General features: G+C 39.5%; 3 protein-coding genes across 6 annotated transcripts; 2 read left to right on the plus strand and 1 right to left on the minus strand.

Moving 5' to 3' along the window:
• Positions 1-5,015: 5,015 nt before the first annotated feature.
• On the minus strand, positions 5,016-13,886 carry lman2lb (lectin, mannose-binding 2-like b). Its single transcript, XM_026322013.2, has 8 exons — positions 13,639-13,886; positions 12,289-12,407; positions 11,867-11,984; positions 10,984-11,066; positions 9,914-10,075; positions 9,566-9,680; positions 8,936-9,052; positions 5,016-8,021 (listed from the first exon to the last, which is right to left on the minus strand). The coding sequence occupies exons 1-8, from the start codon at positions 13,841-13,843 to the stop codon at positions 7,879-7,881; spliced, it is 1,062 nt and encodes a 353-aa protein (XP_026177798.1). The 5' UTR covers positions 13,844-13,886; the 3' UTR covers positions 5,016-7,878.
• A 12,243-nt stretch (positions 13,887-26,129) lies between these two features.
• On the plus strand, positions 26,130-31,296 carry tbx3b (T-box transcription factor 3b). Of its 4 annotated transcripts, none has more exons than XM_026322110.1 (8): positions 26,130-26,253; positions 26,916-27,138; positions 27,230-27,497; positions 27,628-27,774; positions 28,004-28,080; positions 29,458-29,567; positions 29,660-30,111; positions 30,577-31,296. In XM_026322110.1, the coding sequence occupies exons 2-8, from the start codon at positions 27,116-27,118 to the stop codon at positions 30,880-30,882; spliced, it is 1,383 nt and encodes a 460-aa protein (XP_026177895.1). In that variant the 5' UTR covers positions 26,130-26,253; positions 26,916-27,115; the 3' UTR covers positions 30,883-31,296. The 4 variants fall into 4 exon arrangements, with proteins under 4 accessions (XP_026177895.1, XP_026177894.1, XP_026177892.1 ...); XM_026322109.1 differs by lacking the exon at positions 26,130-26,253 and having other exon boundaries at positions 26,456-27,138; positions 29,660-29,890; positions 29,983-30,111; positions 30,577-30,831; XM_026322107.1 differs by lacking the exon at positions 26,130-26,253 and having other exon boundaries at positions 26,456-27,138.
• A 1,803-nt stretch (positions 31,297-33,099) lies between these two features.
• Positions 33,100-41,800, plus strand: tm2d2 (TM2 domain containing 2). The gene is made up of 4 exons (XM_026322112.1): positions 33,100-33,460; positions 33,923-34,010; positions 34,090-34,205; positions 39,255-41,800. Exons 1-4 carry the CDS (start codon positions 33,216-33,218, stop codon positions 39,466-39,468), a joined length of 663 nt encoding a protein of 220 aa, XP_026177897.1. The 5' UTR covers positions 33,100-33,215; the 3' UTR covers positions 39,469-41,800.
• Positions 41,801-144,179: the final 102,379 nt, after the last annotated feature.

The raw sequence follows: 144,179 nt of genomic DNA on the forward strand, positions 1-144,179 counted from the left end.
TAAGGAATCTAGGGATAGTGGTGGCATGTTTTTAGTAACAAACTGATTTGAGGCTTTAAGTATTTTGTGTTCTGCCCTCTCTTTTGTTTATTTTACTTTGTCTTCTTTTCAGATTTGCCTCTGTCGTCAGTTAGGAAGCACTCTTTATCTGCCCATTCTTTTTCTTTCTGGAGATACACTTATCTCATTTTCTCTTTGCATTTTATTGTTCTTACTGAAGATGAATTTGGTTTCACCTAAAGGGTTGCAAATGTTACATGTTAGTTTAGTTTACAATATTTTCAATATATTCTCAGAGGCCATGTCATACTTGTAAAATGTGATACAAAAAAACTGCTCAAATACTGTTGTTTACCCCCAGAGAGGCATTAATATAACCACATCTTTATTATTGACATTGCAGTTTGCAGTGGTGATCAACTCAATTGCTTTGTATTAAGAGAGTTCCTAATGTTTTGTCTATACCATCAACATAAGGAAAGTGTTACATGTTTGACTTTAAACCTACATATTAAATCTTAAATTGAAGAACAGTCAGCCAGGGACCAGTCAAAAGTACAGTCTCTTTCTCTCATATTTACCCACTCAAATGTGACCATACCCAGTAAAATATTACCACCAACTACATATAATTTATTTTATAATTAATGCCTTTCTGAAACTTTCTCACAGCAAAAAGTGAAAGTCTACCAACTTTGCGAAAGTATTATTCATTGCAGAGCCAATGCACTTGATCACATCTCACTTTGAATTTGTCCGTACCATGACAAGGTCTTTACTGCAACACTTAAAGATGCTGCAGTAAAGATATTGCTTACCTTCTGTTTCCAGAGACACTAGATTTGTTGAGCTTTGAAAAAAACTAGGACTTGTACTTTATGGAGGACCAAAAGTGCCACAGTGAAAAATAATAAATACATACATGTATGAAAATCTTCCGATCCTGTCTAAGTTATGACTTTTTGCCACTACATTAGTAGAAAAAAAATATGAAAAATGGATGGATGCTTTGGCTTTGAGTGAAAGTATAAGGATAATGGATATAATAGGAAATGGGTAGGATAGGATTCTTCACCCACAAAACATGCCAAGACACACAAACAGCACTGATAGACAAGACTGTGATAGAAAATAGTGATGGCATCCTCCAAATAATGCAAAAACAAAATATGATTACAAAGATGTTGGTTAATCAACAGAAACAGGCGCAGTTGCCAATTAAAAATGTTGGAGTGTTCAGAGGTGAGCCACTTACCTACAGAACATTCATCCAAGCCTTTGAATAAGCTATTAAACAAAGAGCTGACAATGATCAGGACAAGTTGTATTACTTATAGCAATACACTGCAGGAGAACCATATGAACATGTTTGAAGCTGCAAACCCATGTCAACACACAGAGGATTACAAGAAGCAAAGTGGCTGCTCAGGAAGCATTATGGAGATGAGCTTTTGATAGCAAGTGCTTCCATTGATAAAGCATTGAAGTGGCCACAAATTAAGTCTGAAGATGGAAAATTGCTCAGTGCATATGCTGTATTGACTTATGACTGGTTGTCATAATACAATGGGAGACACTGAGTTTATGGAGGAAATGGAAAACCCTACAAACATGAGGATAGTGGTGTCCAAACTACCATACAAGATCAGAGAAAAGTGGTGCAATGCGGCACATGAAATCATGGAAAGAAGAGGACGCAGAGCTAGATTCACTGATCTTGTCAAATTCATTGATCGTCAAGCAAAGATAACCATGGATCCAGTCTTTGGAGACCTCCAAAAGAGCTGCACAACTACAGCAGGAAAAAGCAAGGAAAAGGAAAAATCCATTACCAAAAGTGGTGCGAAGGGATACTGGGGCTGCAAAGCTGAGTGTTTACTGTCCATTTTTCCAGTGAAACTGCAGCCTTGTAGGAGTGGAAGGTCTGTGGAGACATACTCCTTTAGTAGTAAGGCTACAGGTGGCATATCTGGCCAACTCGTAGTATGGCCACCTTCTGTACAAAGGAACTTCAAAATAAACTGAACATAAAAGAAAAATCAACTTAAATCTTGTTGAGCACAATGAGCAAAGAGAAACCTGGTGAATAGAGCTGCATGCTCTCAGACCTGGAAGTGTGTGGCCTGGAAAACACAGAATACGTTCATTTACCAAAGGTTTTTACACACAGAAACATTCTGGTTAAAAGAGAAAAAATCCCCAGGCAACAACACCCATAAAAATGGCCATACCTGAGTGAAATGAACTTACCACATATTGATGCCAATGTTGGCCTTCTCATAGGAGCTAACAACTGCAAAATGAAACCATGGCACATAATTAACAGTCAAGATGATGGGCCACACGCCATTAAAACTGTCCTGGGCTGGGCGGTATGTGAGAGCGAATCCATGGACAAGGCAACTCATTACAGTGTGAAAAGAGTCTCAGTGGCAGAAATAGAACAGCTCCTGGTCCACCTTATGATGACAAGAAAGAGAACATTTCATGCTCGTAGTGCAAAGAACAACAAAATATGACGATGGAGTGTAGGACTTCCTTTAAAATGTCAGGCAGTTGAGATGCCAAACAATAGCTGTATGGCACAACAGCAAGCAGCTGGTTAAAAAAAGAAACTACAAAAGGACAAAGCATTTCTTGAAGACTACAAGGAGTTTGACTGCACAGATACACATCAAGACATCTCTCTAAATGGTTCGCTACTGCAGGGACCTGACTTCACCAACTCCATATTTCCATCTTAGGTTCTGCAAAGACCCAGTAGCAATGACATAGACATAGACTCAGTGTGCTATCAGGTGAGAGGTCCAGAAGCAGATGTTGACTGCTCCAGAGGTCGTTGAAACAGTTCTACATAATTTTTATGTGGACAACTGCTTAAAGTCTATGTGTTCAGAGGAAAAGGCTATTGCTCTGGTAAAGAACCCTCAAACCCTGTGTGCAGAGGGAGGTTTTAATCTCACAAAATGGGTGTGTAACAGCAGAAAAGTCTTTGTTGTCCATTTTTGCAGAACACAGAGCCAGTGAGCTTACTCATGAAGCTCTGCCCATTGAATGAGCTCTCGGTGTTGGAACACAGAGAAAGATTCATTCCTGTACAGCATCCAGGTGCAGGACAAGCCAATGACCAGAAGAGGAATTCCGTCTCATAAATTCTATCTACGATTCTCTCTTGTATCTAAGTTGTGGCTTTTCACCACTACATGTACTTACACTTACTCACACTCAAAACGTTTCTCACGGCCTGCCCAAAGGACGCAGGCAGCAACAAAAGGTGCTTCCAGCAGAAGACAGAGGAGGGCGAGGAGCTGCTTTAAGGTTGCCATGATCTACTGAACCTGCTGAGTGTTACTGGTGAGAAATAGGAAGCTGCTGCCATTTTTTCTTTTCGCATGTACATGTAACATACAGATCACATTACGGCAGATAAAAAAAAAAACAATTTAAAACTAGTATTGTCAGTAAAAATGACTGTCAGTGCAGTTTACATTATACAATGCTTTTCATTATAAATAATCAAAGGTACAATACAGCATTATCTAACTGGCATAACTACGTCCTCTCCTTGTGCTTACTGTTTGGATGCACCTGTGAAGGACTTGTACACTGAAACTGCATCTGGAATCCTTTGCGTTGATAAAGAAAATCCTCAGCTCAGCCCATCCAGAGTGGGCGTCATCTTGGAAGGGAGTGGTGATGGATGAACTGGACAACCAGCCTCAGCCTCTCTGTGTCCTTTTTGGACCAATGTATGCCCTGCACCTGGACTACCTCAAGTGCATTAAAATACTTTCAGCTTTATTGAAGCTTGGTAGAAGTGAGTTGGTGCCTATTACTGAAACTTTGAAAAATCAGCTTTCAGTGTAAAACAGGGTTCTGAATTAGTTAAAATACTTCTCCAGATGTCAGTCTAATGTTCGTAATGTAAAACATTCAGAATAGCATTTTAAAAATGGTGAACTGTTGTTTTATGGCTTGTTGGCAATAGCATCACAACAGGAGATCCATTCATCGGTTATTTGTTCAAAACATGTATTTTTGTCTATTTCCTACACATTGATGATGGTTCAGCAGACCAGAGAATTCTGAATACACCCTGTTAAACCAGAGTTTTGATTTGATTTGTAGTCATTGCCTGTGCTCACATGCTGAGCCACCAATAAGTGGTTTCTGAAAACAGCAGCATAACGTTGCCAAACTTTTGTATTCTAAGTTGAAATAAAACAGAGGATACAGTTGTGTTTTGTTTTAATTTAAATTCTCTAGTTAAATGATTAAAATGAAAATGCAAAAAATTGCACTCTCACTTAACAAAAGTGGATAATAAGTGGAGTGAATGGATAAAACACTTGATATTACAAAATTAAAAACTTGGAGTTCAGTACATTAATTTTTTCAGTGGAATAATTGGGCAGGATAGATATTAAATACCTTAAGTTGAATAAACTTAGCATTTAGTGTTTTGGACTCTAAATAAGAATGCTAGCCCGTGAAGTTTTTAAGTTAAATTCAAATTCTAAAGTTTTTATTATTTTTTAAGGCAACTGGTTTCCTCAATTTGTTTAAGTAAATTCACAGTGTAATTAAATAATAATTAAAAAGAAAAGTGTATTTCAGATCTTCAGTGAATTTTCAGGACTTAAGTACAAACCAATGAGTGTCTTAAGATAAAATCCTGGATGAGGAAGTGCATTAGAATCTAGGATTACATTTCTTATGAACCATTCACAAAAGTAGAGAATGAAAGAAACCACATGACAAAAATCACCATGGAAACTTTACTGAAAAACAAAAACAGGAACATAAAGAATATAAACTCTTCACTCCGGACACGGATTCAGATTAGATGAATATTCAGACTTATTTAATTAAAAGCAGAATCTGCTTTAAATTAACTCTAGGGCCGTGCTCCTCAGTGATGGCTCTTGGTCAATTTAGTTATTATGACAAATAGCTTGACACACATAATGAATTAAAAACACAGAGACAGGGAAAATGAGAAATAACAGTAAACGTTTTAGAAAGAATTAATTATGATCACATATTTAATATGGCTTAAAGAAGCTATGAAAACCTAAACATGTTTTGCAAAAATACACAACTACATGAAAATCTCCCTGAAAAGTTAATGCTCCTAAAAATAAGGAGGAAGATGTCATCTGATTTATTGTCATTTACTAAAAGCAATGCCACACTGTTTCACTAGTATGAAGCTGCTACTTTACAGGCTGAAAATGACCAGAGAGATCATTTTGTTTTTAAGTGCTGTTTGACTAATGGTCTCTTACTGACATTAGTTGATAAAGTAATGAATGAAAGAAGTGCTGCTGCTTTATTGTAACCTGCTTTTTGTCTTGTGTGCATAGCTAAGTAGGGAGATTTTCATGGAATACTTGCTGTATTTCTGCAAGCATTACACACACAGATAAACACATAAATCAAACTTGATAGTGGTTTTTCATCAATTGGTGGTGCAGTTACGGCTTCAGGATTTTTCCCCCCTCCTGATGTGAGCATGAGGCTTGTTTAAAAAAAAAAAAAAAAAAAAGCCACTCAGGAGAGACCAGTAGTCAGAGAAGTGCTGATGTAACTTCTAGTTTATATTTGCAGCAAGGAAACCTGTAATCTAACTTTTGGTGAAATTTCCATCTCTGCAAGACTCAACTAAGACAACACAACTATTCATACATAAGTGCAAAGGCCAATACCAACAAAGGTAGTATTGAGAAAAACATATATGGTTCAACCTAGTCTCAGATATTGTTCATGTTGGCTAAATGTGACAATCAGTTTACCTGCTCCACTGAATAGAACACAGTCTTCTTTAATGTTACTGGCGATGCCAAGTCAAAATGTCTGCCGTGAAAAAGGCTTATTTTAATAAGCCCTCGCATCCAATGGATGCAACTCTGTCACCTCTCTATCTCAGAATACTAGCATTCCTTCACGGTCTTATTGTATGTACATAACAAAGTTACAAATGAAATGTATCACAAAAGTGTAAGTTCACACTGTTTCAACATACGCTCAAATTAAAAAACAGAAAGCATTTGGAAACTGACACACAGCCCTGCCACACCCCCTCACAGTTCTGTCAGATTGTTTCTTCAGTACTCCTCTATCTCTCCCCGTCTAAACCAACACTCTTCAGCCCTTTCACACATTTTAATGCTATATCATAACTGACACGCAAACCACAGAACGGTGTTTACATATGTGTGTGTGTGTGTGTGTGTGTGTGTTGGGGGTACCAGGACCAACAGAATGGGACCATGCTCTATAGACAGTAAAATAAAATGACAGTAAATGAAATTGATAATTTACCAAGTCAAATTGTAAATTCATGTTAGGTTCCTCTTTGAATATGAAATCACACCAACAGACATTAAATAGAGCCATACATATAAATTCAAGAGCGAACCATGAATCAGATACGATGGAGCACTCCTTTCACCTCAGTAATCAGATTTCTGGCAGTCTGGCTTCCAATCTGAACTGTAGTTAAGTTTTTCTGGCGTATCTCTGCTGTGAAGCAGATTGACAGAGCAGTGAAAGAAGGACAAAAAACTGACAGAATAGCTCATCCACATGAACATCAAAGTGTCTGTAATTTTGAATTAAATGTGGAGTAGTGTATTTCACATGTGTTGCTTTCTGGAGGATACTATGTTATCATTTTCTGGCTAGAATGTAACCAGACCATCTAGAGCGGCTGTGAACAAATGTGACACCGCCACATCCACTGAGGTAAGGCACTAACTTGTAGGTTGGAAGATTTTTAAAAGCTGAAGTCTATTATAGGTTTCACAACTAAACAGTAGGCAGCATTCATACTTTACAGTCAGACTCACATTTGAGTATATCATCCAGCACATGGCCATTAAATTCACAATACACGCTACAGCAAACGTCTACGACCACATAAGCACAAATGAATTAGTTCATTAAATGTTTCGACTGACAGTGGTCCAGTGAAATTCAGCACAATAGACAGAGTTTGGTAATGTGTAAGGTGATGCCAGAAATGATATTTAGAGGACCACAGAAACAGATTTTAGATAAACGTACTTATCATGACTGCCCATAACATCAGTGAAGTAAGTCAAATCATAATTACTGTCAAACAAAAAATAGAAAGGGAAGCTCAACCTTCAGAAAGGGCTTGAACTTAAAGAGCTTGACCCTGTTGGTCCTAGCTGGGCACTTAAAACAGCACTGGTAATACGAATCAACATAATGTATTGTGTCAGACCACACATACAGTTAACAAGTCGGCCTACATGTAAGCTTTGTCTGGCTTATAAGACCCCTCAAATGTAAGGGAGCTCAGTACAGTTTGACTTCCTTAGTGCAGTGAGAAGTCTGCGAAGATCCACAAGCTGGTCTTCTCTGAGTCTGATTAAAGCTGCACACTGACAGCATCAAGTGGCAGTAAGAGGTAATTAAACTTCAGTACCATAAAATCCTGTGACATTGAGTAAACTGCATACAGCATCTGATTTTGCAACTGATTCCAAAGGTTTTGTCTGAAATCTACAGTGTGTCAGTTATTAGGATGGTATGCTGCAAACTCACTACACTTTACGTTGAGGTGAGCATATTTTAACACAAAAAGTCAAAATCCTGCTTTATTTCATCAATGTTCCATGACGATAAAAAAAGAACATTTCACAGCTTCCTCACTTGTTCATGATCTCGTCTCTATACTTGCTCATATTGGCTGCTTATGTTGTCTTATCTTTTGGCTTCAGACCATTGAGGCTATTCATTCACGTCATTCAATTGTGTGGTTTCAGTAAAGCTATGGCAGTCATTGCACTGTTGTGATGTATGTTGATTAAGAAACATACATTCTGAAAACCTATGTCAATCAACTGGTCAATAGAAGCGTTTACGTCTGTTTTCCTTCCAGCGGCCGTAAACCATCAGCCCTACCACTGCCAGCACACCCACGCCCAGGATAGAGAAGAGGAGGGTGAAGAAGAACTGGACTCCACTCATCTCTTCATCCTGGACATTCACTGCAAAGCAAAAGGATTATAGTAGTATAATAGTTTAAGAGGTTGTATTATTTAGCTTCAAAACAAAATTCTGTGGTATTGAGAACCTTCTCCAAAGTGTATTAATGCAAAGTCCACATTTATTTCATTTTGACATCACTTTTCTTCAGTTACTTAATAAAGCTCCTAAAATATGTTGGCCTGTAAAAAGTGTCGGAGGTACTGATGGTATCATTTTGAGCCAGGAAAAACTGAAGAATTACAATCACCGAATACAAGGGAAATTAAAATACTTGCTGCCATCATGATATGTGGTTTATTTTTTTCTTAGTTTTAATTAAGTCTTTGTTATACCCAACTACAGCAGTGTTTTTAGCCACTATGACAAATAAACATTACAGTTTTAATTAACATTAATTATTCAGCTTCTCATTGGCAATGATGACATACATTAACTGTACTTTCTGTATTTGCATTTTTATCTAAGCTCTTCTCAATGGATGTAATGTGTGCCAAAATCAGATGGGAAAAAAACCACTGTCATTAATTTTTGTACAATTAAGATTTTGCAACATTTGAAACAAATGTGAACTTCACAGCTGGCTCAGGCAGAAACAGAAATCAAAACAGCTGGGATTCTCTAACAAGCAGGCAGAGTCCATCTGCTGAGGAAGACTGTGAGCTGAAGTTAAACCTCCAGAACAGCTACTTGGCAACAAAATTATTTTGCCAAATCTTACAGTAATGTTATAAAAATAAGATTAAATAAGAAAAACATGCTCTACAGATTGTGAATTACTACAATGATGTAAGATTGTGTTATTCCCTGAGAGGAAATTCAGGAATCACTGACTAAATTTAAAATATCCCCCACCTACTGAGTATCCCATAAAAGGACTTAATGCATTGTGTGGAGATAGCCTTAATACATCTACCTTCAAACTGTTCCATGTGGTCAACTCTGGGTATGGTGACCTCCTCGTCTTCCTCCTCCTCTGGAGTCCTCTCTAGTGTCAGTTGGTACAGCTTCATGGAGATGATGTCGTGGTTATCTAGAGAAACAAGCTCAAGCCCGTAATTAAGACTTCAAAAAAAGAGCTCATACAAACCACTTGTGCCCCTTCAGTGTTTCCTTTGTAATTTTAGTGTCTGTGGACTCAATCAGTCATTTCCTAATGTAAATGTTTTGTTTGTGTGACCCAGTGTTCTTTAAGATGTAAAGTTTAATTTGGTAGTCGTGGCCTAATGGCTAGGGAGTCAGACTTATAACCTGAAAATTGCAGGTGGCTCAGAGTGAATAGCCAGTGCCCTGTCCACCTTCAATACCACGACTGAGGTGAGACCCTTGAGCAAGGGACCAGACCCCCAACTGCTCCCCGGGCGCCGCAGCATTGGCTGCACACTGCTCTGTGTGTGTGTTCACTACTGTGTGTGTGCACTTTGTGATGGGTTAAATGCAGAGCACAAATTCCGAGTATGGGTCACTATACTTGGCCATATAAGTCACTTTCACTTCACTTTTTCACATTAAACAGAGGGTCCCAGTGCCTGCTAAGATTTCATACCTGACAGGTCTCCAGTGGCAGAGGAGGCACCAAAGAAGTAGCCTGTAGGTAGTCGTAGTCCTGAGATGTCAGCACACTCTTTCCATTCCTGCTTTCCTTCTACGTCCACCATGAGCTGGAGGGCAGACAAATGAATAACATAAACCTTCTTCAATTTTTTGTCTATTAATTATTTCAGAACTGTCAATAGGAATCCTACGAGATTTTCTAACATTTACTACCATCTTAATAATCCTAGTTTTTAACTCCTGTCTCAACATTTTCGGTGATACTCTGTAGCATTTTAAGACAAATAAAAAGCAAATGTAAATTTAGTGTCATTCACATCTTCATTTAAGACTTTCATACCGTGAGTCTGTTTCTGGAGTATCTAACAAGCAGAAACGTGTCGAAGATTGCATTACGCGCCATAGCTGTACAACCCCCAAGTCCAGCGGAGCGTCCATCATGATCATGATCATATGACAGAGTCCCATTCCCCAGCATTACAGATATGTACGGAAAAGCCCTCTGTGAAAACATTAGGGACAATAGCCAAACATAAAACACCTTTATCTTCAGAACCAAAGACGCACACAATCAACAACTGTTCGTTCACTTTTTAGATTCACAATAACACCAAATGACAATAATTAACAATACACTGTGGTTTTGAATGTTGAAAGGTTATATCTAATGCACTTTCAAAAGGGATGTAAAAAAGAAATATGACACATTTTTGACATCAATATAAACAATGTAAACAAAGTTCACTTAAGATTGGCTGGCTGCACATAGTCAGATTTGGCTGAATGGCTTTTCATCACCAGCAGGAAGGACACATTAGTACATATCAACCAAATAAATGCACTATGGTCAGAAACTGTAATAGATTCTGGGGGCAAAAACACCTTTGACATTTTCTTTATCATCTGTAGTGTGGAAGTGAGGCCATCTGTGCGATGGGAATGGGGGTTAGATGGCCTGAGGATGGTTGCTTGGGGTGTGTGTGTCTCGGTGCGAGAGTGGCCGTGCGAGTTGCACAACTGGAAATTAGTGTTTTGTATTTAGAAGGCGAGGAGCAGAAGAGAGCTCTCTTCCCCTGGTATGAGACACAGGGGACAGCTACCAGTCAGGGCAGTGAACCGCTGAAGGGGGAGAGCAAAAATGGCAGCCAGAGCAGGAAGGCTGAACTGTCCAATACTGAACAGAAAAGGAGACTGATTTTGATTTTAGGTAAATAACTAACGAAACTTTGATTCACTCTCATCATTGTTATGTGTGTGTGTGTGTATGTCAGGCTGAGAAGATGATCCCATGGTAACAGAACGAAGTTTACATGTAGACACGCAGCACAGAATAGACTGTATAGGAAATGGTGAAAACATGGAAATACCACAACACAATATCACAGTCCTGAAATGGAACCAGTCACTCACATCGTGACTCTTGTCATCATTGGGGTATGTGTCCACAAATATTCCAAGTCCAGTAAACTCATTCATGTTGCCAAACACAGGACCTGTATAGAATCAATGAGTTACATCAGGTCATTTCTCACAAACAGTGACAACATAATGGCTAGGCAACTTAAAATTACAAACCTATGGATAATGAAAATATCTAACCTCTTCCTTTGTAATAAAAATTGCTGCTCCAATGGGATATTTGAACACACATTAGACGCTTATTACACATACAACCTGGTGCATTATACAACTGTGACACACCAAAGGAAGAATCACCTGTGACATGACACAGATGAGCTTACAACATTTATCTGTTAGTTTACCTTCACTGTATTGAGTAACATTCACAAGAAATCTTTTAGATTAGAAAGGGCCTGTTCTACATCTTCTGTTTCTACACTGCACAGTGCTGGTGATACTGAAATCATCCTAATTCCCTTTGCAAAATAATTCAGTCCAAATAGGGCACTGGAAACAAACATGTAGCTTTAAACTGACGTTCATGAGGTTGCTCTAAATATATCTTAATTTGAAACATTGTGGTTTTAAGAAGGGTCAGCATCAAAGCTGAAAGTGCTCACCCTGGCCTCCTGAATCACCTTGCATAACATGTACAGAGATTAAACACATATATCATCTGACTCTGAGACAGCAAAATAGCTTAAACAATTTCCCAAAAGGTGCATTAAATAAGATTTTACAAATTAATTAACCAATTATGTGAAAATGGGACAGGACGTGTTAGACTCTGCTACCTATAGTTCTAATTTATTCTGTTCTTAAAGTGCTACTAGAGTTGTTACCTTTTGAGATTAATTTCATTAGGTGTGGCTGTGCCAGAGTCTTTACCTACCATTCTTCATGCGATCTTTGGTTAACCAAATGGCAAGTCCATCCCCGTTGAAATTTTTCTTTCCCTGGCCATATATTTTAAAGTGCACCTTGAGCTCCCAGTCCCGCAAGAAGAAAGGCTACAAACCAACAGAAATGAAGACAAGCTGGTAATTCTTTTGCTATGCTATCTGTCAGTGCAATGTGGTCACACTATCCTTCTGAAAAAGAGTGAATTAGTCTAATTTTAGTGTCAGTAAACATGTACAAGTCTGTAATTTTCACTGATAAGGGATATTTTCTAGGGTTTTCACAGTAACAATGTGAGAGCAAGGTAGTATACAAGAGGTTAAAGTATATAAGAAAAAACTTCTTATGGTCCCTGACAATTAACACAGGCCAGGGAGTATGTGTAGATTCTGAAGTTCGTTGTAGAAAACTTACAATTCGACTCCACACTGCTCCCTGTCTGCTCTGCAGGTCTGGGGTCAGCCTCACATAGTCAGTTGTAACCACGGCAGTTCCCATCAGATCCCACTGTGAAGAACCAGAGAATCCCAACCCTGCAAATCAGAAACATTATTCATTATGCACAGTAACCTTTAGGGTGTCACAACAGAACAGGATACTTATTGTCCAAATTGCTCTCAAAATTCTTTTTTAATTTTATTTTTCTTACAATTGAAATACACATCAACTGTGCTTAAACATTAGCTTAGTACAGTTAATTTGGCATACAGGCAATCTGCCACAAAAACAGTACCCCATTATTTTGCTGTCTTTAACTCCTCGATGGTGGTACAGGATCATGGCAGTCACAACTGTGCTGTTATTATTATTGACTGGTGATGTACTGTAACTTACCTTTATTATTAAATATGTTATTACAACAAGATTAACGTATATGTTTAATGTAATAGATCCTCATAAGCCTCTTCGGGACATATCTCATGCTTACAGTGAGACAGCCTTGCATGTGCCTGGCTGCCCATCAGAGCTAACTTTGCCCTCACTGAAAAAGAAATTATTACTATGACAGGCTTGAAGTCTTATTTTGGTGCTTTCTTTCTATTTTGCCAAAACGATTCAAAGCTCTGTGACATCTGGTCACTTGTGAAACTTTGACGCCAAAGACTGGGCCTGAAGCATTACAACATCTTTAGTGTATGCAATAAAAGCCCCAGATGCCTGCACAACATTAACCCTTAGATAATTTTGTTAAGAAGTGCTTCATTAAAAGCCTATGTTAATGTAAAATAGGGAACATAAAATATTCTCACGCTTACGACCTTGCGTCTCTTCCTAATCCCAGGAATGGGTCTGTCATACTTCAGTTGCAAAGACCCCGGTTACGTTTCTGACGCTTTCAGTCACATGGTTTTCTCCGAAATAAAACGTGGAAATATTAAACTACACTGCAATGAAGCAAGTTTCAGGTTGTGGTATTTTCCGCCCATTTACAGTCTGTGGTATAAGCAAGCCTTAGTTAACATTACCAGCTGACTAATGTGTCTGTGGGCCAATAGCAGCGATAGTTCTCCGCACTGTGACATTAGCTAACCTGTGTAATCACAGTTGACACAGGGCACAAAGTTCCTCTCTTGTTTGACTATTACCCTGAGCAGCTAAGATTAACACAGCATTGGCTATCCAGCAAGCAAGCCAAGCAAATATTGGTTTCAAATTAAGGAATTGTTGGTTCAAGTTAACTTAATATAGGTCAGTTAGCTACACTTGTTAGCTCAAATTAGCGTAACCGCGAGTTGACTAACTTAACTAGGCTGGTTAACTTACCCCGATATGGTTTTGCCAGGGAATATTCCCGCTTCAGAAACTCCTCTACAACCTCCTGTTTGTCTGCCAATGCCTGGCTCATCAAAATAAAAACTGTAACAAACAAACATGCTAATTGGGGGACGTTTTTAAAAGGAGACATTGAACACAAAACGGAGAAACTTCTCAATCTACTCTGATTTGATTTAGTTACTGCAACACCCATATTTACACTGTCGGTTAAAACTAGTCACGTGATTTCCGTATTTCCGGTGAGTACTTTCCAAATTAAAACGTTATTTAATGCGACCAGTGACAGAAAAGACATGCCTACCTTTGAGTTAAGTAAACACCATGTACTAACTTGATTTAATGAAGCAATCGTTACATATCATCATGCGCATTAACCCACTTCAGGATGTTTTATTTTTATTGTTGTTGATTATACTCTTTGTTTATTAATTCGATACTCTTATTGATGCTACAAAAAGCCTCGACCAGCTTCGTTAATGGTGTAGTCGGTCGAGGTGACAATGCACGTGACCACTTTTAAATTTATGGTAAAGCAGAGGCCCTTACTGTAGCCAATCTGATAATGTGTCTTATATGCTGTACTGGAGGAAAAGTTTTAAAAAGCAGTACGTGTAGAAATATGTTGTTCCTATAGTCGTTTCTTATATAGACCTACTTACATCAACTAACAGCAATAAATCTGAACAAAACAAAAAAGTTAGCTCCAGAGGTAGAGAGAACTGGCCTGTGTGTTTCCAAAATCAACAGCCCTGGTTCAATGTAAAGCACAGAAGCCTCCGCACACAGTTAATGTTAATGCATAAAAACGTATAGTGTTCACATTAGATACTTGTTTGAAGCCATTGTTGTCAGTATATCAGCCAAAAAAAATGTAACTGATAAAGCTCAGTCATTATGGAAATACTAAAACACATATTCCCGCTCACCGTACACTCTCTGTACTTTTAAGGCTAGACTTAAAACCTTCCTCTTTGACAAAGCATATAGTTAGGGCTGGCTTCAGGCAACCCTGAACCATCCCTTAGTTAGTTATGCTGCTATAGGCCTAGACTGCCCGAGGACCATCGGTGCACTGAGCTCCCCTACCTTAACCCCCCCCCCCCCCCCCCCCCCCTTCTCTCCCACCTCATGTATATTCCACCATTGAATGTTACTAACCTTGTGCTCTCTCTCTCCCCTAGTTTGTGCTCTCTCCCTCCCTCTCTGTTCTCTCTCTCTCTGTACCTTCTGCAGGTGTCCCTGGTCCTGGAGCTGTATATCGCTGATGTGCAGTTACTGGCCCCACCAACTTGCAGTGTCTATTTGTTGTTTATTGTTGCTGTTCTTTTCTCTCTGCTCTATCCACTCACCCCAACCGGTCGAGGCAGATGGCCGCCCAAACTGAGCCCGGTTCTGCTGGAGGTTTTTTTCTTCCGTTAAAGGGAGTTTTTTCCTCTCCACTGTCGCCAAGTGCTGCTCATAAGGGAATTGTTGGGTTTTTAGTTTTAGTTTTTGTAAAGTGCCTTGAGATGATTTGTATTGTGATTTGGCGCTATACAAATAAAATTGAATTGAATTGAATATTACCACTTTAAATTCCCAGTTCCCACAATGACCCACATTATTGGTTGTTGGTATGTTGGTGACTCACATAGTGGCAGCAGTTTTCTGTCTCTCAGGGGGTCTCGAGTTATCTGGAAGAAAACGGCTCCATCTTCTGGCAGCAGGGCCTCATGTCTAAATGATTTTGTTATATTGAAATCATATTGCACTTAAAGGGATCAAATCTAAGATTTTAAACTGGGTTCATTAACACTTGGGCCACATCCAAGTTAGTGTGATCCAGTGATGTCAGCCTCTATGGAAATGCTCATCTCAGACTTTGCAACAATGTGGAAAGACCCTCAAAACTCAGTAAAAGTAGAACCCTGTGAATTTGTGGCACAGAATGACTCCTTTCACATTACACATCACATATACAGTGCTATGAAGAAGCATTTCCCCGCTTCCTGATTTTTTTTCTTTGCATATTTGCCACACTAAAATGGTTCAGATCATCAAACAAATTTTAATATTACATAAAGATAACCAGAGTAAATACAAAATGCAGTTTTTAGATGACTTCATCATTTAAGGGAAAGAAGCTGTTCAGACCTGCCTGGCGCTATGTGAAAAAGTAATTGTTCTGTAAACCTAATAACTGGTTGTGCCACCCTTAGCAGCAACAATTGCAATGAAGCGTTTGCAATAACTGACGGTGAGTCACATCGCTGTTTTGGCCCATTCTTCTTTGCAGAATTGTTTTAATTCAGCTACACTGGAGGGTTTTCGAGCATGACACAGCATTTCAATCAGATTTAAATCTGGACTTTGACTATACATATTAGAAAACATCTACTGATGGTGGCATGTGGATCCACAGTGATTTACATTAAACTCCGCTTTTTGCCAAAACTTGTTGTGTCATGTAAAAATGGTGCTTGGTTCGATTGATGGACAGAAACAAGTATTGTCATGTGATGGTGGACACCAGTCTTGTGCTGGAATCTTGGAAGGAATTACAGTAATGCAGTCAAGTTTGATTCTATTGCTCCTCAGAGACAAACAAAGAGACAGAGTGGGAATAAAAGAGCAAACATAAAGGCGTTTATGACCCAGCAGTGACTTGGTGTCCTAAGTGTTTCCTGTATATGAGGATTTAATACACTTGCATGATTCCAGCTGAACTGTGACACCTGATACATCAGCGTCTAGCACCTCTCCTGACACCCACACATCACCATTTGTGTATCCCGTAATCCGATGTGGAGACTGGCACATCAGCGTGGGGCTGTCTGTGGAGCCATAAATTCTGCCTCAGCTTCCTGAGAGGAGTAGATCACAGGGCATGCTGTGCGCAGTTGCTTCCCGCTGTGGCAGACTTGCACTGTAATCCCTGTTCACAAGGTCAAGAGGTATTTTAATATCTGTTGGTCACAGTCAGATTCAGTGCTCATCTTTATTAAAGCCATCCACACCTGTTCTAGCCTAGACAATTGGGACTGAAAGTTTCCCAGGGAAAGAGGACACATCAGTTTTAAACAGCCAGATGCTATTTGATTTCTGCAGAACAGTCCATGTGAGTTGTACAGGTTTGGAAATCAACGATGGCTCAGCAAAACAATATGGTATAGCCAATTTGTTATTGTTTACCATATGAAAAAAATACAGTAGTATCTATGTTGTGTCAAAATTCTTCTATCTGTCATGACACTGGAAAGAATGACATACATAATAGATAAAGTAGGTGACTGATCCAAGATCCTCATTTATTACCTGGTTTTTATTGAATACAGTTCCTGCGTGAAAATCTCTGAACCCCTAAAAAGGTCACAGTGCTTTCACAGTGAGATGTCTGAGATGTAGTAATACTTATTTGTGATGGCTGCAGGAGGGTGGGTAGTAGCCTACCTCACTTGCTAACACTAGCCACTGATAAGGCTACATTCAGGGGGAATTCATCTATCCATTGATTATCTACACTGCTTAGCCTCTTGAGAGTTGTGAGGAGCAGGAGTCGTTCCCAGCTGTACACCCTAGACAGATTGCCAGTCCATCACAAAGCTGACAAATAGAGACAAGCATTCATACCTACAAGACAATTTAAAGTCTGGATCAGAAGAAATAGAAAGAATATTTCAAGGTAAAGAAAAGGTTACTGCGAGCTAACACATGGAGTTTAAAACAAAACAAAACAAAAATCCCACTGTGACTCTCTGAGGATTCTTTAAAACTCTAGTTGTAAGAGCTTTGAGGTTTGTACTTCTGTGTTGCATGCCAGGTAGTACTTCAGCATAGAAAAACTATACATATTGCATCAGGACATGAGCAACTGGAGCAACCTTTAATAAGGGCCCATCATTAGGAGCTATTGGTAGGTTAATCTGGTCATGCATAAAAATCACGATGAGCCCAGACTGTATGACAAAGGCTGACTGTTAGAATGAAGGAACCAGTGGAAGTTTCAGGTCATGTTTACACTTAATCTATTATGAGTACTTATGTCCTGAGTCATATGCATCATTCCAGCTTTATTTTTTGATGAAAGGAAGAAAGCATTATTATTTGCTTGTGACCATATAAAAATATACACACACTTGTGACATAAATTATAGATTATAGTCGTGATTAGTTACACATAATACGGTGAGGGCAGTCAGGCTGTGAGATGTTTTTGAAAGAGTAAAAAGCTAGTAAGCAAAGCTATAAGCATAAGCATAAGCTATTACGATAGAGGTGTGGATGCACTGGATGGTAAACACGAAGCATCAGATCTTTATGGCCATTTTTTGCTATAGTGGCACACAGTAACTTTCAAATTGATTTCTCTTTCAAAAGCAAGAAAGCCTGTTGACATTGATTGTGATCAGTGTTTCTTACCATGACATCACCTGGCTGTGATGTGTTTGCTTTAAATCTTTGATAAATGGACACTGTGTGTGTACTGAACTTACATGACACATGCAGTTTACCACCAACCCAGTGTAGTCCAGCCTCCTGCAACAAGCCCACAGTGTGAAACAGTGCATGATTAAATAATGAGGAGCCCTTAATGCTTCCTCTAGCAGAACATGCCCTGTTAATATATGGTCACTTAGAGCAGACAGTAACTGTCCGCTTTGTCTACTTGAAAAGTGCAGACGTTAGAACAGGCAAACACCTCTGGACATAAATATTCACACAATTCAAATCAACAGGCTGAGAGAATATTGTCAGCATGTCGGTGGGGTGAAATATAGTGGCTGCTCAATTTCAGGCGCACTTTAATGGGCTTTTCATCCCCCCAGCTCTTCGTGCTGACAAAAAGGAAAACACATCTTCTTAATTGAAACTCTCATTTCCTAACTACAGTATTTCAAGTACAGTATGTGTTATCTGGGCCCATTCGCCTTGATGATCACATGCAGGTTGCTTTATATTTGACACTTTGATTTATCATACATACACATTTATTTTTAAATAATGTAGGTCTGTTTTAAAAAACTTCTAGTCATTCTATACTGTTTGTTTGAAAGGCTAATGGTACACCATTATCAAGATTCGGACCCAGCTGCGTGTTTGAGATGATGACCAGGAAGTTATCTAGGTTTTGAGCAAATTAGTAAAATCAACATTTCCTAAAACTATTGACTTCTTCACACAGTGAATGGCTACTCCAGAAAATTAGCAACAGCCTGCCAGCTTCTGTAAATAATCCTGAAAAGTGCACTGGTGTTTGGTTTAGAGCAGTGACATAGGAGGTGAACTGCAGAGAGCTGTCCATTACTTAAAGACTTTCCCCCTGTTTTCTGTTATTTTTCTCCGGTATTAAAAAAAAGGCAAAAGGAGAATACTCAGCTCAATTGTTGATTCAGCTGTATGATTATTCTGTAAACTGTAGTTTATGTTGCCATTGAACTATACAGCATTATACAGAGATGATTCTGTTATTTAGCCTTGCCTGTCTGATATAAATAGGGTGGACAAAATAATATTAGTCTCCTCAAACAGAGGAGTCTGTTCAAAGGCTGATTGTTTAAACGTTTGGGTGTAAAATTGCTGTTTTATATTAAAACTTAAAATTGAGTATTGATAATATATGGAGCACTGAGATTTAAGAATGTGCTGTCTGTGTAATATAATATAATATAATATAATATAATATAATATAATATAATATAATATAATATAATATAATATAATATAATATAATATAATATAATATAATATAATATAATATAATATAATATAATATAATAATATATGCATTAAATAAATAGTGGACCACTGTTATAATTGTGCTGTCAACCTGGTTTCAGGGTAGTTTGGCTGATGTCACAAGACATGAAGAGTCTGACCATTTGTTGAATTTTATCCTCAGCTCATTCTCTTTACTTATTTTATCAAATAAAAGTAAAATGCTGTGATTACAAGTACTTAACCATCCATCCATCCATCCATCCATCCATTCATCCATCCATCCATCCATCCATCCATCCATCCATCCATCCATCCATCCATCCATCCATCCATCCATCATCTATACCCACTTTTCCTTAACCAGGGTCCCAGGGATCTGCTGGAGCCTATCCCAGCTCTCTTTGGGTGAAAGGCAGGGGTACACCCTGGACAGGTCACCAGTCCATCACAGGGATTAACCAAGAATTCAAACAATTTTTTGTAGTAAATGTGGTCACTAATCAGGTAGTAAATTCTGTTGTTTACAAAAAATATAAATCAGTTTTGTGGATGGCAACATGACATCTTGAAATTATATAACAACACAATGATATTACAATCTGTGCATAGAGCTTGACATGGCCATTTAACATGTATTACTAATAAGTAGAGCTGAATTGTTTTTGTATTGAAAAATAATTGGTATAAAACTGTACAGATTGCCAAAATGTTCATATTTTTTGATAAATATATTTCTATAGGATAAGATAAGAAGAGATAAGGGACTTTATTGTCATTTCAGTTTTACAATACAGTTTGGCATTATACATTGCTTACTTATGTAATGCAAATACAACATTAGGGAATGTTATTCATTTGAAGACTTCTTTATGCTCACAGTCAAGTATAATGATGGAGACATTCAGTGTAAATCTTTAAAGATCATCACTTCACAGGGCGCTCATCAGTGGAGAAGCTATTTTACTGTTACATCTCTCTTCGCCATCTAGGATTCAGTCCATCTTTCACCTCTCAATAAACTAATACTTGTAATGTGTGAAAATTGATTTCTATGAGTCTTCTACCTCCTCCTCCCCACATTGCTCCTTCTCATCCCCTTTATTCACTCACCTTCCTGTACAGCTGATTTATGGTCTTGTTGGTGCTGGAAAACTACATCGATTTTTTTCTTTGCATAAACATTTATTCTCTTCAGTCCATGCAGAACATAGTTGAAAATTAAAACTCATGAGCATTGGATGCCATGCGATGTCAGGATGATGTGAATTTAGTGTTTTGTAACTACAAATGACTTTTTCTAGACCTTTAAAGAAAGCACTATAGCACAAGCTTGGTTGCTTGGTTGATGTGGCTCAAGGACCAACATAACGAAAGTGCCTAAACCACAGGCCGGACTCTGGATGCCAACCCCATATTCGTGCAGTTGTTGTACGCCCACCATCCACCCCTGTCACTACTGGATAGCCAAAAATGTAGTCCTCAAGCATTGTTTTAAACATACTCCATCCAGCAATTATGTTTCCTACAAAGCCTTCTGTTATGGTTTTAGTTGTCTATTAACTTAATTTCTAGGAGACAAGGTTGCATCTCATGTCCTGTTTAGACAGTTTTGTCGGTTAAATGATATACTATAAAATGTCATGTCTCATGTTTTAAGCCACTGTACATGTTTTCCACAATTTGTTCCTAACAATAACATGCGCTGTGAGTGTCAGAAGGCATAACTATTCAAATTGTCATGTTGCCTTGATTTGGATGAATGAGGAATTTTATTTTTATTTTTCTAAAAAAGCATGTTAATAAAATGAACTGCAATTACTGAACACATATGGGTTCTTGTTTCAACACTGTCATCTTTAATGGTTTACAAGCACATTTTGTTACCTCAGGCTTGTCACTAACAGGGAGAGTGCTATGGTGCTGATGGGTAATGTTGTTGATATTCCAGCCTACTGAGCAAATACATCTTAACTGTGCCTTCCTGAGGGGATCTGAGGAATTGGGAAATGTGAGGAATGCTTTGCATCACCTTGCGAATCCGCTCCTTCCGACCCCCTCCTCATCCCTCACATGCTTATTTGGGGTGCAGGGATGAGTGGGGCTCCACTCATCTACCTACACTGATGAATTCTGAAATAGCCTTTTAACTGAATCATGTCCTACAGACAAATGTCTAATGACTTATAGGTTGGTATAGGTTGCAACTCTGTTCTCTTCTGGCAATGATGGAATATATTTTATTCTGGTGAAAAATATTTATTGAAAAGCATTTATTGTACTGAAAGTGTATCAGTTCAATAAGTATATAAACACATTTAATCAGAAAACATACAAATGCTGTACGTAGTATTTAAATATGAATCAAACTATTACCAGAGGCAGTTCAAAATATCTGGAAATAATATAATGATAATAATATTAACGCAAGGCCAAACATGCTGCTTCTTTTAGGTGCTTTCAACCACATTTCATGTCTCTGAGCAGACATTCCTATGCCTTGAAATATGAACTTAAAAAACATTTTTTACACTCATGTGTCCTATGTCAAAAATAAATGTACCTCAATAAGAAAGATGCCAAACAGCAAGATAAATCAACATGATTTGACATGAAAGTCAAGCAACTACATTTTGTTCAAGCTAAAGGTGTAGAATAGTCTTTTTTCACTCAGTCCTGAATAAAATGAATTGCAATAATTTAAATGTGATGATGACTGTCTAAAAGCATGAACGATTTTCAGAATATCACTGTAAGAAAGTTGCCCAAAGATGGACCCATGTTCTTTCCAATGAAGGGAGTGCTATACTGCTGTAAATTATGTAACAGGCAGGGAAAAGATCTGGTTGGATGGACTTAAATTTAAGCAGGTTTCTGAAACAAAAATATGCTTGTTTGTTAAGGCTAGGGACAGATAATGGTTAAATGTGTTGTGCCTTGTTCTGCGAGCAGTTACTGTTGATTTTTTACATATTAACCTAGAAACTTGTACATCAAGGATGTACTATGGGACAAAACTTAGGTGGATTGAACATGGCATGAATGGAGCAATGATATAGCACATTTACTTCACTTGACTTTCTTATGCCTTCTCCTCCAGTCTGTCCGACCTTGAGACATGTGGTTACTGTGTAAATGTGTTAGATATCAATTGGGCCCCATCTCTTTTAGAACCTCGCTTTGGCGTTAAACTACATTCCTCCCACCTTTGGTGCCCAAATATGTTCACTCACACTAACCTGTAACCATCTGGCCATTCATCAACGTGCCACTGTCCAAACACAAGCGATGTCAGGGAGACTGCGTGGCCAGAGAGCTTTGGAAGCTTTCCACTGACCCTGGCTGAGGATGCAGTTTCTAGTCAGAAGACAGTGAGTCTGCAGGAATGACAAGGAGACCTAATCAGAGATGTTTTGAGTTACAGTACAATTACCTTCGACACTGTCAATAAAAAATTCTGATGATTTAGCTGATTAAAGCTTACTCTGGCTGCACTAAGTGAAAAAGCAGAAAATAGAACAGTGACAGGGACATGCATCCCTGAAATAACAAAAATGTTTTTCTTTTTTTCAAATTAAGTAGTTTTGGAATTGAGCCTGCTTATGATCCATGTGACAGAAAGTATTAAAACACATGTTCGTTCATAAGCTGGAACACAAACATGCACGTTTGCTTTAGTCCTAAACAAATGCACAATTTTCTCCTTTTACTGCAACATTTGCAGTAAAAGAAAAATAAGGAGAAAAATAAGGAGAAAAATAAGGCCTACAGCACCCAGCAGTATTAGGACATTACTAAATCCTGAAATGTAAAGATTTGTATGTTCAGTAACAATAAATGGACTCTATGAACTATGAACACTATGGCGCTCATGTGTCCTTAACATCACCTTGTGAACTGGATGTCCAATCTAAAAGCCCTAGGAAAATTATTTTTCAACCAGACTGGTTGAAAACATATATATTTTATTTAACTTTAGACAGTGGTGGCAAATGTGCTCACCTGTCAGCTGCAGTGATTGAAGTCAAAATGGTGTCTGGGTTTACGGATGATTGGTCTTTGTCACTTGTGTGTGTGTAAGGATGGGTGTGCCTGGTATTACTCACATTGTATGGACCAAAACCTGCTTACAAACTCACATTATGAACACTTGGAATTCATTATGAGGACAAGATCCTGGTCTCACTTCATGTAAATCACAGAAGTTTAGAGAGATGAATTGATTTAAAGTTAGGGTAAGTCTCCAAATCAATGGAAGTAAAGTCCCCACAACAAATAAAATAATTATGCATGAGTCCATGATGAGTCTGTGTGTGTGTGTGTGTGTGTGTGTGTGTGTGTACAGCCAGGTCTACTAATGTTTAGTGAAACCCACTAAATCTTGTCTCTTTTTTTCCATTTTACATGTTTTCTTTGGTATTGATTTGACTCAGTTGGTGGTAGTCTGGTAACCTGTTAAACTTAGCTGATTCATATATCTCCAGGAACCCCCAGTAATAAAAATCATTTGGCACCTATGCTTGATACAGTATGTGCCCTTTCACATGCCTGTTAGGGGAAAATTTTCCTAAGCATCCACATATTTCTCAACTTGTACTTTTTTGAAAGAATACAGTGAAGCAAAATGCACATCCTGTATGCAGTAAATCCCTGAGTTACAATGATCAGCTATTGTGATCCTTATAATAATCCTTCTTACTTCTTGCTTTTCTGTTCTATTATAATAGAAATATATGTCTAAAAGTTTTATTTTTCATTAATTTAACCTGTGTAATTCATTGTATCAGTTGTGCTGGTGGGTATTCACTTCTACTAGTTCACCATGCATGTTTATGATGAGATCCAAATAAACTGGAAATGCAAAACACATCACTTCCTGTTTCCCAGTACATAGCTACCAGTCACCAGGCTCATAAAATTAAACTGATTTTGGTGTAAGCTTAAAAAAGATAAAGATTCCTGCCACAGCTTTCTAAGGACTCTTGCTTTATGGGCCATATCCACACACCCAAGGTTTTACTAGGTAGAGTGTGTTACTGGGCAGTAACTCAGTGCAGATCTGTGGGTTTATCCTCAGTGACAGGTTTCACATGCAGCTTGTGAGCCAAACCCACAAATAACAACCAGGCGTGTTGTTTGCCATCATTCTGGGACCTGTTTCAGATTACTGACTGGGTCTTTGAAGTTGGCTGATGGGCAGTCAGGGTTTTCCGCTGCTTCTATGCCAAAAAAAAGGGTCATCAACAGCCTTGCCACCCACCGAACATCTTAAATGACCTCTGAATAAGACATGTGCTTACTTAGGCATCTGATCAGAGAGGCATCAGGAGGCTGTCGTGAGAGGTATTTCCTGATTTCACAGCAAAGATCTCATTGAAACACAAGCCCATATAAGTGTTGTTTTTAAGGAAATTGCATTTACTCTGTACTATTGTTAAATCAAAGACCAGGGCTTAAAGGTTGTAACGGATGTACGTGGTTGCAACTCTCATAATTCATTAGTGCATGTTATTAATAATACTGTTTAATATGTCTTTGATATGATAGATTTTCTGTTGTGAAAAGACAGAAGGTTTAGTTGTTGCAACCTGTGAACCATAAACAGGTTTCTAATGTCTCCATGTCAAAATGGCCTATTGAAATAATGCCAATTTATTGATTATAATTATTAATTTGTGTTATAATTATTTAATAATCATTATTAATGTTTTTCAGTTAGGTACAATCAGGTGAACATACAGTATGAGTGAAAAAAGGCAGTTTACAGATACTGGCTGCATTATGAGTTGTATTAGAGGACCATCAGCATAATTTTTAAGCATTTGTTCTGTAGGTACTGGTTTCCCTGCTAACATGTTGATGCCATTTGTGACTTTTACACAGAATGAACTGAGATTATATGCTGTGCTGAGCCTGGACCCGTAACATGCTTTTTAAACATACTCATGAATATACTGTAATTTTGCAGGAATTTGCAACATTTTGTTCTAAAGCTTCATTGATTCACTCACCGTTCCTCTGTCTTGTTTTCCCTTCACCTATGCTGTCCATTTTTTATCCAACCTGATCCTCCACTAATCAAAGGTGTAATGTATAAAATCAAAGTAATATAATGTGATGGAATATTTTTTACTGTCAGATCTTTTGATCTTTTTTTCAGTTGCATCTGATCAACAGAGGCAGATGGGTGAAACTAACAGAGGCTGTTATGGATGGCTGAAAGCTCCAGAAGAAACCTAGAAAGCAGAATTTAAGTAAGAATTTTGAGATAAGATGATATGAGATGAGACTAGATGAGATGAGGTGATATGACTTTACCACAGAAAGGAAATTCAGGATTTTGTTGTCAGCTTTATACTTCTAAGGTCAACAATGAACCTTCTAGATCACAGTTATATACAGGACAGTAAGGGCTTTATATATAAATACAACCATGGCACACTAATGATGTGAAACTGTGACAGTTTCTGTGGTTATATATGCGAATGTATGTTTATATTTTACAGATTTTATAGGAACTTTAATTTTAGTAACAATTTTCTATTAAAACAGCCTCCTTAATGGTTTTATTTGACTACATGTGGACAGCCCGGTCCTTATGTTGACATACTGGAGCGCCCCTGGAGTGTTGCACATCACTGTTGACGCACATGTATCCTGAACCTGCCGCCCTCACTCACAGAAAGATTTCCCTGGGACGTTCCTGCGCTGTCAAAGACCACTGAGCCAGAAAAAGCCTGTAACCAAACCCAAAGCCTAATCCAGCCGGGACTATCTCTGGCAGCGGCGGCACTTCACCAGGGCTGAATCCCTCCAGACTGTCCCCATGCACTGCTTCAAGGCAGGGGAGACCACATCAGCGGAGCTAATTAAACCACAGGGCACTGGAATGATGTGGGAAGACAGAAGGTCAGTATGAGAAATGGGATTTTGTGTTGTCAGATTTCATTTACGGTGTTCATTACAATGGGCTCGAGTGGGGCAACACACATAAGAGTCTAATATATCTTGATATAAAGCTGGTGGGGGGGGGCTCATTTTTGTGTCTAATAAAATGTGTGGGGCTGGTTCAGGGTTGGTGTGTTGCTTTGTGATTAACAAAGTCAATAAATTAAATTACCAGCTTGATCAGGTTTTGAAGAAACTTGAGACAGCATTTTCCTGCACATAAAGTTCATTAGAGAGAAACTCCACCCACTGCTGTCATAGAGTCCAAACGTGTCAACGAGCAAATCATCTTGGACACAGGATAAGAGGCAGCAGAGCCATTGGGCCGTGAACAGCACTTTCCTAAAACTAAACAGAAATATCGCAAAACAAAGATCCCCCCCAGAAATTATATTAACGCTTTTACATTTAGGGCGTTTTTTTAAATGCGCAAATCAACGCGGCGTGAAAGTATAACCCGACCAGCGTCGTGCGTAAAAGTTTATTTTTCAAATTGGCGGCCATGCGAAGTTTCTCGGAGCCGTGCGTCCCAGGAGAGGTACCACAAAGCTTTCCAACATCAGTTGGAGATGCGGCCCTTCGCGGGACTATACTGACCGGACCCCCGTTGTTCCCTGCTATAGCTTTGTCTTCCCGGGGGTCAGCAGAACCCACTTTGGATGTCAGCGCGGATCCGATCATTCACACGTCAACACCGGAGCAGTCTGCGACTTTCGGTCGGCCTCCCGAAATTCTGGAGGGAGGGGAAGTGACAGAAGATGAGCCGAAGGTCTATTTGGAATCCAGGGACCTTTGGAGACAGTTCCACAAATGCGGCACAGAAATGGTCATTACAAAATCTGGGAGGTAGGCGCCAGTAAATGTTTAACAGTCACGCATGGACGGACAGTGTTACCGTGTTTTAATGAACGAATGCTTCTTCACCTTCTCCCTGCAGGCGCATGTTTCCACCGCTCAAGGCCCGGTGCACCGGGATGGACAGAAAAGCCAAATATATTCTTCTGATGGACATCGTGTCAGCTGATGACTGCAGATATAAGTTTCATAACTCGCGCTGGATGGTGGCGGGGAAGGCAGACCCGGAGATGCCCAAACGCATGTACATCCACCCTGACAGTCCGGCCACGGGAGACCAGTGGATGTCCAAAGTGGTCAGTTTTCACAAACTGAAACTGACCAACAACATATCAGACAAACACGGATTTGTAAGTTTGGATAAAAATGTCCATATTAACCAAGATGCTGCCAGAGAATCTGATCTATAAAATGCAAAGTTATTAAACTATTTTCTACATCCTCACCATGACAGTGTGACTTTTATGTTTTTATTTGCAGACAATTCTCAACTCCATGCACAAATACCAACCGAGATTTCATGTAGTTAAGGCAAATGACATCCTCAGACTGCCTTACAGCACCTTTAGGACATACATCTTCTTTGAGACTGAATTCATTGCAGTCACAGCTTATCAAAATGATAAGGTAAGAACTTTACTTCTCCCTAAAACACTTTCAGAAAGATGTAGACTGTAGTATTTCTTGATTCTGTTAATGCAAAAAGGCCTCAGGGTTTATTGTTGTAATAACAGCTTTGTTGCTTTACTGTAACAAGAGGCTTCTATAAACCACTGTATGGTTTAGGTTTAGATAAGTAATCAACATGTGACAAACAATTCAACTTAACCTCGCTCCCCTCTATCCTAACTTTCAGATCACACAGCTGAAAATAGACAACAATCCTTTTGCGAAAGGATTCCGAGACACGGGAAATGGAAGAAGAGAAAAGAGGTAAGTTCACTGTTCGACTCATTCATGCAATTACAAAATAAGCTATAAAAAAAACAGATTTGCTTTAGTTGTGGTGGTGCCCATGTGCAAAGTATTTAGAAAACATTGTCCAGTTCCACATGCAGTATTGTGATGCATATTTGTATCATTATTAATTGTGTAATTATTATAATCAACCTATGCAGTAATGGAAACGACAATGTTTGCAGTGGACATTGTTTTAATACTGTTTATAGTTTCATCTAAAAAAGTGTAAGAACCTTCCTGTGTAAAGCTTTAGGCATCAGATAAAACATATGTTGTATCTGCGACATGCAGTAAAGTAAATTAATGAGAGATTAATGAGCCAAGTAAAGTACAAGTGCCTCAAATTATATTTCACTAGAGCCCAAAAACACCTAGATAAACTATGTATTTTACTTTTTATATTGGATTTGACGTGCTGATGCTATAGGTACGGCTGTGACTGTGACATACTGTGTCTTGCAGGGCCATAGCAATGATCTTCAAAATACTGGGTCTTTCCTAGCTTATTAATTATTGGACTAAAAATAGTCACGTGGATGTGCTGCATGTACTGAAATGAGCCTATAAAATAACATCTGATAATAATCACCTGTAGTATACCCGCCTACCAGGTTGGTAAAATATCCAGAAGACACAGAGAGATAGTGGTGACCATACTGGCAGTTTGTTTATTTTACTAGGGTGAAGATTTTGTCATTCCTTAAGCAGAAAGTGGAATTTCAATGACTATCTTCATAAGCAATGATAACTAATTAAACATTGAATTATGTAGTCTATAATATAGAAAGAAAAGTGTCAAAATCAAAGCCTAAGGTGAAGATGTCTTTAAATGCCTGAGAGCTATCCAAAGAACAATCAGTTTAAAACACATAAAGCTCTACTTAGCTCTTCTTATGCCTTTATTTTGATTAATCCACTCAATGATGCTAAATTACTGAACAATTCACTATTCTCTCTGACCGTTACACTGACACAGTTTGCAATAAAAGGAATTATATTTTTCATCGCTTTACAGATCTTCCTGCAGTAACCTATTTTTGCCTCATTATCCACTTTTTATATTTCCCTCTTGTTTATCCTGTATTTATTATTGTTCTTTGTTTTAACTGATTGTGTGGCAAGCTTGAGTGCTGAGAAAGGCGCCTACAAATAAAGTCTATTGTTATTATTAACATATAATTGCAGTCAGGTAAAACTGGTACCGGAGTCTGGACCCTGAGTTGATAGAAGGCCCTAAGCAAAAAATAAACAATATAAAAAGACTGCTGTTTCCAGTATGATAAGGCAGGTTGTTTTATCTTCTAAGAAAATGTTACCAGTCAGTGCTCTTGCTTTATGTTGCAATACAAGGAAACTACAACTTTCATCACAAAAGTCAAAAGAGATGCGGTTGACTGACATGAAATCTGAAGGTGTAAAAGATTCTTCCCCACAATATTCAGACAACTCAAAGTCTTCAGGTACAGAAACTTTGTTTTTCACAGACTTTGATACTCATTTTATCAATATGTAACACTGTGTGAGACTATTTCCATTACTCATTTTTTTCAAGATGGCCATGAAGGTGACAGTGACACTGTTGAGGATAATGCTGGAGAAAAGGAGTGTAAAATCCAAAATGAAACTAAGGCTGACCTGAGAGTTGTCAGTACAGAAAGGACAGTACGGTCTCCAGTTGAGACTCTGACAGAAGTGGACCCCAGGCAATGCCATGTCATCAGCATAAGAGCTGAAGGAGTGGGTTGCTGTCAACCACAACAGCAACGATCGTGTGATATACGAAGTGATTTTGCTTACAATTGTGTTTATCCACCGGAATCAAACAGAAATCGCTGGGATCCGAGTATCCCCAACAGTCTTTTCCACTCTTCTCAGGTGAACGCCTGGTACAGCTGCGCTACCATGGACAGAACAGTGCTGTGTGGGCCAAGTCTGGCAGCACCTGTCAGGACTGCAGGAGTGCCAGGGTTTCCTATCCGCCTTCAACACCACACGCTGGTACAGGTACATAGGAGAAAAACAAACTTATGTATTATTACAAAAAAATCAATATTAGTACTGAAATTCTTGTAGATCAGGGGTCTCCAACCCTGGTTCTCAAGTAGTACTGTCCTGCAGGTTTTCCAACTATCCCTGCCCTTCCAGATTCTGACTGGGTGAACACACCTGATCCAGCTATTCAGCAGTGGGCATGACAGGGATATCTGGAAAACAAGCAGGACAGTAGCGCTCAAGGACCAGGGTTGGAGACCCCTGCTGTACAGTATGCCCCATCAGTGTTTCATTGTTATACATGAAAGATTACAGTATCACATTATCAACATGACCTAAGCACTAATGTATGTGTGAGCAGCATTTTAATATTACAGTATTATAAGCTATTTCAGCCCGGCAGGACTTAAGTCTGAACCTGAACATTTTTTATGTATTTGTCATTTTTCCATATTTTGTCTTCTTGTCCTTAAACAGGACCTTGGGAACCTCTCACATTTTGGAGGCGTTCTATTTTATCCCCACTCCGGTCTCTCTGCAGCATCAGCTCAGCGCCTCAATGCACAAACACCATCCAGAGTGGATTTCGGTGGCTATTCAAACATCCACACCTTGAATAGCCACAGCTACTACACTTCTCCAATAATACCCTCATCTGTTCTTCCTGTGGGTAGGGGTGTACTGAAATATGTCACATCTGATTTGCTACCCAAAACAGAGCAGAAGAACTCAGTCAACAAAGCTGAAAGTGATTCCAGTCAAGACAAGTCACAACCAGGGTGAAAATCCTGACTTGAGAGGAGTTATGGCTGCATGTGGTCCTCTCACTCCCATGTACACACTGGAAAGGTTGTGGCAATGCCTCTGAAGTCATTTCTGAATAGTCATCAGGTTGATCCCTTTGTAAAGTCACATAATTCTGCATCTAAATGGCTACATAAGGCTGAATCTCTGCAAAGCAATCAACATTTTATTTCATTACAAATATAACTTAATTTACAAATCACATGAAGTTAATGGAATTAAGGTGCTGTTGAGTGCTAAATGGATTTCTCCTTGGATTCATAAAATGTCTTACCTTTGAAACCAGAAACATTACCCAGGCAGATTTATAAGTTTGGTATATTAAATATGAACTGGCTTGATTGAAATAAACAAAAAGTCCAGCACTTAAAACAAAAAACAAAGAAAAAAAAACATGAAGATCTTTTGGCACTTTTCTCCACACAAATTTATAAGGACCTACCCAAAACATGAATGGATTACTTTTAATGTAATTCATGCATTTATGAATGAATGTATAGTCTGTGCTTGCCCATAAGATTGTGCAGTTTTTTTCCCTCAAAGACTGAAAGGTTAATCTAATAAATGATGATTTTTATCCTATAAGAGTCCCATTGTTTAACTGGTTTTAAAATCCTATCAAATATTCGTCACTAAATCTGCAAAGAAGAAAAAGGTATATTTAAAACCTTGTTTAAGACTGTGTGAATATGCTTTGACTACAATTAACTCACAGGGACAAAACAACCCACCTAGTGTCTCAGATTCTGATCTTGCTGAATTGATTAATACCAAGAACATGTGATGTGTCACATTTCCAGCTGAGGCCCACTCAAACCAGTGAGAGGAGCTCAGAGACAAATCTGGGCTGGAACTCCATTACTGCAACAACACCTCCCCTGAGTAACATTGTGCATCTATTACCATTAAAGTGAATGGGAATTATTTTACCTCACGGTGGTCATAGTGTATGTTTTGCCAAAAGTAGGCTAAACTTGTCCTGGAGACAGTTAGAGTAGTATGTCAACTTCAACTGAGAATTTAAAATCTACTAGCCTTTACACCCGGGGCAGCACGTTGGATTAGTGGATAGCACTGTTGCCTCACAGCAAGAAGGTTCCTGGTTTGAAACCCATCAGGGGTCTTTCTGTGTGGAGTTTGCATGTTCTCCCTGTGCTTGTGTGGGTTTTCTCCAGGTACTCTGGTTTCCTCCCACAGTCCAAAAACATGTATGTCAGGTTGATTGGTGACTCTAAATTGCCCATAGGAGTGAGTGTGAGTGTGTGAGGTTGTTTGTCTCTATGTGGCCCTGTGATGGACTGGTGACCTGTCCAGTGTGGACCCCTGCCTTTCACCCAAAGAGAAACCATACTCTGCACAGGCTTCCAGGGAGCGATGAGAGCAAGATGTCTGCATTCAGAGAACTACAAATATGTTCAGATTTGTCAGTTTCCTTTTATCATAATTATGGTGTATAACTAGGTTTCTTAGCACAGCATAAAACAAAGTTAGTATAGCATAATGTTAGTCTCAGCAGAATAAAAAAAGCAGTTTAGCCAGTATCGTTAGACCTGATAGACTGTAGGTTATGGTAACCTGTATTAGTGTTAAAACATGCTTGATCGCTGCCTCTAGTCTAAAAAGACTGTGTAAGAACCTCTTTGTGTGTGAAGAGAAAAGATTTATTTGGGCAGCCCTGTGGTCAGACAGGCAGGTACACTGTGGACCAGATCTGCAGTTGTTAATGAACAATGTTAACGCCAATGCCATAGATATCTTACCAAATTACCAGAAGAGAAATATGCACCAGAGTGCTTTTCACTCCACCTCTAATTACAATTTCACCATAAAAAGAATAGACTGGAGACCAATGCAGCAGGATATCTGAACTTAAAGGCCATCTGTCTAACAATATTCCAGCTACACGGAAGTGACTCATTAGGTTAGTAAATGTGGATATTTAGACAGTCATTCTTTGCTAAGGTAAAACTTGCTGAGAACATTGTATTGTTAATCCAAGTTCATATACTTAGTGTAAACTGAGCAAAGTATGTTGCTAAATGTTCTAAACACAGCAGCCTGTAGTCCATAGTCATGAACCTGTTGTACATGGCAGCGTCACCTGCTTCCGCCCATTGTTGTTTTGGTCGGTTTTGCCAGTCCGCCATCTTTTCTGCGGGCAGGTTCTTCCCCCACAAGGCGCCGACTGACAACGTCATAATTACGAGACGGCGACCAGAATCCAAATAAACCTTTGTAGGTAGCCAGCTAAATGTCACCGTAAAGCAATGAGTGGGTCTTCAGTGGGTTGATGTAGCACTTGGAGGGGAACAATGATTTCGGTGAGCTATATTCTGCTGTGCGGGCAGCTCCTGCTGCTATTGACCGTGATGCTGTTACAATGTCTGGAAGGAATTCACTCCCAAAACTCGTCGACGCCGGAAAGTCCTGCAGCTCTTGACCTGGCTTTCAGCGAGCAGCCCAATCAGACTGTAAAATATGAAATAGCGGTGGAAGGTCCAAATAATACAGACTATGAGTACAGACCCCCGTCACCGGTCGTCCTCTGCAGCTATCTGTAAGTAACATGTAGCCTTGCTGTAGTTTTGCCTTAGCATTTTAGCGTTGGCTCAAGGGCAGTAACGACCCATTGTTCCAAATAAACTAGTATTTCCTGAAATAACACACTTATTATCCACAGACTATAAAAACAAGCCAGTTAAGATTACTCTATGGTTGACTTTGTTGTTGAACAGCTACAAGCTTTCACTTTAAATAAAGTGGCCTAGCGTTAAAGTCATTGATAATATTCATAGGTCTTGGTAACGCCATCGGTCATATTCTGCTTAGTACTAGCTGATGTTGGGGACTACTTACTGTCAGAGGGTATGATATGTTACTGCTTATCTTATGTATGAAGAAAGTTGAGCCTCGGTTCAGCACATACCAGAAATCCACAGCTGCATGCTGTGTGTCTGCAGCGATGACATGCTACATTCATCAGTCTGTACCATTCTCTGTTGTTCTGTGTACAATGAAGCCCAGAGGAGTTCATCTACTGTCATGAGCCCATGGATCACGCAGGGAACTACAGTGCCTTCCAGGAGATGGGCTATGGATGTGTAGGGGTAAGTGTTTTTAACGTTTTTGACGCAGATTTTGAATTGTTATTTACAGAGCACTTACTTTTTTTGTGTTATTCTTTAGTGGGGTGGGCAGACTCAGAAAGAAGTGAACCACACCCGGGTTTTGTGCACTGCACTGGAAGATATAGAGTGTGCAGGACCCAGAGAATTCCTCAGAGGAAATGTACCCTGCATCAGGTAAGGACTGTCTCACCGGACACTTTTAATATAAAGACTTCTTTTAATATAAATGTGCATGTCAAAATAATTATATTAATTTACCTGTGAGACATTAAAATATATTCCTGTGCCATCAATGTACATATAATTTCACATAATGGAACATGTTATTATTGACCTGGTCCAAAAGCTTCATGTAATTTGTCTCAATACATAGATTTATTTTACAGGAATAGGTTCCCTATAAGTCATTGCTAAATGGGTGATTACCAATCAGAAAGTGTACACAGGAGATTAGATATAGAATGTTTTACACTAGTAATTTTTGAAGGAATGTGTCATTTTGTCATTTTGTATTATCTGTTTATTTGAACAGCTGAGATGATTTCAGTGAATTTGTCTGAATGTGAAATAGAAACCTTTTTACTTGTGATATTTATTATAACATCAGTCTATACTGCCCTCACTGCTTCATTGTAAAACACAGAAATATATATTTATACCTATATGCGTTAATTCAGTGCTGTGGTCTGTATTTTCTGGTGTTGCACGATATAATTTGTGTTTATAATAATCATATTGGCCAGTATCATTTCTATTTTAACAACCCATAGAGAAACATTTTTAAAAATGAACCCACAAGGAAATTAACTGTGCAGGACACATACATGCATTTTTTTTTGTTTTAGCATTTATGTACTTCCATTTTTAGATGTTTTGGAGAAAAAGCCAGGGAAGCCAGATTGAGATGGTTTGGACATGTTCAGAGGAGGGACAGTGAATACATTGGTAAAAGGATGCTGAGGTTAGAGCTGCCAGGAAGGAGGCCTAGAGGAAGACCAAAGAGGAGGTTCTTGGATGTAGTGAAGGAGGACATGAGGATAGTTGGTGTGGGTGAGGAGGATACAGAGGATAGGGTTAAATGGAGGCAGATGATTCGCTGTGGTGACCCCTGAAGGGAGCAGCCCAAAGGAAAAGAAGAAGATGACTTGAGGACTTCCATTTCTGGGGAAAAAAAAAAAAAAAATATATATATATATATATATATATATATTAACTTATTATGTTTTCTTAAACTGTAGCTGGTTACCATTTACACAGCAGTATGCAGCTATTATTAGGTCTGTGAGTTGGTAAAACCAATAGGATCAATCAAGTGATTGTTAGTATTTATTAAAAAGGAAAAACTGAAATATCACATGGTCATAAGTATTCAGACCCTTTGCAGTGACACTCATATTTAACTCACATGCTGTCCATTTCTTCTGATCCTCCTTGAGATGGTTCTGCTCCTTCATTGGAGTCCAGCTGTGTTTAATTAAACTGATTGGACTTGATTAGGAAAGGCACACACCTGTCTATATAAGACCTTACAGCTCACAGTGCATGTCAGAGCAAATGAGAATCATGAGGTCGAAGGAACTGCCCAAGGAGCTCAGAGACAGAATTGTGGCAAGGCACAGATCTGGCCAAGGTTACAAAAGAATTTCTGCAGCACTCAAGGTTCCTAAGAGCACAGTGGCCTCCATAATCCTCAAATGGAAAAAGTTTGGAACGACCAGAACTCTTCCTAGACCTGGCCGTCCAGCCAAACTGAGCAATCGTGGGAGAAGAGCCTTGGTGAGAGAGGTAAAGAAGAACCCAAAGATCACTGTGGCTGAGCTCCCGAGATGCAGTAGGGAGATGGGAGAAAGTTCCACAAAGTCAACTATCACTGCAGCCCTGCACCAGTCGGGGCTTTATGGCAGAGGGGCCCAACGGAAGCCTCTCCTCAGTGCAAGACATATGAAAGCCCGCATAGAGTTTGCCAAAAAACACATGAAGGACTCCCAGACTATGAGAAATAAGATTCTCTGGTCTGATGAGACCAAGATTGAACTTTTTGGCGTTAATTCTAAGCGGTATGTGTGGAGAAAACCAGGCACTGCTCATCACCTGCCCAATACAATCCCTACAGTGAAACATGGTGGTGGGAGCATCATGTTGTGGGGGTGTTTTTCAGCTGCAGGGACAGGACGACTGGTTGCAATTGAAGGAAAGATGAATGCGGCCAAGTACAGAGATATCCTGGAAGAAAACCTCTTCCAGAGTGCTCAGGACCTCAGACTGGGCCGAAGGTTCACCTTTCAACAGGACAATGACCCTAAGCACACAGCTAAAATAACAAAGGAGTGGCTTCGGAACAACTCTGTGACCGTTCTTGACTGGCCCAGCCAGAGCCCTGACCTAAACCCAACTGAGCATCTCTGGAGAGACCTGAAAATGGCTGTCCACCAACGTTCACCATCCAACCTGACAGAACTGGAGAGGATCTGCAAGGAAGAATGGCAGAGGATCCCCAAATCCAGGTGTGAAAAACTTGTTGCATCATTCCCAAGAAGACTCATGGCTGTACTAGCTCAAAAGGGTGCTTCTACTCAATACTGAGCACAGGGTCTGAATACTTATGACCATGTGATATTTCAGTTTTTCTTTTTTAATAAATTTGCAAAAATTTCTACATTTCTGTTTTTTTCTGTCAAGATGGGGTGCTGAGTGTACATTAATGAGAAATAAAATGAACTTTTTTGATTTTGGCAAATGGCTGCAATGACACAAAGAGTGAAAAATTTAAAGGGGTCTGAATACTTTCCGTACCCACTGTAAGTAGTTCAGTGTAAATAACAGTGGTAGAGACTCAGAATGAACATGTTCAGGATAGAGAAGTTGCAAAGACGTTCTTCTTCACAACCTCTTGTTGTAACATCAGCATTGGCTCCAATTAAGCAGCTACCACATCAAGTAGAGCTGGTGTCAGTGGTGGTTTTTAGATACACGTGTGATTAAAGGTTCTGGTACCCCTGCTTACAATGAAACAATGCTCTGTTTTCTCTGAAAGGTGTTAGCAATTTTGTCACATGTAGCTGCATGTCTTTGTTTTGTCATGGAGCGACACAAAGGCTGAGTTGTAATTATTCTACAAATGTCTGAACAAGATGATTGGTACCTTTTAGCTTTAGTGATAAATGGGCTGTGGTGACATTTAAAGCAGACTGTTGTCTTCATGCACTTAGTTTCACAGGTATCTTCAGTCAGTCACTGAGCTTATTTAAAAGAAGCAAAGTAGTCATTTTGCTCTTTGGTGTCACTGTGTGCATTCAAACATTTTCTCAAGGACAAGAGACACAGAGGAGACATCTGAGGAGTGAAGGAAAAAAATAAGCACGTCAAGGTAAAGGATGCAAGACCAGTCTGATGCTCATGTGAACACAGTTCATTATATTATTAAGAAGGTAACAGTCCTTGGGATTCTGCACTCTTAACAAGCCAGAATGCTGGGAAAATGTGCTTTGGACAGATGAAACACAGTTTATTGTTCACATCAGCTGTCATATCTGTGGGAAGAGCTGAAAGTCACAGGTGTTATTAAGAGCAGCAATAAATAACTCCAGAGAGAGTGCTAAAAATATTAGGTTAATGATCCCAGTATTTTTGACCATGTCATTCTCATTTGTTCTATTACTTAGAATAATGTGTAGCACTGAAAATCAAAAGTAACATGTCTGTTCTGTCAAATGTAAAATTTGCTAAAATGTCTGCTGTTACTTTTGTTTCAGTTCATTCTAGAGGAAAATGGTCTTTTTAAGTTCTGTCTGTGTGGCTGGCTTTATAAGCTATTTGTCATAAACAAAAACATCCTGGAGTTTATTCCTGCAGTTCCAGTGTAAAACCATCTACAACCTTAATAACATCCAGAGCTTTGACCAGATCTAACTAATTCCTCACCCTCAGCCAACAGCAGGTTTACTTCTTCAGATAATGAACATTTTTCACTCATTACTTTTGTGTTTTGTGCAGTTTAAGCACAACTTTTCATGTTGATCCCCTCATAAGCATCTCGGTCATTTTGAGTCATTTTTCTATCCTGTAGATTTAAACTTCACCTTTTTTTCTTTTTCTGGGGAAAAATGTTCTCCTCTCCTTCTTCTAGTTGCTTTGTTGTTTTCTGTATGTAGTGTTTACCAGTAGGTCCCAAATATTTAAGATAAAACTTCAGCTGATATTATGGGACTTCTGGTACTCTGCTTTGACTGTTATATAACGTTAAGTGATAAATTATATGTACACTTCATAGCTTACGAAGTGGTTTACCAACTATTGAATAGATTGCAATTATGTCTCTATAAGCACTGGCAAAATAGTTATAGAGCTTCCTTTGATCACTTTTTTTTTTTTACCATGTTTTTTGTTTTTTTTTGTTTTTTTTAAATATTATTTTAAAAATATTTTTGTATGCGCCACCCAGTAGGTGTAGAAATGTAATGGCACAAACACTGTTGAAAAGAAAAGGAGACGTGTCAAGGGGCTCATTTGTAAACATTAAATTTGCTCTCTTCTTTTAGTTGAATTAGTTGATGTAATGCAATATGCACTGTAGCTGAGAATATTTCCTTAGCTACAAATCAAGTTAAGACGTGGAGGATATACAGTAACCTGTTCAGATAATTAAAAATCTGTAGTATTATGAGGTCACCACCAGAGGGCAATGTTTACCAACATGTAGAACCACCACATTTGCACACCAGCATTTTTCTGCATTCGTCAGCACATGAGGTTAATCTCTATAGTAACTGCATAGAGATCAAAAGCATGCAGTGGCTGGACACAATAAAAGCAGCACCTGTACATAGACACTAGCACGTTTGGATAAATGCTACCTTTGTGAAGCCTCTAATGTTCAGCTTCTGTTGAGACTGTGTTATATTGTACAGCACCGATTTGGATAGTTGGTGTGGGTGAGGAGGATACAGAGGATAGGGTTAAATGGAGGCTGATAAATTGCCGTGGCGACCCCTGAAGGGAGCAGCCGAAAGGAAAAGTAGAAGAAGAAGAAGAACCACCGATTTTGCTTTTATTGTGTCCACTTCTCAATGCTGAAGGTGTATAATCATTTAAAATCTGTAGATCCATAAATTATACAAAGGATTGCGGTTCAAGGTATTGATTGGTGTCAAAGTGAAATGTAACAAATTGTAATTTATTTTAATTAACATAAAAATGTCCAAATTTGCTCTTTGTTGTGCACAGGTACACCGGACACTATTTCATCACCACACTGCTGTACTCCTTTTTCCTGGGATGTTTCGGGGTTGATCGTTTCTGCCTGGGCCACACAGGCACTGCTGTAGGGAAGCTGCTCACACTGGGAGGCCTGGGAATCTGGTGGTTCGTGGATTTGATCCTGCTCATCACCGGTGGCCTAATGCCCAGCGATTACAGCAACTGGTGCACCTACTACTGAGTCCAATGGAAAAGTGTAACCAACGAGACTGGCCGCTTCTAAGGCGAATATTATGAGTTAGAATTTGAGAACTCCTGGGACATCGCCTCAACCTGATGCGATTGTGAGTCTGTGAGCTGTTTTGAGGCGGTTTGCAGCTCTGCGATGCAAAGTGGCATCCAGGGAGTGCCTGAGGTCTCCTGCAGGGTTTCCAGTGGCTTCTGACAAAAATGAGGAAAAATTGAATTCAAATTTAATTCACCTGAAATGTACCACACTGTTTGGTGTGTTCACATTGCTTTACTACAAACACTCTGAGAGGTTTAAACACATATGGACTGACAGGTAAAATCATTGAGTGGACTGTATCAGTGAATGCCATTCTGTATCAGCAGCTCTATGCGGAGCCATGCAGGAAAATCAAAATTTGAAAAATGACGTTTTTTTCCTGTATGGCCGTCATGTTTCACTCCCTTTCTTGATGAGGAGCTGCCAGAATTCACAACCTAAGGCGGAACGTTTAACAAGGTTTAATTTGGGTGCATTTCATCTTTTAGTTTGGTTTCTTAGGCTGGTGGTGATTGTAATGCAGACAAAGCTGGTAGACTGTGACCACCAACTACAGAGGCCTTGCAAATCGACTCTGGTGCAATGTGAAAGAAAGGTGATCAGACACAGGATAATATGATAGTAGAAAGGGTAGGTCATGTTAGCGGAAATACAAAAACCTAACTGCAATCTATAGGCAGATTCTTATCTGTCAGAAAGGCAGTAGGTATAAAAAGCTGATGATGCAGGGTGTCCAGTCAGCAAGTTGCCTGTCAGTCCATCATGATCACTCTGCTTAGGTTATTTATAAAACGTGTAAACGTGAATTGGCCCAGAACTAAAACAAAGCATCTAACCAAACAAAGCAAAACACATACAGTTCACTCACTGAGACAACCCAGTGGACAGTCACTCTTCACATACATAATTTTTGGATATGGACGACAAAGAGTCCTCTGTTCTAGGTCATGTGTGAGGAGTGATGTTAGAAATATTCTGTCTGTTTCTTTAGGCCTGCATCCTGCACCCAGTAAACACTTTAATGTTTTCATATTACCTAACTGCCCAGCTTTGACCCTTTGAAGGATTGAAGCTGTCCCCTCTTCTACTGGGGACGTTCTGAGTTCTGAATTTTCTCTGCTGCTTCAATGTATTACAACTGTACTTAGATTGATTAACCTCAGCCTCAGGCAACTAGATAGGGACAGTGATCACATAACTCAGGTTGACAAGGTGATCATTTCCTGGATTTCAGTATTGACTTGAGTGTTTTGAGATTGGGGTGAGCAGTAAATTCCTTGGCCTCTGGGGGGAAAAAAAAAATACATCTGTGCTTTTCCCCCTTTTGCATTCGGGTGTAGCGTCTGACCCTGTCCATATGTATGAAACTAAAACTAATTTTGCTCTTAATTGACTTCCTCCAGCTAGGCTCAGGTCTTAACATTAATATTCAAATCTTCACCTTCCACTTTGTTAAAGTTCTGGTCTTTACCTCAACCGAAGGTTTATGTGCCCTGTCATAGATAGAGCAGCTTTCATTACCTAAGGATCCATAAAACCTTTTTAGGTCTTATCATAAAAAGTTGAAGAAGACATGATCATCAACGTGTCCACTGTTCTCACGCTGCAGCAGCAGCAATATATATATATTTTTAAGCAGGTAATATATTTTCAGCTGGCTAAACATGTTTTGTAGATGGAAGCATTGAAGCACTGCTTTACATGTTGCAATTCTCCACTTAGTTCATGATATAACATTGGGCTCACACCCGTGTAAAATAATACAAAGATTTTCAATGTACAAAACATTTTTTAAAATCTGAATGTAATTCTTTGCTCTTTTCTTAAAGACATTTCTGTGGAGTTGTCTTACATGAGTATAAGTCATTCTGTAGCATACTGTGAAAATGCATATTTCACATATTTAATGTTCCGGGGTCTCTTTGCCTTGTAAGATATTGTATATAAACTGATTTTCTCTACTTAATTGACTTTACTATTTATTTTCCTTAAGTTCTGGGTGAGAAAAGTTCCTGAGCGCATTAGGGGGATATATGTCCTTAAGTCTAATGTTAATCTCCTTTTCCAATATGTTCACTTGCTGCAATTTTTAGGAAAAGGGAATTATAAGCAGACTGTCCTGCTGTATAGCTATCCTGTGGTCTTCAACTTTTTAATTAAAGCTGCAAATATGCTCCTGGAAACCAATCTCCCCTGTTATAATAATGAAAAGGAATCTGAAATATTTCATGTTACATTTATCACTGTTCACAGTCCTTATGAGTCAATAAAAAGTGTCTGTCATTGTGGTCTCTTAATTCTTTGATTAGATGTGGGTCTGGTTTGCATAGGGCAGAATGTCAATGAAAGCGATTGTTGTCTGTACTCGGTACTAGTGACTCAAGTTGAAAGATTGCATTGATTGCGCAACTTGAGTTGCCCCACTGATGGAGAAGATGAATAACATTTTTAATAGGAGTGGAAGACGTACAGACAAAGTTGAATAAATGGAGGTCATTTCCTGCAGGTTCCTGCATGAAAGTGCACTTATAGAACCTGAGAGACGTTAAACAATATTTCTCTTACAAATGAAAAGTAGATATAAGGAACACAATTAATCATTGCTATAGTTAATACAGAAGGTTTTGCGATTCAGCCTTTCTTGGCTTGATCTAATAGCATGAATGGTTTAGGGGTAGATACCACTGTGTAACTGACAGTACTGTGTTTTTAAATATTTCAGTGTTTTCACCTAATCGTTTCAAAATTGTTCATGAAAACTTCCACAATCTCACTGTAAAGGCTCAAGCTGCCTTACATCTCAAAATTAGTTTACAAGTGTTGTGAGTGAAACTATATGTCACATAGACTTAACCTGAAAATGCACCAAGAAGAAGAAGGTTTGGCACCAACATTTGCAAACTGCATCTTATCTAAAAGGAAGCCATGCAAATAATTAACTTTAGGTTGCCATCATTGGCTGACATGATTATGCTATGCCAAGTGCTAAATGATTTTGGGGTCTGTCTTTATTTTGTATGGACTAGAGTATACAGTCTGTTTCAAACAATGTTCTAATGATACTCAGTGCAGTCAGAGGGTGTGTGGGCACATATTCTGTGTGTATACCGCCCCGGATTTGTTCTGTGTATGAAAAAGAAGTGCAGCACAGTGAAGTCCCTTTAATGTGATGTAACTTGAGTTTCCTTTAGTCTCTGTCAGCTGGATCTGAAGATAGCAAGTGTGCAAAGGAAAAGATCTGTGGGGATGGACTGTGAAACTAGACAGAAGCATTTTCTGTAACATCTCTTTATCTTCACCGTAGAAAATGTTATGACATCATAGCAAGAAAAACACAGGTTAAAGTGCTGGTACCTCTACTTACCACCAACAATTAAGTTAGAATATTAACTACAATTAATTCTGGTCAGCCCGTTTCACGTTTTTCGTCACTGGTATGGCTACTAAGACAATGGAATTAACCCAACATTAATGTTATTACTTACACTTGTACTTAGCGAGAGGTCTATGGGCAGTGTCTGCCAGATGTCTTATCAAAAGCCCGTGAAACAAGTGGAACACCTTGTTTTACATGCAAAACAAAGTCATGATGTTGCCTCAAGGCTACAGCGACTGCTCCATTTAGAGGCTGGTGACTGGGTGTATTCGTCAGGGGCATCATGAGGACACATGATTTGATACTAAGGTGATGCCAGTGTGCAAAGCAAAGTAATTAATTTGTCAAATGTACTGAATCACTTAACCAGACACTTTATGTTGATTTAATGGCCAAATGAATAGTAAACTTTACTATTTGTTCAAAATACTTCATATAATACCATTTTGATAAGAATATTGTGTATATACAGAAAGATAAAAGTTATTTGCTTCTCCTCTGAACATAGTGTAAAAAACTAAATTTACTGTACTTGATTTCACCACAAAACTCCACTACATTTCTAAGTTACTACTTTTCATGAAGATCTGGATATATACCACATATAGCATTACCTGCACTGGGATGTAATGTTCTTTCCTCTATATCACCATGTTGCTGTCATTTCCCCTTGCCTGCCTCTCATATTACTCATGGACCACTTTCCTTCAGAAAGTCATTTTTAGCATCTAGCTCCTTGTAAGACCATTGCATCTTTTTTCTTGTCACAGTAAAACTCTGCTCTGATGACACATTGTCAGTTGCACTGGTAACAGTTGTTTTGGGGCCACAAGTATAACTACTGAAGCTGCTAAACCTGTGATCTTTTTCAGGATAAAAGAGGCTCAGGATAAGATTATCAGAATAGTGTTGCACGAAGCCCAGTGTCTCTTTTATGCTGCAAAATCCAAAGAGCATTAGCTTTTATAATGGGTGAGGCCTTTGGATTATCCAGAGTAATGGATACACTGTTTGTGGAAATACATGTTGCTGCAGAAATTCCATTTTTAAATGATATGAGAGCTACAGATGGAATCCCATCCACCTGTGCTGTATTAGGGTGCAGACAGAAAAATAAAACCATGATTATCTGCATCACTTCGCATGAATCAAACCATTAACCACCATTGTGATGTTCAGTGCATTCCCGAAGATAGTATGTGCAGTTTGCATACGCTGTACCTGAACATACTTGTTCTAATTTTACTTATGTTATTAATTTTCTTACCTTCTACTGCTCTACATTAAACCATGGTGTATGGTCCTTTGAATGTATAGCCAGTGGCCAATAGCCAGGTGTGTGCTCTAGTTTTTGATCACCACTGTGTGTGTGTTAACTTTGGATGGTTGCCTTTGTCAGAAGGTAATGTGCCTTGTTGTTACGTGTAGAAATATGTGTCTTTGATCATTCCTTCCTCTATTGGTTAGGGTTATTTTTGCAAAGCATTGTGGCTCTAAAAAGAAGGTCCTTACAAAATGTGTTTTTTTTTTCATCTTGACATTTTAAATGTTTCTGCTGTCAGTCTCCTTTTTACTCAAGATATCTTGCTCTTGTAGCAACAAAGTAAGAGCTGTTTTGCCAGTTCAGTGGTACCGAATGTTGAATATGTTTGTTTCTTTTTTGTCATTTACAGCCATCAATTTCAGTGTGGCTCTTCAGGAATGACAGTGTAACACCCTTATCCTTTTGTCTTACCACCACTGCAAGCACAGCACCACTGTGGTTGGCTTCACTCATTTCATGTGTGGTACGACAGGGCTGCCCGTTGTTCCTAATGATCATGTTGTTGTCTACCATGCCAGTGCTGCTGAGGTAACAATGCCAAATATAAGCCCCAGATGAAGCCTTACTAAAACAGACACATCCTAGCTAGAAAACTTTATTGACCTATAAACAAGTATGTTCCTGTTTCAGGTTCCTTCCACTTTAAGAGACAAATAAAACAGTCACTTTATAATTTGCTTGGAATTTATATTTGAGGCACTTGCTGTTGATCTTATGCAGAGTGATTGACATAGAAGAGTATAGTAGTGTGGATCACTCAGCACTGTCACTGTCAAAGCTTGAGGCTTCAATGTCACATGACCTAGTGTTGGATTTCTAGGAATGATGCGAGAGAGAGAGAGATCCTGAGAAAGATGTCAGAGCTTTGCCTGTGGGAAGCACAAGTATAATGAGCAACTGGACCACAGGTCAATCTGCAGCCTTGAGAACTGCAGGGATGATCTTATTCCACACTAGGGAAATATCCAGAGGCATCCCAATGCCAGTCCACAGCACAACTATTGCTTTTTGTATAACCTACTGCCTCAACAAGCTCTTACTGTGTATCATACTGATTAGCTCAAGGTTATACTTTCTAATAGAATACAACTCACTGCTGTGGCCTCTTACTTTGAGGCTCATGCTGATGGGAACAAAATAAATGCAATATTTTAACAAGACTAAACATTTTAGGTTGCCATAAATAATTCTGATGACTAACTGCATGTGCCAATTAGTGTTTTTATGTTTTGAACTTGTTTTGAGGTTAGATAAAAACAACAGTTCAGTTAACATGCCATATCTGCTAGAGTGCGATAGTCTGCTAAATATATGTATACAAAAGACTTAAAATCCTGTGTATAAAAAACTAATTAGTTCAGACTAATTGGCATTAGCCAATGTGTTTTATTAGCAAGGTGCTAAAATTTGTAATGTGAAAGGCAATGTTCCTACTGATGAACTTACAGAGTATTATTACCTGACTCTACTGTTCACCAGGTGGTCAGAAACACAACTCCAAATGAAAATAATGTTGCTGTGCATGAGCTTACACATTCATAACAGCTTTTTAAACCATTATTGACTAATATCATTTACAAACATATGATATTATATTTTGCCCTACATGTAGCTGAACAAGATGTCTAATAACAGCAGATGAGGCCTACACCCAAACTCCCAGCAGGCTGAAAATAAGCCCCAGTGCCTGCACTGCCACCACTACTTTCGCCCCAATGGTGACTTTACCTCAGGTACCATCACAACAGGTCAGGTGAGGAGAGGGCTGAACAGACTTTCCACATCGAGGGCAGCTGGCCCTGATGGACTCAGCATGGGGGTGCTCAAGGTGCCCCCCATTTTTGCAGTGTCCTCCAGAAAATTATCTATCTGTTCCTGGACTAGAGGGTACTGTGGAAAACATCCTGCTTGGTCCCAGTACCAAAGAAGCCTTGGCCTAGTGTCTCCAATGACTTCAGACCAATCTTACATACATCCCACATAATGAAGGTTTTTGAGACTTATCCTGGAGTCCCTATGCCTCCTTGTCAAGCCTGCACTGGACCCACACCAGTTTGCAGACCTGCAGCACTACTAGAAATAGATGATGACATCATTCATCTGCTGCACTGAAAAACCGAGAAGCACTGTGCAGATTTTTTTTTATTTATCCAGTGCTTTTAACATAATGCAATTCGCTCAGCTTGGAAAGAAACCTAAAGGTTGTCTTTGTCTGCAACACTGAAATGCCACAGGGGAGAGTTCTGTCACTTTCCTCTTCACCCTGTAGACCTCAGTGTCAGGTCACAGCCAAACTCTGTGGTAAACATATCTCTGCTTCACAGACAACCATTCAAACCCCAAATGAGATCTCTTCAACTGCGGTCCTATCTCAAGCTCCCGGTCTTTTACTTATGAGGTTCACAACCTGCTGACAGCTCAGGCATTAGCCACAAAAGCCAGCTTGACCACTCTTCTCATCATTCTGACCAACTCTCAGGAGGCGACCACAGCACACTTGAAGCATGTTCTCATTAATATCACATTAATATCTGCATATCCATGATCTGAAACCAACAATAAACACTGCACTATGGCAATCTCCAGTGTACTCAATGTGGTAGTGATGGAGTTTAAGCTGGTGTTCTGGACTAACTGTGGCCTACCAAAGGGGCAGTCCAGGATAGAATTGAAAAGGGAGGTACTGAGACCTAGATAGCACATCTTTATAAACAGGTGTCAATGAAGAGCATTGTTTGCTCTCCAGGTGGGGCAGGTGGCAGATGGCACTGCATCCTCAGTGGAGCAGTTGGAGCAGTAAACAAGCTAAATTGGGTAGGGTGTGATAATGACAACAGCAGTACCAGTGTCTCAAAGCACTTGAGTTTGTGAGTGTTTTTTGGGTGGTAATCATTCAGATATCACACAGGAGACTTTTCAATCACCAAGCATGTGGGGATGGCTTTTTGGACCAGTGAAATGTTGAAGATGTCTGCAGGCAAAATGTCCAGCATAGGCCCTGATGGCATGACTCTTTTTTTCTGGTCATGCTGCACCATCTCCGATCCTCAGCAAAGTCGCTGTCACATCATCAATACACTTACCGATGTGGGAAATCACAGTATTACTCTAGACTGATGTCTTTCCCATAGGAAGTGGTTTCAATGTAGACCTGCAGGGCTGAGAGTGAGAGAAGTCCATTGGGGTTAGCTTTTAATCTTGTCAAAATAACTCCACAGGCATTGTGTTTCTGCATCCTCTCAAACTACTTTCAGTACATCCTCCTCCAGAAAGGTGCTGCAAGAATAGCAGGTCTAGCCTTCACATCTCATATAAAGAAACTGGAATTTGGTAGTTTTACAGGTATTTACTAAATTAGCCAAAAGTGGACATTCCCATTTGTGTCTTTTATCTGCTTTTTTCACAACTTGTTACTCGAAGTCTAATGAATTGTGACATATGCCGTATCTTTTTTTAGAGCAGCAAATTATCTGAGCCTACAAAAATACATTTGTGTTACTGCTGTCAAAATGTAAGGATGCATGGAACTAAGAGGATCTAAGGGTCAAAAACAGAACAATGTGGAAGCCCAGTGTTTACTTACAGTGGGGGAGACCTGGAGTATCCTGAAACCTTTTCATTCCTGATTTTCCTAAAGACGAATAAACAAATGTATGAAATAACAAATGAGATCATAGTAATTCCCAGACTAAATCACAAACACCAAAATAAAATCCTGCTCACCATCGGCTTGTCTGTGGTAGGATTCACCAAGAAGCTGGCAAGGAACAATGCTTAAAAAATGGCAAAAGATATTCCTGCTGCCACTTTCAGAGTGTCTATTACATCTCCATCCTGTTAAAAACAGAAGGACAGCCAGAACGCTGTGGTCTTAAGTGTTTCAATGATTTTGTAATTTTTTTTCTCTTAATTCACACAATATAGTTCCCCGTGCATTGAGATCCCTAGTTCCCCGTGCATTGAGGTCCTGGGTATTGCAGTTCTAAATGCACCATCGTTATGGCCACTGTTCTTTAGAAAGAATTGCATCTTTAGGGAAGGAGTGCTGGAGGCAGCAACCTTGATAAATAATGTACCATCTGTACAGTTTTATTCCACAGTAACAATGCAAAGGCCTCCATAATCAGGTTATGTCTTAAAAAACTGTGAGGCAGACTTAATCTTGACTCTTGAGGGAGCAGACTGGAGACTTTGGGTATTAAATAAAACAAAATCATGACCTTAGTACTCACTGTCATAAATAAAACAAGAAAGATTGCCTACATAGCAAAACTAGTAACAAATATGCAAATGGTGTGGTATTATCCTTTTACACATGATATAGCTCTCTAAATCCTCTTACCAAGTTGACGAGTGGTCCACAAGAGTTTCCATACTGTGCATCACAACAAAGATATTTTCTTACTCATTGTTAATTTATAAAGAAAAACTGTTAAAACAGATCAAGTGCAAGAATTTATTTTCTCAATATTCTTAATAGCATCAGTTTGGATATAGTCCATGTCAGAGTCCTGCAGCAAAACACACAAACATGACAATCCACAGATAAGGATATGAATCAATGTCTGTGCAGGATTATGTTAGTCATTCTGTATATGAATGCTTCTTGCTAGTGCTTGCATGCTGTTTATCATGGTGCTCTGCGATTCATAACAAATCACAAAGTTCTCACTCACCATTGTGCTGTGTACGTACGTGTTGTATGGACTGATTTATCCACTCGCAGATTAAAACATTGGTATTTATTTATTTATAAATGTGTCTTAGGTCTGCTTCCTAGGTATCTTCAAGTTTTTACATATCAGAATTAATCTAATTACAGTCTTCGGTTTTGTCTGTTCCTAAGGTAAGAACCGAGCTGGGAAAGAGAGCTTTTAAATATACTGCTCCCTCTGCCTGGACTAGTTTGCAAATAGCTGGTCTCAGAAAGATTGTTAATTGGAAATTGTGGCTGTAGATGTTTTAACTAATGGCTGCTTTAGGAACACTGTAGACATTGGTACCTTGTATTGCATGTATGTGTTATTGTGACGTTTTAGTTTTGCACTGTGTTTTATTGTGTGGGTGAATAGTTAAAATGTCTATTTGTAACTGATTTCTGTAATGCTGCTGTCTTGGCCAGGACACTTGCAAAAGAGACGTTTAATCTCAATGAGTTATTTCCTGGTTAAATAAAGATTAAAAAATGTTATGATTGAAATACACAGAGAGAAATGGCCTACTTACTTTTTTTCTTTAGCTGAGCTATGGATTCTAAGATTATTTAAGGTCAGCATGATAACTAGCCTTTCTAGAGCCAGCAACTATTGGTTGGTATTGACAGGATAGGAGATCAATGAGGATACATCTGCCTAACTCACTGCTAAGTAAGGCTTGATTGACAGAGAGCTGTTTCTAAAGACCCAGGAATTCTGCTCTGTTCACCAGTGTCACAAAATGCCAAACACATTTTTTGGCCTTTTGATGAGGAAATTCTCAGTTTTATTATATCCACACCTTTTGTTCAACAAAATAATTTTCACAAATCAACACCATGAGTCAATAGATGACAACCCGGTGCACAGCTTTAAGTACAGTGATCTACAGTAAGTAGTTTTATTTCCATTTCAATATCATAAGTCTATTACACAGTGCTGATTGAAACCTGTAAAGTTAGGTCATCAACATCTCTCACTGTACATGGAAAAACCAACAGGATATGCTCACTTTTTCAGCATGGAGTATTAAAATCACATTTTCCCTAATATGGTCCTGGTGCTGAATCGCAATGTTTACAAATAAAACCTCTTAGAAATTATTGTGACATTTCCATTGTGCATAATGGTATTAGACAATGATCCTAATGCATCTAACCCTTTGCTTGAATCTGATGTCATTCTCCATTTCTCCACTGTCTTTCATACATTGGGTATTGGCAGTCATTATTTTTTTTATTATTAGTTGGTGAGCATCATTAGTACATAATAGAAAAGTGACTAATTTACTCACTAATGATTACTTTATTTACGACCCTAGTAATATATACTCCTAATAGTTTCTTAAGTCTGTTCCTGAGGTCAAGCACTACACCCTGGAAGTGAGATTTTGTTTCTTTTATAAGCTTTCAATTGATGAGATTTTAACATGGGTTTTGTTGACTATAAACTAAACCAAGCCTTTGCTTGTCTCTCCCTGCCTCCTCTTATTCCAGGCTGAGGCCATTTATCTACAGGGTGGATTGCTCAGCCAAATTTATAGCTACATCTTACAGGGCATGGAGCTTTATGTCATGACAAATTTGCCTTTTAGGCACGTTTTAGAACTCCTTCTTCAAGGAGTCTAACACAGAACTATTATATTGTACAGCTGTCACCACTCCCTGGTTGTTTGAAGACAAATTCCATCACCGTTAGAGCAGTCAAATACAGTGATAGCTTTGGTTTACGCCTTGAGGGAGCAAGGTGTTCTAGTATTCAGATCAGTACTAAAAATGGTAATTGTGCTTCAAGCTGTGTGGAGTCTCACTGAATGGTGGTGTTGTAGAGACCATGCAAAGTGTCTGCTTTTGTAAGTGCATGTCTGAGCAATGACATATATTATTTAGACCAGCACTTACAAACACAAAAATAGCTGAAGCTTTCAATGTGAGACATGACCAAATATCAATCCAAAGAAGACACTGACCATGTTAACGAATTCTAGTTCTGTTGGACAAAGGCCCTTGATGACTTTCCTACACCATTGTGTGTAGGAATATTAATCTTTTAGTTAGGAAAACACAACATATAATTTAGTCTTAGGCCCTAGATAAGCTGAGGGGAAACTTTGGGCACTTCTGGTTTGATTTTGACGACAGCAGTGTCCAGCTTCCGATCCATGTCCTTCTCAGTCGTGTCATACTGCAAACTGTTTCTCAGCTTGACTTTTATCCTCTGCTAGTTGGTAAGTATGTGTGCACAGATAATAAGCCAGCTGTCCTGTGACACTATAAATCCAGAGCCACTCGACATAGACACCTCCTCACTGGAATATGAAACTCAAGATCTTTGTGTACCTGATTAAAATTTCTTTCTTTACTTGGAATAGTTATAGATGAATCACAGCAGGGACAATCTTATTTATATATCTGTAATGACACTGAACTTGTACCACATACTTCCTGGATGTTTCATTCCTTTGAAGATACAAGAGAACAGATAAGTATAGCTTTAGGCATTTTGACCAGGCTGCAACTTTAGTTTAGACTAAATGTCCCAGCAGTTGTGGATTGTCATGAAATTTTCTACAAACATTCAATTCCCCGACTTGCCACCTGGTAACACAAGCAGATTAAATGAGAAATGATTTGGTAAACATTTGCATTTGGTTCAAAGACACTGAATGAGACAAAAAAAGGACCTGTGTCATGCAAAATGAGCTAATCTGTGTGCATGTGTAATTATACCTAACAACGGTGTGATTTGTTATTATCATGTTGTGGGTGTGGGTTGCCAGATTGGGCTGACACAAAGTAGACTAATCAGAGCATATATAATAGTGTGACTTCTGAAGTCCTGTCAGAGAGATTCTTGGTAAAGGGTGTAAAGGGAACCGCAGTGTTTAGAACCACCAGGATTCTTCCCCTCCCTTCTTGCCATGTTACTCGGCTTGGTTGGTATGGTGTTATTATCCTTTCCAAATTTTCAAGCATCAACTGGTAGTTCAAAAAGATAATTTTCCTCGGCCTGCACTCAAACCTCTGTGCTCATCTCATTAAAGCAATGAGTCCACAACTCACACTACCCCACGGAAAGGTTGCACAGAACTATGGGTGTGGAATCAAAGCTTGTGGGTCTGGGCATCCATTGAACAGCTAAGTAGCACATCTACACATAGGTAGCACAAATCGACATAACTGTTCTGTTGCCCTTCGCCACCCTCAGCCTGCTTATGATTGGACTACTATTGCGGGACTTTGTGTAGACTCTTCTATGGACTTTCTAGACTTATGTACTGACTTGGTGATTTGTTTGCTATTATATTATATTATTCCTGCATCTTATTTTCCTGTGACAGCCCCATTGTCTCATGTCTAACCATGCTACTCTTCCCTCTTGTTATGCCCCAGTCTTTGTATAGTTTGCCCCCCTCATGTTCATTTCTTGTGTTCTCACTCTGGTCTTCAGTAAATCCTCTTGTCTCTGCCATCCTGCCTCTCTGGTGCAGTCTGCATTTTGGTTCACACCTGGCAGTTATTTAGTAACTCTGACAATTACGGGATAATGACCGCAATAGCAGAAATGTTTAAGCCTAACTGTATTAAATTGAAATGACATTTGGTGGTGACAAGCATGGAAAATAATTGAATACAGTGTCCCTGCAATTGCAACCATACTATTCAGTTTATTGGAATATAACCTAACTTTTAGTGGACACCTGCTGGCATAACTACAGCCTCTATGTTCGCGCTGCAGATTTAACACATATAAAACATTTGAAAATGTCACTGAATTGTGTACACTGCAATATATATATATATATATATATATATATATATATATATATATAGAATGATGTGATGATGGTTCGAATAATAATGATAAAAACTATGTTCATTATGGTAATGATGATGATGTTAATGGTGATGGTGTAATGACAATATTAACAATAATAATGGTCACAATTGTTGTTATCTTTGAATATGGGATATAAAATTATAATAGGAGACCATTTAAAATACCATGACATATTAGAATGTTAATGAATGAGGTTTATAATATTAGGTCATTGTGATTATGGAGATGGACCTAATGTAATGGATATTATGTTATATAATTGTTATGATAAAAGAATTTGACAGTAACTTAACTATCAAGGGCTGCAACCATGGGCTAATAAAAGGAAATGAACTGAGGGTGGGAGTAAATAAGTTCTAATATTAGGCAAAGATCCTTGTCATGTGTAATATACAGATATATATATATATATATATATATATATATATATATATATATATATCTATTTATGTACACGTATATTATTTATATAAATATCTATCTATCTAATATCTATTTTATCTATCGATATATATATATATATATATAAAAAAGAAATCCCTTCTCACCCCTATGGGTGGTGTGTGTGTGTCTTGTGTGTCTTCCTCAATCTCAGGTCCTCTACCAGAGGCCTGGGAGTTTGAGGGTTCTCCACGGTATCTTAGCTGTTCCTAGCACTGCACTCTTCTGAACTGACAGCTCTGATATGGTTCCTGGGATCTGTTGGAGCCTCTCTCCCAGTCTGGGGAGAGTCACGGGGACCACTGTTGCTTTTACCTTCCACATCTTTTCTAGCTCTTCTTTCAGCCCTTAGTATTTTTCAAGCTTCTCATGTTCCTTCTTTCTGATGTTGCTGTCACTTGGGATTGCTACATCTACCACTACGGCTTTCTGCTGCTGTTTGTCCACCACTACTATGTCCAGTTGGTTAGCCATCACCTGTTTGTCGGTCTGTATCTGGAAGTCCCACAGGATTTTAGCTCGGTCGTTCTCCACCACTTTTGGAGGTGTGTCCCATTTTGACCTTGGGACCTCCAGCCCATACTTGGCACAGATGTTCCTGTACACTATGCCAGACACTTGGTTATGGCGTTCCATGTAGTGTATGCCCTGCCTGCTGTTATGAGCTGGATTGTCTCAGGGGCATCTTTGCACAGCCTGCACCTGGGGTCCTGCCTGGTGTGGTAGACCCCGGCCTCTATCGATCTTTTGCTCAGGGCCTGTTCTTGTGCTGCTACGATCAGTGCCTCTGTGCTGTCTTTCAGTCCAGCTTTTTCCAGCCACCGGTAGGACTTTTCAATATCAGCCACTTCTTGTATCTGTCGGTGGTACATGCCGTGCAGGGGTTTGTCCTGCCATGATGGTTCTTGCTCTTCTTCCTCTGCATCGGGCTTCTGTTGCCTGAGATATTCACTAAGTATTCCATCGCTTGGGGCCATCTTCCTGATGTACTCATGGATCCTGGCTGTTTCATCTTGGATGGTGGCTCTGACGCTCACCAGTCCCCGGCCTCCTTCCTTCCTCTTAGCGTACAGTCTCAGGATGCTGCATTTGGGGTGAAGTCCTCCATGCATTGTGAGGAGCTTCCTTGTCTTGACATCAGTGGCTTCTATGTCCTCTTTTGGCCAGCTTATTATGCCAGCGGGGTATCTGATGACCGGTAGGGCGTAGGTGTTGATGGCTTGGACCTAGTTCTTCCCATTTAGCTGACTTTTTAGGACTTGCCTTACTCTCTGTAGGTATTTGGCTGTGGCAGCTTTCCTTGCGGCTTTTTCTTGGTTCCCATTTGCCTGTGGGATTCCAAGGTACTTGTAGCTTCCCTCAACATCCACTATGCTGCCTTCTTGAAGTTCAACTCCTTCAGTCCTGACAACCATCCCTCTCTTTGTTATCATTCGACCACACTATATATCCTGGTGGTATGGAACAGTGAGTCGATGTCTCGCTCATTCCTGGCGTACAGCTTGATGTCATCCATATACAGGAGATGGCTGATGGTTGCTCCATTTCGTAGTTGGTATCCAAGGCCAGTCTTAGTGATGATCTGGCTGATGGCGTTCAGGCCTATGCAGAACAGCAGCGGGGACAGAGCATCTCCTTGGTACATCTCTAACAGACATGAGAACTGACACATAACAGGCTAAATGAACACAAAGAATTAACTATTTACAGTAACTGGCAGTGCTGCAAGGAATTCTGGGTAACCTCATCCCTTGTGCACACTACAATACACAATAAATGCGTTTTAAGTTTTTGTAGTAATCAAGTGCAAAAATGGTTAACAGAAATTTATACTCAAAAAGTATTTTCACCCCAAGGGAAAAATTTAGATTAAGGTTTTGTTTGCCAGTGGGCCAGTTCGTTTTATATGCAAGCTTACAATTAACGTTGGCACGCGTTGGAGCTCGCATCCATTGTGTATTAATCACCGGTAATCATACGAATGTAGAAAAACCAAATCCCTCACGGTCCAAGGAACAAAGAAAAGTGGGCATACAGAATCCACTTCCTTTACTGACGTCTTCAGCGCAGGTGAGTGCAGAATCTCCGGCAGCCACACCGTCTCTCCTCCCGCTTGGCTCCGCGGTAATTAATACAGACACGGCGATGCTAACATTAGCTTAGCTCTTTCAGCTTCGTCCACGGGAACAGTTCAAACTCACAACCACGAATCCTCCGCTGTCCTCCGGAGCAAGGAGAAGCTGTCCAGGCTAACTTTACTGGGGCTCTAAACACTTTTTGAATTCCACCAGCGTGCACATGCCTTCAGTGAGCATCGCCATGTTTCAGTTCACTTTTTTTTTTTTTTTTTTTAATTAATGCCAGAAAGAACGTACAAAATCAATGCCAGGGGTACGTCCAATTGAAGATAAAATTATTAGTTACAAAATTAAGAAGATATTATGGAAAAGACACAATGTGACCGTTTTAAGGGCTTTGGAGTTGCTGGATGAAAGAAGAGTGCCCATGTAAAGTTCTTACAGAAAACAGGAAAGTAAGGCTTAGCACCTTGAAACTTAAATTTGTGCAAGAAGAATTTTGCAAGTAAAATAAATAAATGTATCAAATAATATTTGTCCTTTTTTTTCTTTTGTAAAGTTATGACTCTGTGGCAAAAAAGTACAAAAATCCTTCCAAAATAAATTAGTACATGTACATGCCCAAAAAAGATGGGACATAGATTCATCTTCAGACCCACAAAAGGAACATAAAGAATCAATTTTAACCAATTTACCTTAAAAGTATTATTTAAAGAGGCAAAATCTAAAAAAATGAATCCACCACATTCATATTTATTTATAACAACAGATTTCTTAACATAATGTCTCTTATGTTTCCACAGAAAGTCAAATAACATTCTATCAATGTCTGCACATACAGGTTTATCTAAAGAAAGAGCAGGGTAAGTCATTCTTGAAATACCCTCGGCTTTAGCAATAAGTGTTCGGCCTCTTAACGATAAATCTCTCTGCAACAATGAGTTGAATCTCCTTCTAGCTTTTCCAATCACTGGATCAAAGTTTAATCTGCATCTGACTTTATCATCCTTACATATAGACACACCAAGATAAGTCACCTGTGATTTAACTGGGATGCTGCAAAGAGAAGAAGAACAAGTTTTGATAGCTAACAGTTCACATTGATCAAGATTTAGCTTTAAACCGGAAGCTTTAGAAAAGAAATGGATGAGTTCAACAGCGACTGGAATTTGTAATTTGTCTTTAAGAAACAAAGTAGTGTCATCAGCTAGCTGACTAATAAATATATGCTTATTGGCAACAGTCAGACCCTGTAGATCGCTACCTGAAAGGAAGGACGAAAGAAATTGTACAGCTATAAGAAATAAATAAGGCAAGACAGGGCAACCCTGACGGACTCCTCTTGACAACTGAAATCTAGGAGAGGGACAGCATTTAAGGTTGACAGAACAACTGGCGTTATTGTAGAGAGTTCTTATAAACTTACAGAATGGATCACCAAATCCAAGCCTTTTGAGAGATAAAAAGATAAATTCATGATTGAGAGAATCAAATGCTTTGTAGAAATCTAAAAAGAGAATAAAACTGTCATCATTAACTAATTCAGAATAATCTAATAAATCTAGAACAATACAAATATTATTAGCTATGTGTCTTTTTTGCATGGATCCTGATTGAGTCTCGTCAATAACAGAATGTAAAACACTTTTAAATCTTTTAGCTAGAAATCCAAGCAAATATTTTATAATTGTTGTTGGGCACACAGATAGGTCACCAATTATCTATCAAAGTAATAGTAGTCCTTGTGTTAAGCTTGGAGGCATATTTTCTCCAAAAACATCTCTTAGGAATGGTGCCAATTCATCTGCAAAGCATTTGTAAAATTCAGCCGTTAGACCATCCGTGCCAGGAAACATGTTATTTTTAAGGCCTTCAATGCCATCGATAATATCTGTAATACTTATATTTTTATCACAGGCAAACTGTTCATCTCTAGAAATTGGATTAACTTTCTTTAAAGACTGAAAAAAAAGAGAAGCAGATTCTTTGCAATAATTAGACTTATAGAGTTCTGAATAAAAGTTAATACAAAAAGACTTAATTTATCTGTCAATGTACCATTATCTTGCAAAGAATCAATAGTAGGATTTTTATAATTATGCTTTTCCTTTCAAAATAAAGAAGCAGAGCTTTGTTCTCCTTGTTCTAACCATTTCCTCCTAGAACGAATATAGGATTAATTTGGATTGAAGTGCTGCAAGTTCTATTAAATCAGATTCTGTTAAGTCATCCTGAACTTTTTGCTCTCTGAAATTATCGTTTCCTCTTCATACCTTCTGTTTTGCCAAATTACTGCTGAAATGTCTAGCACACAGTCCTATTTCATATTTTAGTAAATCCCAGTTAAAACTATATTTTTTGTCGGATGAAACCTTGGTCCAGCAGTATCGAATCAAAAAAGAAACTCTTTTTTTCCAATTCAACATGCTTAAGCAGAGAGGAATTCATTTTCCAATAACAAGCTCTGAAATTAGTATTTGAATGTCCTGTGGATAAAGTAGTAGAGAGGAGAATAGTGTGGTGGTCGTTTAAAGGTGAGGGAAGGATACTAACTGAAACATAAAAGTTTTTAAAGGAGTCTGGTACAAGCCAATAATCCAAACGAGAGAGTCTTGATTGATTCTTGTTCCTCCATGTGTAAGATTTAACATTTGGAAACTTCTCCCTCCAGATATCAATGAAATCAAACTTCTCCATGAACATTTTCAATTTTGAGTTAAGGGAAATAGACTGGGAGGAAAATCTATCAAGATTATTATTAGGAGCAATATTAAAATCACCAACGCAAATCAGAACATCTGGAATTGTATTGGACAGTAACAAAAATTTTTCCTCTATTTCTTCAAACAACAAATCATTTTCTCGGGAGGTATTATATCCATAAATGTTAAACACTAATATAAAAGTATTATTAACACAAATTAACAGTAAAAGAAAGTGCCCCTTAGGATCAATATAGTTCTGTAAGACCGAACCATGAGCCATCCAAACCTCATTGCCCCATTGGTTTTTCCAAAAAGTAGTGTCATTGAAAACAAAGTGAGACTCCTGAAAAAAACTAATCAGTTTTAAAAGATTTAGCATACAGAAACAGTGCTTTGCGCTTTACATTATCACGCAGCCCCCTGGCATTGAGAGAAACAATTGAGATAGATATAAAAAAACCAGAACAAAAATAATAGAACAAACTTTGTAGAATCTTCTAAATATGAAAGTGCATCAGTAGCTGTCTAAAAGTTAAACGAAACCAATCTTTGGCATAAATGCAGTTAGACATTTAGTTCTTTCAAATACAAAATGGGAAGTTTCATCCACTCATATCAGACAAGATTACCATGTTAAGGTGGAAATATTTCAGAACCATCAACAAAAGCACGGGCTCCCACGAAGTGAGCCCTCTTCCCCTCCTTTCGAGCCTTTTCAACAGCGGGCCAAAGCAGCCATCTTCTTTCCCGATCAGGCACAATGAGATCTTCCGTGAAGCGAAGTTGATCGGTACGAAGAAACTGCGACATCCTCGCTGCTTTCCACACTCCGTCCCTTGCCACTCGTGCAGAAAACTGAATGGTGGGTCGAGGTCGCAAACTGTTTTGGAGCTTCCTTCCAATTCGATGAACTGTATCAATTTTTCCTACCAGGCTGGGGCCTCCCTCTGGGATGCAGATTCCAGATTACAGGAATACCTTTCCAGGTATTCCTGGAAGAGACGTTGTTCACGTTGTTCACAGAATCCCATGTTCTTTTCTTCAGTGTTCAATCTTGTCTCACAATGATTGACTCTACCTTTAATTTCATTCATTTCGGTACACACAAAGTCCACAGTTTTTTTCAATCCTTCTATTTTTAAAGCATTTTCACTCACCATTTTCTTTATGGTGTCAGAGCGGGTGTTAATTAGTTGAGAGTACGTTAAGATAACAGATGAGATATCTTCATCTGTCTTGGCCTTTTTGGATGGAGGTTTAGCTGGGATATCTGGAAGCAGCTGGGCTATCTGGAAGCAGTGTTTTAGCCCCGGACAAAGTTTCCCTGGTAGATGTATAACTATGGATGTCCAAATGTCAGAACGCTGTGAAATGCGCGACATATATCTCCTTCTATCAGTGGTCGACTTCATATTTGAATCTCAGAAAGGTAGATGTGGATAATTTTACATGAATATAACTTGAAAGAATGATATATATGCTGTTATAAAAGTTTGTCAGCTGAGCTCAGCAAAAGTCAAGTTAGCAGGACGCCATCTTGGACTCTTCACTCTTCTTCGCTTACATTTTTCTTCTTCTATGTGTACGCTTCTGCGTCCTTACGGCACACACGCCAACACCATGAAAAAAATAAGAACTAAAATATACCTGGGTAGGCTCCAGCAGATCCCCGTGACCCTGGCTTTCAGGAAAAAGTGGGTATAGAAGATGGATGGATGGATATACCTGGGTTTTTTAAAGTCTCTATATTTATAACAGTTTTTAACATTACGCAAGTGCATATTTTAACTTTTTAGTAAAAACATCAAATTATTTAAATCAAAATGAAATACCATAAATGCCTTTATGCACTATCATAACAAAATAAAATACATTCTTGTGAATATATCAAACACAATATATATATATCGACATATATATATATACACACCTTTTATCATGTATTGATGTATTTTCTAAATATGCATGGGTGAGATGTCTTATATCACAGACGGATCTTGCTGTAACAAAAGCGCTGAAGGATATTCTGTGTGAGGGGCACGTGCCTCTGAAACTACAAATGGATGCAGGCAGTGAGTTTTATAATAAACAGTTCAAACAGCTGATGAAAGAGTATAAAATCACACATTTCTCTACACTAAACGAAACTAAAATGAGTATAGTGGAGCGATTCAAATGGACATTAAAGACCTGAATGTGGAGTTATTTAACATCTGCGAATTCACGTAGATACATTGATAAAATCAATGACCTTGACAGTGCTTATAATAACTCATACCATAGATCTATAAAGAGGGCACCTGCAATGGTGAATAAAGACAACCAGAAGGAGGTGTTTAATACACTGTACAAGACACGGATTGAAAAACCCTGAGCCATATTCACATCCAAGGTTGGTGACTGTGGTTGTTTTACACAGCATGGAACAGATGGTCAAAGGGTCACTTAAATGTGCTGGGCTAAAGAATGCATGGTTTTAGTGTTTTAGAGCTCTGTAAATAACGCAGTTATCTATATATACAGGGCCTTTTTGCATTATTTACACCCCTTTTTGTCAAGCTGTATAAACCTGAATGTTGACACATTTAAGTGAAATACACAGAGAACAGCAGGATCGTGGAATTAATTGCACCTATATACGCTGATTTGTTTTTCAGGAAACATTTTTAGTTAATGGAACTGACATTTCTATGAAACTCATACGGTCAAAAGATGAATTCTGTTTAATAGCATCCCCTAATACACAATACAGTGTGAAAATCCTATCAGCCAGCCTTTTTGTGAAAAAAGTCACAATTTCACCGTCCCTCAGACTAGCACACATATGGTTCTACAGCATAGTAACGCCAAATACTCTGTAGACAGAGTGGCTTTGAAGACGTTTTTAGTACACCCAGGCACGAGAGTATGCAATCAGGAGAATCTCTACATAGGCCAGATGCCCAAATTTGTCATAGTGGCAATTTGAACACTTAGTCACTGAGTTTATCTGTCTCTATGCTGACGGACACTCACACCCTGCCAAGCCCTTTCAGCCACATTTTCCCCGAGGCCAGTGCAAGTATTACCAGCTGATTCAGACCACCGGGCGTCATCTTAAAGACAGACCATTGGCCATTTCACATGAGGAGTATGGTCGGGGCTATAACTTGGTCTGTTTTAATCTGGAGCAGCGGTGGGGCGGGGAAGCTTCAACACCCTATAGTGTTACCTGATATTTATCTCTAGGGTTTATAAATAAAACCATATAGTTGATGTTTAAACTAATAGTGCGGCTGGACTTGCCCTGTATGAACAAATTATGAACTAGATAAATACAGCTCAAATTCCTGTGGTGTACATATTTTGTGAAAACAGTTTGAAACTCCAAATTATCACTAGCATCGTTCATCGTTACTGGCATAATCAGTAGATTAGATCAGTAGAGGCAAGAGGGCATCATCACACAATGACTCTGGCAGCCCATTGACAAAATTTATGTCTCTGATCTTTAGGAGCTGACTGTACAGAGACTGCCAGCATGAGTAAATGTAAACAATATTGTCAAATCTATGTGAAATAAGACTGTGCATTTTCAATGACGCTTTTGACAAAAAAAGTCTTACCAATATTTGATGGTCCACTTACGATCATTCTAAATGGATGAATCAGACAGCTGTCAAACTCTAATTTAAAATCCATAAGGTAGTGTATAGTCAGGCAACACCCTGCATTTGGTGTATACAACTCTGGCCTTCTTCACAACAGTGTCGTTCTTCAAATGAAACTTTCTTTTATCCTGCTTGATGGTGTCCGATACAGCTGTGAGGTGTCTGTCTGATTTCTGGTCAGTCACAAACGACTTAACAAGCCCCACCAGTGACTCATGAGTCACAACAGCTGAATTAGCGGAATTCAGCGTTACACCTTTTCCTCTTTCCTCTATGTGTGTGGTACACATAGCATTTGGGGCCACCTGACACAAACTCAGTGATGAAATCATCCTCACCATCCTCATCACACAGCTCATCTGTCAAATCCCCTAGGTAAGGGCCTAGGGGAGGTATCCACTCCCCGGGTCTAGATGTAAAGACAGAGTCAGTATCACAATACAGAACTCGCTGTTGCAGCTTGTCCAGTAGCTCGTATAACATGAGTCTTGCATGAGCGGTGGTTATTGCTCCGATAAACACATTCACATCACCTGCCCTACCGTCTCTGCTGTCGGCACGTCGCCACTGCACCATCTTATCAGAGATGAAACAGAACTGTCTAACATCAAAATGATCACTAAACTCTGGGATAGCCAGAGGCCTCTTGTTAGCATTTCAGAAATGTCTTGACATACTTCCTGAACAACGATGCAGAGAATCCGGTACCCCTTTTCAAGAGCTTTCAAGCCCAAAAGAAACCCATGTATCTGGCAACTGTCTCTCACATTGTGATTGCACTTGCTGACCTGCTTCAGCTGCTCTGCACATGTACGGCACAGGGGAAACATTAGTTTGTGATGGCACCTGTAGGGTAAGACAGGATGGTACAGACCTCTAGGTGGTAACACAGTGCATTTGACAAGACCAAAATAATTTTCAATACTGTCAAAATTGCCTACTGTTACCTCTGGATGCCCTACCGGATAATCTTTTTTAGACTGGACCGTGGAATAGAGACCAGAGGAATAGAGAAGAAATGAACTTTTTCCCACACTTCACGCTCTGTTACATGGAGCAACTTCATAGCATTTGGCATGCCACCGAAAAGCGCATCTCCTCGTCAAGAAAGGCCTTGACAGCTGGATCTGTCTGTTTTAACTGATTTCACCCACACTCCCACAGGGCACCCTTATCACACACTTTTCAGAATAAGCCACAAATTCCAGCCACTGGATGGACACATCTGAAAATTATTGCACTCCAGGTACATACCATCGTACGTGAGAGCCAGAGTTTCATAAGGCAGAAACAGTGTCTTGAACATGCCCATGCAGCTTAATGCCAGAGTGGTGAAAGCAAAAGGGTCCACCTGCATACATTGCAGAAATGCTGAGCAGTAAATCATGCACGCCTTTCGCAGTACTTCCACGTCATTGTGACAGTTGTGAGCTAGGGCAAACTGCATCTTGTCATACCTGTAGTACTCCGGAGCCGGGTATGGACCTACATAAAATTCATTCTCAACTGTATTGAATTTATGTGGGAAGTATGCCTTGGTTAAATCATCTTCAAATCCTAAAGCGGCCGGCGTTTTAGCCATAGGCAGGAAACTGAATGAATCTTCCCTTCATGATTACAAAGGGGGTGATCCGCTGGCACACAAAGTATTCGAGCATGATATAGCTGTCAAAACCTGAAGCACTATGAGCTATGAATTGTGTCCCTTTATATCTGGTACGCCTGTAACGTCTGACAAGCGCAGCCACACAATTAACACCCGTGAAACAAAATGTATTAGGGTCGCCATTCATTTCCATGGCACATACAAAATTGGCCTGCCATCACAGTATCGAAGTCATACAGAATATAATTTTCATGGGCTCTTCATCTTCTTTAGGGGGAGTGGAATGTATGAAACACCTCGTCTCCTCTGAGGGCTCCACAATAACCACAATGGGTGTCTGCACAATTGTGAGTAGGTGACTGTTTACAACTCCTGTAAATTTTGCCACACTCCTCACAGTATTTCATAGTCTCGCAAGGTATCATATGGTATTTTGGGTCTGGTAATTTGTGTTTCTGGAAACAGTGCTGGGATTCATTTGTGTTGGAGCAAGACTCACAGACATATAATGCCTCAAAAAAACCCTTAGGGTTTTTTATTAGATAATAGTGCTCGTCACGTAAGTAGAGCACTGTGGTCTGTGAATGAGGGGTGTTGTGCATTTTCTACCGCCATCGTGATGGAAGATTATAATTTTTACCCCTAATTCTCTTTTGAATCTAGTAACATCACTAAAAGCGACATTCTGTGCATGGTGGAGACCAAAAGAGGTGTGTAGTTCTGTAGCATTGTGTAATATTTCCACATCCCCCATTGAGGGGTTTTTGACTGAATAACACACATGCTGAAGCATAAATTATTGTCTGTGGCATCATTATTAGGGTTGTACAGATGCTTGCTCTTTTTTAACAAAATCTTGTCATAAGGTACACACCCCAGCCTCAGCTGGGTGCCACCACTGCAGTTCTTTTGTGCTACACTGACCACAAACTCGAGGTCACCATTTGACAGCGAGTTGTCGTTACTCTGAATTACCTGGACATCTTTATCTGTAAAAACATCCACGTCGTACCCATCATCCTGCCTGAAAACAAGTTGAACATCACTAACCAGGGATGGACTTCTTAACACATCATTTAACACACTACCCGGCCGTGACACCCCTATAGCCCTATTTATAACTTCAACCAACCGCTCCCTAATGAGACCAGGTACCTGTTCGGGGTTATCAATGTCAATATGTCGAAAATTAATAGGCTGCCTCAGCTCTAGGTCATCAAAGGTAGGGATGTCCCTGATAGTGATTGCACCTGGCACAGGTGTGTCAACATTGGGTACATTGTCATGTGCAAAACTAGTAGATGGCAGGCTCTGCGGTTGCTGAGGAGACTCGGAAGTCACTGTATCAACGACACCGCATGACATGCTCTGATCACCTATGTGATCATCGACAGGGTCCTCCTGAGTTTGTTCCACAGCTGCTAAGACACCACGTTTAGATGCAGCACCCTGTGGGAGACGTTGTTTTCTTTTGAGATGTTTTGATTTCAGATGTGTGTTTTCAGACCATCTGAGAAAATCAGCAGGACTTAATGCTACATTGAGATATTAATATATTCAGAGTTTGGTGGTGGTCAAGTGTTCAACTTATTCATAAGGTGTAATTTTCTCACGTACTGTGTACTGTGACACACCCTGTATGTACTGCAGCATTAGCCTCTGGAGTTGTAGGCACAGAACTGGCTGTGTCTGACTTACTATCTGTAGAAGAAGAAGAATTGTATACGGACCCGTCACTATCTGACTGGGTGTGGGGGGCACAGAATCGGATGTGTCTGACACACTATCTGTAGAATTGTGTGCAGAACCGGCTGTGTTTGAACCACTGTGACAGGGGGTAAGAAGGCAGATAATCGGCTATGGATGCCTCTATGTCTGAAGAAATGTGGACAGATCCTTCACCAACAGATGCTGCAGCATCTGGTTCCCTATTTGGTCATGGGGAAGAAGAAGGCCCAGGATCGGCTGTATCAGACTCCATACCAAAACATGCCCTACTGCACACAGATCAACAGGCGATGGTACCACAGTGGGTGTTTGCAAAAGAGACCTCTCACCACACGTCAGACTGCTGTGTCAAACCCTGACTTGACCTGTAATGACTGGACAAAAACATTGTAAAATCTACTGATGGACATAAGGACTTAGCATCACCTTGAGTTGAAACAGCAGACGCATCAGGGACTGCTCTATCCTCCTGCTCACACAGTTGTGCTGAATTCAGATTCTCCAGGAACCATGCTGCAGATGCCGTCTCTGAGGCCAACAGTTCGTACTCATCATTACTTGGGGTCGTCTCAACAAGTCTATTCATCTTCTCCTTTGGCTCCTTCTTCCTCTCTGAACACCAGGTAGCGCGTGATGATTGCTCTCTCTTTTGGGTGGCTGGAAATCGTGTACACACGTACACACATCAACACCCAACACACTCACTCATACACACACACCACCGACCCATACAATTTAAAACCCAGTATTTATATAAAGATATTTATTAAACAAAGTATTTAATTTGTACAGAGATTCAACTCCCCCTGCCCTCGGAGTCATTACACCTGTGGTGCTCACTGGGGGTTAACACCTCTTCAATTCAATTTTATTTGTATAGCACCAAATCACAATACAAATCATCTCAAGGCACTTTACAAAAACTAAAACTAAAAACCCAACAATTCCCTTATGAGCAAGCACTTGGCGACAGTGGAGAGGAAAAACTCCCTTTAACAGAAGAAAAAACCTCCAGCAGAACCGGGCTCAGTTTGGGCGGCCATCTGCCTCGACCGGTTGGGGTGAGTGGATAGAGCAGAGAGAAAAGAACAGCAACAATAAACAACAGATAGACACTGCAGGTTGGTGGGACCAGTAACTGCACATCAGCGATATACAGATCCAGGACCAGGGACACCTGCAGAAGGTACAGAGAGAACAGAGAGAGAGGGAGAGAGCACCAACTAGGGGAGAGAGAGAGCACAAGGTTAGTGACATTCAATGGTGGAATATACATGAGGTGGGAGGAGAGGAAGAGAGAGGAGGGGAAGGGAAAGGGGGGGGGGGGGGGTTAGGGTAGGGGAGCTCAGTGCACCAATGGTCCTCGGGCAGTCTAGGCCTATAGCAGCATAACTAAGGGATGGTTCAGGGTTGCCTGAGGCCAGCCCTAACTATATGCTTTGTCAAAGAGGAAGGTTTTAAGTCTAGCCTTAAAAGTACAGAGAGTGTCTGCCTCCTGAACCCAGGCTGGGAGCTGGTTCCACAGGAGAGGAGCTTGATAACTAAAGGCTCTGTCTCCCAGTCTGCTTCTGGAAACTCTGGGAACCACAAGTAGACCTGCACTCTGAGAGCGAAGTGGTCTATTGGAATTTATTCTATTCTATATTTTACAGGGAGCCAATGAAGAGAAGCCAATATAGGAGAAATATGATCTCTCTTGCTAGTTCCTGTCAGGACTCTGGCTGCGGCATTCTGGATTAATTGGAGGCTTTTTATGGAGATATTGGGACATCCAGATAGTAATGAGTTACAGTAATCTAGCCTTGAGGTAACAAATGCATGGACTAGTTTTTCTGCATCATTTTGAGACAGGAAGCTCCTAATTTTGGAAATGTTGCGCAGGTGAAAGAAGGCAGTTCTAGAGATTTGTTTTATGTGTGAGTTAAAGGACATGTCCTGGTCAAAAATAACTCCAAGGTTTTTTACAATAGTGCTGGAGGCCAGGGCTATGCCATCTAGAGTAGCTATAATTTTAGAAAAGTTATTTCTGAGATTTTTTGGCCCAAATATAATGACTTCTGTTTTCTCTGAGTTTAAAAGTAAAAAGTTACTGGTCATCCAGGCCTATATGTCAGTTAGACAGGATGGAAGTCTGGTTAACTGGTTTGTGTTAACAGGTTTAATGGATAGATACAACTGAGTGTCATCTGCATAGCAGTGGTAATTAATAGAGTGCTTCCTAATGACATATCCTAAAGGAAGCATGTACAGGGTGAACAGAATCGGTCCTAGCACAGAGCCTTGTGGAACTCTATAACTTTTGTTTGAGTGGAAGGTTCATCATGGACATGAACAAACTGGAATCTGTCCGATAAATAGGATTGGAACTATTTTAACGCTGTTCCTCTGATACCAGTCACATGCTCCAGTCTCTGTAATAAGATGTTGTGGTCAGTGGTGTCGAATGCAGCACTAAGGTCTAGGAGGACAAGTATAGAAACAAGTCCATTATCTGAGGTTAAGAGAAGATCGTTGGTAAGTTTCAACAGTGCTGTTTCTGTACTATGATGTGCTCTAAATCCTGATTGAAAATCTTCAAATAGTTCATTCCTGTGTAAGTGGTCTGATAGCTGCTTAGCAACAGCTTTTTCTAGGATTTTAGAAATAAATGGCAGGTTGGATATTGGTCTATAATTAGCCAAGACTCCTGGATCAAGACTAGGCTTTTGAGTAAAGGTTTGATTACTGCAGTCTTTTCCCAATTTTCCGATATTTGCGATTAGCCTTAGCCAGCAGCTTCAGATTTGATTCGATGTCACCCGCTCTGGCCCCAGGAATACATTTGACTATGGTCGCTGGCGTCTCTATTTTCACATTCCTGACTATGGAATCGCCAATTATCAGAGTCGGTTTCTCAGCGGGTGTGTCACTGAGCGGGGAAAATCTATTAGAAATGTGAACAGGCAGGTGATGAGCCATGGGCTTCTGCTTAGGAGTACGTTTCCGTCGGACCGTCGCCCAGGCTAATTCTCCGGGCTGCTCCGGAGCTGCCCTTGGACCGCTAACAGACCCTGAGCTCGGTGGCTCCACACCAGCTAACGGGGCTAGGCTAGCTGGCTTTTGTTCAAAGGTGCGGAGCCGCGCTTCCAAATCAGTGATCCTCGCCTCCAAGGCTAACAGAACCTTACACTTATTACAGGTATCATTATCGCTAAAGGAGGCAGAGGAATAACTAAACATGTGGCACACCGAGCAAGAAAGAGTGAGAGAGGGAGAGGCCATGTTAGCTAAGCTAACTAGCTAGTTAAGCTAACTGGTAGGCTAACGAGTGCTAAGTCAGGAAATAGCAATAAATACCGGTCAAAATAGAAAGGTACTTGACTTGTACCGGAATGTAGCAGTTAATGAATTGTTTAGAGTTTAGCTAGTTGGTTTTTAGGTGTGTTAAATTATAGCTAGTCTGTTGCTAGTCTGTAGACGAACTATACAACACACACAACACGACATGCTTGCAAGACAAAAGTGATTCGATTACCCGGAGAGCAACACCAACAGGGGACGCCACCCAAAATATCAAAACAACCATTTACTGGTCTCTAGCGACCTTTGCTGTCTGAATGGCTCTACCACAGCGGACTCACTCCCTCGTGACAATCCACTCATCCCAGGTTTAGGAGGTGGTGCTAGCTAGTTCCCGTGTGGCGACAATAACATACCCCCCTCACTGATAAGCTAACACTAGACGGTCTGTACCACTATGCATACAAAGAGAATCAGCCAAGCTAACACTAAAACACTGTTTTCTTTAAATCAACATTGTACTCACCACCTCTGCTTATTTCTCCTAAAAACAGCCGCTCTCACCATCTCTACTTCAGAGATAATCTCCCACGTTGTGCTCCCCCTGTATTCTCTACAGACACAGGCATTTTTTGTAGTTTTTTTTAAAATCAGCATACTATACCCCTGATTTGCTGGGGGGTTCTCGCGCGAGCCATCAGACTCATGTCCTATGGCCCATTTGTCCACAATCACTCTTGATACATCACAGTCACCTGTTGAAACATGCTTTTTCAGTATCCCAATAAAAAATCTAATTCAACCATTCTATATAAATCACCTTTTTTTGTACCAACACACACACGACAATCCCTCTCCCAAAGTATCAGAGCGAAAAAAATATATGCAACTTGATAAAAATGTTAATAAAAACAGGCTTACCTTTAACACGTGGCTGTCCACGAGCACTCTTGATACAGAACCTAACGGATTACACTTTCTTCAAATACAATAATACAATTTCGAATGCAAACGACCCCCCACTCTCAACTTTGAATAAATCAAACAAAGAGCCTACATACTGTTGAATACTCACGTTTAGGTCCGTTGATGAGGAAGTACACAGAGGCTGGGGTGGTTCAGCTGATTATAGGTTTTATTTAAAACTATACAGAGCGCTCTGGAGATCAACCCTCATGGGACACACGGAGAGATCTGAGCTTTTGGAGAAACTATAGGATAGATATAGCTGGTGGCCACCGCCCTACATACCAGTACTTTTCCACAAAAGGAATTCAGACCATTACCATATATGGAGTTGTTATTCCCTTTTACCTTCCGTCATAGTAAAGACATAGTGAAGAGCGGTGACCCTGTCACGTGTCTAAACATATAAGATTACACTATACTGCAATACTAGTCACAGAGTGTGTCTGCATTCCCACAATTCCCCCTTTTGGGCTCTCCTAAGAGCCCACCCCTACTATGCAAATGTCAAAATTTGATATCCCCCTTTTGATCTCCCCTAGGAGATCACATATCAATAGGCCTTAGTATGGCCAGACCACTATTTACATCATCAGGATCAGTAGCCAATAAAGGCATGAGGACCTTCGGGTCCTGCCTCTCTATGGTGGATGAAATTACCCGGCGTGCCAGGGATCTCATACAGGGAATGCAGCAACACCCACATGTGACCAGTATGCCTACAAATACAGACCAAAAACAAAACAACAATCATTACAGTCAGGGTCGTAAGGACCCCCAATACCTTCCCAAATCCAAACATCTTCGCTTTAACTCGCCAATTGTTAACTAAACTATCTAACAATGACTAAACATACACTATAAACTAAATAGATCTCCAGCTAAAACTACCACTCAAAATCACAACCAACAATCCCTCGACGCTGCCTCTCCTCTCTCCCCCTTTTTTCTGGAACAGGACGCCATTGGCCATGGCGTCTGTGACAGAGACATCCAAAAAGAATGGGAGTGAATAGTCAATGAATGGCCAAATCAGCTGCTGTAGCCAGTTCTTGTTTAAGGCGGATGAAGTTTTGCTCTGCCTCCGTCGTCCAAACAAGGTGGGCGGAGAGGTTCCTCAGACCTTGGTCTTTCACCATCCGACGGGGGGGGCTCGTCAGGTTGGTGTAATCCGGGACGTAGGAGCGGCTATACCCTGTAAGACCAAGGAAGGAGATCATGTCCTTTACCAGCAGGGGCTTGGGGTGGTGCAGTATGGTGGATCTGTGGGCAGGGGACAATCCTGCCCCCTTCTGGGAGATCAAACGCCCCAGGAAGGAGACTTGTCTTCTGCAAGTTTGGAGTTTCTGTTTACTAACCTTAAAACCCCTCTCTGCCAGATGCATCAAGACTGTCTTAGTGGCCTGTATGCATCTGTAACAGATGGCACCGCCAGCAAGAGATCGTCTACATAAAAGTCTGTATAGTGGGAGCGTATGAGACCTGCGGTATTGAGGTGGGCTTCCAGTCTGCGTGAGCCAATGCCCTCTTAACCCTCTGGGGTCTGAGGGGGTTTTTGGGGCCTGGACAAATTTTGACATGTCCTGACATTTGTGCTTTTTTCAGTGTTTTTTAAACATATTAATGTCTAAAGTCTGATCACACTGTAATCAGCACAAAATTGGCTACAATAATATGTGAGCAGCAAGTTTATACATGATTGTGTTTTTGAGAAAAAAGTGTTTATGCATGGCTAGTGAAAAACTACAATTTTTTACTCACTGAAATAAGACCATAAAACACAAACAGAACATTGGTTCACAAGACTTTGGAGACCAGCATGTTGTAGGCTAAAGTGTTTACTTCAGAGTGCTGTGAATGTCATCTTGTTCACACATTCACAGTAAACAATACACTGATTTAAATTTTCTAAGACACTTTTTGTCCAGAAAGGCCATATGCAAGAGGGTGTGTCTGAGGATGAATAGTCATGTGATTTACCTGAGAACACAAAAGACGCACTGAACGTCCAGACAAAGCCGCGCATAATGAGCCTTTCAGTCAATGTAGATGGGACGGATTAGTGCAGCACAATACAACACAATGAGGAGCCAAACGATCCTCATTTGAGTTAAAATCAGTGTTTTTACTCTAAGGACAAGCTAAACTATTTGTCTCTGTGTGGAATGTAAGGAGCGCCGCTTCACGTGCGTAACGCGCCATCATCCAAACGCGCAGAAAAAGTGAGTAAATTCTATGATGAAGTTTGATATTTTGTGTCATTTCTCGGGGGCGTGCACATATTTACCTGGTTCACCTGAGATTATTTACATGTGAACAGTGGACAGTGTACAAGGCGGGACCGCATTACCTGTAATGAGGTGAGACAAAAGGTGAGAAAACGTACTTCTCCTTACATTCATACGGATTAAATAAAAAGTGATGATATGTGTTCAACTGGAATTGTTTCATTTCAAAGAAAACATTTCAAGCTTTCTAGCCATATGTTTCTTATTTTTATGAGGCAAGTATTCGCTGAGATTCTGGTTGTTTTATTTACGTGTCTGTGAAGAGAGATGACAGAGAAGACAGACAGCACACCCTGTCGGCTTTCTTTATTTAACAAAAGCACAGCGGTTTGTTAATATTATGAGTGTATACACCTAAAACTAGACCCTTTACAGATTTGAATGATATATTTCTTTTATCTGTACGATCAGAATTGATGGAGTAATTCAAGTTTGTTTCAGCATTATCAGGAGAAGACGCGTAAAAACGCGCCGACGCGTTCGTCGACCCCAGAGGTTAAAGTCCTATCTGTCTAATTGGAATCAATGACTATTGGACAAGAACTCACTATCTACAGTCTCAACTCTATGCTTTGGCTTTTTTTTGCATTTACCACAAGGCTCCATTCTTGCTGCATTTCTCCTTATATATAGCTCCTCTTGGCAGGATTATTTGTAGCTTTGGTGTGGCTACCTTCCTGTTAGTTTCAATAATTCCCCTCAATCAGTAAATTTGGACATTGCGTGTGTTATGTGGTGGGTAGTGGTGAGGTGAAGTAGGTTGAAGGATTTGTGGGACACAGTTTTTTATTCCCTGGACACACTGAGGTACAGGGGAGTCGGATTGACCCGCTGACAAGGCTCTAAAGGCCCAGAGTCTGGGGCTAATTAGGTGTACAGTTCGTACAGTTCGTGTAGCACTGTTGTCTCACAACATAAAGGTTCCTGGATCAAATCCCAGCAGGGGTCTTTCTGTGCGGAGTTTGCATGTTCTCGTGCTTGTGTGGGTTTTCTCCAGGTACTCTGGTTTCCTCCCACAGTCCAAAAACATGTATGTCAGGTTGATTGGTGACTGTAAATTGCCCATAGGAGTGAGTGTGAGTGTGTGAGGTTGTTTGTCTCTATGTGGCCCTGTGATGGACTGGTGACCTGTCCAGGGTGTACCCCTGCCTTTCACCCAGAGAGAGCTGGGATAGGCTCCAGCTGATCCCTGTTAACCTTAATGGGAATAAACTGGTATAGCTCGTGAATGGATGGATTTTAATTATGGTTACGGTACAGTGTGTTAGAACATAAATAAATCTTGGTATTTTTCTTGTGATTGTTTTGCTTGGTGCTATTGTATCTGAATTTCCCTGCGATGAGATCCATAAAGTGTCATCTAATCTGATCTAATCTAATCTAATCTTATCTAATCAAGTGACATTCTGTATATAATGGCAATGTCTCACTTAATATGAATAAAGAAAATAGCAAGGCGAAAAACACAGCCAGTGCTTCCATTTATAAGCAGTTTCTGTCTTTCTGCAGGAGAAAATACATTAGTGGTGGATGCTTTTTCCTCTCTTCCTTCTGTTTCTTTCTCACACACTCACATCTTGCGGTAGACAAAGTAGCTGTAGACATAGCAACATTTGCTGCTTGTGTCTTTCCTAATCTGCCAGGCTCCTGAGCAGCAGTGGAAGGTGATGGAAAAAAATCTGCATTGCTAAATGTAATAGCAAAAAATATAAGCATAAATGAATACATTTATTGTATTTTGGGTGAACTGGCTCTTTACTGTCATCCCTGACAATTTTCTGTTTTGGTGTGTTTAGTGAATCCTGCAGCGGCTAAACGGCACATAAATTGTCCATGAAAATCAGCATTCAGTCTACTGGAAATGGTTTAACATAAATACAACATGCAGAGCATTACGCCAGGATCACAGGATCTTAAACACTTTTAAAATACTTGTCCTAATATACACCTGTTGTTTTATCATCTCCATCACATTTAATCCTAATACACACTGCAACCATGTAGTTGCAAACACAGACAAACACAGAAAAATAAGCATTGGTACTGGACAATTCTGCAAAACTCTGGATTACATCCAATGACAAATTCTCTCTTTTAATATACGCAGATGGCATCTACAATAGGGATACAGAAAATGAAAAGGTGAATGTTAAGACTCTGGAGGTCTAATGCATGACATATTTCTGTTTCTCCTCTGCTTCTCTGTAATGATAAGAAACGGCACATTATGAAAATGGATAGGACTGAAATTAAATGGATTTATTTGCATAGCACTGTGTTGCTGGGATTCCGTTGGGAGAATTGCACACCATGATTGGAAAATTGTGACTGTATTTTTTGTATTGCTCTTCTGAGCATGAATATGCAGAACACTGGAAACACACTATATCAACCTTTCACATTCCAGATATATGTCATTTTCATCCAGTATAAAGATCACAAGAATGGCTTATTAGCATCTCAAGACAAATTATAAAGCATACATGAGATGAGGATGGTGTTAAGTGCTACACATCAAGGAAATAGAAAATATTTGGGCATATTTTAACCCATTATTTGTTGAGGGAATGTTTATAGGGTACAGTGGGTGCTTTAGAGCAACACAATTCATTCAGACTAAGCCCCAGGGTGATACAGCGCCAATGTGCTCATAAAAAAAAGGAATGGGCAAAATTGAAGCAAAATATCTGTCCAGAAAGATGACCCACTATACAGTCAGGTTAGATTAGCTGATGAGCTAGAAAAAGGGAGAATCAGCTCTGTCTGAAAACAAAAAAATCCACCTACCAGCACCTTTAAATTTCACTAATTAACACATTGTATCTCCTTTGTTTGTTTCCAAAAACCAAAGTGTAAAATGAACATGTTCCAGTTTTGTGGTTGAATTAGCTGACAGACTAGATCTTAGCCAAAATCTCATTATCTTTGCTGCACATCCATGAGAGTGGTATTGATTTTTATATTTAACTCTGTGCAAGGAAGCAAATAAGCAAATTTTCAGAAAATGTTGAACTGTACCTTTAACTGAAAGAGTTGCAAGTGATATGAAAAAAAAGCTGGTGCAGTGCATGAATTCAAACTACACTTCAAGTACAAAAAAGTAAATATCTTTATTATGCAAAAACATGGATGGATACTGTCAATTATTATAACTTATTGTACATATAATATTACACTATGAATTAATATTACCTTTATATGCAGAGTGTTCATTGGAGCTATTGTTATCAAACAGGGTCTGTTATGGTAATAAGTCTTTTTTTTTACCATATCAGACATGCTTCATCCATTGTATTTGCCATATTCCAAATGTGTTAACTTCAAAATCATCCTGAAATTGTATTTCTTTTAGGTCATACCATTCTTCAGCTGCACCAGCTTTGCATTTGTACTATTTCTTGAGTGGCTATTTCAAGCACTAATCTACTACTTTCAGTTTTTCACATTTTTCTCTCACTCTCGGCAGCAGTAGATAGGTATGGCCTAGAGATGATGACCCAGGTTGGTGTTGAACATGTCCTGTGCTATCAACCACTTGTTGATGGGTTCTTGTATTGAAAGGTAGAAATCAGCCTCACACCAATTTGTAAACCCATTCATGTATTGATTTTTCTTTTGATGATAATTGCTGTGTTGTTTAGCTGCGCCACTCCACAATCTTTCTAGTGTCCTAAAAGCTATGCTAGGCACCTCTGGTACTGTCCTTAAATGGTTTCAGTTCTATCTTAAAGACAGGAAGTACTTTGTTGAAACTGATAACTGTGTCTCAGACCAAATAGGCTTGACATGTTGGGTCTTGGGACCCCTTTTGTTCAATCTTTACATGTTTCCTTTTAGGCCAGTTAATACGCAGCAATAATGTGTCCTACCATAACTATGCAGATGACACTCAGATTTACATATGACTCACAGGAGGTGAATATGGACCAATCACTGTGTCAGTGCATTGAACAGATCACTGTGTGGATGCAAGACCACTTTCTCCAAATAAACAGTGACAGGACTGAAGTAATCATCTTTGGGCCACAGAAACAAAGAGAAAGTGTCACCTCGAGCCTCTCTCTCTAAAATCTAAAAATCAGGTTAGAATTCTAGGGGTAATCATGGACTCAGACTTGAATTTTAACAGCCACATTAAATCTATAACATCATCAGCTCACAGGGCTCTCAAAATGAGTTGTAAGGCAGCTGCAGTACATTCAAAATGAGCTGCTCGGGTCCTGACTAGAACCAGGAAGTACAACCACATTACTCCTGTTCTCAGATCTCTGCACTGGCTTCCTGTCACACAGAGAATAGACTTTAAAACAGCACTGCTTATGTATAAGTCTCTTCATGGCTCAGCACCTCAGTACATCTCTGACATGTTGGTGCCATATGAACCATCTCAGACTGAGATCATCAGGGACAGGCCGTCTGCTCGTGTCCAGAGTCAGCACTAAACAAGGAGAAGCAACGTTTCAGTTTCATGCAGCTAAAATCTGGAATAGTCTTCCTGATGATGTTAGATAAGCCTAACCTCTGGCACCGTTTAAGTCCAAGCTAAAGCAACTGAAAGTGTTTTATCTGCACTCATTTTATTTTAATTTTATTTCAAGTTAATTTTCTATTAGCTCTTTTTTAAATTTTAATTTATCCTATGTACTATTAACTTTTATTTTTTTAAAGCACTTTGAATTACTCTGTGTATTAACTGTGTTATACAAATAAACTTGATTTGCCTTTTAGGCATAGTCCAAGTAGGTGGTGGTCTAGGGCGCCACCAACCTGAGGGATGCCAAAAGGGAATTCATATATTTATTTTAATGTTTAACAAAGCTTTAACATCTGCATGGTGTGCCATGTACACAGTTTCTTTCTAAATAAATCTGTTGGCACATAAACACACACATCACAAAGCTCTGTTCTGCCACAACTGCAGCTAAACTAAATCTCAGAGATGACAGACAGCTGCCTGCACTGCGCCGCCTGTGGACAGAAATGTGTGTTGGGCATGTGCTTGCAAAGGCAGAGGAAGAACAATTCAACACTGATGGACAGCAAGAATATTTTAACAAAGTCAGAGTGAAAACATAAACATCAGTATCAAGAGGTCAAAGCCCTCTGGGACAAAATACAGAAATGAAATACAGGGGACCACATGTATGTTCATGATGATGTAATGTTAATGATGTTAGCTTATTTAATAACAGTATATAGCTCGCTAAGCGAGTTTATCATCACGTCATGCTAGCTAACTAAAATGTCAGCGCTGACTCAAATAAGCAAATTGCGTAATTTATTTCCACAAACCCATTTATCTTGCAGTAAACAAAAGGTTACAAAGCTCAGTGAAATGGATTACATTGCAAAATATAGAATACTTAGATCTACTTGGTTAATGTAGCATGCCATTTAGGTGTTTGAACTTTATCTTGCCTAGGGCACCAAAAACTCCAGAGACAGTGTTGTTTGAGATCCTATCCATGAAGATCATGAACAGGATCTGGAACAACTCTGGCAGAGACTAATAACCACTGGCAGTGTATTTGAGTTCTTGCGGTGAATATGGACACAGCTCTCCCTGCTTAGCTTCCAAGATCTTGCGGGGTTGGGTGGTATAGCTGCCTAGCTCTGTTTAACGTGGTGGACATTTTTGAGTGTAATTACTTTGTATGAATTAGGAAGACCAGGGCCTCCTTCTGGAACCAGACCTGGCAGGGAAATTTGCCTGGTGAGTGCCTAGTGCTGGCCCTTGATTAATTGGGCCTGGATGGGCAAATTAAAATAAGTAGTTATATGTACATCACTTTTATAGGTGCCAGGCTATCCAAATACCTTTAGCAAAGCCAGAAAAATTCCATGGAGCTGCCATGCTGTGGACCCACCACCTGCATAAATAAATTGGGGTCAAATGCAGTGCAAGCTGGGCATACTTTTTGAAAGATAAGCTAAGATAAGATGAACTTTCTTAAGGTATAGTCAGAAAGTTTTTAAACTATCCCATAAGTCAAGATATGTTGAAATTGATCACCGTAAAGAACATGATGTTTTAGTTTGTGGTATTGAATGTGGCTGAAGTTCAGAATTTTTGTTTATAAAAATTATGATAATTATATTGCAGATAAATCACATTCAAAAATGTTTTCTTTTAATTACCATATAACTTGCTGTCAGGCCATGAACGCACTGGAGCATATTCTATATTTATAATTGTTAATTTAATTGGACATCATACATAAACTTAACATAATTTGTTTTCTTTTTAAATGGCTTTTTTTTCAATTACAACTAAATTCTTTCTTATCTTTATATTTACTTGAAATCCAAGACAGGATCTTCAAAGGATTTTTATTTCCATTTAAATAACAGACTGTAGTGGGAAGCTGTGAGGATACAACTTTGGAGGATTTCTATGATACAGTACAATGGCATTAATTGGTTTTTCTGTGACAATAATATAACAAAACCCCTTTTCGCTACTTTAAAACCTTTTTGTACTTTGCATGAACTTGAGATGCAAGTTCTAAAGATAGAGGTATCTTTCGACTTTAATCAGCTCCTGATCTTCTTTGATAGGCTTTAAGATGCCATAATTAACTGTCTGCTCTTGTTATGACTGAGAGAATAGCTATTTATTGATCAGAGGCCTGTAGCTCTCTCACCTAAATTAAATGTTGGAGGGCAATGCCTTGATTTGATCCACAGATGGAACTCATTTGAGGCTATTTCTTGAAAGCTGTTAAATACTAACTCTGTGTGACTCACATGTCATATTTTACCCTGGAGAACCCAAGAACCCTTTTCTTCTTTGGAAAATTATGAACTATGCATTAAATGACTGCTTTAAGTTCACTGAACACCAAAATATCCACTTTTTCAATTTTAACCCTTTATTCCCTTTTTTAGGATTTAGGAAAGAACCAAAGGGTCATTTTTGACCCATCGTTTTTTGAACCAGCTCAGAGTCACTAATTTATCCAAAAATAATATAAAACATACTTCTAGGCATTCTGCAAACTACTACTAAATAGATTAACAAAAAAATCACAATTTTACCAACCACTGGTTTGCTGAGAAGACGATTTTGTTTGGGTAGGTTTCCAGCTCAACAAAACAGCTTGTGGTCAGCCATCTTGTCACTACTAAACTGGCTCATGTTAGTTCAGTATTCATCCACTAGCTATGTCCATGCAGGGGTCAGAAGTGGCACTCTGGGCTTTTGAAGTTAAAATTGACAATTTTTTAATGTTTGTTCATTTTGAGTAGCAGCAATTAACAGCGGCCAAATTTGACTCCTTCGGTTCTCCAGGGTTAAGGGACTTCTCCAAAGGAAACTTTGATCAGGCCTTGCAGTCTAATAATCTTGCCAGGCTCTAAAATCCAAACTCTCCAAATAAAAATAAAAACATAATTCAGACACTAAGGCCGTCATAATGTCCTAAAACTTAACAAGGAATCAAATTGTTTTTAAACTAGTGTTATGTCCCTGGTCTAGGGGAACCTGGACACATCCTGCATGCACCCCCCCCCCCCCCCCCCTCCCAATGTCAAACAAAGTCAGTTACTGGAAATATGCAGAGTAAGGTAGCGTCGTTTATTTAGAACTTTGGAGATGAGCTCTGCCCAAAAATAACAACTCAAAGATACTAATTACCCTACCTTACCTAGCCATAAATAAAAGTCAAACAAAAGACACATTTTCTAACCTAAGTCCTCATTCAAAACAGGAGAAATGAATAACAAAACAAAAGAGCTTCTCACTCCTACTTTGGCTACCAGGTGCTCTACTTACTTACAGTGAAGTATTTACGAGTTCAAACAATTAAGTCAAAATTTGAACAAAGGTTTCTACTTCTTAACTCTACTCACATAAACAATAAACAGAGGTTTCTTATTCTTGATTCTAAACACACAAAAAAAAATAATACGAAGCTGGATTTAGTTGGGAGCAGAAGGAAGTCCACTGGAGGTTATGAGAACAACAGGTTCCCAGTAGTCCAATCAGGTGGCATCAATTACTTCAAATGGTCCACCCAGGAATCATGACCTGTCCACCCACGCACTCACTTTTTGCTCCACCCATCCACACACACACTAGGTTCAGGGGAAAAAGAAACAGTTTACCACACCATACATTATAACAATTTCCTTCACAATAAACCTTATGACCTCGGGTCGTAACGCTAGAGTAACACATTCCAACATCTTGCTTAACAGTTTACAAAACTGACAGACCATCGTTCAAGTGATGTATGAGGCTGATCTTAGCTCTATGATATGATGGATATGATGCTGGTTGGTTAATTGCATGTTAATTATATATCTGATCGATACACTGGTCTGTGCAAGTCTTTGTTTTGAGTCAATTGTAATCAGCACATAGATCAATACAGTGCAGGCATGTGCAGTATATGTAGGGTATTGCATTCATCACCAAAGTAAAAATCAGTCGGTATACCTTTTGGGGCAGGAATATCCAATTCTGGGCCTCGAGGGCCAAAATGAATAGCAAATTGGAAAACAAGCAGGGCAGTGTCCCTCAATGAACATCAGTTGTATAACCCATTTTTGGGGAGTTTCATAGTATAAAACTTTAATATTGAATGTTTCCTACCAATCGTTTATAGCAAAAAGTGACATTAGCACTAGTCTAGCCTGGTCCCAGACCCCATTTGTTCTATTTTTTCAGGAAAATATACTTTTTAAATATATTAAATATGCAGCAGACTGGCTACTGTAAGTAGAATATCATTATATATCATAATTGGATTATGATGCATGAAGGTGTAAGCAGCTTCTTACTCTTGAAGTTTGTCAAGATCAAGCTGGTCTTAACTTGATATATTGTTAAATAAATTAATAACTTTATATATTGATGGCTATCACTGTCGGGCAGCATGGTGGCTGAGTGGTTAGCACAGCAAGAAGGTTGTGGGTTCGCATCCCGGCCTTTCTGTGTGGAGTTTGCATGTTCTCCCCATGATTGTGTGGGTTTTCTCCAGGTCCTCTGGTTTCCTCCCACAGTCCAAAAACATGTATGTCAGGTTGATTGGTGACTCTAAATTGCCCATAGGAGTGAGTGTGAGTGTGTGAGGTTGTTTGTCTCTATGTGGCCCTGTGATGGACTGGTGACCTGTCCAGGGTGGACCCCTGCCTTTCACCCAAAGAGAGCTGGGATAGGCTCCAGCAGATCCCCGTGACCCTGAGCCAGGAAAAGCGAGTATAGAAAATGGATGGATGGATGGCTATCACTGTCTTGTGTCAGTTCAAGACATTTTTTCCTTTCCTTCATGTCCTGCCATTTCTACATCCAGTCACCAGATATCCTCAGACTTTCTTTCCTGTCACTTGACTGCATACACTCACCTGTACACTTGTTTTCCAGATACTTGTTTGTAGGAACAATTAGAACTGGTGTGGATGCTGGGTGGCAGAGGGTCTTCATGGTGAAAGGTGGCTGAGTCTGTGGTGCATGGATAGTTGGGACTTAGAGGCAATTAGAAGGTCTGCCTCAGATTCTCATCTCTTCTTAAGGACTGGTCAAAAGGAGTCAAAAGACTGAGTCAAAAGGCTAGTTGGCCTAATGTTAGCTGCACTAGGAAAGAAGTGGGAAGCAGGTTACTTCACCTTGTGCTTACAAACTTAAAATAAATTCTGATGTCAATCTGGATAATGAAATGAAGTGAAATGACAATTAATTCTGATAAGCATCAACAGTATTCAATAACCCATAACCCAAAGTCCATATACAGTATGCTACTGATGACTATCTACTCTTTCAGAAAAAAAAAACAACTTTAATTTTGCCAGATTTAGAAACTTGTGACGTGGAGATCAGTCTTTGATAATATAGACAATCAATGAAAAAAAGGTTTGCTGAAGCATCTTTAAGGAGGAGGACTGGCAGTGTTTGTAAATACCCGTTGGTGCAATCCGGGGCATATTCACATTAAAACGCGTGTGTGTAGCCCCAATATTGAGCTCATCGCCATTGGAATGCGTCCATACTATCTTCCTATGGAATTAACAAATGTCATTGCCATCTCTGTTTGCATTCCTCGTTCCAGGAAAGCTGACGCTGCCTGTGACATCATCCACAGCAGACCTCCTTACAAAACACCCTGCAGCATTCATTTTGATCACAGGTGACTTTAAACATGCTTCTCTGTTCGAAAGTCTCCCCACGTTTTATCAGTTCGTTAAATGCACCACAAGAGAAAATAAGACTTTGGACTTCCTTTATTCAAATGTAAAAAATGCATATATCTCCAGTGCTCTCCCCCCACTACGTAGATCAGATCACAATTTAGTCCTACTTACACCTGAATACAAGCCTGTTGTTAAACAACAAAAGGTTACAGTGAGGAAGTGGAGGGTTTGGAGACACTTTGTGGTGCATTGGAAGCCACTGACTGTAAGGCTTTTTATAAAGCTTAGAGGGATGATATAGATGTCTTAACAGACTGTCTCTCCAATTACATCGGGTCTTGTGTAAAAGGGTCGTTGTTACCCAAATAATAAACCCTGGGTCACAAGTGAGCTGAAGACCCTACTTAATCAAAAAAGAGGGCCTTTAAGTCAGGTGACAAGAAAGTACTCAAGAGTGTACAAAAGGAGCTGAAACAGAAACATCTACAGAAAATAGCTGGAGGAGAAACTGGAGTCAGGGATGTCTCGAGTGGGATGAGAGAAATATCTGGTTTCAACAGGAAAGGCAGGGGCCCTGTTGAGGGGAATATACAGTGGGCCATTGAGGTAAATCAGTTCTTTAATAGGTTTGACCTATTCACCACCGAAAGTAGCTCAATCACTGGGCACAAGCAGAAGGCCTGTCCCTGATGTTCTCAGAGTCCGAGATGGTTCATATGGCACCAACAAGTCAGAAATGTACTGTGGTGCTGAGCCATGAAGAGACTTATATATTGTAGATAATTATTCATTTTCTGTTTAGTTTTTCTTTAGTTGTTTTGCAGGAACTTCTGACCTCTGCTTTCTTTGTTCGGTATTAATATAAAGGCTATCAAATCATACAGTATATCATACAGTAACAATCTCTATTATTTTTTTAATGTCAACCCCTGGCAGTGCCACTCTTTAATGCACCTCAGGGCGGTTGACTTTGTGATAGTAACTGGACAGACGGATTAAAACATATGGACGCGTGTTGCTTTTAATGAGGTCTTGATGAAAATGTTAACAGTTTGGGTAAAGGAAATGATACTGGTATTACAGAGGCCTCACCCTCTGGCTGGAGTTCAATTACATGGTTTTGTATGATGTGTTGACTACCTTCCAGGCTCCATTATATAGTGATGAAGAGCAGATGAACCAAAGAGCAGCATCTGCCAGTATTCATCCTGTATGAGAAAGAGCTTTTATTTGTCTTGAAGATAGCTTGAGGCAAACACACACCATCCTGGTTTGAAAGTAAAATAAAACATTGTTTTTAATTAAAAAAACATATCTATTCATGCATGCACACACTGTACATTCAGCTTCTGTAGCACTTGAGCATATTGTGTGGTTTCATGAAGATTGTAACAGTTGACATAGTGTTTCAAAGCACAGCCCAAATCACATTTCTCCTCAAGCTCTGCATAATGACCAGAGTGAAACACAATAATGGGAGATTGCGGAGGAATTCAAATTCCTGATTATTTTGTTATGATTATAATTACAATATGTGCACATGGTAAATGGGTTACATTTAACATAGTGCAGTTAAGGACCCTTATATCAGAGGTAAAAAAAACGGCCTGACATTTCCGTAATGGCTGACTGTAACTGCGCAAGTCGTTTTTTTCATTTATAGCAGCTGTCATTCTGGCTGCTCCTTCAGCATACAAATCCATTATTTCCTCTGGAAAAGTCATAATTCATAAGCTCATTATGGAGGGTGTGAATTAAAGAGGCCGCATGCGTCCTTTGTGCAATTTCCTGATCAGGAATGGCCTAGTTTTGAAAGTCAAGAACAGTTTCAAAAGCATTTACTCTTGCAACTTCTAGACAATCTTTCACTGACTTTGAAAGTAGTCGGTCTGTCCTCATATAATGGAAAGTTCACATTACACAAAATTATTGTTCACAGGGTTTTCTGCACACCCCATTTAGCCATGACTTGTCATGCTGCTGTTATGAGACAGGTTTTTGTGCAACTCAGCCTACTCACACCACCACTGGTCTACTATTTGGTCATCAGCTGCTGTTGGTCTTTGGAAAGTAGTTAAGGGAGTTCCTCTTCCTGCCAGTAGGGTGCAGAAGTGATCCATATTTCATGCTCTGTGTAATCTAGTGCCTCTTATCTAATTTGGGGCAGGGAGAGTGCCTTTAAGCTCCACTGCATCTATATACCCAGATGAACGCAGGGAGAGTCTGCCGCTCCCAAGGTCAGCCATCTGAGGACCAGCACTGACCGCAGCTCCTCTCCTCTTCCACTGATGACCGCTGGACTAATTGGCTATGGTTTGCCGCTGTGACACTGAAAATGAAACTGAAGTGAAATGACAGCCCCTCTGGACTAACTGAGATGCAGCTTTTTAAAGGTCCCATATGGCAATTGTCAGAGCCAGGGCTGTTTGAGAGGAACTCTTCATATCCTATTTCATTAGCCTTGTCTGCTGTTGTGGATGAGATGTAATGTGGTGGCAAAGTGCATCTCAACATCCCCTCTCTGATGGTAGCTGTCGGATCACCAGCAAGGCAAACAAGCTTAGTCGTGGATATTGAGTTTCCCCCTTTACGTTCTTTTGTGTGTGCTGATTGATGACGCACAATCTATTAAGAGGATTTGGGTTAGTTTGAAATTAAGGGCAGATGTGTCTGAGAATTCGTTTTTTTCATGTCAGGAAATTCTGGACAAAATCTACAAGAACAAGGTGAGGGCAACTTCATTGGTGATCTGGGAAAACTCATTATTTGTAAAGGTTGTTAGCTATTTTATTACTACATACAGACCATCCATCCATCCATCCATCCATCCATTATCTATACCCACTTATTCCTAACCAGGGTCCCAGGGATCAGCTGGAGCCTATCCCAGCTCTCTTTGGGTGAAAGGCAGGGGTACACCCTGGACAGGTCACCAGTCCATCACAGGGCCACATAGAGACAAACAACCTCACACACTCACACTCACTCCTATGGGCAATTTAGAGTCACCAATCAACCTGACATACATGTTTTTGGACTGTGGGAGGAAACCAGAGTACCTGGAGAAAACCCACACATGCACAGGGAGAACATGCAAACAACCACACAGAAAGGCCCCTGATGGGTTTTCAAACCAGGAACCTTCTAGCTGAGAGGCAACAGTGCTAACCACTCATGCGCCGTGCTGCATACAAACTGAGTCCACAAATAAGGAAAGCATGGAAGAGACATTTTTGTCATCACTAGTCACTCTTCAACCTCAGCCCATTACCACAACTTCTGTAAGTTAGAAAACCTCATTCAGAACTTCACTGACACTTAATGCAACTTTACAAAAAAGACAATGTAGAGGTAAGGTATAACCTGAAATCACAGCCAGTGCCCTGGAGTACACCTGAACATTGCTGTAGTAAAGTGAAAAGTTGGAGGTCAGCAAAAACACAATAAATTACTATTTGAGAGGGTCTGAACAATCTCTGCAGTCTCACCTCACAAAGCACATGTCAGCTCTTTTTCCTCAACATACTGTGTAAAGCTTAACAATTAGTAGAACTTTGTTCTGGTTTTTTTCATTAAACCCTGAGCATGAGACAAAATAATGTCACTCTGGCACCTCAGAATGGATTTCGATGTTAAAAGACACTTCAATAAGCCTTTAATATGATTGTGTTTTTATTTACAAAATTCAGGTAAATTATATATAATTTAAAAAACAGGTACTAGTTCATTCTGCTACACAGACAGTTTATGTGTGGTTTAAATGAATTTTTAAACCAAATGGTTTAAATGAAAACAACACAGAAACTATTATAATGTAGGCATTTCTGCACATTTAGTGGTCCTTACAACTTTAAAGACTTTTGAAGTAATTTTAAAGATGTTTGAAGGTTAAGCTGTGGTTATAATTAGGTAGGGGAGAAGTATTGTAGTTAAACACATTGTATGATGAGAGAGTGGCATAACAAAGTGTAGTAATAAAGTATTACAATTACGCACATTTCTGTTTGCTAAAAAATAAAATTTAATAAAATCTTATGTTAACTTTAACAGAGGAGAGAGAGAGAGAGAGAGAGAAAAGGAGGTACAGTGTGACTTACTGTACATGTACCTTGGTAATGTAGAATTATATGAAGATTGCAGTGCCAGATCTTTGTAAAATACAAATCAACTGAACCACAGTCATATAGTTTAGTGTTTCACTTTTTAGTCTCCACTTTAAAGTCACAGTGTTTCTTGTTATGGTAGAACTGGGCTTCATGGTATCTTTACAGTACATTTATGGACAGTGTATTGACAGTGGAACAAACCCTCAGTCACTGGAAATGATATTTCCTGACTGTGTTACCCACAGCAATCAATTATTCTATTAGAATAATGTTTTAAATTGATATAGATCAATTCACACCTCTTGTTTGATTATAAATTCTCTGTCTGGCTGTTAACTTTGCTTTTTGACAACAGCGAGAGGGGAGAGAAAAGAGGTTGGAGTTGGCAGGAAGAGATAGAGACAGATAGTCAACACCACACTGATAATGCCGAGGCAGCAGTTTTGCCCACATTTGTTGTTGTGGGATCCACTGTGATTTTACATAATAATGAGTTTATTGATAAGCTGTTATCTAATGTGGATTCCCCCCATTCTCAACTAACATTCATTTAACTTGAAAATACTCTGTTCATTTGGTTTATTTATTATCAGATTATATGTAATTTTGTTGTTGAGTACATTGTGTTTGTGATATGTCTACTTGTCATTAATTGTTATTCAATGATTTAGCAGGGAGGGTTCCACTTGTCTAGGTACAAAACTGCAGATGTATTAGTATTATGTAGTGATAATCATGATATTCGATACATTTATGAGGTGATAATAAATGCATCACATGAACTTGCTGATATATATGAATAATGTAATGTAATTGTATACAGCAGTTGAGGTGACATCCTTTATTCCATATTTTATGCGTTTTTTCAGTCTTTCAGAAACACAGTTTATAATAACTCTTAGAAGGGATGTGAATTTTTTTTTTCATCCTTGGGGAGCTTTCACAAAATGAAATATGCTTAGATCTCCTTATGCCTTAGATTACAAGTTACATTTAATTACATGTCACTGAATCCATCACAACTGTTTCTGGTTAAAGTTTAGTTTACATCATATATACAAAGACTTTAATATTTAAGGCAACATCAGGCAAAAGAGTTACTAACATCACTGCACTGCATAAGTGACAGACACACACTTTATAGTGACATAACTTATTTGATTGACATGCAATTGGCAAATAGTCAGAGGTCTCTGAGGAATGAAGAATATTGGTGTATTTCATTGGAATGCAATTTGGAAAGGCAGATGTTATAGTCAGCTTATTCATGGGAGTTGTAGTTTTTTCTGTGCTCATAAAGTAATCACTGTTTAACTTCTATAACATCCTGAAAATTTCAGTTAATTATTGCAGCAGCCTGAACTGATGTTGATTTGTGTTGTCAGCATATGGAAGACAGACTTCAAGAAAGCACTTTTTCAGACAGACATGAAAAAGTGTCGATTGAGCTCTTGCATTGAGTTACAGAAGCAATAGTGGAAACATTGGTGTGATTTTGAGTGTTTATTGATTTTGGAAAACAACCTGAAAGTTCCAGTTTTTCTTTGGCTCCCTAGCAAATCATGCATGTGAAATATTTTTCTCTGCAAAAGGCAACAATGGTGTATAGGTACTTTTATTACTGCCAGCTTGACTGAGACAGGGCAATGTAAGAAATACTGGCCTTGCAACTTGTAGCTTGCCTTAGGAAATTTATAAGACAAACGGCGAGGCCCTTTACAGAGAATTTATATCCGAAATCATTTTGATCAGACAAGTCTGAGAGAAGATTAATCTTTGTTGTTCTGCTTCTTATTGGATTTCACTTTGTTTTATGTGAAAAGGTTCTGAACTGTTGGCTTCCAAGAGTTTGGTGGCAATTTGATAAGAGAGCACGGTAATGATTTGGCACTGCAATTACCCCTGGGGAGCAGGCAGCAGTGACATCTGGGAAGGGACAGGCATGTCTGTTTCAGTGTGGACATGGTGAATGCCAGTCAGATGTAGATGGAAGCTGAATTGGTTGTTACAGTAATTGTACGTTGGTGTTGTACTTTGCTTTCGCTCTCTCCCTGTTACAGATGAGAAAATTCTTATCTAACTTTGATACCAACTTTTCCAGAGACTTTAAGGATTTATCCAGCTGCTTGAACTTTATAAAGTTATGATTTCATTTTTTTAATTTTTTATTTGGTGTCAAGCCATAAAATGCGTCTTTCTGCAGTTGGGCAAGACACATTTGCAATATCTACTGAAATGTTTGTGCAATGCAAAGATTTTATATTATAATATTTAACGTTGCCATTTTTCTTCATTTAATTTTTTAGATTGTGTTCATGTTGCATTCAGGCACTTCAGGAGAGGTTGTTTTGCCTTACTGTAATAGTGACTGACATCTCCATCAAGCTGACAACATTTTCTTACGGTACAAAGCAGCAGCAGTTCCTAGAACTTAACTTTTTCATATTTATCAAAGCTACTTTAAAGTGTTGTAATTATGTTAAAGCGGTTTTAATAGTTTTTTTCAGAGGCAGCTGAACAAGCTGTAAAAAAAAAAACAATAGACTTATCTTCACCTCATAAAGTTGAATTGCTGACATTTCTAGTAAGCAGTTGCCCAGCAGTCACAGAGAAACATAAACATCCATTTGGAGCTGTAATTTTTCCCATCCGACATATGCAAGTCTCATATTCACACTCTTTTGGGAAATGTGATTTAGCTGTTAAATGATTGTCTGTTCACCAGCTAGTCACTAAATTTGTGTGCTGTTTGGTGCTGGGCATATTTGGAGTTGTCAGCAGCTGTAGAGTAAGTGATAATTCGCTGTGTGTTTCTTGTCTGTGTGACCCATTTTACAGTAGTCATTTGATCCACTGTTCATGCAAAATACATAATGCTTAGAGCAGCTTTAGGTTCACTTACAAAAACTTGAATAGCTACACTGATCTCATCCACACAGAAACATAGTGTCCTAATTACTAATCCTGCCTTTTCTTCAGCTGGGAAACAGCCATCAATAAGCCCAACTTAAAACTTACAGTATTTGAATAAAGTCAGAGTACATAGGATACTACACAGGCTTTATTACTGCAGTAAGAAAATTGGTGTTTTCATGCTATGTTCAGAAACTGGAAGAACAAAACATAATAAAAATAGAAGATGTAGGTAAATACCTTCATAGTTTTAATACCTCCCAATGCCAATTGGTATTGCTTTTCTCTGTATGTACAATATATACCTTAGATGGTAATAATTCATGATGATAATAATGATAACAAAATATACTTTAAAAACAGAATGCAGGGTTTCCATACCTTTTATTGATTGAAGCTATATCTACTTTGATGGTGACAGAATGTATTTCACATTTTACAAGACTTTACCGACCCTGGGAAAAAGAGAAACTCGGCTTAAAAGGCACCTTCATAAAACCACCTGGTGAGCAGGAAAGGGGTTGGTATCTTTTGTATATGTAAATAAGGCAATTTACTCAAGTGTAAAAATGTGGAAGCATGGACGATCATCTGCAAAACCCCAAAGAAATACCTGCAGGCAAATGTTTTCCATCATTTTTGCTGGTATTATTCGCTTTTACCTTGACCCTTGTGGAGTGGGTACACAATCTGTTTAGCTACCATCTGTCATCAAGTGCATCTGTGGGCTCTAATCATAAAACTCTCTGCACCTCTATATTATGGATGAATCTGTCCACCTGTCAATTTATAGATTTAAAGCACCTACTGACAGTGATATATTGTGACATGAGTTTTCCACAGTGGATTTAAATCAAATCAAAACACACCAAAAAGATGTGAAGTTGTGTATTACCGTTCACTGTTGCCCAGCAGAGAGCAGGCTTGACGCCTCAGTACTCAATGTACAGCACTGTCGTTAGTGTTCATGAGACGGTGTAAGGGACCTTTTTTGTTTATGACATGAAGGTGTATCATCTATGCCAAAATGAAAAACCATCAGCTTTCCAATACGACTGGCTTTGGAACCAAACAAGTGCCAGTGGTATTGATACTGCTGTCTGCTAACAATCCCACTGTTCAATGTTTCACATTTTACAGATGAGAAAATTCCTATCTAGCTTTGAGAAACAAAATGAGACACAAAATAATGATTAGTATGTGGAATATGAAGTTATTGCTCACCATTGAATGGACTCAACTCTGAGTGTATGTTATATAGAGAATAATGATTGAGTGACTCTGGGAGTAATTTCAGACACAACCAATCAAGTTTTCTCTAAACTAACAGTACCCAGCTAACATTAGTGAGCTGAGCTGTCAACACATACTGTACAGCCAGATCAGCCTAAAACAAACCATGTATGTATAATGCAATTTGAGCAGGCTCAGTATATATATACATATACTGTATATATGTGCTATAAACAGGATGTGCCTAATAGCAAAGAAATTTGGATGCCCTTAATAAGCCATTGTTCAGTCCTGTTAAAATTGAATTTAATGCCTGCAAGTTACATTGTCAGTATTTTAATACTCATTTGACCAACTATATTAAAATATTGTCTTGATAATGTGAACACTTGCAATTTGTTAACATGGAAATCTTTGTCTTTTCTATCTTCCAACGAATGAGCCATGAGCACTCTGTAAAACTGGTTTTAAACTGGTCCTGCCCTCAGTCTCTGAATGACTAGGTGCCTAATTTTCATTTAGGCATGGAGAAAACATCTTGCAAACCCAGGCACTCCCTTAGAGATAGGGTGAGGAGCTCGGTCACCCGGGAGGAGCTCGGAGTAGAGCCGCTGCTCCTCCACATCGAGAGGAGTCAGTTGAGGTGAGACACCCGAGCCGGGCATCTGTTCTGGATGCCTCCTGGGCGCCTCCCTGGGGAGGTGTTCCGTGCATGTCCCACAGGGAGGAGGCCCCAGGGAAGACCCAGGACACGCTGGAGGGACTGTGTCTCCCGGCTGGCCTGGGAACGCCTCGGTGTCCCCTCCGGAAGAGCTGGAGGAAGTGTCCAGGGAGAAGGAAGTCTGGGTATCCCTGATTCAGCTACTGCCTCCGCGACCTGGCCCCGGATAAGATGAGAAGATGGATGGATGGATGGATGGATGGATGGATGGATGGATGGATGGATGGATGAAAGCCAATTATCCATTCATTAAAAACCAAAGAATAAATTACTATACTTTATAAGTGTATTTTTATTTATGATAGTAAATGTATTCATACATATAAGAATTGAACTGAATTATATTTTACTGTGTTTCTTTATTGGTTTTGATTTAGGCATTTTAAACATTCCTGCAATACAGTGGACTCATTTAAAATATAAGGAACACACTGCTTTACATTGATGTCTGGATTCTCTGGTGTTTGTCGTGAGTGTCCCAGAGACCTGTGAATGCTTCTTTAACCAGACCTGAGAGAGGCTCCACTGAAAGCTTTGCTCTACACTCATGAATATTTCATAGTTCATACCTTTACTTTTTACTGGTCTCTGTTGGTGAAGCCCGCTGGTTACCTTCCCCTTGCCACATGCAAAGTGCAGATACACAAGAGGGAGGTGTTTGACAGTTTGTTTGTGTAGGAACATCATAAGGACAATCCAACCTTCCTCAGCATGAGTGTAATACATGAAAGCCATAGTGGCAGTGGGGTGCAGAGAAGGTGATTCCAGCAAGTTGGCATGCTGTTTATCAGTAATAAAAAGGCAAATATGAGTTTGTTGGTCAGCTAGTCACAAAACACAGAAACAGATGCTGTACAGGCAAAGAATTCATGTATGTCTGAGTGTCCACCTCCAGCTTTCACAGCATGTCTTTGGGAAGGTGAAAGCAGAAAACACACTACCTGCTGAGCTCAGTGGGGAGTAAGCTGAGCTTCTAAGATAGTTCTTAGTTTTTTGCATGCTTCAAAACCATCAACTTATTTTAAAAAAATGACACGGTACATGACTCAAGTCACACCTCCTGTTTCAGTTTCTAGACCAGTGTTGAGGATTTAAACTGTGTAACTCTGCACATGTGTAACAGCTTGATTGGCTTCTTACACAGTACACCTTAAAGAGCCCCATCTGTGCCCTGGAAGCTCGTCTTATTACACATGTAAAGGTAACATATTTGGCTTTCATGTCATATGGGTTGGTATGATCGTACTCATTTGAAACCATGATTGAATAAACTCCATTTCTGAGGTGTTCTCCAGGCTACTCACTCTCCAGGTTTGCTTACTCCCAAGCAGCATCCTTAATATACTGTATGATCTTAGGTGTGAACTGACTGAAAATGAAACGTGCAAAAATGTTGCTTGTTTTCATATATGTGATTCTACACATTTGATGTTAGAAGTATGGGAGCCGTCACTGCTTCCCTCAACTCCTGTGTGGTCTCTACCTTTAGTCTGGTTTTCCACAAGTGGAATGCATGTCTTCAGTCTTGGCCAATTGAATATTTTCCACCTCGTCAACATGAAAAGCTCTTTGTTTTTTTTTGGCCAGATGAGAGTCACTGTCCTGCTAAGTGATGAAATAACCAATGAGCCATGTTTGACAAATAAGTTGGTAAGCTGTTTTTAATAGTTTGAACTAAGAACAGAGGTGTACTGCATAAATGATTAAGGTAAGTCAGAGTTTAGATTCACAGACATTACACTAAATGCATAAAATTCATTGTTGTAGTCTGTATGGAATTTGTGGAAATAAAAAAAGAATAGAAAATTACCAGTCATATCCTTTAATGAACTGCAATTATTCGCTAAACTGAGTCATATTTATAAAATTAAGGCTGTGACAAATATTTTAAACATTTTACCAGATGATATGACAGTTTTCTAAGTAAGAAACTTATATTTCCTATGTTTTCTGTCAGCCCTAAATGTAACACAAGGCAGCAGATGCTCCTCAGTCCATTAGGTCACTAGCTAATTTTAAGTTTTCCTGTGTGCATCTGCTTTTTTAGAATCAAACCAACTGCTGATTTTGGCAAACCAACCACCTTCTTCACTTGCATGGTCACCTTTCCACTCCTCATGTTAAGCAGAAAACTCCAGCTCTGTTTAAATGACAATTCTTAATTAACCATGAGCTACATGCAGCACCCAGCTGCCCAAGAAGAATTTAGTTGCCAAGTATCCAAATTATTTTTAACTTTGCAATTTGTTAAAAGGAATATTTCTACTCAAGTTAAAATGAAAACTTAGCACTTTGATGTAGTATCCATCATTTAGTTTTACATCAAATTTGCTGAAGTACAGAGTCTGAAGAACATCCATCCATATCTATACCCACTTATTCCTAACCAGGGTCACAGAGATCTGCTGGAGCCTATCCCAGCTCTCTCTGGGTGAAAGGCAGGAGTAGTCTGAACAACAAAAATCTAAATTCATACTGTCTGGGCTATACGTACCCAGAGAACAATTACAGCAGCCATTTTTATCTTTGTGTCACTGTTTTTTAGTATTTTTCATAGAACTGGGGCCATATTCATAAACATTCCTAGTGCAAGCAGTAGCTCCTAGTGAGGAAATCCTAAGAAAATTCTTAGAAATGTGGGCATTTCCCAACAATGTCCCTTAAAATTTAAGCATAGATCCTACTAAAGATACATTTTATATGCTATTTATGAAGCATCTTAATCCTTCAAACAGCTCCCAGGGTAGAAAACTGTTAGGAGTAGGGAGGAGAACTTTAAGAGGCTTAGGCAGAAGCTTACGCAGAGGAGAAGAGGGAGAAGAAATGTGCTTTTTGAAAGACACCGAGTTAATCAAATGTTATGATTAGATTAGATCATGCAGGAACAATGTTTGTGGTTTATCTTGTTGCAGATGGACACACATCTGCTACTGATAACTTTTACTACTTGCTATTTATAACTATCACTAGAAGATTACCTGAATTTGCCTTTTATTCTCATCTTCCACAACACCAAAAATGAAAGTCATCCCAACTCCGAGAAATTTGGCAAATGGGAAAATGCAGCACTTCTCTGGTGTTGTCGGAGTAACTGATGGATCACATATCCAAAATACTGCATCATCAGAAAATGAAGAGGTTATGTAAATAGAGGTACTACAGCATCAGCATTCAAATTGTTTTTATTGCAGACTATAAACAGCGGGCCATTTTTCTCCAGCTACTTTTAAGTAGATTAAACATGTTGTTATGTTGCAGTGGTGTGCTGGAGTAGGAGAGGCGTAGGACCCAAATGCAAGTCTTTATTTTCCTTGGATCACCAATCAATGGCCGGGTTCCAAACGGCCAAAGTTCATCCACAGATCCTGGGAGGGAGGAGGAGGAATGAGGAGTAAGGCAGAGGTAGGGAGGATTGCCCCCCAGGCAGCTGAAACTCTGGGACTGTTCCGGACGTCGCCTCCTCAGGTGCACTAAAATCTGGAGACCTTCAGGAGGACGGCCCCTCAGACGAATGAAGACCTGGGGCCGCTCTGGAGGACGGCCCCTTGGGTGGATCGGAAATCCAAGGTGGATCCGGAGGGCAGCCCTTCAGGAGAGCTGGGATCCAGGGCTGACTTGGGTGAGAGGTCTGCTGGAAACTCCGGTGAGCGGCTGGCCAGAGACTGAAGCGAGGGGCAGGCTGGAGAGTGTGACGAGGGGCTTGCCTAAAGCTCAGGTGAGGGGCAGGCTGGAGACTGCGATGAGGGGCTTGCTTGAAGCTCAGGTGAGGGGCTATCCGGAAACTAACGAGATTCAGGTGAGAGGCTAGCCGGAGACTGAAATGAAGGGCTAGCCGGAAGCTCAGGTGAAAGGCCAAATGGAGACTGAGGCGAAGGGCTAGCCAGTGGCTCAGGTGAGGAGCTGCCTGGAAACTGGGGTGCGAGGCTTGCCGAAGACTCAGGTGAAGGGCTGGCCAGAGATCGCGACGATGGACTTGCCTGAAGCTCAGGTGAAGGGCCAGCTGGAAACTGAAGAGAAGAGCTGGCTGGAGACTGAGGTGAAAAGCTGGCCAGAGACTGAGGCAAAGAGCTAGCCAGAAACTCAGGTGAGATGCCCGCCAGACGGTCAGGTGAAAGGCTAGCCTAGGAAACTGGAAGGGAACCTCAGTGGGGATGCTGCCGCCAGCACACTGAGGCTCTGGAAGTAGGGTTGGAACCTCAGCTGGGATCCTGTTTTCGGCGCACTGAGGCTCTCGAACCCCGGGTGGAACCTCTTCGCGGACTCTCCTGTCGGCACACTGAGGTTCTGGAATCATGGGTGGAACCGCAGTGGGGACGCTGTCCTCGGCGCACTGAGGGTATGGAAGCAGGGCTGGAAGCTCAGCAGGGACGCTGTCATCGGTGCACTGAGGCTCTGGAAGCAGGGCTGGAGCCTCAGCGGGGACAATGTCATCAGCGCACTGAGGTTCTGAACTCCTGGGTGAAACCTCAGTGAGGACGGTGTCGTCGGCGCACTGAGGTTCTGAAGTCTGTCTCTTTGAACGAGTCTGGTGATTCTGGCTGCAGTGCTGGAGACTCTGGCCAAGGCGGTGGCGCTGGAGGCTCTGGATGCTGTAGCTCAAGAGTCTTGGGTTGCTCTGGCCGAGGCGCGATGGAGACTTTGACCGAGGTGGTGCTGGAGACCCTGGCTGAGTAGACGTCGGTGGGGACTGTGGGCGAGTATTCAGCGCTGGGGGCTCTGGCTGCTGCGACGTTGGCTGAGGCAACTCTGGAGACCTCGACCATGGTGGTGCTGGAGGACCTGGCCGAGTAGGCAGCACTGGCGAAACTGGCTGCTGTGGCGCTGGGGGCTCTGGCCACTGTGGTGCCGGAGACTCGGGCTGCGGCGGTGGTGCTGGAGACCCTGACTGAGTAGGCGACACTGGGGACCCTGGCTGCTGTGGCGCTGGAGGCTCGAGCTGCGGCTGCAGCACTGTGCGCTTGGGCTGCTGCAGTGCTGGAGGCTCAGGCGACAAGAAGGCAGCTCCAGGCTCCAGTGGCAAGAAGGCAGCACCGGGCTCCAGCTGCAGGACCGGAGATGTGGCTACCCTTTTCTAATGGCACTGCCGGCGGTGGTGACACTGCAAGACAAGGGGCTCAGGCTGAGGGAGTGGGAGCTCAGGCTGAGGGAGTGGGAGCTCGGGATGAGGGAGTGGGAGCTGAGGCGAACTGGCTGGAGACAAAGTTGACCCCTTCCCACGTTGCCGTCGTCGAACAGGAGCGAGATCCCATAAAGCCGGGGGCTGAGTCTTAAGCTCCTGTCAGATGGCACGTGCCTCTGCCAGCGTCAGTGATTGAGGAGCCGGCATAGAAGGTGGTGGTAAAGCATTGAAGGCGGCGAAAAAACCTGGGAAGCCTGGAAAACCGGTGAGTTAATTTGGAAAGACGGTGGGAAAACCAGGGGAGCCGTAAAGGGGTAGTACAGCCCCTTACCCATCTCGAGGGGAACTTGAGCGGACCGAAGCAACAATTTTTATTGAACTATTTTTATTGTATCACCAGGGCTCAGGAAAAAACACAAATAATAATAATCTCTTTCATCCACTCACAATGGATAATGTTCCCACAAACACAAGGGAAAGAAGGACACATATATAGGGAGTGAGAACAAAAGACAGAGTGTGAACAGGTGAAAATAATTGTAAGTTAATGAACATAAAGCTGCTGAGGACTACAGGGAAGAGATAGGAACTCAAAACAGAGTAAAAGTCCTCAACGGAAGTCCAGTAAAGGCTTAATATATCATATAATATATGTGTGTGGAGGTGTTTTTTTGACTACCAATAATCAAAAGGATGTGTCATCCCTAGCAACTGGGTCATCCCCACCTTCTCATTGAGATAAGAGTTGCGGTTAAGACCCCTAGCTAAAAGTTTTGAAGCTAAGTTAGGAGTTCTCTGAGTGCATTTGAATCTTTATGAATACGACCCCTGTGTAGGAAATTACATTTTTATGAGAACTCTCATGAAAGTTGATGAGCAACATAAATTCTGCTTTTGGAACAAATAAACACACATGAATATTAAATATTAGTTAACTTGACCATAAGGACAAACAGGTTTCATAATAAGGTGGTGTGGCGCAGACAGCAGAAATCAATATTGGTATAAGTGACTTAGTCTGTAATGGATTTAGAGAATAGGATCCAAATTCAAACACACACACACAGATGAGATGGGAAAAAAATGACAAAGACCCAAGGGCAAAAATTCTTCCAACAACATAGGAAAGCAACTTGGCAGGACTCAAAGGGTAATACAGCAAAGTCCGAACTTTAACAGGGCTTGTAGACACAAAGGCAAATGCAGAGAGGAAGTAACCACACTGGGTGAACTAGGAGATTCAGAGATTCAAAAATTTCAAAACAAAAACTTAACCAGTCAAGCTTTCACGAGGCAGGTGTAGGAAGAGCACAAAGCAAGATACAAAAGCTGCAAGATGAAGAAAACCTGGATTTGGCGTGGTGACAATTTGCCAGGGAGTGGTTACTTCTCAGGTGATAACCACAAAGCTGTGCATGAGCCAGTGGCTGTGAAGCATAAAATGTCATTTATTCATTATTCCCACTGGTAGTTGACCTTGTTGTTATCCTATCAGTGTGTGTGTACTCCAGTTGTGGCTACTCCTACATGTGAGGAGAGACCCCAGGGTCCTCCTGGTGCTGAGGGCACTGCACCTGAGGGTGAGGGAAGGCCTGATCACCTGCTCACACTCCCTCAGTTTGATTCCCTCTCACCTGTTAGCTCATCAGGCTCCAAGGATGAGGCTCAGTTTAAGGTACACCTGGGCTGCCTTAAATTGGAAGAGAAAGGCTGTAAAGCCGAACTGGAATTACAAATAAGGAAACTGGAGATTGTGACTGAAACAGCTGTGAAGCTCAGAAGGCTTGAGCTCAAATCTCAGGCCCAGCGAAACTATCCCTGACCCAGCTGTTGCTCTGACCGCACTGTCCTCCACCTCCCAGACTTCAGCTTCATTTGACATACAGTGGGTACGGAAAGTATTCAGACCCCTTTAAATTTTTCACGCTTTCTGTCATTGCAGCCATTTGCCAAAATCAAAAAAGTTCATTTTATTTCTCATTAATGTACACTCAGCACCCCATCTTGACAGAAAAAAACAGAAATGTAGAAATTTTTGCAAATTTATTAAAAAAGAAAAATTGAAACATCACATGGTCATAAGTATTCAGACCCTGTGCTCAGTATTGAGTAGAAGCACCCTTTTGAGCTAGTACAGCCATGAGTCTTCTTGGGAATGATGCAACAAGTTTTTCACACCTGGATTTGGGGATCCTCTGCCATTCTTCCTTGCAGATCCTCTCTAGTTCTGTCAGGTTGGATGGTGAACGTTGGTGGACAGCCATTTTCAGGTCTCTCCAGAGATGCTCAACTGGGTTTAGGTCAGGGCTCTGGCTGGGCCAGTCAAGAACGGTCACAGAGTTGTTCCGAAGCCACTCCTTTGTTATTTTAGCTGTGTGCTTAGGGTCATTGTCCTGTTGAAAGGTGAACCTCCGGCCCAGTCTGAGGTCCTGAGCACTCTGGAAGAGGTTTTCTTCCAGGATATCTCTGTACTTGGCCACATTCATCTTTCCTTCAGTTGCAACCAGTCGTCCTGTCCCTGCAGCTGAAAAACACCCCCACAACATGATGCTCCCACCACCATGTTTCACTGTAGGATTGTATTGGGCAGGTGATGAGCAGTCCCTGGTTTTCTCCACACATACCGCTTAGAATTAACGCCAAATAGTTCAATCTTGGTCTCATCAGACCAGAGAATCTTATTTCTCATAGTCTGGGAGTCCATGTGGTTTTTGGCAAACTCTATGCAGGCTTTCATGTGTCTTGCACTGAGGAGAGGCTTCCGTCAGGCCACTCTGCCATAAAGCCCCGACTGGTGGAGGGCTGCAGTGATAGTTGACTTTGTGGAACTTTCTCCCATCTCCCTACTGCATCTCTGGAGCTCAGCCACAGTGATCTTTGGGTTCTTCTTTACCTCTCTCACCAAGGCTCTTCTCCCACGATTGCTCAGTTTGGCTGGACGGCCAGGTCTAGGAAGAGTTCTGGTCGTCCCAAACTTTTTCCATTTGAGGATTATGGAGGCCACTGTGCTCTTAGGAACCTTGAGTGCTGCAGAAATTCTTTTGTAACCTTGGCCAGATCTGTGCCTTGCCACAGTTCTGTCTCTGAGCTCCTTGGGCAGTTCCTTCGACCCCATGATTCTCATTTGCTCTGACATGCACTGTGAGCTGTAAGGTCTTATATAGACAGGTGTGTGCCTTTCCTAATCAAGTCCAATCAGTTTAATTAAACACAGCTGGACTCCAATGAAGGAGCAGAACCATCTCAAGGAGGATCAGAAGAAATGGACAGCATGTGAGTTAAATATGAGTGTCACTGCAAAGGGTCTGAATACTTATGACCATGTGATATTTCAGTTTTTCTTTTTTAATAAATTTGCAAAAATTTCTACATTTCTGTTTTTTTCTGTCAAGATGGGGTGCTGAGTGTACATTAATGAGAAATAAAATGAACTTTTTTGATTTTGGCAAATGGCTGCAATGACAGAAAGAGTGAAAAATTTAAAGGGGTCTGAATACTTTCCGTACCCACTGTAAGTGAATATTTTTCTCTTGTACCTAGTTTTCGAGAAAGTTTCCAGCTTTTGAACAAACAGTGAAGGCCTTAAAGTGGCTGTGAGTTGTGTGGCCTCTCCTGTTACATCTATCCCTCTATCTTTTGAGGATAGTCTGCACTATGATTCTTCACGTATATGAACTGGTTCCTGAGGTGTACAGACAAGAATTTAGAAACCACAAAAAGGCCCCAAGTCATACATACATGAAATTTGCTAGGGAGAAGGGAATGCTTTTTGAAAATGGTGTGTGTTTGCCAGTGCTGAGACCTGTAAAAGTCCAAGAGAGCTGATTCTCTTAGCAGGTCTGAAAGAAAAGTCTGCCTGAACGTGTTGTTGTTTATTTAAATGAACAGAAGGTAAAAGCTCTCACTGATGCTGCTGCGTTAGCAGATGAGTTTGTATTAACTCACAGGAACAGCTTTGCAACAACAAATCTAGAAAAAAAATTTGTTCGCCTGCATCTGATTCAAGTCCTCTAGTTAATCTCGTCAAAGCTAACAGAGAACAGAGAGTGTTTTTACTGCCATAAAACTGGACATATCATTGCAAATTTCTTGGCCCTAAAATGAAAGGTGGAGCAGTCCAAACCCCAACCTAAAGGCGTCAGGTTAATTAAATCTGAAACAGGGATGTTAGCCAAATTTCAGACTTATATTTCAAACCATTCATATTTGGTGGGTTAGTTTCTCTAACTGGCGAAGCAGCTGATCAGTGCCCTATACACATTTTGAGAGACACTGGCGGGTCTCAATCCATAATTTTAGCCAGTGCTCTACAGTTCTCCTCTGAGTTGTTGTGTGGCTATAGGTCTGTTCTGAGGGGAATAGATATGGGCTATAGTCTTAGATCAGTTCATTTGGTTCACGTTCAGTCTAAGCTTGTCACTGGATTTTTTTCCAGTTGCTGTCTGCCCATTGGTGGGGTGGAAATGCTTATGGGGAATGATATAACTGGGGGAAATGTGACTCTCGCGTTAGAAGTATGAGATTAACCTTCACCTACATTTTGCCTTTAATAAATTGTCAGGTTTAGTTACCATTTAACATCTTGGTTTTATGTTAATTCTCCTCACCAAAGCAGAGCTGGTCATAACACTTGTCATTTGTGTAGAGTATTAGTAGTTAAGAGGATGTACACATATAAAGTTCATTATGTTGTTTTCTTTTGCTCACCTCTCACTCTCTAACTTGTACAGATACTGTGTTTAGTATAGTTATAGTTATAGTTAGTTTAGATAGTATAAATGTATAGCTTGCCCCAAAAAGATGATAATTCCTAGTTAAGAAACTCTTCTTGGCAGTCCACCAGGAATCTGTCATGGCTCGGTCGGACACTCCCGCCTATCTGGTAAGACGTTCCAGTTCACCTGAGTTTTAATGAGTAATTAGATTCACCTGTTCATCGCCCCTCAGTTCCCATAAAGACGCCTACCTCCCTGGAACACACGTCCGATCTCGTTAGTGACTGCCTGGCCAAAGACTACGCAGAACTTACCGCTAATCGAAGGACTCTACCCACTTGACCGGGTCTCCCGTGAGTTTCCTGGTACCACTCCTACCTGGTGATTCCAGCCCCCTGCTTTCTCTGATCTCCAGACGCTGTCTCTTCTCCACGGTCCTGTCCGCTGGAAATAAAGACTCCTAAAAGCCTCGATACTCTGTGTCCGTTGTGATTGTTAACAGAATCACTTTTCTATTGGCATAATGATGTCTTAGTGTCTTAGATTTCTAATTTCTTACAACATCATAGTCCTTTACTGGTTATGAAAGTTTGGCCCCCGTTACACCTGGTATTAACACGTGATCTGTATCTGGATACCTTATCTATACAATGATTTATGATCCATGAGCCTCTGCATTTACAGCTGGTGTTAATAAACATTCATTTAACCAGCATTCTTTGTGTTGTGATTGGATCTAAATAGATGGATTTGTCAGCAAACATGGATCATCTCAGGTCAAGGCAAAAAGCATGATTGTGCATCATTGATTTTCTGGTAGGAAAAACTTACAGTAATAGAAGGAAGCATTAAGTTGCTGAGTGAAAACGTTAATAAACCCACCCACTGTTTTAATCACACCCTTGATCTTGTTCTGACCTATGGCATCGAAATTGAACATCTAATAATTTTCCCCCCAAATCCTGTTTTGTCAGATCATTCTTTAATAACTTTCGAATTTAAAATGATGGATCATGCAGCGTCTGGAAGAAAATTCCACTACAGCAGATGTTTATCCGACAACGCTGTTAATAAATTTAAGAAAATGATTCCATCTTTATTTGCATCTATGCCAAGTATAAACATAGTGGAGGGCAGCTGCCTTAATCCTACTCCCTACCAAATTGATCATGTTGTTGACAGCGCTGTAACCTCACTGCGTGAAACACTTGATTCTGTAGCCCCTCTGAAAAAGAAGTTAGTGATTCAGAGAAGACTAGCCCCATGGTATAATTTACATGTTCGTACCTTAAAGCAGGCATCACGAAGGCTGGAAAGGAAGTGGCGTTCCACAAACTTAGAGGAAATTCTTCTAGCCTGGAAAAACAGTCTACTAACATATAAAAAAGCTCTCCGTAAAGCCAGAACTGCATACTATTCATCACTAATAGAGGAAAATAAGAACAATCCCAGGTTTCTTTTCAGCACTGTAGCCAGGCTGACAAAAAGTCACAGCTCCGTTGAGCCCAGTGTTCCCTTAGCTCTCAGCAGTGATGAATTTATGAGTTTCTTTACAAATAAAATCACAACTATTAGAGATAAAATTCAGCAGATGCTTCCTATACCTGCAATAAATGAATCTTTTACTACAGTAGCTCTTGAATCATCTGTAGGACCTCAGTTATGTTTAGACTGCTTCTCTCCTATAGATCTCTCTGAATTTACATCAGTAGTTGCTTCATCGAAATCATCAACGTGTCTCTTGGACCCCATCCCGACTAGACTGCTTAAAGGCACCCTGCCATTAATGAACTCATCTTTATTGGACTTGGTAAATTTATCTCTAGTATCAGGCTACGTACCACAGGCCTTTAAGACTGCAGTAATCAAACCTTTACTCAAAAAGCCTAGTCTTGATCCAGGTGTCTTGGCTAATTATAGACCAATATCCAACCTGCCATTTATTTCTAAAATCCTAGAAAAAGCTGTTGCTAAGCAGCTATCAGACCACTTACACAGGAATGAACTATTTGAAGATTTCCAATCAGGATTTAGAGCACATCATAGTACAGAAACAGCACTGTTGAAAGTTACCAACGATCTTCTCTTAGCCTCAGATAATGGACTTGTTTCGATACTTGTCCTCCTAGACCTTAGTGCAGCATTCGACACCATTGACCACAACATCTTATTACAGAGACTGGAGCATGTGATTGGTATCAGAGGAACAGCGTTAAAGTGGTTCCAATCCTATTTATCGGACAGATTCCAGTTTGTTCATGTCCATGATGAACCTTCCACACGAACAAAAGTTAGTTATGGAGTTCCACAAGGTTCTGTGCTAGGACCGATTCTGTTCACCCTGTACATGCTTCCTTTAGGATATATCATTAGGAAGCACTCTATTAATTACCACTGCTATGCGGATGACACTCAGTTATATCAATCTATTAAACCTGTTAACACAAACCAGTTAACCAGACTTCAAGCCTGTCTAACTGACATAAAGGCTTGGATGACCAGTAACTTTTTACTTTTAAACTCGGAGAAAACAGAAGTCATTATATTTGGGCCTAAAAATCTCAGAAATAACTTTTCTAAAATTATAGCTACTCTAGATGGCATAGCCCTGGCCTCCAGCACTACTGTAAAAAACCTTGGAGTTATTTTTGACCAGGACATGTCCTTTAACTCACACATAAAACAAATTTCTAGAACTGCATTCTTTCACCTGCGCAACATTTCCAAAATTAGGAACATCCTGTCTCAAAATGATGCAGAAAAACTAGTCTATGCGTTTGTTTCCTCAAGGCTAGATTACTGTAACTCATTACTATCTGGATGTCCTAATATCTTAATAAAAAGCCTCCAATTAATCCAGAATGCCGCAGCCAGAGTCCTGACAGGAACTAGCAAGAGAGATCATATTTCTCCTATATTGGCTTCTCTTCATTGGCTCCCTGTAAAATATAGAATAGAATTTAAAATCCTTCTTCTCACATACAAATCCCTTCATAATCAAGCTCCTTCATACCTTAAAGACCTCATAGTACCATATTATCCCAATAGACCACTTCGCTCTCAGAGTGCAGGCCTACTTGTGGTTCCCAGAGTTCTCAAAAGCAGAATGGGAGGCAGAGCCTTTAGCTATCAAGCTCCTCTCCTGTGGAACCAGCTCTCAGCCTGGGTTCAGGAGGCAGACACTCTCTGTACTTTTAAGGCTAGACTTAAAACCTTCCTCTTTGACAAAGCATATAGTTAGGGCTGGCTTCAGGCAGCCCTGAACCATCCCTTAGTTAGTTATGCTGCTATAGGCCTAGACTGCCCAAGGACCATCGGTGCACCCCCCCCCCCCCTTCTCTCCCACCTCATGTATATTCCACCATTGAATGTTACTAACCTTGTGCTCTCTCTCTCCCCTAGTTTGTGCTCTCTCCCTCCCTCTCTCTCTCTCTCTCTCTGTACCTTCTGCAGGTGTCCCTGGTCCTGGAGCTGTTTATCGCTGATGTGCAGTTACTGGCCCCACCAACTTGCAGTGTCTATTTGTTGTTTATTGTTGCTGTTCTTTTCTCTCTGCTCTATCCACTCACCCCAACCGGTCGAGGCAGATGGCCGCCCAAACTGAGCCCGGTTCTGCTGGAGGTTTTTTTCTTCCGTTAAAGGGAGTTTTTTCCTCTCCACTGTCGCCAAGTGCTTGCTCATAAGGGAATTGTTGGGTTTTTAGTTTTAGTTTTTGTAAAGTGCCTTGAGATGATTTGTATTGTGATTTGGCGCTATACAAATAAAATTGAATTGAATTGAATTGAATTGAATTGATTTTTCTCTTAATATGCTCAAGCTGCATAGATTGCATTTACACCTGACTGACATTTGATCACAGTGCAAGTCACAATTTTATTATTAAAGAAGGGAATGGAGGCCAAAGCTACCAAAATAAAATTCAAAATGTTTATTTGGGCTAAGTTTAAAAGTGTTTCATAGTCATATTTTACCAGTTGAAATAACTATTTTCAACCAGGATACTCATTCTTGCACTCCAGGCCAAATATAACAGTGCAGCAGATAGACAGATTTCATCTCTTTGTCCAAACTTATAGTCTTTTACATGCCTCTTTTATTAATAATGAGCCAGTGATAGCGCAGAAGGCCTTAATCATAACAGAGTGAGTGAGAGTAACAGATTGTGATTGATGGGTGGCGTGTCTGCTGAGACGTGGGTGGAGGAGACAGTAATGGCAAAGACAGTGCATCAGCAGATGGTTGATGATATAGAGCCGCAGCCACACTCCAAATAGGTTAATTAACCTAATAAGTAAAAAATGTGTTGGATTTGGCACCTTGTCTGCAACTAGTTGATATTTCTGTCATATGGTCATCATTTATCTTTCACCGTTCAGGAGTTTGCTGATAGGTCTTCCTCTGTGCTGTGAGAGCCAAACTGCCAGTGCTGCACAAATAGATGATGTCAGTTCCCTCCTGTCTGTTGACACAAGTCATTTCTGCTAGGATGTGTCATTCAAAAAGGAGAAAAAACTTAGTTAAAAGGTAAATCACTTATGATGACAGATGATTATTCCATGCCTTTTATGAAGCATGGCCCAGTATGACCTAAATATATGCTTCATGGCTACACAGTTTTTAAAGTTTTACATGTTGATAGAAACCCAGCAGTGATCTATGTGGAGTTTGCATGTTCTCCCTGCATGGGTTTTTATCCAGGTACTCCAGCTTCCTCCCAGTCTGAACACATGCAGGTTAGGATGACTAGTGATTCTAAATTGCCCATAGGTGTGACCGGACTTTATTAACAGGACCAGAGATTTTTCTCTCGTCCCAGATTGTTTATAAGGAATCCATATTTCTTATACCTGGACATTTAGTGATATGCATAATACTAGTGGCATTCGTGGCCTAAAGGATAGAGAGTTGGGCTTATAACCTGGAAATTGTGGTTTTGAGTCTCAGGACCGGCAGGAATTGTCAGTGAGTGAATACTGTGACTGAGGTGAGACCCCTTGAGCAAGGCACCAAACTTGCACCAAACCCTCAACTACTCCCCAGGTGCCACAGCAATAGCTGCCGACTGCTCTGTGTGTGTGCACTTCAGGTGGGTTAAATGCAGAGGGGAATTTTGAGTACGGGTCACCATACCATACTTCACTTTTTACTGTAAATCTTAATTTAAAAACAAAAACAAAAATAATGAGTTAAAATGGTGAAAAACCTAAGAGGAACTGAAACGTTGGGTGTTGATTATCTGTGAGCTTGTCAGTACTACCAAGCCTCATTATATACAGTCATTTTATCCATTATTAATACAATAAATATGGATTAAAGCAGCTTTAAATATTAAGTCAAATATTAAGTAAGTAATTACATTTTAAGTCGTTGTTTTCTGTCTTGACTTATGATCTTTTCCTGAGCTTATATACTTTGATTTTCCAAAACACAACAATAAAACTGTGCTTGCTATGGGTGGATACTGTTACGGTTCTGCCAGGTTTTCCCCCTGGCAATCACCACAATTCGTCTCACCTGTTCCCAAGTCACTCACCTGCACCTCTTCTGCACTCTCCCTCAAGTATAAAGGGACTTCCCTCACTCCAAGTCACTGTCTGATCTCAGCAACACTTCCATGGACACACCATTCCTGTTTCCTTGTTTCCTGCGGTATTGTGAGTACTTAAATAAATCTGTTACAGATACTATGAGGAAAATAAATAAAATACACTGACAGCTTTCTGGATACAGTGACACTGAACATTTCCTTACTATGTTGATAGAAACTATAAGCCTATTACTAAAAGGATCCCTTTGTGTGTTTGTACAGCCTCCTTCAGCACAATCCAGCCCTTAGACATTCACTCACAAATGTAATTAAGCGTACATGCAGCAGTAGTAGTTTTAATGTGAAAAGATGGCTATCATGACGGCCATCGGTTACCCTGTTCCAAAGCTGTAGATACGACAAAATTAATGACAGTGCTTTGTATTTTGTTTTGACAGGTCTATGCCACTTTCTATTTAAAATTTCAGTCATTTCACATAATATTTACATTCAAAAGACACAGTAAATACAGACATGAAAATCAGACACAGATGTATGTATGTAACAATGTACAGTATATTTATTTATATTTGCTATTTTTGTTTATAGCAGCAGCATCTGTTAAGAAAGAGTATTGTGTTCTCTGTTGTTTCTGCACTTTTCTCTGTGCCCTGCTGGCATCACATCAAATCTTGCCAAAGCCTCCACTGCTGCCCTCCATGCCCTCCTGCTGCTGCAGGTATGAACAGCAGACTTTTTCTGCTCCTTTAAACAAATTTGTCAAAGGTGAGCAAGCAACATTAAAACTAGAATTGACCCTCTTTGTGCTGAATAGTGAGCAGCGTTTATAATACTGTGGCCAGCAAGCAGAAGGTATTTCATTAAGATGGGCTTATTTCCTAATACCTGCTGGCAACATGATATCACCAGATTCCAATTTGCATATAAATGTATTCTGTTTTATTGTGAGGAGGCTTTATACTATGAGCAGTTTAGCATACAGACTTACACAGTGTCATTTTATTATGGTATTTCTCTCATCAAAGATCTGTTATAAAGACCTCAACCACTAGAACCCATACATAGTCACAAATAACAGATTAGGCATCTTGATTAGATAGCGCTACAAGGCACTTCAAACATTTACTTGAATCTGATGTAAACAAAATGCTCCTTGTTCAAAGGATAACAGGAAAGGAAGAACCTTTTCACAGAGCTGAATAATACAAGATGCATAGAGTGATCACAGCCTGCATGAAACTCTAAACATATTCCACTGTGCACCGCTGCTCAATGGCCTATTTTTGTTTTTAAAATTGTTACTTTTTGTAAAAGGAAAATAACAAGGTAAAGTGGTTTAACCTTGTGTTGTTTAAAGTATAAAAAAGAAGAAATTGCAAAAACAAGTCATGCCCCCTCCATAGTACTCTGAGCACATCTTTGTTCAGTTTCAGAGATAACAAATGAGATTCATGTCTGCAACATCTAAATGCAGATGTAAAGCTATCAGCCTTCAATATTTTGTATTTAGTAAAGGTTGGGAATGATGTTAACCAGAGGCACGTGTACACTGGTGTTATAAAAACAAGAAGAAGTTACTATCTTTTTTTTTTTTTTTTGGCTGTTCACACAAGCTGTCAGCAGCTGGAGCAGCAGGAATTCATAGAGGCAGTTAAGATACTTTAAATCTCTTAGTGCTTGATTGCTGCAATTTGTATTAAAAATCACAGTCCTTTCCTGAGTCACAACTCTGAAATTTAAACACACAGACATGACACATACATCGTTAGTTACAGTGTGAATTACAAATTGTAAAGAAATCATAATCTGTGATAATAATGTCCATTTATCTGCTTAGAAGTCAGAGAAATATATCCTCAATCATCAGGTCTTTAGTATCTAGGTAATCCAGTGATTGTGGTCTGTGCATCCATTGGTAAACTGGAAATAGGAACTGCTAAAAGTTATTTCAGTGTACTGTAGTTTCAATGGTGCCTGTTTATCAAAATTTTCAGAACTCACTGAATCCATAGCAATATAATATTATCCTGTTTGCATTCCTCAAAGGTATGGGAGCAATAGTTTCAAAACTCAGAGCAAAATTATCCACCACACAGAAGCAATAGAAGTGGCAAAAACCAGGCTTGAGGCCATCCATAAGTGGAGGGTTGGGTCATCAAAGGTATGACTTTGACACACTGTGCTTTGAATCAACATTGTTTTCAATAATGACCAAAAAATATTTGTGAACTCAACCATGTACTTTGGTAGTGGTGGTGACAGATCACAAAACACTCATACAATATGTTCCATGTTGTTAAATTAATTTTTCAGTACTGTGCAGACGTTTTAGGTACTTAAGGTGTTTTAGATTCCTTTCACACCTTCAGGTGCCTGATTGATCCCAGCTTCATTGTGCAAGACAACAAACCCATAAAGAACCCACTAAGGTTCATGAAGAACTATTTCCAGAGACAATAGGCACCAGCAGTCCTGCAGCAAAGAGCTCTGATCTGGGCAGTGTTGAGTCAGTCTGGGATCACATGAAAAGACAGAAACACTGGGACAGCCCGAATCTACAGAAGAACTTCATAAAATTTGTGTGTTCATCAATTCACACATACACTCACCCAGTTGTTCACATACAGCCACACACCTGTGTTTTGCCCAAGGACCCTTCAAAACAGGTAAACAGGAAAAACCAGGGATTGAAGTGCAGACCCTTTGGTTAGTGGAGAAACATCTCAACAGTCACAACAGTGGAAGGCAATGACACATTGTCATTTGGAGAACTTTTCCCTTGTAGAGAGGGCCTCAAGATGGGACAACAACCTTAGAATCCCTCTTAGTCAGTGGTTTTTGGAATCCCTGAGAGTATGATACTTGGCAATCCAGCTTTGATTGAAGCCCTAAGTAGTCATCACAACATGTTGATGGATGTATTGCTACACAGCCAATAAATATGCCAATAAAATATACATACTTAAATATGTTGCTAAGTAATTGAAATGAACTGTCTTATCTATACAAGAATGGCTGATTCCATGCATAAGAATAAAGTTCTCCTGTAACACTGACAGACACTGAGCTTTTTCTAACACACTGGTTCATTGAACCTTCCAATCAGCTAAACAGGTATATGAAAGATGTGGAAGAGCATTGTTGTCACACCTGTGTTTTATTTTGAGCGTCATCGGTGAGTGTTTGGAGCGCTGTCAGTGCAACATCTCCTTTCTCTGAAGTAGATGAAGGAGCCAAAATTCCCCATGACAACTATGAACTGTTGTGTTGTTGCATGTGGTGAAGCCACAGCTCAAAGCGTGCAGATCCTGACAGTGCTCATGAACAGCTACGTTTCATCCTGAAGAGCTATCTGATGCTTTTCATGAGAGGCTGTTTAGTGCCTTAGATGTTAGAAATTAAGGAGGAAGACAGGAGAACAAACTGTCATCTTAGTTTATTTCTGTCAGCTCTATGAAGCTTCCTCACTTGTTTCACAACTATAACATTCCTGACGATTCCTGTAATGGGTAACTAATGAAGGCCTGAATAGGAGATGCTTCTAATTAACAGATTTCAATGTAAGACAGATCTGTTTATGAAAGTGATAGAAACAAGTTTTAAAAAGACACCTCAAAATAATAAATAATAAAAAAAGAGTTGTTTTTTTTTACCTAATTTGAATGAATTGATTCACTGGCCACACGAGGACATCACAAAAAGCTATAATTACAACACTGACATACCATTCAACACCAGCTTTAACGGTCTCTGCATTGTGTCTCTATCCACTATAAAAATCCAAATAAACAATTGGTAGCAGAGTATACCACTACAGAACATTATCATATAATTAAAGGGGCTGCAGCCAGATCCAAAATGAACAAGACCCATCTTGAAAAACTGATGGAAATTTGACATTTCTGTTTGTCTTATATGAAGAAGCTCACATTTTCATCATCACTGCACACAGATCTGAAATTTTTGAGTTTGAGTTACAAAGTTACAAATGCATGACATACTTCATGTACATCATGATTTATTAAATAAATGCATTTTTGTTTTTCTTGATTTATACCTCAGGCAAACTTTTGGATGGACAGTTGCACACTCTCCAGTTGTTCAGGGTTATGTAATAATAAACATCTTACACGTCCAACAGACAGAAACAATAGTATTCATTTGGAGTCCTATTTTCAGCTACCTAATATATTTACTCTCTCTTTAATGCCACCAAGCACCAACTGTGGGCAGAAATATCTGTGTTCTTAACTGTTTGTCTGATAGCATTAATTTTGTCTGTTCGGTGGTGAGTTAATGTACAATCTGTTTATCAGAGCTGTTTCAGATGCCTTATGTGGTGGGAAAAGGAAGGAAATGAGGGCAGTGAGAATTCAAATGCATTTAGCTGTGACCATAGAAGAAGACCATAACAGTAAGCTCTTATATTGGTTGAGAACCTGTTACAAGAGACATGAGAGTCATGCACAAGTTAAACCTTCTGAGACTTTATAGTACTTATAGTACTTTTTAGTACTTTATAGCATATTTTGTACAGCAAAAAAGGCAACCACCAGTCACACATACACACAGTATGTATATTTACGGGTTTACAAATGAAAGAAAATAGGTGCTGGCCCACATGTGCCACCAGAACAGCTTAAATGTGTCTTGGCTTTGATTCTCCAAGTCTGAACTGTGCTGGAAAGATGAACACCATTCTTCTAAAAGATATGATGGTGGTCCAAAACCTCACATAGGTATTCAGCTGGAATGAGATGTGGTGACTGTATGAGTCACATCCTTTTCATACTCATCAAACCATTCACTGACTGTTCGTGTCCTATTGATGGGGACACTGTCATCCTGGAAGAGATGTTTAATTTGTCACCTGTGTGTATGTGTGTGCATGTATTTATCACCACACATTAGTGGTCACTACTATATATCTACAGTAACAATGTCAAATATTTTACACTGATCTCTGTGATTGTGGAGCTGTTGTTTATTTAATTTCTCTAGAGGATGTCCAGGGTTTCACACAAAGAAAATTCTCATCTAACTGAACACAGAGGTACATGTAGGTTAAATGTTTGTATCTGCTTTGCCATTCCTATTTAGGTGTTTTTCTAATTAATCATGTTTACTTAAGAAGGTTATGCCCACACTGCTACACAAATTAGTTGCTTGATATATGGTATGTGTTGTATTATTGGCTGTTTCTTAAGTGTAATTCTTAGACATTTGATACGTACTGCTCTTTTGAGCTGTCTGAACAAATCATTCTCTATACCCCTCTGGAAACAGTGGCACCCATATTCACACAACTCTGATTCAAGAATGAAGAAAACAAAATCTGATTTTCATTACCTATTAACATGTACCAGTACATGTTAATAGGTAATGGTGACAAGCAGTCAGAAGTTAAGACAAAAACCTTACTTAGAGAGTGGCATTGTCATTACTCAAACTCAGCAAAAGCTTTTTCTTTTTAAAACACTTTGAAAAATAATACATCTGTCAGCTCTCCAGTGCAATCATATAACAAAAATAGTTTTCTCTGTTACCTCCAACTTGATATTGATGTGCAGGGAAAATAAGGTTTTAATGATTTAACAGTTATTGTGATCGAGAGCAATGCATCTGCAGTGATGACAGGTATCTAGAAAACATGCTTATATATAGCCTTTATACAGCTGACATATACCTTCTGTAGAGACAATAAATAGTCCACCAGAAGTTTTTTGGTGTTTGTCTTTTCTTTTTGCACGTTGTTTGTATACAGTGTTATTGTTTGGTGCCTCAGATATTTTGTTGACTGCTGAGAAAACTTGAGAAGCCTGTTTGCTGAGGTATTCCTAACTAAAACATGAGATGTCAAAAAGTGAATTTGTACACAAGCTAGCAGTCCTTTTCCCTGCTAAACAATCCATCCATCCATCCATCCATCCATCCATCCATCCATCCATCCATCCATCCATCCATCCATCCATACCCGCTTATTCCTAACCAGGGTCACAGGGATCTGCTGGACAGGTCACCAGTCCTGCTAAACCACTCCTTATGAATTTGAATATTTCACCAATAATAGGTTGCTGGATTGTCATAATTGTCATAATTGTTCATGGTGGCCACAGTTGCTCTTTAAATATTAATAAACTATGAAACATATAAAACATACAGTACCTGGTTGACCACACAAATTTTCTGTACTATATATGACTATTACAGTTTTCATTATTCATATTACCTTTTAAAATGATTTTATGTTTTAATTTTCCATTTCCTTACATATCAGGCTTTTTTTTCTTCTTTTCACTTATCATCTGTTCACAGCTGTTTTGGGTAATTTTTGTTTGGTCATTGTAATTTTGCTTTATTGCTAGTTATACAAAGTCTTGAAATGCAATGAGAAAAAACATGTCCCTTTCAATGTAAAGAAATTATAATCCAGAAACTTTGTTTTACTAAATGTTGCCACATCTCATCAAAAACACAAAATGCTATATTCATTACAGGCGTACACCTACAGTTGAAACTGCATCAACACACCAGCATATGGTTAAAAGATCCACTCATCAAAGTCAGTCTCCGTGTGATTCTGCTGAGCCTGGTGTCGTCTAACTGTCGCCTGATGGGGGGAATGATATTCTTGGGCACAAACCTGGGTCACAGATCAATACCAGTGCTGAGTGAATCTTCTCCAATGACTCAGCAGCAGCAGTTCAGGATGTATTATGTTGCTCAGCATGAGCATCTGTGAGTCTGATAAATGGGACAGACACACGCCAACTTCTCTTTTAGGTCATCAGACACTAGAGGATAAGGCCAGCTTGGGGTCCTAGGGCAGTAACCTCCCTTTCTGCAACACGGGGTCATATTTAAATTTAACCTGATTCCTCTTGTTCGATATTTTACATTGGTACAAATTACACGAGTAGGTATTGATAGGTGATTTGTCAAGCTGCCATGTACGAATTGGTTTAGTATTCCAGTGGGAGCACTGCGTAACCGCCCTGGATCTGAACACTCACAGTCCCAAAAAGGGTTGCTGTGTGCCTGTCAAAGTGTCAGCCCAGCTTTTTGAATTGCTGTGCCAGTGTCATCGAAGCCTAAAAAATTTAGTTGAATGAATGAAAAAGAGAGAATCGTTTGCAGCTGAACCTGGTTACAGAGTTAGTCTGTGCTGATAATGCCACAACTTCCTGTGCATAGTTTTCAAATAAACAAGAGTATTAACTAATTTGAGTTGTTGGGTAATTAGTAAAGTAAAATAATTACTGTTCAATAATGAGTAATTGACTACAGTTTTCAAGTGACTGGCTAAACATCACCGACTTGCTGATGAACAGAATGAAGCATTTATTAGCCAAAGACAGATATTTTCATAGGGCTGTCAAATCAGACGTTCCATTTAAGGTTTGATTGGACATACTGTAGGTGTTGTCCTGCTACTTAAATTAAGGGCATAGTTGGTCACCACAACAACAGAGAAAAACTCTCCCAAATTCTATGGACAGCTGGGTCTCGTATCAAAGCAACCTGTAAAACTGACAATAAAAACAGGCAATTTAACTGTGAGTGGACTGACAAGTATGTGTTTGGGCCTTCTGGTCCAATAGCCTTGCGTATTTAATCTGTAGTGAGAGTACCTCCGTGAAAAGGGAAAATAATCGGGCATTCAAAGAGAGCACACTCAAACTGACATTTCCAATGGACTGTAATACTTGTTGAATTTAGCTGTAACATCTTGTCATTATTTCCTTTGTTACTGTTTTCTAAATAGTTAATTGCAAAGATAATTCAAGGTTGCTATTGCTGCTATAGGCTAAACAGATTATATGGTTCTAATTTTAGTTTCTGTATAATGTGCCATAATGTGCTCCCTGTTCTGTGATGATTTAATCTGTCACTTCTAACACTCATGCATGCTTACTCTGCAGTACACACATTGAGTAAAGCAATTTAATGGGCTAAAGCAGATCCACTATGGATTACAGTACCTATGGTTATGTTTCTTGTTAGGAAGTATGAGCTCCTCTCACCTAAAGCATAGAACATCTTAAAGATTTCCTATGTCAGCAACATTTACCCTCAGAGACATCTGGGCTTCAACTGAAATATCCACTTGTCTTTTGCATGTCATATATGTAATGAGTCATAAAAAGGCTTTGAGAGAAAAAAAAATCCTTTTCAAAATCCATATCCATCACTGTCTGCTTTGCCCTCTTTTATCATAGACCGCTCAGGGAAAAACGTACTTGAATTTCACCGACTCAGATTCCTATTGATGTGTCAGAGCCCACAAGGCCACAAACTTGATAGACTGCAGAGATTTGAATGTGAGTATTCATACTATTATTGGTATTGTAGTAATATTGGAGTAGCTAAAGTAGTTATTATTTATTATTATTTATTTACATCAGTTTTAGAATACAAAAATGAATAATTCTTCTTTCCTTGTAAACTCATGGTCATTTCTCTCTTCAGTGGAAAAACTGAAAATTAGGTTTCAAATTAGGTTTCCATTAACAATCAAGATTTGAAAATCTTTAGTCTAAAACGTGGTGTGTAAACTGAGGGAATTAGATTTCACACATACTTGACCACAGCTCATGTTATTTTAACACAAAGAAACAGACCTACTAAGCATAAAACATACTCACAAATAATAAATTAAAAATACATTTGGTGACAACTGTTTACAGTATAAAACTTCCTTAATGGTGGTAGTGAGCAACATGTCCTGTTGTATTTCTGTCCAAATAGGTAATGCTGAAAGCATGAATTGATGGGAAAGTCCTGTATAATGTGCTCAGGCAATGCTATCACTAGACAAAAATGCTGATATTTGGACAACTCTTTGAATGACAGTGTTTTCAAAAAGTTTCTTTATGAAAAATCTGTTTCTTGCTGCAGATTCTGCTATTGTGCTGCCTATTTGTCACGTTGTTCAAGACTGGACCCGAGTGTGAACACAGAACAAGAGGGATGAGGTTTTTGCCAACTTTATGCTGTGATGGAGCAAGGTTAAAAAAAATGTGATTCCAAAAATAATCCCAGTGAGCAGAGGCCAAAAAAGAAGGTAATGTCAACAAAAGTACAATTCAATAACTTAAAAACATCTCAAATACCAACAACTTGGCAGCAGACAAAGGCAATTATAAATACAAGAACTAAAAAAATCAATTACAAGTGAAAATAATCAAAGCTAATGGGAAGCATAAAGCAATGATAAAACAGGAAGTAGTGTCAAAATAAAAGCCAAAGACAGATCATTACAATATCAGTAAAATTTAACTTGATTTGTGTATGACGGCTGTATGCATGGTTAGGGAAAGATTGTGGTTGTGGTTATATGAAGACAAAAAATAGAAGGTACACTTTCTTTTGCCCTGACACTGAAATTTCTCAATTGGTATAAAGTCTGTGAAACCAATCAAATTTTAATTCTAGAGCACTTTAAAATCAACACAGTTGGCCAAAGTGCTCTCAGTATAACACGCTTATAAAAGAACTAATTGTTTCCTGAACTAGTGAACTATGGTTGAGAACTAGTGATTCATGTACAAGTGGAAAACTCAAACAAATTAAATTTTAATTGTTCACATTCTGAGTGCTTTTGGGAAGGCTGAAGAACAGTACCCAAATGCTGGACACACAGTCTTTATTTTACCTGGATTCTCCAGGTTCAGGCACAACCATTTGGTGTCGGGACAAAACAAACTTGAACACACTCTGATTCTTCTTAACTAAGGTACTAACCTCAGACACATAAATGTGCAGACCAAGAATAAAGGAATTCACGGGGGCATAAATAGACAAGAAACAAAGGACAATTAAACGCAGGTGGAACTAATCATGCTAATGAACATAACGCTACCTATGATCAACATAGGCGACATACAGGAACTCACCAAAATAAAAGTCCAAAAACTGGAAACATAAATTCATCCCATAACAGGACCCCCCGCCCCCTTAAGAGCCGGCTCCCAGATGGCCCAAAAGTCCAAACAGAAAACTGAAACTGGTCAAGGAGATGTGGTGGCATCGGCTAGCCCAGCCAAACCACCGGGGCGAAACTCTCATCCGGAAGGTGCAGTGGCGTCAGCCAGCCAGGGTGACCCACTGGGATGAAGCTCGGGTCCAGAAGTCAGGAGAGGGGCTTCGGTGGGGACACTCTTGTCGGTGCACAGAGATGTGGGCAGCTGGAGCAGGACTTCAGCAGGGATGCTGTTGTCAGCGCACAGGTTCTGGCACCAGGGAGCCGGTGGTGTTGGCAGTACTGACCGACCCACCGTGACATGGCTCAGGATGGAACATCAGTGGGGACAGCATCGTCGGCACACTGAGGTTCTGGAATCTGCCTCTTTGGGCAGCAGTGGTGCCGTCGCCAAGGTTTCAGGACTCTAAACTCTGGAGAGCTAGCCGGGGAAACAGGCACTCTAGCCGGGGATTTGGGCAACAGGCGAGCCAGTGACCCACACTGGGGAGCCAGAGTCAGTGATTCAGACTCAAGCTAGGCCTCGCTTCAGTCACTGACTCCGGCTCCCCAGTGTTGGCAACGCCATTCAGCAAGGCGAAGATGGCGGCAAAAAGGGAGACCAAAAGATCCACCCTCACTTTGGTGACGTAGCCTGGGGGATGCCGGATGATCTCCTCCAATTGGGAACACAAGACCCCCTGAGGATACCTCAGTACCCCCACATAGTCGTTTAAGTCCCTTCTCCTCTCCTCCTCTCCTCCCTCCTCACATGTATATTCCACCATTGAATGTCACTAACCTTGTGCTCTCTCTCTCCCCTAGTTGGTGCTCTCTCCCTCTCTCTCTCTCTCTCTGTACCTTCTGCAGGTGTCCCTGGTCCTGGAGCTGTTTATCGCTGATGTGCAGTTACTGGCCCCACCAACTTGCAGTGTCTATTTGTTGTTTATTGTTGCTGTTCTTTTCTCTCTCCTCTATCCACTCACCCCAACCGGTCGAGGCAGATGGCCGCCCAAACTGAGCCTGGTTCTGCTGGAGGTTTTTTCTTCCGTTAAAGGGAGTTTTTCCTCTGCACTGTCACCTTGTGCTCATAAGGGATGTGTTGGGTTTTTTTTTTTGTGCTTGAGATGATTGTATTGCGATTTGGTGCAATATAAATAAAATTGAATTTAATTTAATTGAATTGGAGGACATCTTCCAAGGCACAGAGGAATCCCGAGATGAACTCCTCCTCTGGGGCCCTCCCTTGCTGTCTGCTGGGTCCATTCGGGGATGGAGCATTCTGCTATGTGTTGGGTGGTGTGGGGTGAAGTATGAAGAACAGGACCCAAAATGCAGGACATACAAAGTCTTTATTTTACCTGGATCCACCAGGTTCAGTCACTAACTCCACCATGACAGGCTGATTGCTTTTATTTAAACGTGTAAAAATTTGTTTTTGGAAACATGCTACAACACTGTGTTATCAAATTATCACCTTTTTGAAGTGGTAAGGCAACACACCCAGCAAATACATTATGATATATTTGGAGATTTCTGGCCACTTGATGAAGTCCAATATTCACTGTTTACATAGAACCCATGAGGTTAAGTTGCTTAAGATTAGCCCTGGATGAAAACATAGAGAGAGGTTGCACATACTATACAGTGGGTTTATATGGTTTATGCTACCTGCTGCATTTGGAAACAAGGCTAATGAGCTCAATGACAATAAAACAAAACACTATACTAATAATAGTAAGGATAATAATGATTCAATATGCCTCAAACCCTGATCCCTTAGTTTATTTGGAGGTTTCTCTGCTTTATAGCTGTAGTACAGCTTGGAGCCAGAACCAGCTATACATTACAACCGTAACACTATTTAGTGAATAAAAATGCCTACTGGCTGTGTATCTTACATTCTCTGGTTTTGTATTATTTGGTGCTGAATTTTTGTTACTCTCACAGACAAGTGTCTGTGTTAGGTGTTGGGGAACCGAGAGACCAAAACGCAGATCAGAAGCTGAAAATTCTTGATTGTGCAAGAAAACAGTTAATTAGGAGCAGAGTCCGTGAGGCAACTCGGGAGTCCTTCCAGAAGTGCAGGCCCAGGACTGGGTCGAGAATCGCAGGTGCGGTAGGAGCGGTGGGGAAAGGTGACCGGCATGCATGACCTGCAAAGAGACGCTGTTTTGTTATTCAGTCTCACTTAGTTGGAAGAGCTAGGAAAGAGACACTACCAGGTGAGTCGAATAGACGATCTGGCAACTGGCTGAGGAAAGCCAGCAGCATTATAGTGTCGTTGATCACTGGGACCCCCCTTGCTCCTGTTGCACCTGTGAACACTTAACAGACAGACACGGAAGGAGAGGGAATGAGAACACACGAGGAGGAGGAATGGGACCGGGGAAAGGCGCAGCGCCTCTCCCGACAGGCGGTTGGTACCGCCGCCTCATGACAGTCTGAGCAGACGGTTTGATGTCATGATGAGATTTTTCCAGCTGAATGTTGAAATATTTTCAGCTAGTAAAACAGGAATAATCATCAGGTTTTCTTTTGACTTTTTTCTCTTTTTGTCTCTATATTATATCTCAGAACAAAAGATTCGACATTTATATAGAAAGAAATCCTTCAAACCAGTTTCTCTACACACTGCCAAACAGACCACTAGTACTCGATTACACAGCTGATCCTTCAAAAATTAAATATGTCGTTATTTATATTTATGTTCTTATATCCACTTTTGAATGAAAAGAAGCTGGCCTCTCTCTGGGGTTTGGGGTGGGTTTATACGAAACATATAAATCATTGACTGAATGAGATACCCTCTCACCTAGAAATGACATTTTTATATTACTAATATGCTTGGAAGGAAATCTAATATCTTCTAGGATTACTTTCACTGGCAACAGTTTTTCGAGTAAAGGAGGTGCTCAATTACACACCATAAAGAACTTGTAGGAGAAGGTGCTCATGGTGGATGGTGGGCGTAAAGGTACGTATTTTGGAATACAAAAACCACAATTTTGAGAATACGTTAGAATACAAGTGAGAATACAATAGAATAGAATAGAATTGATAGAACAATAGATTTTGAGAATACTGTAGAAATCATAGGAATTTGGCTGAGCAAAGCATGGAGCGTTGTACGAACAAGTGTGGGAGGCTGAAAGCATGTGAATTTAGGTTTACAAAGCATGCAACATTAGGTATACAAAGTGTAGGACGATCGATTAGTGCAGGGCGTAATTTATGTTCTTATAGCCACTTTTGAAGAAAAGAAGTCATAGGAGAACTTGGTCATGGTGAATGGTGGGCTTAAAGGTACAGGGCAGGATGTTGGTTGTACACATTGTTGGACATTTGTTGTAAGGCTTTGTTTAAGTATGCATTCTGTTTTGGCCTTCAAATCATTGTTGATTACTTTAATTAGAACTGACCATTTTATAATAATAGTGAATAAGAAAACCTGTCTGAAAACCAAAGTGCAGGATGTTAGTTGTAAAAAGTGTGGGATGTTAGAAAGATATGACACATCCAGTAGAAGAGGATAAAGGAACTCCCTGAAATCTTATCAGTATGGCTAACTAGTGTAGCAATGTTAATTGCAAATGTGTCTGATCTTAGTATGTACATTTGTTCCTGCTGCTAAAGGAGCCAGCCATTTTAAAGTGGCTTGTTAAGGCTGAAACAGCAGATGAGAAAAAAAAAGGATCCAGATACAGTGAAAAAAAAAATCAACTTGATTTTGGATTTGTTTCTCAACTGCAGAAGCAGAACTCCACTTCTGCCTCTTTGCTTGCTCTTCAAAAGTCAAGTCACTGTTAAAAATCACCCAGAGGTTTTTGCTCACTGACTATGCGCTGGGGTGCACAGTGCTACTAAGATGATTTAAAATACAAAGTATGTCATGACAGTGTTATCTCTCCCCTGTTCCTTCCTACCTAGCAAGGAAGCTGCACTAGAACAGACAGAAATTACACTGGCTGACTTGTCTCTTGGCAACATCACCGATCTTTTATGCTACATTTATGTGAAGGTGAATTCAGAGTAAATGCACAATAATATTATGTCATTTTTATGTACAATAAACACACATACTTCTAGTTTACTCTGTTTTGCCCTTAAATGTACTATGCACCTTTTGTGCCTTCAGAAGTCTTTGCCGTAGATTTTGTCAGTTGAGTTGGGGGTGGTTGGTTGGGTCTGAAGAATACAAGGATATGACGTAAAAACGAGTTGAGTTTGCAGGGTCTCTGTAGTTCACTCTTCACCTCTGATTGAGTCAGGAGGCTGCATTAGCTGCTAACAGAAGAAGGGATATAAATCCTACGTTGTGTTGTAAGTAATTTGACAAGAAACATGAATGCTGGAAATAGTTTAGTTTTTCAGGTCCTCAGCTACAGGTTTAGTTCAGACTACAGTAAGCTCAAACAAGAATGCATTGTACAAACATTATATGGTTTTGATAAGAGAAGTAAGATGTGTGATACATTGATATATGGAGAACCTCAGTAACGCGTCCTGATAGGCGAGTAGTTACGGAGGACCAGCTGTCCCCCAACCCCAGATCATGCCCTACACTGGTTTTGTTAATTTTCTTTATGATTAAGAATGTCTGGGGAGTGTTTATTAATATAAGACAACAATTGATGTCAGCAGTCCGGTCACTGGCCTTTGTTTCAAGTCTAGCCCTTCTCTCAGCCTCTGTCTCCCCCTGTTTCCCGTTCACCTCATTGCAATCAACTTTCAAAGAAAAGCAAAATGCCCAAAATAAAAAAAGAGGCACAGTTTTTGAGCTTGACTCTCTAATGTAATTGCTGATGTTTGGTATACATACATGGACAAAATTGTTGGTACCTTTCCATTAAAGAAAGAAAAAACCCACAATGGTCACTGAAATGACTTGAAAGTGACAATAGTAATAATAAATACAAAATTAGAAAAAAAATTAACAGAAGTATTTAAAAAAACAAACTAATGAAACTTGCCGAGACAAAAATGATTGTACCCCTAGAAAAGATTGAAAAGAATTTGACCATATGGACATGTTAAACTAAAGTGTAATTAGCATCACAGGTGTCTTCAGACACCTAATCAGTCAGTTTGCATATTTAAAGGGTGAAAAGTAGTCACTGTGCTGTTTGGTATCATGGTGTGTACCACACTGAATATAGCAAAGCTAAAGAGAGAGTTGCTTCGGAAGATTAGAAAGAAAATTATAGACAAGCATGTTAAAGGTAAAGGCTATAAGACCATCTCCAAGCAGCTTGATGTTCCTGTGACTGCAGTTGCACATATTATTCAGAAGTTTAAGGTCCACGGGACTGTAGCCAACCTCCCAGGACGTGGCCTCAGGGGGAAAATTGATGACACACTGTAGAGACGGATAATACGAATGGTAACCAAAGAGCCCAGAACAACTTCCAAAAAGATTAGAGGTGAACTCCAAGGTCAAGGTACATCAGTGTCAGACTGCACCATTTGTCGCTATTTGAGCCAAAGTGGACTTAATGGAAGACTACTGAGGAGGACTCCACTGTAAATATATATATATATATATATATATATATGTATAAAACCCATCAGGGGCCTTTCTGTGTGGAGTTTGCATGTTCTCCCTGTGCTTGTGTGGTTTTCTCCAGGTACTCTGGTTTCCTCCCACAGTCCAAAAACATGTATGTCAGGTTGATTGGTGACTCTAAATTGCCCATAGGAGTGAGTGTGAGTGTGTGAGGTTGTTTGTCTCTATGTGGCCCTGTGATGGACTGGTGACCTGTCCAGGGTGGACCCCTGCCTTTCACCCAGAGAGAGCTGGGATAGGCTCCTCCAGCAATGCATGAGGATTTAAATCCATTTTTGGACTGTTCTGATGTTACAAAGCTACCATCTCACCATCTCTGATACAAGCACTCTAATTCTTTTTGCACTTTTTCTGTCAGTTGAATTGTGACAAATGTGAGAACACAGAGTTCACACTTTGTTACCCACTGAGAGATGGATTTGAAAAATGTTATGAGTTGTCAACGCAGTAATAAAAATCAGTCCATGAGCCAGATACAAACTATAATTTTAATAGTGTGGTTTGGAATCTGTTTTCTTTTTTATGCACTTTTCTGTAGTTTGAGACTCAGATTGTTCTTTGTCAATATACATTGGAAATGGAAGACAGAGGAAAAAGTGTGTTATATGCTGTACAGATTGTAAGCCCCTTAGAGGAAATGTGTGATTTGTGATATTGGACAATAAAAATATAATTTGACTTGACTTGACTCATGCTTTCCTTTGTAATCCTCCTGATCTGTCTTTTCCACAGGTGACCTGAGAGTGTCAGACAATCTTTCCCATATTAATCCACCAACTCATTAGTAATGCACAGCTAAACCTCAAACACACCCAGGTGCCTTATAGCAGCTGCTTAATTCATCTGCACGTCACACTGTATCCCATCCATTTGTGCTGCAGTGAAAGATATCCTTGCATTTACTTTGTCCATGATAGGATATTGCTGCCATGATATTCACATTTAATTAACCTGCTCCCCCCAAGACATAAATCAATATGGATCTCAGGAAATCCAGCTGCATTTGACAAAGACATACAAAAATTATTGGTTTACAGATGGTTATGGAGATCAGGATGATTCATAGTAGAGCAGAGACTCTTGTTAGTGCTGAAACACCAACACTCATCACACATTTCCCATGTGACTCTCAAACTACTCTAGGTGGGTTGAAGGTCCACAGGACTGTAGCCAACCTCCCAGGACGTGGCCTCAGGAGAAAAATTGATGACACGTTGTAGAGACGGATAATACGAATGGTAACCAAAGAGCCCAGAACAACTTCCAAAGAGATTAGAGGTGAACTCCAAGGTCAAGGTACATCAGTGTCAGACTGCACCATTTGTCGCTGTTTGAGCCAAAGTGGACTTAATGGAAGACGACTGAGGAGGACTCCACTGTTGAAAGCAAAGCACAAAAACACTGACCATTGACTGTATGAATTTGTTTGCTTGCAAATAGGAAACTGTCAAAAGATGTTGACGCAAAAGAGGGTTGTATGGTCACCCTTCTATAATAGGCTGCAAGGTCTGCAGTGAAACTGCACTGCCAGTAAAACAAGCTGAAACTAGAAAACTAGTTAAAAACACGTTTCAACACAATTTGCTATACTCTTCACAGTTAAATATTAATTTAATTTCACAGATTTGCATTTGGTATGCAGGTAGTAAGACCTGTACCACTGAAACCAGTGTGTGTAATTTTTAATGAAACAGCTAGTCATTGTGGTGAGTGGTAAAATGCCAGTACAACATGAAACATGAAAAGGTCATATTGTAGCAAACTGACACATCGGTATGTCCCTTAATACAGAAATATGTTAACCTTATATGTTGACCTTAAATAATGTATGACTTGTCTTATCCAGACCAACTAGACCTGTGCAAATTCTGCTACTGGATCTCTTCCATTTGCATTTACTGTGATACCCCAGGTTTCCAGTCATACCAGCAGCTCTGTGAGGCTACACTTAGGCACAGCACTGCAAATCCTAATGTCAGCATGCTGACACACTGCCTGTCCACACTGCTAGAGTAGCTAAAAACAACAGAACTCCAACAAAGAATAATGGAACCTACAGCATGGTGGGAAATGGAAATAAACCAGAAACAACCTCAGTCATTACACAGATGAATACAGGAAAGCTAAAAGCATTTGGTGAATTCATATACTGGAGAGAAGCTGTGTGCACCCTTGATGGCCTCACATTGGAGCCATGATGTGTGTGCATACTCAAAGTTGGAAATCAAGTGAGCATTATTTTATTACTATTATTTTATATTTTATTTTGTTTTGGATTTATTATTATTATTTATTATCTTTAAAATTTGAATGTAATAAGTTTGCTTTGGAGTTCTGTGAAATGTTAATAATGATTATCTGGCAAACTCTAAAATGGTCACATGAACCTGTGGTGAAGTTGCAGCTGTCACGTTTGTGATGCTTCCTCTGAGGTGTAACGTATCCAAGAATCACATGTTTGGGCTTCTTGATGAATGTTTCCATTTGAGTCATTGCACCTTTTTTATGCATCTGCTCAGTTATCATTTATGTGTAAAATTATCACATCTCTCATCCTCTTCCAGATGAGGAAGAAACACATGCTTTGATACATTTAAAATAAGTAGATGCACATATCCTGCAGTTAATTAGAAAGAATGAGCCATAACAAGGCACCCTCTTAACTGTATTTCCATCTTAATTTGACATTTCCTAGAAATGGCTCAAAGCTGTATTTGGTGGACACAGATTATTGCTGCAGAATGACAGCAGGTGATTCTATCAAAATGAGAAGCATGACTGATTTTCACAGTGGTAGTTATATTTAATGAGGTCTGTCGAGGTGACTGTTTGTGTGTTTGAAAGAAACTATTATGATGCGTTTGAGACCCTGTCTTTAACAGCGTTATTGCAAAAATACTGTATGAACCGAATAAAAGCTTTGATTTAAATCTAAATTACAGAGTAGAGTGGCTCTTAATGGACATATTTTTCATTGTGGTAATTCGAATGTTGTTGACTTTAGTGTCATACACAGCAACCGCATGTTGTGACAATATAGTTTATGACATTAGAGTTTAATATCTTCCATGGACCTCAATAGTTGCATTGAGGGACATGAAATTCCATTATAAATGGCATTTTCACTCTTATTTGGAAAAACTATGCTTACATGAACAGATTGTTTACTGTAAAATTGTAGGGTATTTATTTACATTTATTTCAAACTAGTCTTGTTTTGGTCTACATCACCTTATGACTATTTACCCTACTATCAAAATGGAGTTGTTGAATATTAAAAGAACAACCTAATTCATTCATTTAGCATTGCTTTCATGCTGAGGGGACAGAAAAGCTTCAAAATCAAAACAGCAGAAGCCGCAGATATTCTCATTTTTAATCCCTAGTGGACAAGCTCCAAAAAGATTAAAATCTTACACTTACCCAAATGCACCTGTATGGCATCTTTCATAAAATGGGCAAACTCTTCTGAGTTAATCAACATTATAAAATATCTGGTACTTTGATTTAAACAAACACAGGAAGCTAATACTACTATACACAATAATTACAACTTGCAGTGTGCAGTTTTAGCAACAATAACATTTTACTTTATGAATTATTAATATCAGCAATTTCTAATAATTCCAAGGGCTCTTTTGATGGTGAGTCGACATACAGTTAATATATCTATCTATCTATCATCTATCTATCTATCTATCTATCTATCTATCTATCTATCTATCTATCTGTCTGTCTGTCTGTCTGTCTGTCTGTCTGTCTGTCTGTCTGTCTGTCTGTCTGTCTGTCTGTCTGTCTGTCTCTGTCTGTCTGTCTGTCTGTCTGTCTGTCTGTCTATCTATATATAATATTGGGAGAGGGAGAGATAAATAGAATTTAAAGATCCATTCAAATAATTATGAAGGAGGAAAAACAGGGAAACTTTAACAGAGAAACTGGACAAATTAATGAGCTAAAACATCTTGAAAATGCTTGGATAAACAGTAGGCGATTTTGCAGTGGTGGAAAAAGGGATTTATTTTGAAGTCAACTTATGTTTCAGTCTAAGTTCCACATAGTAATTTGGTCACTTAGATTTAAAGATTATGTGTACTGAATTAAACTAGAAGGGAGCCAAGCAGACTGTGAACACACCAGCTCATGAGCCACAGCATTTATCTGCCTCCCAGGTCAAGTTCAGTGTTGTTCGGGACATCATACTGGAGATTCTGCTGGTTCTGAGTGGGGCTGCTTGGCTGAGGCTCTGGGGCACTACTTCAGGCTTTGGACAGATAAGTGACTGGAAATATAAAAATATAAAATTAAGGATTACAATTAGATTCCTACAGTATATGGGCGATGGAAAACACAATCTACTGGTGAAATCAGTTCACTTTTGAATTCTGACTTAGATTAACATCTATGATTTTTAAAATGTAATTTTAAGGCCCATCTTTATATTGCTGTGTTTAAGGCCAGGTTTGTCTTCTAGCTAGTAGTTCTAGCTGTCTTCTAGTAGCTTCTCTTGTACACTCATTCTACTTGTAAACTCTCTAACTCCATGCCCCACTGTATGCTGGTCTGTAGTGGCTCCATATCAAGTTGAGAATACGTGCAGCCCCCAGCCTGGAATTTTATTGGTCAACCCTGGTGTCCCCACACCAGAATAAGAAAGTAGACCATACACTGCTAGTATTTATATTGTTGGCAAGTCAAATAAACCTAAGAGGAGTTACAGACTATTGCAGTCTTTAGCGTCAGCTAAATATTGTAGATAGCTTCAGTTATCCAATTAACAGCAGCATCTGAGAGTTCTGCTCTAGGAGGGGTGGTAAACATCGAGGGGCTCACTGTATCATAAAGCCACTAATTTGACTGTTATCTTACTGTTGCATAAGTGTGTATATATAGGTCAGTAGGGCCCTATGACACCTATTGGAGGCATTGACAGTCTGCATTCAGGCAGCAGTTAGCAGCATTAGCAGTGATATAATATGATTCTCTGGTCTGATCAAACCAAGATTAAACTGTTTGGTCTCATTTCTAAATGTGGGGGTGTTTTTCAGCAGCAGTGACTGGGAGACTGGTCAGGATTGAGGGAAAGCAAAGAATGGAGCAGGACCTCAGACTGGGCTGAAGGTTCACCTTCCAGCATGACAACGACCCAAAGCACACAGCCAAGACAACACAAGAGTGGCTTAGTAACAACTCTGTGAATGTCCTAGAGTGGTCCAGCCACAGCCCTGACTGTCAAACGTCTCTGGAGAGACCTGAAAATGTCTGTCCACTCACAATTGTCATACTAAAACATTAACTTATGTAACGACATCACGGAATGTCAGAAATGAAGAGCTATGGGATTATAACAACCTACTCAACCTTCCAGGAGGTCCCAATAGGTTGAGTGGACACCTACAGGGCCATAACTAGAGTTTAATAAGAATAGCATGACAACACTCCAATCGGGTGCATAAATCCTACTATCGCTTTAAATGTAACTCTTCATATATGCTTTCTCATTATACAAATGTGCCCTCCTTTCCAGTTGTGCTCCAGTCTGGGCCCCATATTTATTGTTAAATGTGAGTTGTTGCACATATGAGTTGGACTGATTTACTGACTGTCAGAAATTGCAAACTCATTTAATATTGTTTGTCCCTGTACTGCTTTCTGTGCTGTTATGAGATATAGAATTTATGCTGATATGCAAATCCCACATAATAACAAACAGATTTTTTTTGTTTTCATGAAAATCTGGAAATGGCCCCCTGTATTGCCAGTGTGACCTGACTTTAAAAGACTGAAATAATCTGCCACACATGCAATGTCTTTATTACTCTCAGAAGAATAGAGCTGTTAACCTCTGTCTGACCAGTTACAGAATCCATCACCACCCCATCCCAAAGGAAAACCCAGCACCAAAGATAACACTGATGTTGGGATTATTTCTTTAAGCAGGGAATTATATCTTGGAGAGAGATCATTATTTGATGTGCGTGTACTGCACTGTGTGCTGTAATTATGTATTTGTGAAGCTGTTGTATCTTCCTCCAAATTCAGCACAGTACTTTAAATTAAATTCATTAGTCTTTATATGTAAAATTCTATTCAGAAATGCATCACCTGACAACTAACAATTTGTAAGATGATGGAGATCTATTTATGCAATTTAATATATAATTTGCAAGAATATAGTGTAGATATTATTATAGATTACTCATGTCATGGAGTGAAACTTGATTTCCAGTTTTGGACCTCTACTTTGGTGCTTAGTTTCCTGTTGTTGCCTGACTCTGCCTTCAGCAGACTTGACATTTATTAGTGAAATGATGTTCACCTGTGCCTAATTGTTCCATTGTTCAGAGACTATAAACACCTGGTGAATTCCTTTGTTTGTTGTGGTTGCATTGACCATGTTAATGTAGGTCTCATGAGTGTGGTTTTTGCTGTTAAAGTATTTTGTTTAGTTTGCCTCAGAATTTAGTGAGCCAGTTACTTACCTCTGTTTGCACTTTTGGATTGGAGACCTGTTCGCCCGAGTAGGTTTCGTTCTCTGGTCTTCCTGATCTGAATTTTGACTGTGCAAATAAAACCTAATTTGTCTGCACTTGGCTCCTACACCGCTTCTTCCTTCCGCACCTTCAAAACAACTTAACTGTAGTAGCTATATGAATCAATGCTGCTGTGATGGAACATATGAAGACGTCTGCATGACAGATGACCCACACAAACTCCTCACAGTCAAAATTTTAATTCATTAACTCTAGTTTGCTTTAATGTTCTCAGTGCTTAAATTTAGTTAATAGTTTTTTAATTTTTAATTGATTCATTTTTATTTATTTTTTACCTTTGTCTTTTGGACATTGTGAAAGGATAAAGCTTCTATACAACACAGACTGGCTAAATGCAGATAAATTGCCTTGGTAAAAATGTGCAACCCTGCTCCCAAAGGCTGTTGATAGAGCATCTATCTTTCCAGCTCCCAAGCAACTGCCAGGAAAATGAGACCTTGAGAGAGGCTGGGGAATTTCACATTTTGTCATGTTCATTGTTTGTTATTTCATATTTCCCTGTGTGCAAGTTAATGGTAATGGCACATCCGCTGGTGAGATAACAAGGAAGCTGTAGCTTAAAGATGAAAAATTAGCTTTTTTTCTTTTTTCATCTCCTAGATGAAATTAATGTTGATATGATCTTAGAATTTAGTTTGATTTATGTCTCTTTCTAGAAATAGCTTACTTGTCCAATTCATGAAGCTTTAAAAGCATGGAAAATTATAAATAATTAGTATCTTCAGAAATGGATAATATTTAATAACCATGTCAGATGTGTAATCTCCTTCCACTGTAAATGTTTATCCAATTATCACAATCTTTCTGCTGATTTTGACATGTTCATGCTTTGACTACATTCATTAGATGTATGTGCTCATTTGTTTATATAAAGGGTTCTGTTTAAAAAAAAAGGTTTTGCTTTGTTTAGGGGGAAGCAAAACCAGGTTAAAAAGCCAAAATTGACATTATTTTACAATATATAGCTGTTAACATATTAACCATGGATTTGGATTTTAAACTATCACCTTTTCTTGTTTTGTTTTGTTTTTAAGTTGCATGTACCCTTAATCAGTATCAAGTGAAAGGTAAGTCAGCCATAAGAATACGTTAGAATTGATCTGTCATTAGGATTGATCTGTCATTTTTTGTCAATCCAAAAAAAAAAACAAAAAACACCCAGATAACGTCAAACTACAAGTGATGAATGATACAGTAGAAAAGGCAGCGTAACAGGTGCACTGACTGAGGACAACAGTCGGTCATGACTGGCTGCTGAGGTTACCTGTAAACACATGATGAAAGATAATAACACTACCTGCAAAGAAAATTGTAGAGGCAGCGTGATTGCATACAAAGTTGTTGAAAAGAAGCAATCAGACACAAATATGCTAGGGTGGTATAAATCAACATCCAAGTGAAAAATTTGCCTGTAGTCAGAGAGTTCAGAAATATGCCTCATAAAGAGATGAGAGTAAACAGGAGACAGACTGAAAGGCAACTAACAGAATGCAGCCACTGGTCCACACACATTGTCAGTGGGTTTTTGCTACAGTAGGTAGCAGCTAATTGGACAGTTTGCACAGTGTGCGGCAAAACTGACGACCGATAAATGAAGATAGATAGGTAGTTTTGTTTTTTTTTAATCTTATTGTGCATCTTTTGGCTTCAGGCTTGGTTTACGTGTACTCTGGTTCTTTAACTGCTAAATGGTGCTGGTCAGTTACTCTAAAATCAGTTTTCTAGCATTTCTTAGCTGAAAAAAGCTGTGGAAAAAAGCTAGAAGCAAGGTTGAGAAGCCCCAGGTTTTGCAGGATGGATGCTAGAAAAGGCTAAAGGGGGGAAGGTTGGGTTGGGATTCACATTGCAGAAATGTGAAATATGAACAATAACAATATTTCATACAGTGTGTGCAACTTTAAAACAAAAGGTGGGTAATGAGATAACTTATACAAGCAAAAGGAAAAACTCAGTTTAATCCAAAAATGAAAAGAAACAATTAAGTGCAAACAAAAAAGATAAATTCAAACAATAAGAATTAGCTTCTACATGTTTGGTGGTTTTGTTGGTGTGGTGTATAGCAAGTCGTGCTATTACTGCATTCTACCTTGTTCCATCAACAGTTTGGTCGATGAAGGATGTTGGAAGGAGAGGATAAATATTCTACAACCTCTGTCATGTATCAAACATGAGGAGGACGAAGACACAGGAGAGGAGTCGATACGGAAAAGGAATTCCTTATGTTGTGGATAGTCATTCTCTTTGAGGCGTCCTGTGTCCCATCAAAAGAAAATGCACAGTTGTGCTGCACTTTTGATGTGGAACACTTTCATTTGGCTCTTGATGTGTCTCTGAGGTAGTTAGGTGAGACATATCCTGCTGGAGGTACACACTTTGAAATGCAGGGCTCCTTTCACAGACAGTAATTAAACTCGCTTTTGACTAAAATGTCTCTCGCTCCAAAGACCTCCACTCTGTGGGTCTGGGACAGACTTAATTTAAACTTTATCTTTTGATGCCATGTGTTGACCATCTCAGATCCATACCATCTACTATTTGATAATTCAGATCTATTAGAGTAAAAGCAATAATAATAAAAATCAGAACCAAAAAAAAAAGTCAAGGATCTTCAAATTATCCTTAAGTACAGAACCTGTGTAAATACACTTCCAGTGGTGTACAAAAATGAGAAGTAAAAAACAACTGAAAATAATGGATTTGGAATAACACCCTAAACAAATCAAAAGCTGCATTTCAAACTCACACTCTACTAATTCTAAGCAACTATTAGGTCTGTAATCTGTTCACATTGGATTAATGGAGAAAATTTAAACAGTTTAGCTTTGGTAGATTAAAAACCCTGTTTATGGGCTGTTGATACAATCTGTTGTGTTAAAGTGATAGACACTGTGCACAGTGGTGAAGCAGCTCCAGTAAAAAAACATAATTTCTAAATTAGCTGTCTCTGTGAATGGATTTCTTGTATTTTAATTGCTAAAGTAGTACACACATCAACAATTCATATGTCTGAAAAACACAATTAAGTACAGACACAAGCCTGTCACGTGCAGCTGAATCTTCTTTACTTCAAATTTAATTTCACATTTATCAGACATAAGTTTAATACAGTACATACATCTTACAAGTATCTTCTGTAGACTAATTTGTCTTGCGAAACATAATTTCCCCAACCCTCTGCACAGTAGGTAATATATGGAAAAATATTGAAACAGGCCAGGATATACAGTGGGTTCTTTTGATCTTTAGCTTTACATAGAAATGCAATTGATTTTGATAACTTAGATTTCACAGTATTTCCAGCACAGCTTGTGATCAATAATAACCAAAAATTCAATTTCATTTACTATTTCATTTTCAGCATTTTCTATATCTATTTAGCCTCTTCATCTATCACTCAGCTCTGTTATTGAATATCTTGTTTTTGCATTATTCAAGGATAATTTATTGATATCAAATTACTTTTTACTGTTTGTGTTTCTCTTTCCTCCGCATTCCACACACTGTCCAGATATTTTGCAAAATAAAATACATTTTATAACACAGCTGTTTTGGCCAGGGCACATTGTAAAAGAAATGTTACTAACCTCAGTGATTTAATGAATAAATTAACAATATGAATTCTGACACTGTTGGTCCAAAAACAAATCCCCATAGAAGTCCACAGTTTAATTTTGATAATTCTGAGTATTATTGAACATTTTGACATCTATTGTTCAAATCGTCCCATAACCATGATAAGGTCAATATTGACCACAGATCATATGTTATTTTCTTTTTGTAAGTTTTCAGACACATTTTTCTCTACAAACTTATTTACTTTTCCAATTACTTTTGAAAACTCTAGAAACAATTACACCGGCCTGTAATTACAATCAATAATACTCAAGTAATGACATATACAAATGACATTACACTTTGTCAACCTTTACACCTTACACTTATTTACAATTGACATGATTTCCAAGTCCTACACCCAACCAAAACATGATGTTGTAATTACCACTTATCTGATAGGTAATAGGCAGTGTTATAGGACATATGCTGCACTATAGATATTAGGCACTTGCATTTTTCTATAACTACAGTAAATATTCTACCATGTGTTTAAGAATGGTAGGATCATTTTTGAGTTTCCTATGACCTTAGCTATCACCCTAATCAATCTCAAAGACTCATTTGGTTTTCTGTTATGGCAGCTCTTTAAATGTCATTGTTGTAGCCATTGTTACTGCTTCAAGACATCACACTATCCTGCCCAACAACAGCTCCCAGCCTTTTAAGTTGTGATGTTGACACTGAGGTAACATTTAGTGAGTAGAACACTGTCCCTCCCACGTGTAAGGGCTGCACTGCAGTGGTTCATTACTGCCTTGACGATCATGAGCCTTACCATTCCAATGTTGCTATTACTCAAAGGAAAGCGTGCTACTTGACTAAATACATATATTAAATCTGTAAGAAATGGGAGCAATTATTCTAAAGAGCCATTTAGTGCTCCAGGGGGAATTTTCCTAAAACATGTTTTATGAAGGCTTCAGTGTGATGATGCATATCTGTGACATATTAGTGTAGTGGAAGAGTGGACTGGATGGGTGAAGCAGGGAGATTGCTCTGAGATGAACCTCTGTTTTTACTGACAATTGGATGGTGTGTTTGCCAAGTGTGCTCCCTAACAGCAAACATGAAACCATTCAGACATCTTATCTTTGTGTTTACAGGCCAAGGTGTTATAGCTAAATGCAAAACAATACCATTTCAAAATTCAATCTGTTTATCTGCTGCTGCTAAGGTCAAGCTAAAAAAAAAAATCTCAAATTGCAATCCATAAAATGAACAGGATCAAGCAGCAGCACTGTATCCATCAGATTCCACTGGCGTGTTTGAAAGGGCATATACATGAGCACATTAAAACAATGCTTATAAATGTAATCATGTTTTCGTTGTGTTCAATGGAGAAGCTGCAGTGAAAGCAATTCACCCCTCAGCAGTGGATGTAGCTGAGAACAGTGGAGATGCAGAGGTCAGGCTTGTGAAGAAACAATAGTGCAGAAGTCTGACAAGTTTCTCAGCTATGGCCATGTCAGACTGAGAATGCCCACGCTATGCAAACAGTACTCCTCATTATAACTACAGAGTTGCTGTCAACAGTACATATTTAAAGAAAGTAGCTTTGAGACAAGGTTAGAGGTTTGGCGACGAGGATGGGAGGGACATGCCACTGACTGGCGCTTGTTCTAAACCGAAGGAAAACCACCGGTGGTAAAATTTAGAAACAAAGGGAAAGTTTTGCTCCAACAAACGGGGGCCTGGATCCCGCCTGAGGTCTGGGAACAGGTGGCGGAAAAGAATGCATCCATTTAATGAGTGAGTACAGTGTTATGAATAATTTCTTTTGTATGTTTTTGGTAAGTGTTGAATAAGAAAAACCTTAGGTGTGTGTATGTTAGCCTTGAGAAACAAGGTAGTCAGGTTTTTGTAATCCCTTCATGGTAGAGAGACCATTGAACCATTGAGTCTGAGGGACAGACGCCAGATGATGAAAAAATACTCCTAAAAAAAACAAAAAGGAAAAAAAAAGAAACTGAGAAAACACCACTGGCTGAAGATTATGAAAGTAAGTCTTCCTTTGGGAAGCCACATGGTTTATAAAGGAAACGACATGTACATGGAAAACATGAAAATTAATACAGTACTGTAGAAGTAGGTTAATGTTAATGAGAAGTAAGGTATTATTGTCTATGAGAACCATCTTCGAATATGTCCCACATAATGAACTGAGCATATGAATGAGGTGATAATTTCATAAGCTTTGTGGTGACTCCTTCAGTGTCTTGTATGCACAATGTGTGTACAATAAGGGGACGTTGCTATGAACGAAAGTGTCATACAAACTACCTGGCTGGAGAAAGTTATCCAAAGTTAGTGTTTGTGTGATAAGATCTGACCATATGATGAGATGGAAAGATCAGTGTGAGTGAGAATTTATTGTGTGTGTATGTTATAAGTCCAGTGAGAGTTTAACCACCAGTCGCAGTGAGTTTAGAAACATGGGGAATAAACCAGGGAAATTAGAAGTCTTATCTGACTCTCTTACAGGTCCTGCTAAAATAATGGCAGATAAATGGGGTAAATGTGCAGTTGTAGAATATTGTTACAAGAAAGAGAAGAGGAAGTGAAAAAGAAAAGGGAAGCAAAGAAGGAAAAAATAAAATGGCACTTTTTCCAAAACGTGGGAAAGGGAGGCAGAAGTAAAAAGAAAAAATCTGCTGCAGGATTAATGGTAAAATTAGAAAAGTCTGATGTTGAGGAAAATAAGGATATATAGAAACGTAGGGCAAGAAATAGGAACCTGCCTGCTCCATATGCTGTCTCTATGCCCATGGCTGTAACACCAGCAGCACAGCCTCTCCAGGCCCAGGTGGCTGCATCAGCAAGTACCCAGTCACATGGGAGTTCAGAAGAAGAAGAATGTCACACAGCTACATGTGATTACTGGCTGAGGAGCCAAACCAACATAGGGGACATACACCAGATGCTGTGTCACAGGTTCTTCAATCTCTGATGGGCAAATATCAGACCTGCAACATGGTCAACCACGGCAACAGTGGGATCACAACAATTCACCGCCACAATGGAAACCCTGTATTGATGTACTACCAGCAGGGAACCACACAACCTCACAGAAGGGGCCTAAAATCTCGACAGAACAATTCAAGAGGATGTAATAGGAATCAAGGATTTTCACAGAATCAGCTTCAAGGAGGACAGCTAAACATGGATGTAAAGTGTTACACCTATGAAGGACATGGACATATATCCTGTACCTGAATCAACAAATACTGCTGAAATACAGTTGAAGACTGTGAATGATTGGGCCCCAGGAATCCCACAGTGACAGTGATCTAGATATGGAAATACCATGACTAGCAATATTTTGCTTTCTCTAGTGGGTAATGTTTTATGATTGATAAGTGTGTTGACACTTTTTGAGAATAACCTAAATTAAATTTCTACCACAAGGTGGACCATCATGCACAGCACAAGATAGAGACCTAGAGAGCCTGTTCCTACTGCTAAAATAGTCTGATTTGTTTTCATCCCTCTTTGTAAACCCTACTTACTGTTGCCTACTATGTAACCGGACTGGGATATAGGTTCCAGTTTTCAATAAGTAAAGTCACCTGTGAGAAACAAAAAACTCAGTACTGCAGTTAAGAACAGGCTAAGGAGCTCTCTGAAGCACATACAGGCCTTCATGCATATGTGCACTGGAAAGAAAATCCTCATGTCTGTATAAGTCTGTACAATATTTACAGAAAGTAGTGCACTTGCTTTCCATGAAGATGATCAAGAAGCTTACTGTGTTATGACCATCATGAGTAATGACAACCAAAATTATAGAAGACCCAGTAATAAATGATTGTCTCCACTCATGTTCTTCATAACAGCTGGCATATGCTGCTAAATGCTGCTGCACACAAACAGACATAATATCGCTGCAAATACTGTTAACCTGAAATGTTCCGAAATGTTAATGTTTACAAAGACATCATGAAACTGGTCTCACTTCTTCCATGTGAATAATGTAGAAGTTCATTCTATATCCTAATGGGCAGAACCTGACTGTACGGCTGATCTCTGTGAGACTGGACTGTTTAACTAAGGATGAAGAGACCGTTTCAGCATTTAGGTCTTCTGAAGGACCCTCCTTCATGAGCAGCATCCCTTTGCGGATCTCGGCCCTGAACTGGGACACAGTAGTTGTCTATTTTCCTAATGTGGGCTATAGCAAAAAACAATATTTTCTTTCCTACTGGGTGACAGTAGAGTTGAGTTTGGTAATTAAATAATTCTGATTTTTTTCTTTCCACTGTTAAATGAAACATTCTAAATATGTAAAGCTTTGCCAAACCAGTTTGATTCATACGGAATAAATGCTGGGTATTGCAGACTGCAAATGTGACGAATTAACAACATAATTTAATTAATGTAAGGCTGCAAAATAAATATCATTGCAATTTTTTGAGAATGGGAGAATTAAACCAATCAATGGAATTTACAGTTTAAATTTTAAACACAGTTTTCTATTCATTAATGTAGCATACTATTAGGTACAAATTACTGTATATCCAGTAATAGAGCCACCACAAGAAAAACTAAAGGAAAAATTAAAATCTAGTAATATGCATTAAAACACACATAAATGTGTTTTAACTCTTCATGTGGACTTTACATTGACTTACATTAATTTCCTGGAGATTTAAACCTAACCCTAACTATAACCTCTACTTGCCTAACCCTAACCCATGTGTTACACACACGCACTTCTCTGTTTGTGAGCAATATTGTCTATCTGGTGCCTCTGGTTAGAGGGGATGTAATATGCTAAACTGTATATGCAGTGTAATATGCTGGAGATTACTATGTGTGAAATACTTTATACTGTAACTCATGTGATATTGTTAGTGTATATATGTAATATAACAGGTTTTCAGTTTAAATAATTATTAATTATACAATTGTTGGAAAATACTTTCAAAATGTTACGTTTTGAAATAACCGAGGTGTTTAGCAAAATTTATGTTATGTTACGAAATGTTAATATGTTTAAAATGGGCGTATCTTATTGGTCGTGTGTGTGTGTGTTCCCAGGGAGTTCTCGTGATGCGTTTCATTCCGAGTAATGCTGTGAATGAGAAGCATTGCATTGTGTGTATTCACTGTTAAACTATTCTCCTTGACAAGTATTGCAAATGCACAGTTGCACACAGATGCATAGAATTATCTCTAGATGTGTTCATCTTAATGTTGCATGTTTTAAAATAATGTATAAGTTGACTTTATGGGTTTAAGACCACATAACACTACCACCTTAGCACACAGCTAATATGCACTGTAGGGTGCACGTGTATGTTGGTCGACTGAATATAAATGTTGCGACTATTGAATTTAAATGTAGATTTAAATGTAAATTTAACTTTTGAATATGCATACTACCTCAAATATGTATTCAGGCTTATTCACACTGTAAATTTGGTAAAATGCCTTTGATTAGAGGGAAGTTATTTAGATATTTGGGTTGATACGTTATTGTATGAAGAGCAAAGGAAAATGGTCCATGCCGAGTAATGCTGTGAATGAGAAGCATTGCATTGTGTGTATTCACTGTTAAACTATTCTCTCTGACAGGGGTACTACAGGAATACTAAGAAATACCACAGTATTAGCTGGCCACACCTGTATTAAAATATTGTAGTGTGCACAAGGGATGAGGTTACCCAGCATCCCTTGCAGCACTGCCAGTTACTGTAAATAGTTAATCCTTGTGTTCAGTTAGCCTGTTATGTGTGTTCGCGAGTAGTTGTTGCTGTCTGGTCAAATAAAAGGCTGCTGCCAAAAAGCTACAGCACCCCTAGTGGTTGATTCTAGAGTGTTTGTCTTTGGCCTTTATCCTATGTGTTCTGTGTTGAATATGAAGATCTACTTATCCCTGTTCTGGAAAACCATCCCCAAAAGTTGGTTTCACAATGTTTTTTTGCCTTTTCACAGAGCTATTTATTGTTGTTCAAGTCTGATGACTGACCAGGGAAAATCATGCAGTCAGAGCTACTTGCACTTGCCTAGACTTCTGACAGGTCGGGCAGAGCTTCAGGGTGTGTTTAAGATCTTGCAGAAAAATCTCTTCCACAAAATATATATCTGGGAGGGATGACATGCCCTTGTTGAACAGACTTAGTACTGGATCTTGGATGCAGATTATGTTCTGTCAGATAGAGGTTGGTCCCATGTGTGGTGAAAGTGACCTGGTTTTCTAAGAGTCTCTCAGTATTCTCTGCACCTTAGAAGCTTTCGATTTAGTTGTAATTTGGTGTTGGAGAGTTTTTCAGAACTCAAGAAAACCACTGATAATGGTAATGTTGCATTTTTCCCCAACAGAGGTCCTTGTTCAAAGTTGAAGTGGTAGCAGTTAAAACAATAATGCACACAGAGACAGGTTTGTGCTGTGGACAAAATGACATCTGTGTACCTCAGCTTGTACCAGGCAACAACACACATCACAGCACAAAGAAATAATAAGAAACAGTATTGTTTCTGTTTGACACTTTGTGTTTGTTGGAACAGTTTTCTTTTTACACAAGTTCTTCTCTGATGAATTCAACAATTAATGAAACATAAAGAGAATGCAGTCAGAAGTCTCATTTAATACTTATGCATGCACCCGGGTTCAGTCAACACAGAAAAGCAAAAGAGAATGAACATCACTCTACTTGCAAAAAGATTTTTATAGGTTAGAAGAACGTGTGAATTTTTTAGGGGAGTAACTACAAATAAGGTGTGATTTACATATACAATAGTAAAGACATCATTGCATCCCCTGTGCATTCTCTAGGAAATCCTCCCAGGGTCAAAGGTTATCCTAGAACTCAAGGTGCCATAAATGAAAATATAAATCCTTGCAAACAGAGTACCTTTTACTTTTCCATTTGTATTTTGCCCCATATAATAAAATGTTGTATGGTGCTGCAGCCAACCAGATCCTTGCTTGAGAGTTAACACCTGGTTTTATGGTTAAGATTAGAATTAGGTTTAAATTAGGGTACAGTAAGGACTGAGTTTAGGCATTTAGTTGTGATGGTTAATGTTAGAGTAAGGGTCTTAAGAATGCATTACGACAATGACTGACCTCACAAAGATAGAATTGTGTGTGTTTGTGTTGGTCTCTAGTTTTCTAGTTCAATTCCAATACAACAAATATAAAATAATAAGAAAATGACACATCCAAAAAAAAAAAATCTGCCATAAATTTGAATTAAGCAAATGTAAACACTTTACTCAATGTAAAAAAAAAATCTGTAAAAAAATGGCAAAATTAAAGTAGAGTATCCTAATTCAAATAATGTGCAAAAACAATACATTTACTGAATTTGCAGTGAAAGTTTTGCAGAGAAACACTGTTATTTTAGAGTTTTTTCCTTTTTTATTATCAACACCTTCAATATAGTGACAATGTCAACATTTCTGCAATAAAATACAATTATTTAAAAGATTTTTGCTAAAATATTGGGATCACACACCTCAAATAAAGTGACAATGTCCAAAGTTCTGCTGAATAATATCATTTTATTGTTTTCACCTGTATTATTAGCAAACCAAAAAGAAAAAAAAAACTTTAATTAATTAATTCAAATTAAGTTAACAAGTTTACCTTAAAATTGCAGACAAAAACTTCAGATTTTTAGTAAGGACATAAACCTTATATAATGTGTTCCATATTACGGTTTAAATGTAAAATTACACTTAGAGTAAATGAGAAATTAATGAAATTTACCTTAAAATTACAAAGAAAAACTTCAGATTCTTAGTAAGGACATAAACCTTTATACAATCTGCCACATACTGTATTTAGTTACAGTTTGAATGTAAAATTACACATGAATGTGAAATAAGTAAGATTTACCTAAAAATTACAGACAAAAACTTTAGATGTTTAGAATGGATATAAATCTTTATATAATGTGCAGCATATTAAATTACTGTTAATCATCTAAATTTTACATTTTACATTTGTTGTAATTCAAGAAAATGGAAAATATGTAAAATAAATATAGTACATTTATTGTTAAAAATGAGAAATAAACTTTTTTTGTCATTATTGAACTAATACCTAAAATAAAATGTTGGTTGTGAATTTACAGATAATATAAGGTAAATTTACAGTTTAGTATACTATTTAATAAAAACAGAAAACTGCTGTAATTTACATTTAAATTTACACTCACTTACTGTAAAATTAGGATTTGTTTTTACAGTGAAGAGTGGTTTATTTATAAAACACTTTGTACAGATTTATAACTGATATAACAATGATCTCATAGTACATGACTCCATAGTTTTCTATTACGATACATAATACATATACAGTAATTAAACAACATTAGTCCTGAAATGTATTTAAGAAGTTGAAAAATAAACAGGGCCTCTGTCTTGTTTAGTAAACACATATTTCTTTTAAAAATGAAGAAATTCTGTGAGATTCAAATTATATGAAGTAATGCTTACATTTGTATTACACAATCCAAAGTTCAGTGTTAAATTCCATAGCCATTAATCACTATATAGCATTTAAAAGTGAAAGTATAACATTTTAAAGTGCAAATTCCTTTGTACAAAAGGTTATACTGTTGCATTTGGCGGCACAGTTTCTGCTCCCCATTTAAATCTAAGCACAGTCCTAAAGACTTGGTAAAAAATATGCAGTGAACCCCCTAGGAGTTTACAAAACATGGTACACAGCACTTGGACTGTAAACACAGCCTCAACTGTTACATGGGCCTAAAAAAAATGGAAATTAAAATTTTTAAGACCATTCCCCCACCTGCCGACTCTGATCTGCTGACTCCAACCTCCTGACCCTGACTGCCAAGGACTGCCAAGAGCCAAGGACTGAACCTTGGGGGATGAGCCTTCGCTGTCACTGCACCAACCCTCTGGAATTCTCTTGCGCAACACATCAGGTGTTGACTTTCAAATCACGGCTTAAAACCCACCTGTTCAAACCTGTTTTATTCGTATCTTATTTCATTGTTCTCTTTTCTTTTGTTGCATTCAGTGTCCTGAAAAGCACTATACAAATTTGATGTATGATTATTATTATGTCATGATGTGGATTTTTTGTTTCCTGTTATGGACTTTTATTTTGGTGCCTGATTTCCTGCTAGCAACCTGTGTTTTTCATTAGTGCTGTGCCTGAAGATATAAATACCTCTGCCCTTCTTTTGTCCGTTGTTGGAGCATTGACGAATGCTGACCACGTAACTCTGTGTGAGTTCATGTCAGTATAGGAGTTTGTTTATACGCTGTGTGGCGAGTATTGTTAGTCAGCGTATGCTGAGGATTTTCGACGCCGTGTGGCAGAGTACTTCGACGGTTTGTTCATGTGCCTGAGCTTGGTGGATCCAGATGAAAATAAATAAACTGTTGTCCTGCACTTGGGTCCTGCACCTCTCCTTCACCGCCACCCACCATTACCTCACAACATGTTATTATTATTATTTATTGATATATTTCATTTCATGAAAGATCTGTGCAGTCTACACGTATTGCTGCCTTCAGATAGTAGATTGTATTTTAAAGAACAGAAAAAAAAATTAACACTCACATTCGTCTTAAATCTGAACTTATAAATATCAAAGCTAAGGTTTACTTGCAGTGGACAATTATCACTGGCATTGCAATTTACCTCAGCTCTATGTTTTAGCTTTGAACTCATTGTTTTACAGGCTTTACGATCCTCATTTCAACTGCAAGTAAATGGAAACACAGCTTCAAGTTTCTCTATGTCTGCTGGACCTGTGTCTTTTGGCTAACAAATTCACCATATCAAGATGACTTCTAGAGACCTGAATAACAGTGATCTGCTAAATCCCGCTCTCTTATGACACGGGCCCTGGCATGATTGCGTCTGAAGTGGCTCTGCACCCTCCTTTGCAGTGGCTCTCTATATGGGTTAAGTCCTGCTCTTCAGGCCATTGGTGCCTGCAATGCCTGCGCTTGGCCAACCTCATCTAGTGCTCCAGCACTGGACAGTCTGATGACCTCCTGGTGAGGGGCTCTGATTTTCTCTGCTCCAGTGTGCAGCAGGCTACAGACTGTAGGCTTCAAAACAGAAAATTTGTGTTCATTTTGTCTATGTTGCCTTAATGAAAAACTGCTTGGGTTTGCAGCTCAACAGTTCCACACTAAATCGATAAAGGACATTATTTGTTGCATGTTTTCATGCATGTTTTATTAAAGTATAAATTTAGCATCCACAGTGGTGAAAACAAAACCATCTCAGAGTAGCTGAAAGGTCAGAGGGATTGAGGCTTGTTCTGACATCTTGGAGCAGACAGTGGTTCTTCCCTCATGTCTTTCTCCATCCCCTGACTATGGTCAGTTCATTTCCACAGCTCCAATCACCTGATTAGTATCCTTCATTATTGCAAACAGAGCCAGGAGCAGTACTGTTCTTCTTACATGAGTAACATATTTAAAAGGCATGGCTGAAAAGGCACAGCTGGTGAACCAAAGGTAACATTCCTAGCCAGTATATGTGAACTTTCAGGCTATATACTACTGTACACAGTATATACCTGTGTATTTACAAATTCCAACAGTCTCTGAAAAAAGATGGTGTAAGTCAATGATATTAGTGGCCCATGTAAGAGTCCATTACTGCTGGATGTAATCCATGAATACAGGTGTAATGATAAGCAGGTTTGGCTGCCCTGATGCTCAGAAAGAATAAAAAATACATTTTAAGTTTGTGGCTAGGCAGTGATTGCTTTATAGCCAGTATGGAAGATGAAAGATTCCATCATGGCAATGCTGCATTCTGCTGCATACTGTTGAATTATCAGAGCTGCTGGTCTACCTACACAGTAGTGTCTCACCTTTGGCTCTCCTCAATTTGAGTTCTCTAATTCTAATTGAGGAATTATCTCTTCTCAGGTCGCCAGCTTTGTCTTCGCCACCTGTTTCCCCTTACGGATTATCATCTTCTGTTCTGACCCAGCTCCACTGTTCTGAGGACCTCTTCGCTGCAGGGATTCGATGCTGCTCATCTAACCCCAGCACAATCAATGATAAACTCTGTGTTTTCCGATATTCTGCGTGTGGGTTCTCATATCTTCAAATGCACACACAGCGTAACATATATTTTATATATGTAATACTCATTCTTGTTTGCTGGTGTTCATGCTATTTTATAACTAAAACCTATATGGTCGGTTTTGTAAATTGTAGTCTATTGTTCCCATAAGCAACAAAGTGCCCTTTTATAGAAATTAATTACAATAATTATAGTTTGAAATCCCAGTGGTATCCTCTGTACCCCTGGAAATATGCTCTTCTCATAATGTATTCCATCCTTCAGTGATGTTGATTTTAGTTATGGTTTAGATAGTAGTTAGTAGCAAATACATTAACTGATTTGTATTCACACTTCAAACTTTCCTGTACTGTCACATTGCTGTCAAATTAAATCTCCTCTCAGTTTGTGACTCAGCTCAGGATAAGCTTTCCGTGTAGGTCCCATAACTCCCACATGTGTGCAAGTGTTATTGGAAAAGTGGATGACATTTTAAACAAATTGTCACCTAATCTTTCTCAGTAAGGGCAGCACTTCATAGGTGAACTTGGAACTTTGAGGGAGATAGCTTTTGAAATGTCACCAACAATAGAAAATAACACAATGGAACCCAAATAAAAAAAAATCCACCGTGTTCCCAAGAGTTTAATGCAGAGTCTGCCATGGATTAAATGCAGTAGCTACAGTATATCACAGCCCCATAACTCAAAAATTTCAATCTAAGCATGGATCTTTTAAAAATATTTTTTTAATTGTGTGCATTTAGTTTCTAATCTTATATTTTCTTGTGTTTTTCTATATTTTATAAAAATCCTTGGTATTGTAATGTCTCCTAATTTGCACACCAACCATAGATCTTTCTTGATTTCATAAAGACACATAACATAAGCATGTGTCTTTCATAAAGATGCATGTGCTTTTTCATAAAGGTGCATGATAATCACCTTCTTTGCAATCAGATATTAGTGCTCTTGTCTTTCAAGGCAAGCACATCCACAGTGTGGTGGAGCAGACCATATTAGATATAAGTGGGCTGAAACAATCCAAATACTGATAACACACTGGTAAGTGGGTTTGCTGTGGGACTTATAAAGGAGCGGGCTGGTAATCTATTTCAAAAGTGGGTTGCACTAGAAAAAGAGACATGCTGAGTTAAAAGCAGGAACAAATCCCCCCTGTTCAAACGTGCACCTCTGTTCGTCCCCATGACTGACAGTTGTTGCAGTGAAATACTGGGCTCCAGGCACTGCCAGGAGGAATAAAACCTCCACTGTCTCCGATCCAATTTGTGGTGGCCAGGTTACAGACTTGTGTATTCATTGAGAAAGACAAGAGTTTTGGAATTGGCATTCTGCAAGGGGCTCTTGGGGTGTGCAGTTGGGCAGTGTTGCATTTGTGGGATCGATGGTGTTTTCTGGTATGGCAGGAATACACGCACGTCAGTCAGCAGCTCTCCAAGACAAGCTAATAGTGGACCCTGTGCTGTAATCCAGCA

The sequence above is a fragment of the Mastacembelus armatus genome, chromosome 9 (assembly GCF_900324485.2).
Source record: "Mastacembelus armatus chromosome 9, fMasArm1.2, whole genome shotgun sequence".
Lineage (NCBI taxonomy): Eukaryota > Metazoa > Chordata > Actinopteri > Synbranchiformes > Mastacembelidae > Mastacembelus > Mastacembelus armatus.

What these genes read in the sequence shown, in the direction of transcription:
- lman2lb (XM_026322013.2), bottom strand. Translation starts at nt 13,843, where the DNA reads ATGGGTGTTGCAGTAACTAAATCAAATCAGAGTAGATTGAGAAGTTTC. An exon ending in GAGCAGTGTGGAGTCGAATT is followed by an intron (nt 11,985 to 12,288) that starts GTAAGTTTTCTA and finishes GTTGGTTTGTAG; the next exon opens with CCTTTCTTCTTGCGGGACTG. An exon ending in ATGATGACAAGAGTCACGAT is followed by an intron (nt 10,076 to 10,983) that starts GTGAGTGACTGG and finishes ATGTTTTCACAG; the next exon opens with AGGGCTTTTCCGTACATATC.
- tbx3b (XM_026322107.1), top strand. Translation starts at nt 26,795, where the DNA reads ATGCGAAGTTTCTCGGAGCCGTGCGTCCCAGGAGAGGTACCACAAAGC. An exon ending in GTCATTACAAAATCTGGGAG is followed by an intron (nt 27,139 to 27,229) that starts GTAGGCGCCAGT and finishes TTCTCCCTGCAG; the next exon opens with GCGCATGTTTCCACCGCTCA. An exon ending in AATGGAAGAAGAGAAAAGAG is followed by an intron (nt 28,081 to 29,457) that starts GTAAGTTCACTG and finishes TTGCAATACAAG; the next exon opens with GAAACTACAACTTTCATCAC.
- tm2d2 (XM_026322112.1), top strand. Translation starts at nt 33,216, where the DNA reads ATGATTTCGGTGAGCTATATTCTGCTGTGCGGGCAGCTCCTGCTGCTA. An exon ending in TGGGCTATGGATGTGTAGGG is followed by an intron (nt 34,011 to 34,089) that starts GTAAGTGTTTTT and finishes GTTATTCTTTAG; the next exon opens with TGGGGTGGGCAGACTCAGAA. An exon ending in GGAAATGTACCCTGCATCAG is followed by an intron (nt 34,206 to 39,254) that starts GTAAGGACTGTC and finishes TGTTGTGCACAG; the next exon opens with GTACACCGGACACTATTTCA.